The sequence below is a fragment of the Engystomops pustulosus genome, chromosome 6 (assembly GCF_040894005.1).
Source record: "Engystomops pustulosus chromosome 6, aEngPut4.maternal, whole genome shotgun sequence".
Taxonomy (NCBI): domain Eukaryota; kingdom Metazoa; phylum Chordata; class Amphibia; order Anura; family Leptodactylidae; genus Engystomops; species Engystomops pustulosus.
Window position 1 is genome coordinate 138448845 of NC_092416.1, and position 144169 is coordinate 138593013.

General features: G+C 44.3%; 6 protein-coding genes across 15 annotated transcripts; 3 read left to right on the forward strand and 3 right to left on the reverse strand.

The window, feature by feature from the left end:
- Window positions 1-22533: 22533 nt before the first annotated feature.
- HROB (homologous recombination factor with OB-fold) lies at window positions 22534-32253 on the forward strand. The gene is made up of 10 exons (XM_072111312.1): window positions 22534-22677; window positions 24362-24412; window positions 26242-27081; window positions 28753-28836; window positions 28922-29059; window positions 29167-29275; window positions 29879-29964; window positions 30206-30307; window positions 30484-30760; window positions 30916-32253. The coding sequence occupies exons 1-10, from the start codon at window positions 22675-22677 to the stop codon at window positions 30954-30956; spliced, it is 1731 nt and encodes a 576-aa protein (XP_071967413.1). The 5' UTR covers window positions 22534-22674; the 3' UTR covers window positions 30957-32253.
- A 5707-nt stretch (window positions 32254-37960) lies between these two features.
- ASB16 (ankyrin repeat and SOCS box containing 16) lies at window positions 37961-48872 on the forward strand. The gene is made up of 5 exons (XM_072111315.1): window positions 37961-38358; window positions 43285-43552; window positions 44496-44988; window positions 45584-45697; window positions 47351-48872. The coding sequence occupies exons 1-5, from the start codon at window positions 38049-38051 to the stop codon at window positions 47534-47536; spliced, it is 1371 nt and encodes a 456-aa protein (XP_071967416.1). The 5' UTR covers window positions 37961-38048; the 3' UTR covers window positions 47537-48872.
- A 1326-nt stretch (window positions 48873-50198) lies between these two features.
- SPRTN (SprT-like N-terminal domain) lies at window positions 50199-55655 on the reverse strand. Its single transcript, XM_072111314.1, has 5 exons — window positions 55313-55655; window positions 55130-55229; window positions 52393-52521; window positions 51120-51390; window positions 50199-50870 (listed from the first exon to the last, which is right to left on the reverse strand). The coding sequence occupies exons 1-5, from the start codon at window positions 55555-55557 to the stop codon at window positions 50230-50232; spliced, it is 1386 nt and encodes a 461-aa protein (XP_071967415.1). The 5' UTR covers window positions 55558-55655; the 3' UTR covers window positions 50199-50229.
- TMUB2 (transmembrane and ubiquitin like domain containing 2) lies at window positions 55628-68069 on the forward strand. Its single transcript, XM_072111322.1, has 3 exons — window positions 55628-55781; window positions 63408-64063; window positions 66697-68069. Exons 2-3 carry the CDS (start codon window positions 63411-63413, stop codon window positions 67058-67060), a joined length of 1017 nt encoding a protein of 338 aa, XP_071967423.1. The 5' UTR covers window positions 55628-55781; window positions 63408-63410; the 3' UTR covers window positions 67061-68069.
- An 815-nt stretch (window positions 68070-68884) lies between these two features.
- ATXN7L3 (ataxin 7 like 3) lies at window positions 68885-91609 on the reverse strand. Of its 6 annotated transcripts, none has more exons than XM_072111321.1 (12): window positions 91441-91609; window positions 90763-90880; window positions 85683-85815; window positions 79416-79587; window positions 78646-78743; window positions 78305-78327; window positions 77586-77631; window positions 77403-77434; window positions 74117-74185; window positions 73412-73527; window positions 73060-73193; window positions 68885-72572 (listed from the first exon to the last, which is right to left on the reverse strand). In XM_072111321.1, the coding sequence occupies exons 2-12, from the start codon at window positions 90811-90813 to the stop codon at window positions 72430-72432; spliced, it is 1017 nt and encodes a 338-aa protein (XP_071967422.1). In that variant the 5' UTR covers window positions 90814-90880; window positions 91441-91609; the 3' UTR covers window positions 68885-72429. The 6 variants fall into 6 exon arrangements, with proteins under 6 accessions (XP_071967422.1, XP_071967420.1, XP_071967419.1 ...); XM_072111319.1 differs by having other exon boundaries at window positions 78625-78743; window positions 91441-91608; XM_072111318.1 differs by having other exon boundaries at window positions 74117-74188; window positions 78625-78743; window positions 91451-91607.
- Window positions 91610-128577: 36968 nt separating this feature from the next.
- On the reverse strand, window positions 128578-137616 carry UBTF (upstream binding transcription factor). 5 transcript variants are annotated; one of them, XM_072111328.1, is made up of 20 exons: window positions 137458-137616; window positions 133829-133928; window positions 133564-133739; window positions 133249-133332; window positions 132989-133144; window positions 132807-132871; window positions 132608-132728; window positions 132407-132517; window positions 132004-132137; window positions 131623-131764; window positions 131259-131300; window positions 131076-131174; window positions 130863-130988; window positions 130665-130775; window positions 130352-130440; window positions 129986-130175; window positions 129769-129816; window positions 129613-129678; window positions 129374-129499; window positions 128578-129285 (listed from the first exon to the last, which is right to left on the reverse strand). In XM_072111328.1, the coding sequence occupies exons 2-20, from the start codon at window positions 133887-133889 to the stop codon at window positions 129175-129177; spliced, it is 2058 nt and encodes a 685-aa protein (XP_071967429.1). In that variant the 5' UTR covers window positions 133890-133928; window positions 137458-137616; the 3' UTR covers window positions 128578-129174. The 5 variants fall into 5 exon arrangements, with proteins under 5 accessions (XP_071967429.1, XP_071967425.1, XP_071967426.1 ...); XM_072111324.1 differs by having other exon boundaries at window positions 129374-129505; XM_072111325.1 differs by lacking the exon at window positions 137458-137616 and adding an exon at window positions 137180-137335 and having other exon boundaries at window positions 129374-129505.
- Between the last annotated feature and the right edge of the window lie 6553 nt (window positions 137617-144169).

Consider the following 144169-nt stretch of genomic DNA (forward strand, 5'->3'; position numbering starts at 1 on the left):
GGGGTAGGTCGCTCCGGCGTAGGCTCGGGTCTCGCAGGTTGTCGGGCAGGTGCCGGAACTGGAGCAGGAGCAGCCGGAGGGTCAGGAACCACCACAGCAGGGCTGGCAGGCTGGTCGGCAGGAGCAGTGGGCCTCGGTGCAGGTCGCACGGCAGCAGTAGGCCCAGGCGCTGGCCCTACAGGAGTCGGGGCCTCCCCACGTGGCGCCTCCACGTGGGCCCGCGGCACCAGCATGGTAGCCGGGAGAGGCACTAGGAACCGCCCGGGTGGTACTTGGCGCTCCGTCACCGTCTGGAAGTACGTCCTGGTGACAAAGGCTCGGGTCAGTCCACAATGCAACCGGTGCCCAGCGAAGGGCCTCCGGACCGGTTGAGCAGAGATCACAATCATGGTTTCCAGAACCTCCAAGAACTCGGGTTGCTCCACCGCAGGAAGTGGCCGATGACCCCACATGGTGCTGACCTCACTGTCCAAGATCTTCACGAGTTCTGGCGTTTCTTTAAGGCGGTGCAGGAAGTCCGCTTTGTGCCAGAAGGAGGAGTCCAAGACCTTCCCGCCAAGAGCTGTGGCGGGCTCTATTTTTTTGCTGCGCCACAGGAGGCGGGGTTCGCGCCCTTCGCGCGTGGGTGGAGCTTGGTGTGTCATCTGGGTTTCCCGCCAGTGAAGGTTTTGGCGGGCTGGAATTACTTGCTGCGCCACAGTTCTCTGAGGTAAAATCTTCAGGCGCGGCAGCGCCGGATGTAGCAGAGCTGACACAGTTCTTTGCAGGGTTTAACCTCTCGAGTGCTGGAGTGGTGCTCGACAGCACGTGGCAGCATTAATACAGTTCAATGCAGAAACACACAATCACTTGGGCCTATACCCGAATGGCAGCAGATTTAGGCAGCACAGTCTTTTTCAATAAAGGATAGTCTTTAATGCCGGACTAAGGCACAGAAGTATCAATCCTGTTCGTGACGCCACTTGCAACATCCCCCACCGGGGCCTAGCCTTTTCTTGGGGCCTGGAGACAGCCTGGGCCCGCAGTACCTGAGTGGCTGGCGGTTGCGGCCTAAGCACGCTTGTGTCACGGTGCTTGGTATGGGGAACCGGAGGGCTGTCCTACAGCCTGGCAGGTCTCCAGCAGGGTGGTGTTGGCAAGAAATTATGAGGGAGAGACTGCTATAGCGGATCTCCCTGGGGCAACCCTTTGGTGTCTAGAGTATGAGTCTCTGTGTGGTGGACAGGGTGCCCGTGATGGTGACAGCCGGAGTAGCAGGGACCAGACGGAGGCAGAGGTTGAACAGAAACACTTACAGTTCTTTATTGGAACCGACAGGAACATCAGCAACGTGCCTTTAACAAGATGGTGGAGTACTGGAGAGGTATTTGGAGGGAGCCACAGGATGTAGATCACCAGCCTGGATGCAATGGCAGGCTGGGAGGTAGCTGTGTCCTGGAAGGATGCTTCAGCTTGTCCTGGATTGCTTCAGGTATCACCCTTGAAGGTAGGATGATACCCCTTTCCTCTCTCTCTCTGTCTAACTTGTTCAGACTCTCTGGTCTGACTGGAACTCCTCTAAGAGTCTTCTCTAGAACATTCCTGGCCAGGGGTTTTATTATCTCCCCTTGGTCAGGTGGTGGCTGCTCCTCCAATTACCTCTCAGCTCACAGAGACAGGATGCAATACATGTGATTGGCTGACACATATGACATCACATAAAACAATTAACTCCTGCCTTACCAGGCAGGATCTACCACTGCAATGTTCCCCTGTGTCCTATAAGGACTATGTAGTGTGATGTAGTGACATGCTGTGGGGCTGACTAGACCCTACACAGGCTGCAAGCTACATGGTGGGACGTATTCGCAACCACTCCTCTGCCTTGCATCGGCGAGGGTGTTGCATATATATATGCTTATGCTTGTGTGTGTGTGTGTGTATATAATATATAAATGCTGTATGTGTGTTTTTGTATATGGTGCGAATGTGAATGTATTTGAATGTATGCATGTGCTGTATGTGTGTACATGCTATACGTGTGTGTATATGCTATAAATACTAAATGTATGTGTGTAAATGCTGTATGTACTGTATGTAAACACTGTATGTATATGTTGTGTTTATACTGTATGTATAAGTATACATATACATACTATATGTATATAATGTGTATGTAGTATACAGTAAGTGTGCAAATTTGATGTGTATATACTGTATGAGTTTGTATATATGTGTATAAATGTATTTGTGTACATAAATGTATGCATATGAGTGTATACATGTATGTATGTGGATGCGAGTATAGGATAGTGAATGTATGAGTGTAGAACTTTATATGTGTGTATATGTCTGTATAAATTTGCATATATCTTTTAAAGGGGAAGGGGGCCCCATGCAGAAATCTGCTATGGGGCCCAGCCACTACTAGTTACGCCACTGGTCCTCAGGAATACTGCACCAGCCTGGTAATTGATGCCGGCTGGGGATGGAGCTGTGTCCAAACTGTGGAAGCTGCAGCTCTGGATTAGAGCCTGACTCTGGTCCTGGGATAGGGTTCTGTGTCAGTACTGAAGGTGTACTGAACACTGTCTCTCTGTTCACTTTCAGACTCCTGTAGTCCGGACTGGACCATGTGCCCCCACTACACAGGGGTTTTATCCTCCTGGTCAGCTGGTAGCACTTCTCCAATCACACTCCAGTTTACAATACATCCAACTCATTGGTTAATGTCTTACAACCACTTAACTATTGCCTGTTCAGGCAGAATCTACAGCTGCTATTACATAATGACCAGGTTCTAAAACCATCATAGAGGGTTCATGACTCCCTCCGTCAGCTTTTAACCTGGAGAGGGCGCTATTTGCAACTACCAGCCTGGCTATATATTGGCAGGGGTGTTGCACATCACTAGACCATGGACCAGTTTTTATCCACAGGAAGTAAACATAAAAGCTTTGAATAGAATGACAGCGAGCAAAGATCTATAAAACTGTGAGGAATTGTTATAGAAAGTATATTGGAGAATCGTAAAGCAAGTCAATGAGTTGTGCAATAAATTGGATTAAAGGACATCTACCATCAGCTTAGCTAATGGTAGATGGTCATTAATCACCTCCCCTCCCGCTCCCCTTGTTCTCCATGCTCCATTTCTTATAACTTTGTATGGACGCATTTTGGAGAAAAATCATTTGATACCATATGCAAATTAGCCTGTGGTGCTCATGCAGCACTAGCTGCAGCATGCTAGGGGGCAGCATCAGAGGTGAAGTCACCGGCTATAAACCAGGTCTCCTCACACCCAATGTCAATACTTGTGTAAAGTAGAGAGCAGGGGCATAACTTGAGGGGGTGCAGAGGTTGCGGTCGCACCAGGGCCCAAGAGGTTTAGGGGGCCCTTATTGTGTCACTTTCCCATATGAAAAGACTTTTACTATAAACCACACATTATAGTCGGGCGCCTGGCACAGACTTTGCACTGGGGCCCATCAGCTTCTAGTTACGCCACTGGTAGAGAGTATGGGGGACTGTCAGAGAGGGCACACACAGTGAATCGAAGGCTGTGAATCGAAGGTTGAACGTTTATTTAAATATCCCGGGTCACAATGCGTTTTGGAGTCATAAAAACTCATTTGTCAAGTGAAATGAGACTGCAGCGTGGGAGTTGGCAGCATGTCCCAAAGCCAAATATGTGGCCCTTTTGTGTCACGGCTGCACTTTTCCTTACTGACTTCTCTTCAGTTAGAGATACACAGTCAGACATGTCTCACAGTGTTTATTAACCCTTTCTACTAGTCTACACAGGTACACTACTAATAAGCATGGTGTATATAACAAAACAGTATAGATTAATGTAAGTTAACCCTTGATGTTAAATAAACTAAGAAGTGCTGAGTTCCCATAGAGGAAATATTCAAATGTCCAAAGTTCATATTTCCTCTGTTACAGGCCACTACACCAACTGTGCTCATGAAAAACATATAATGCTTTTTTTTTTGCATTCTCCTGTTCACGGGTTGAGTAATGTGGATTAAGATGAACTCAAGTGCTTTTAAGCAGTCAAGCAGTGTTGAGACAAGGAGTAGGTGGAGAAGGCGGTTGTCCATGGTGGCACAGGGGGGGATGGAGGGCACGCTCACATTAAGACAAATCTGCCTACAGAATTTGTTTCTACATTTAATAAGGCCATAAAGGAATTGTATCTGAGAAACTTATCAAGCTAAATATATATATACACTGACTACTGCATACATTAAAAATATCCTGCAGAGTATATTTTCTTTTTATTATGGGAATCTGTGAGTTACAAAGAACTGTGGGAGAGTTCATCGTACACCGTCATCCTGACGTATATTAAAACCCTGCCACTATGGGGTAGTTTTGAGTAAAAACCTGCAAACATTAAAGGGGTATTCCCATCTGGCCATTGACATTTATTTTAATTCATTTGCTATATGTAAATATTTCTTATAAAAAAAACGTTCATGTGTGAAGATAATTTCTCATAAATGTAGCCCCTTAGAAATTTTTACCCTTAGAAACGAGATAGCTTCCTCAGATACAACCACCCTGCACTCTGGCAGCGGTGGCCAGACATGCGCTATTGAGCCCTGTCTGACCACCTGAATTTAGCAATCATTACCACAGGACGGCTGTGGGACATGCAGTAACTCCTGGACTTTTCATATACAAAAATCTTTTGTTTCTTTGTGCAATCACTCCAGCAGAGGTGGTCGTATCCAAGGACACAGTCTTGTTTTCTAAGGGACCATATTACTACATTTATAAGAAATTATCTTCACATAGGTAATTTTTTTTTAATAACATTCACTTGAAGAAATGTTTACATATGACAAATGAATTAAAATAAATGTGAATGCCCAGATGGGAATACCCCTTTAAGCAGTGAATTGTGGAAGTTTTTTGAGAAAGGTGTCAGGGTTTAGGGTCAGTGGACCCTCTGGACCCCCACGGGAGATGGTATTAGCCGACACCTGAGACTAAAGTCTAAGTGGCACCTGGTCTCTTTACCAGAACCCGCCGCAAAGCAGGATGGTCTTGCTGTGGCGGGGTGCCACCAGGTCATTCCACAGGTGCGACTAGCAGTGGCAGCCAAGGTAGTAGTGCAGAACACAGTCCAAGCCCGGGTTGACAGCGGGAGAACAACGCAGGAAGGAACACTGGAACACACAGCAGGAACACGGAACAGGATCATGGAACAGGAACGCTGGAGCACAGGAACTGGAACACTGGAGAACAGGAACACAGGAATCACGTGATTTCTCTAAGGCTGTTGGCTCAAAGATCCGGCAGGGAATCCTGGGAACCTTTAAGGAAACCCGGGAGTACCAGCACCAATCAGCGGTGTGCTAGCCCTTTAAATCTTTGAATATCGGTGCGCGCATGCCTTAGAGAGCGTGAACGCGTGCGGCTAGCCCAGGAGAAGAACAGGATCGCGGAGAGGTAAGAGCAGGCCGGGGACCAGGGCAGTGCAGCTACGGAGAGGGGCATGGGTGTGTTCTCTGATGGCCCAGAGTCCTGGGTGGTTGGGAGAATGTCCCGCTGTGCCCTGTTTTGTTCTGGTCCCAACAAGTGCAGATTCTGTCAGGATCAGGGGTAGGGGACCCACTGAACCACCGCAAGTGATGACGTAAGCCGACACCTGGGAGCAGTGTCTAAATGGCACCTGATGCTCACCAGAGCCCACCGCGGATTGGACGAACGGAATCAAGGTCACAACGGATAATCAGAATAACTTAATGAATACACACAGGAATGCTTTCTCAATGGCACGAGATTCAAAGTTCCGGCAGAGGACACAGGAAAAGGCCAAGAATTTAACAGGAAAGGCGGCCGGCCAGCGTTAATCATCGGCGTGCTGGCCCTTTTAATCTTAGAAAGACTGCGCGCCCTAGGAGGCGAAGACGTGTGCACCGGAGCAAGGAGACTGCTGCTGAAGCTAGGGAAGGTAAGAGCAGGCATGAAGGGGCACAAGGAGGAGCACGGGTGCGCCTGTGACCCGAGACATGGGTCTCAGGGGCACCCGTGAGAGATTCCCTGTGCAGCAGGCAGGGCCGCCATCATGGAGGTTCTAGTGAGACTGTGTTCAAGGGTCCCCCCATTTTACAATCAAAAGGAGGGCCCAAGTGGCTCACAGTACCCATTAACCATTCCATACCCGGGCCCTATCAGTGTGGAAAAAAAAAAAACCAGGCTCGCATTTTGGCTTATTCTCCCCGGCCCCGTTGTTCCGTCTTCTCCTCTTCTGACATGGGTGAATCACTATGACATGGCGTTGTCAGGGTCGTGTGCTGTCATAGTGTTTGTGCCGCGCTGGCCCTTACACTATGATGTCACGCAGCCGCAACACTCCGGAAAAGAGGAGAAGACAGAGCTGCGGGGCTGGGGAGAAGAAGCTGAAGGTGAATATAGATTTTTTTTTTCAAGAGGGCCATGCTGTGTGAGGTCAGGGCACTCTACAGCCTGTGCAGGCACCATGCACCTTCATATACAGTGACAGCCCTGCCTGTAGCTGCAGGAGCTGAGGTGGCTGCTGTCTGGTGTCATGTTTAGACCTAGGCTTACATCTCTGGGCTCACTAAAGACTTGCCCGGGACCAGGGGCGTAACTTGGAGAGGCAGGGGGCCAAAGCAGATTTCTGAATAGGCCACCCCATGAAAAAATATACATGTTTGTATACTCAGACATGTGAGTTACAATCACACACAGTATATACACAGCATGTATACATACAGCATATACACACATACATACTGTACCATATACATGCATGCATCATATACACATGTACAGTATATACACACCACACACAAATACTACATATACACACGCAATGCACCAGATGGCGGGGCCCCCAACACTGTGGGCCCCATAGCAGCTGCTTTGGATGTTACCTCTGTAGTTATGCCCCTGCCTGGGACCCTGCTCCCTGCAGGGGACAAGAATAAGAGAGAAGGAGCAATAGAGACACCTCTGTGGAGGTAGGGTATCTGCTCTCAGCCTATCACCCTGAAATGTGGAGGGAGAGGGGCATAATACTATCAGACTGTGTTTAACAATAGAGAAGTTCATGTACATGGTGTATACAGCCTTTGTGGCTGCCACTGGGCATTTCATTTAGTGGTGGCTGCTGCTGGGTAAGTAACACCCCTGCCATTGCATAGGCTAGGTGGTTGTTGTGAATAGCGCCCTCTCCTTGTCAGGAGCAATCTAGTGATCCTGTGCAACTCACACAGAAGCTACTGCCCTGGTAAACTCTATAATTGCAGCTGTAAGTCACTGCCTGGTAAGGCAAAAGTTAACATGTGAAATATTATTAACCAATTATATACTTTGTACTATTGTAAAGCAAGTCAGAAGCTGATTGGAGAGTGCTGACACCTGACCAGGGGAGTATAAAAACCCCAGGGGCGTAACTAGGAGAGGCTGGGCCCCATAGCAGATTTCTGCATGGGGCCCCCCTTCCCCTTAAAATATATATATATGGCAGGCACACGTCGGGCGCACTGGAGAGGAGGAGAGGTGGTCGCGGCTCACCCCTCCCCTCTCCATAGAGAATAGAGCCGCTTGGTCGTTCTTATGGCCATAGATTGAGCACGCTCTATCTCTTTTGCTCAAAACAGTGAGTACTCGTTGTGCTCACCGTGCCGAGCCCTGGCGTATAGAAGCTTATGGGGGAAGTATATCCGGCAGCAAATCTGCGGCCAGATATACGTCCCCCATATGTTCTTGGGAAGGTACCCCTATACAGACATGTTTATACAATTACACACATTTATACACTGATATATACACACCTTTATATACACACATAAAGTTCTACTCTCATATACTCACACCCTTATACATACAAGCATTCACTTATACACACACATTTATGCACTCCTATACATTTATACACTAATACACAGAGTATATACAAACTCATACAGTATACACATTATATACATATAATACATTTACAATACACACACACACACATATATATATAAATATATATATACATATATACATACATACACAAATACAGTATACACTGACCATATATACACATACATGCAGGATAAAAACACCATATACACACATGCTGCATATACATACAGAATATACACATACATTCAGTATATACAGCATACATACTTACCACATACAAAAACACACATCATATATGTATATATATATATATATATATATATATATATATATATATATATATGCTAATATAAATACATGCATGTAAAAATACAGTATTTGCTTCAATGCATTTATACACAGTATATACATGTATACATAGTAGATGCATATATACACATATACACAGTATATACACACATATACACAGTATATATACAATATATACACATATACACAGTATATACACACATATACACAGTATATATACAATATATACACATATACACAGTATATATACAATATATACACATATACACACATATTCACAGTATATATACAATATATACACATATACACAGTATATTAATAATATATACACATATACACAGTATATACACACATATACACAGTATATATACAATATATACACATATACACACATATATACACATATACACACATATACACAGTATATATATAATATATACACATATACACAGTATATACACACATATACACAGTATATATACAATATATACACATATACACACATATATACACATATACACACATATACACAGTATATATACAATATATACACATATACACAGTATATACACACATATACACAGTATATATACAATATATACACATATACACAGTATATACACACATATACACAGTATATATATACAATATATACACATATACACAGTATATATACAATATATACACATATACACACATATACACAGTATATATACAATATATACACATATACACACATATATACACATATACACAGTATATACACATATACACAGTATATACACACATATACACAGTATATATACAATATATACACAAATACACAGTATATACACACATATACACAGTATATATACAATATATACACATATACACGTATATACACAGTATATATACAATATATACACATATACACGTATATACACAGTATATATACAATATATACATATATACACATATACACAGTATATACACATATACACTGTATATACACTGTATATACATATGTACACAGTATATGCATATAAATACATATATACATACAGATAAATACATATATACATACAGATAAATACATCTGTATATACTTACCTTTTAGGAAGTTTGGGAGCTGTATGGGTGTTCAGGCAGGTGTTCAGGTGGGTGTCCAGATGCATTCAGACGGCGGGGGGGGGGGGGGGGGGGCGAGCGGTGGAAGGGGGGGGCCGAGCGGGGGAAGGGGGGGGGGGCGAGCGGGGGAAGGGGGGCCGAGCGGGGGAAGGGGGGGCGAGCGGGGGAAGGGGAGGCCGAGCGGGGGAAGGGGGGGGGCAGAGAATCAACTGTGCCGCCCTGCAGGCTGATGAGCGGGCAGGTCAGGGAGATGAGGGGGGCGGGTCAGAGAGGTGGCTGGGGACCGGGTCAAGGATATGAGCAGGCAGGGATCCCGGAAAGAGGTGGATGGGTGGGCGGCCGGGCTCAGGAGACGTGTAGATGCACAGAGAGGGAGGGGCCCGGGGGCACGATCCGGCACTGCAGCCCCGAACCACTTGCCCCAGGCTGTGGCAAAGCACTGCAGGGAGCGTGCATCCCCGGGCCCCTGAACCTCACGGGCCCCGTAGCAACCGCTACGGCTGCTACGGCGGTAGTTACGCCACTGAAAAACCCCTAGTGGGCGGGAGCACATGGTCGGACTCAGTCAGTCAGTCAGAGCAGGGAGCCAGACCTCATGTTCTGAAGTTCTACTACATTCCAGGAGCAGAGTGAGAAGCAAGTCCAGTGTGCAGCTCCTGCAGAGCTGCCATCCAGACACACTACCAGGAAGCAGAGGTGTCTCGGGCCAGCTGCCTGACACCCTGGGCACGAGACTAAGCCCCAGAGCAGAGGTCCACTGTCCTGACTCAGCTCCATCTACCAGCCCATCCTGAAGTTACGACCAGGCTGTGAGCAACCCTTCCTGTGGATCAGCTTTTCAGCCTGTTAAACCTGCTGCTGTTGATGTTTAAGGCAGTTGTCTGTTATTCCAGTTCGAATAAAGAACTGTGAGTTGATTTGCACAATGTGCCTCTGTGTGATCCCTGGATCGGGCTGCTTCACCATCACGGGTTCCCCATCCTCCATCACCCAGGAATTCCTATATACACCTCAAGGGTTGCCCCAGTAAGAAACCTCCTTCATCAGCCTCTCCCTCTATATTTCTTACACACACCACCTGCTGCAGACCTGCTAGACTGTAGGTCTGTCCTCCGGTCCCAATACCAAGCATCGTTACCATAGCATGCCCTATGCCGCATAAGCCAGCCACTCCGGTAGTCTGGGCCCTGGCCGTCTACAATCGCCGAAAAAAGGCTAGGCCCCGGTGGGGGATGTTGCAGGTTTTTCATTGATTGGAGGCCACCATTGGGTATTTCATTGAATTGAAAGCCGTTGCTGGACATTTCATTGAGCAGAGGCTGCTGCTGGACAATTCATACAATGGAGGCCGCTGCTGGGCATTTCAATTAGTGGAGGGTGCTGCTGGCCACTACATATAAGGTGTATGAGTATGGTGCTGTGTGTATATATAAAACGAAATGTGAACCCAGCCCAGCAGGAAAACTATTCAGCACCAAAGTTGAGACCAAACTTTCTTCGTGCTTTATTTCATATTGGTAAAAAGGAAAAAAAATGATTGTGAATTTATGAATAAGCGCAAAAGGGGTGTGACCAGAGGTGGAGCCTAGGGATCGGATCTTGTCCCTCTTTTTCTTTCTGAAAAGTTGGGAGGTATGAGATCCTCATGTCACTGGACAGAACTCCCAACCGTCTCAAATCAGGGGGACAGTCCCAGATTTTGGGCTTTCTTGCTGTCCCTGCCAGTGGCAAGTGTGTCCCGGGACATCGGCCCCATCAGCGGCTTCCAGATGCCAACATGGTTGAATTGGGAGATAATGCAGAAAGCTGTCTGCTCTCTGCATTATCTGTGTGATGTGTGCAGCAGAGTCGGCAGGCGCGATGTGATGATGTCATCCTTCAGCACCACACAGCTCTGGTTTCAATGTGCAACTAGAACAGTTTTACCTCAGAAACTTGATGATAAATCTCCCCAACTATGTTTTTTTTTTATTGAGCAGGAACAATGGTAGAGCTGTTGGAGGGTAAGTAATATGAGGGAGAGCTACTTGGTTGAGGGAACAATATGAGGGGGAGCTAGAGGGCAAAATATCAGGGAGCAAGAATATGAGAGGACACAATGGGAGCTGGGGCCCGGGGGGAAATTTTATCCACTGTTGTGGGAAAGTGAAAGTTTAGCTCCATTGGTTGCCATGAACAACCAGAACAGATTTGCTTTCAGACAGTTGTGATAAATCTTCTCGGACTAAGGGCTCATTCAGAAGGCCATTATGGGACAATTCATACAATGGAGGCCGCTGCTGGGCATTTCAATTAGTGGAGGGTGCTGCTGGCCACTACATATAAGGTGTATGAGTATGGTGCTGTGTGTATATATAAAACGAAATGTGAACCCAGCCCAGCAGGAAAACTATTCAGCACCAAAGTTGAGACCAAACTTTCTTCGTGCTTTATTTCATATTGGTAAAAAGGAAAAAAAATGATTGTGAATTTATGAATAAGCGCAAAAGGGGTGTGACCAGAGGTGGAGCCTAGGGATCGGATCTTGTCCCTCTTTTTCTTTCTGAAAAGTTGGGAGGTATGAGATCCTCATGTCACTGGACAGAACTCCCAACCGTCTCAAATCAGGGGGACAGTCCCAGATTTTGGGCTTTCTTGCTGTCCCTGCCAGTGGCAAGTGTGTCCCGGGACATCGGCCCCATCAGCGGCTTCCAGATGCCAACATGGTTGAATTGGGAGATAATGCAGAAAGCTGTCTGCTCTCTGCATTATCTGTGTGATGTGTGCAGCAGAGTCGGCAGGCGCGATGTGATGATGTCATCCTTCAGCACCACACAGCTCTGGTTTCAATGTGCAACTAGAACAGTTTTACCTCAGAAACTTGATGATAAATCTCCCCAACTATGTTTTTTTTTTATTGAGCAGGAACAATGGTAGAGCTGTTGGAGGGTAAGTAATATGAGGGAGAGCTACTTGGTTGAGGGAACAATATGAGGGGGAGCTAGAGGGCAAAATATCAGGGAGCAAGAATATGAGAGGACACAATGGGAGCTGGGGCCCGGGGGGAAATTTTATCCACTGTTGTGGGAAAGTGAAAGTTTAGCTCCATTGGTTGCCATGAACAACCAGAACAGATTTGCTTTCAGACAGTTGTGATAAATCTTCTCGGACTAAGGGCTCATTCAGAAGGCCATTATGGGACAATTCATACAATGGAGGCCGCTGCTGGGCATTTCAATTAGTGGAGGGTGCTGCTGGCCACTACATATAAGGTGTATGAGTATGGTGCTGTGTGTATATATAAAACGAAATGTGAACCCAGCCCAGCAGGAAAACTATTCAGCACCAAAGTTGAGACCAAACTTTCTTCGTGCTTTATTTCATATTGGTAAAAAGGAAAAAAAATGATTGTGAATTTATGAATAAGCGCAAAAGGGGTGTGACCAGAGGTGGAGCCTAGGGATCGGATCTTGTCCCTCTTTTTCTTTCTGAAAAGTTGGGAGGTATGAGATCCTCATGTCACTGGACAGAACTCCCAACCGTCTCAAATCAGGGGGACAGTCCCAGATTTTGGGCTTTCTTGCTGTCCCTGCCAGTGGCAAGTGTGTCCCGGGACATCGGCTCCATCAGCGGCTTCCAGATGCCAACATGGTTGAATTGGGAGATAATGCAGAAAGCTGTCTGCTCTCTGCATTATCTGTGTGATGTGTGCAGCAGAGTCGGCAGGCGCGATGTGATGATGTCATCCTTCAGCACCACACAGCTCTGGTTTCAATGTGCAACTAGAACAGTTTTACCTCAGAAACTTGATGATAAATCTCCCCAACTATGTTTTTTTTTTTATTGAGCAGGAACAATGGTAGAGCTGTTGGAGGGTAAGTAATATGAGGGAGAGCTACTTGGTTGAGGGAACAATATGAGGGGGAGCTAGAGGGCAAAATATCAGGGAGCAAGAATATGAGAGGACACAATGGGAGCTGGGGCCCGGGGGGAAATTTTATCCACTGTTGTGGGAAAGTGAAAGTTTAGCTCCATTGGTTGCCATGAACAACCAGAACAGATTTGCTTTCAGACAGTTGTGATAAATCTTCTCGGACTAAGGGCTCATTCAGAAGGCCATTATGGGGCAGGGATCTGATTGCATGAATTGATACCAGATCATGGTCCCCATAGACTTCTAAATCTCCTTTTCACAGTGCGGTTAGCACCCGGTGTGTCACCGCATTGTGAGACGGCTGGCTGTGCTGCAAATTATGGCTCAAGTCCTTTATTTGGCAGATTTGTGGGGCGGCCGCTCATCTTCCTATGGAGGGAGTGCAACATCCCCTACCGGGAGCCTAGCCTTATTTGTGGCTTGGGGAAGCCATAGTTACTTGAGTGGCTAACTGAGAAATACTGCATGGGCAAATCATTTCATTCACCTAGCCCCAGACATCTAATGCTGCCCTTTTTAGGATTTATTTCGGAGGATTCCTTGGTAAGTCTCTTAGGATAGCACCCACTTTTATTTATGCTGTCCTCCCTGCTATGGAATGGCCTGCCCGTTCCCCAGACCTGAATCTAATGGAGCTTGTCAGGGATACCATGTCACTTTCCATCCGCCAATGCCACATTGCACCACAGACTGTTAATCATTTTTATGTCTTATAATTCCTACGGCATTCCACCACGTAATTATAAAGCACTGGAATACTTCATTCATTCATTGCGATCTAGGAAGTGGTATTTTGGTGTTCCATTATTTTTCTCCAAGGCTCCAAGATGCTGGATCTTCACCAGAACAACCTCAGCCGCCTTGAGCCTACCTCATTTCAAGCCTTGTGGTCACTTCGGATCCTTCTTTTATCTGATAACCAGATTGAGGTTGTGTTAGCAAGATCATTTCGTTCTCTTGGCTTCCTTGAACGTTTGGACCTTTCTAATAACTTACTCAGTAGCCTTCCTCATGACTTCTCCAGGGGTTTAGGTTCCCTTAGAGAACTGCGAGTTCCTGCAAATAGGTTGACTGCCTTGAAAGTGATGTGGTGTGGCAAGCCTCTCATCCAACCAGCTTTCTCCTGGCATTACAAATGTTACAATACAACTCATTGGTCAACACTATTAACATTGCTCCTCAGGCAGAGAGTTATAAGCTGCATAACCATTACCCCACACTTGAGACCCTTAGTGAGTTAATCAGGCTCCTTAAGGAATCTCTATCTAATGGATAGGGATTTAGCTTCGCAACACCAGGTTTAACCCTTGCATTGGCACAGGTGTTGCAGGAGGAAGGGTGAAGAGTGCTCACCCCTCCTCCTCCCGCCCTGTGATCGCCTGGGATTTGGTCCGGTCGAGCGCACGGCCGTCTGAATGATCCCTAAGGGAGGGAATTATACTGTATATTTTATCTACATTTTATTAGCTCCTTGATCACTATATGCAAAGTAAAATATATACCATCAACTAAAGAGCAATTTGTGTTGCTCGTATCCTGCAGCACAACTACATCACAGTATTAAGGATCCTCCTTCTCTCAGTATCTTTCTGGCAGGGAGCAATAGCACCAGATACCAATAGGGCAGCTGGTCAGTTCCCCTTTAAATCTCTTAATTAAAGACATTCACAAGCCGCCATCAAAGGCCAGTTCTCTGGGACTTGCCATTTTCACTATAGAGGTATCAATGCTAAAACAAAAGAAAAAAATGAATTAAATATATAAAGAAACCTGATTCTTGATCAGAAGAGCTGAAGCTTTTGGCAAATTTTTATTCCCCCAGAAGCCTGTGCTGCTGTTTTTTTAATAGATTTTTTTTTCTCTTTCCTTTTATACTATTTTCACTCACACTCTTGTCTATCCCACCGTAGAAGGTTCTGGGAACTTGCTGAGTCCGAGAGCTGGTTTCCATGGTAACCAGAACAGTATTTTTCTCTCTCATGAAACGCCCAGTCCTGCTGGAAAAGGAGGGAATGTGAGAATAGAGGAGAGTGAAAGGATTGTGCCTCCAAGGGGGAGATCTTGTTTAATGGAGTTACTGCCAACGTGCAATCATATTTGTCTTACAACATAATTCATGGAACGTAGTGAGGTTGCGGATCACAGCAGGTGGCAGAGTACCATAGAGAAGGATAACTTGCCACAAGCCTGGTCCCAGCCGTGCCACAAGCCTGGTCAAGTTGCCATATAAGCTTTAGGTTATGATGCTGGCACATAGTGGCATCTCGTCAAAACCAGATTGATACAGCTTATCACATCCCTGATGTAATATCATGCTGCCATGTACAGGCAGTCCCTGGGTTACCTACAGGATAGGTTCTTTAGGTTTTTTCTTAAGGTAAAGTCAAAACTGGTATAAATTATAATTGTAACTATAATTGTAATTTATTTTTTTGTTCTAGTGACAATTGGATTTTCTAAATTTTGTGCTGTCATGGGAACAAAAATTATCACCAAAGCTTCATTACAGACACCTTACAGCTGATCATTGCAGCCAGAGAGCTTCACCAGAGGTCACAGCGGGCAGAGGGTTCCGTCTGATACCAGGGGTCGTCTGTAAGTCGGGTGTCCTTAATTCAGGGACCTCTTGTAAAAGCACTATTAGGGCTGGTCTGTAGCAGGCAGATATCAGCAATGGATGCAGGTCAGGCAAAAAGCTAAACTCTATAAAAATAAAGCATGATAAACCAGGTAAACTTACTCATCTTTTTATATGTGTTGTCCATGGCCTCCTTCCTTCTAAAATCAACTTTTACAATTATGCTAATGAGCCAGAAGGGCTGCAGTTTCACATGCTGTTATACGATGCAGGAGCACTTCCCCCTCCCTCTGTGTGCTGAAATTTCCTCCCCTGCAGTGAGGATTACATCAGGCAAAAGGGAAGGGGAAGGGCTGATTGAGGATCAGACAGTATTATAGCCTATGAAGCTACAGTATGGAGAAGCAATTGTAACGCCCTCCCATAGCCCTTCTGGCTCATTAACAGAATTTTAAAAAAATTGGTTATAGAAGGAAGGAGGCCAAGAAAAGTAAATATACTTCCAACGTTTACACAAGAATTTATACCCACAAGGCATGAAATGATAAAATAGGTGTACCAGCAGTCAAAGCCTCATTCCTCGTTCCCCAAGAAGCCCATTTGCATAAATATAAAAATAGAACTTTCTGTAAAATGACATATCCCTAGGAAATATGAAAGGTATGTCTGATGAGCTTAGAAAGTGCCCTAGACAATGCTGTTTATACTCATGGGAGTTGGACATTCTTTATAGTGTGTTAAAAGTGGAGGTGTATTTTAGGATATTTTTGCTCTTGAACTTTTTTTAAGAAGGTGTTTTGTAATCTGGAATGTTGGAATATTCTCGATATTGGCAAATAACTGAAGTTTGTCTTTGGGGCACAAATCATTGCAGTCCTAAAAGTCCAACATGCTTAGTACTGCACACTCAGACACACAAGTATTGCTGGACATAATGGGGCACATTTACTAAGGGATGTGCCCCAGAGTTATTTAAGAAGTGCCCGCGCCACATTTGTGTCACGCGACTGTTTTGTGGCGCGGCTGCACTATTCTTCATGCCCCGGCACTCCTGAGGACGCCACTGATTTGGCGAACCATGTCGGGGGGGCTGTAGTGTGATTTAGATAGTAGTTTTTAAGATAGTAGAGATAAAGAGAGTATAGGATGCAGATATATACAAGTGTGCAGTACAGCGATATATAAACTAATTTCTAAACTAGCGACGCTAGAGCTGGATATAGTGTAAAAAAAAGAAGTGTGTGATTCAGATAATAGTGTTAGACAATACCTGTCTAAACTACAGCTATTGTATGAGAAGTTTCAAGAGATACAATGTTGCAACTATGCCATTAGACTAATAGAAGCATTGACATTATGTACAACTATCTAACAAACCCACTCACACTCCTAAGAACTCTCTGGCCTCAATGTTTGACATCTTACATATAATAATTATACACTCCACCTAGACTACATAAATTTAAATAGAGTTTGAAGACTTTTCAAATGCATGGACCCAGTCAATTTAATGTATCCACACATTTGGCGACTATTCTTAAATTTCTACAGTGAAGTGGGCCCTCTGGTGCTCAGTCGGATTGTGCACCGGATTTATCATGCAAGGCCGGATAGAAAGGAGTTGCACACTCTATTTTAAAGGTGCACCAAAAAAAAAAAAGAAACGTGCACAGGGCAGTGCAGAAGGCACCAAATTCATGAAGAACATGCTCCAGAAATCCTGAATCTGGAGAACTCTGCACTATACACAGGCAAATTGCACATTGTGCTGTCTGCACTGTACTTAATAAATGTGCCTCAATTTCATTTTTGAATTTCCATTCTTAGTCCCATTCTTTAAAAATTCATAACTTTTTTTATTTTTCCATGTACAGTGCTTTAGAAGGGCTTGTTCTCTGTGTAACATATTCTCCGTCCTACTGGGAGAATTTATTTTTCCATGCTATGTATTGAGAATAAGGAAAAACAATTCCAAATGCAGTGAACTTCGCAAAAGTGATCACCTATGGTGAGATGTGTGTAATGGTTGTACATGTGAAGCCCCCATCCTATGTAGGAAGACAAGCAATACCAGTGTCCGCATTACACATTCTTCTCATGTCCTGAGCAGAGGTCTTGATGCTTGGATGTTTGGTGGTGACTCACTGCAGATTCTGACTCACAGCACAGGGATAGGCGCTTACACTGGCATGTACTGCATTTGAAGAGGGGCTTAGCTAGGCTGATGATCGCCTGTTATGTCAGAATATTAAATGCCATACATCCTGTGGAGAAGACTAGAATTCGGAAGGTCTGATAGTCTAGTAGTAGTCTCTGCTATGCAAAAACCTGGATCCAAGTGGTTTGGATGCTGAACATCAGCATAATGGGGAGATGTATTATTGTGTGCAGCAGTTCTCTACTGTGCCAGATTAATAATTGTGGGAGATTCATTACGGCTTCTCTGTCCCGCAAGCCACTTTGGGCGTGTCATGGTGGATATTGGGTGGGGAGCGGGGTGGGCGGAAGATGGGCAGGGGCATGAATGCCCGTTGGAAAAGTGGAGACTATAGCAAAAAACTCTGCCAGTTGAGACCTAGTCTACAGGTCAGAACTGGCGAGATTTGCACCCATGTTGACTAAGCGACCATTGCCACCAACCGGACCGCGATCTTGGGAATTCCCCCTTTGTGTCTGATGCTACTGATTAATCTGGTGCAGTATAAGACTGGTCCGTTGTACGTTGCTTGGTCTAGTTTGCTGCAATATTGAATTGTCTGGCACATGGGCTTTTTTCTGTCCAGTTATGCACCCTTGTTATCGAGGATACCCCCTTTTTCGACCAAGTTGGAAAACTGCCTAAAAATGGCCTAAAACCTTCAGTAAAAGTGGTGCATGGTATTTCAGGTGCAAATTACTAAAATTTTCTTCGGTATAAAAAAATTATACCATATCTTTCTATCATAAAACCTTCCTCTTCATAATGAAACACCCCTGCCAATACAGAGGCAGGCTGATAGTTGCGCTCCCTCTCCAGGTCAGGAGCTGTTATGGGGAGTCGCGAACCCTCTACAAAGGTTCCAGAACCTGGTCATAATGTAATAGCAGCTGTAGCCTCTGCCAGGAAAGGCAATAGTTAAATGAGTGTAAGATGTTATCCAATTATGTGGCTGTATTGTAAACTGGAGTGTGATTGGAGTATAAAACCCCTGTGCAGTGGGAGCACATGGTCCTTCAAAGTCTGTCAGCAGTCCAGACCACTTGGTCTGAGTGAACAGAGAGAGATTCACACGGCTGTTGGGGGCATTTATATGACCGCCGTATATGCGTCATATATACCCCTCCCCACTGGCCCGCAATGGGTGCACTGTGGGGTACGGAGCGGTATGGTGTGGCACACATGCAGCACCGTACTGTTCCGTACCCGGGGAAAAGATAGGACAGCGCTCACCCCCTCCTCCTCTCAATCATATCATATCCCAATAATATCCCTTGCACGTGGTCTTAGGTTGAGTTCACATCCCATTACCGAGAATTCCCACTTTTACGCCGAACCAAACTAGAGCCTAGACATAAAACAAACCTTAAAATTCTATTTTTATGATTATGGTCCTCTAACAAAGATATCTGACCTTGTATGAGTGAAGTGAGAAATTACACTTCAGGTAAAAGAAGAAAGACTACTGAAGGGAAAACCCAAAGATATAGTATAAGTGCAGCCATTGTACCTGTTGTACTTTACATCTATTTATGAGTCGTATTATAACCGTCCCACAAAGAGATTATCCTCACACACTGTAACCATACAGGCAGGTTAATGCTAGCACTAATCCTACTAATCCATGGAGCCGGCACTACCAATTCTAGGAAGAAAAAACACTCTAGCCCTGCATCAATGGAAAAAGGACCAAATCGTCCTAGGAAAATCAGGGCATAATTATCTAAGTGCTATTTAAACATATATCAGAAATCTGCATGGGTGGAATAACCCTTTAACGTTAAAAGCTTAGCAATCTGCTTCTTGGGATGCGAATGTCAATCATACATACAAATCATTGTTTCCAGAAGTTATTAGAGGGGAAGAAATATACTGCAGTTTAGAATTCCCTAATGACCTGTGCCACAATTGCACCATCATTTACCATGCCTTACAGTTTAAAGGGGTTGGCCACTTTACCTCATGGTTTTGTATTGCGTGTAAGTGTAGGACAGGATATTAGATAATTTACCAATATACATCTATTAATAGTTCTGCTCTGGTTTCTTGATATGTACAGTGAAGCCTCCTATCTTTTACCTCATCAGTCAGAGATTCCTGTACATAAAATGGCTGCAGATGAAGGGTCATGTGATCTCTAACTGGCGATTGGTGATGGACATTTAGAGATCACATGACACTCACTGTCTACAGCCTGGAGTGATAGTACTGTGTACAAGGGGCAGGGGCCAGTTACAGCTGCATCAAGTACTATTACAGTCAATGGCAGGGGCCTCTTATGGGTATGGACAGAGGCCTCTGCGATAGAGATACCAATCCGACCCTGCAGAAGCCCAGGGGCCCCCAACTTCAATAGGGTACCTTCGCCATGGCGTAATGCTGGGCCTGAGCACACAGCTAAAATAACAAAGCAGAGGCTTCAGAACAACTCTGTGACCATTCCTGACTGCCCCAGCCAGAGCCTGGACCTAAATCTAGCATCTCTGAAGAGACTTGAAAATGGTGTCCACCAACAAAAACGTTCACCATCCAAGCCGAGGGAACAGGGATCTGCAAGGAAGAGGCAGAGGATCCCCAAATCCAGGTGTGAAAAACTTGCTGCTTCTACTCAATACTGAGCAAAGGGTCTAAATACTTATGACCATTTGATGTTTCAGTTTTTCTTGTTTTACCCCTTAGTGATGTGGCCTGGTAAGGCTTTAATGACTGGGGCATTTTTAGCAGATTTTTGTATGTGATGGTGTAAGAGCCATAATAAAACTTTAACCCCTTAACGACTTGGCCCTTCAAAAATCTATAACTTTTATTTTTTTCACGTCAAGAGCTCTGTGATGGCTTGTTTTCTGCATAACAAATTGCACTTCATAGTGATGGTATTTAATTTTCCATGTCGTGTACTGGGAAAAAAATTCCAAATACAGTGAAAATGGTGAAAAAACGCATTTGCGCTGTTTTCTTGTGGGCTTGGATTTTACGGTTTTCACTGTGAATCGAAAATGACATGTCTACTTTATTCTTTGGGTCAGTGCGATCATGGGGATAACAATGTTTGTATAGGTTTTATAATGTTTTCATACATTTACAAAAATTAAAACCTCCTGTACAAAATTTTTTTTTGATTTTGCCATCTTCTGGTGCTAATTACTTTTTCATACTTTGGTGTACGGAGCTGTGGGTGGTGTCATTTTTTGCGACTTTTGATGACATTTTCATTGCTATCGTTTTTAGGACTGTGCTACCTTTTGATCACTTTTTTATTGATTTTTTAAATATTTTTCAAAATGGCACAAAAGTGCCATTTTCGACTTTGGGCGCTATTTTCCGTTACAGGGTTACACCTGGGCGCAGGTGTTGGCTGGGTACTGGGGCATGTGCAGGCTGTCGATTGGCTATATATTGTGGGAGGGCAGGCTATTTTCTTTAGGCATGGGCTCAGCTTGTACAATGCCCCATTCCCCCTCCCCTCCTACTGTGGTCCCTTTCTCTGTCTCTACTCTTCCTCCCTTTTCATTGGCCCCCCTTTCTCTGCTCCCCTTTCTTATTATACCCCCTATCTGCTCCCCTTTTTATTGTGTCCCCTCTTATTGTCCTGCCTCTTCCTGCTGTATTAAAGCAGCGCCAGACGCTCTGTTATGATGTCACTGCTCTCTGTATCACCATAGATGTGCATTTAATTCTATCGTGGACCAGGGGACTTCAATAGAATTGATGTCCTGGGCCATAGCTCCCTTTGGGCGGGACAGAGCCTGAAAGCCAGGACTGTCCAGCTGGATCCAGGACGGTTGGGAGGTATGCAAGGAGTGAAAAATTTAAAGAGGTCTGAATACTTTCTGTACCCACTGTACACAACTTCCTCTCTCACTGCTTTAGGCCATCCTCCAGGGGTACAACGGATCCCTCTTTATCACACAGCTCTGATTATTCTCTGTGATAATTATGGCTTGTGCACCTGCATGTCCATCACAAGACCATGGACAGATTTCTATCCACTGGAAGTAGAAGGTGTCTATAAAAGAAAAGCAAGCAGAGATCTAGAAAACCATGTGGAATTGATACAGAAAGTACAGAAAATTGGATAATTTTTCCTTACACAAACAATAGAACTAATTAGCTAAAAGTGGACAGCCCCTTTAAAGTTTTCAGCCATTCATGAGGAGGGGACAGAAGTACTAGCACACTGATACACCACACTCAGTCACACAAATAAACATTAATGTTGCTATAATATGCTCACATATCTAAATTTAATATCAGAATTCGAAAGAATTAGTGGTCACAATGTGAAGTATTCATGAAGAATTTAAAAGTTAACTCCATTTACCACCATAAGAACCTCTGCTTCTCTCGTTATAATATATTAGACCAAAACTACATTACATTCATGGATGAGCAGGAGTTCCTGATAAATGGAGAAAGAAATTTATATTTAGGAATAAGTTCATCTGATGTGAAGTTCCCCCTGTCCCACTGTCCATCATATGTGGGACGGCGCAGTTCTACGGATCTAAGGAAATGGGGGCGGAGATAAACGTCAAAGTTTTGAATCTCACGGCGATAGCTCTGCATTCCACACACCGGAAATGTGCGTTCCAGATACCGGAAGTGTGCATCGCAATGTTGGCTCGGGCGGCCGTACAACGCTGGATCCGTGGCTGTCTGTTTGGCTGATGCAGCGGAGGCTTATACTAACGATTTATGGTGAATGTCTTTCCTGTGGTTATACTCTGTAGCACAGGCCATATCGTAATCTACTTCTTTTCTGTATAAACGAGTCGCCTTTAAGTGTTCTTATGACTTTTGGGAGGACTACAAGATTTAGCATGTCCTGAGAACAGTTTCCTTTGCAGCCACTGTAATACTAATCAACCTTGCCATAGGGATATATCCTGCTATAGGTGCTCAAGTGTAACCAATCAGAATGTTCCTTTCTAAATACAGCTGCCTTTTGGAGAATTCAAGCAGCTTCGTGATTGGTTGGTTTGGGCAACTACTCCATTTTTGCCATTTATACGTTTAGCTAAATTCTGGTACTGATTTCCTTGTAGATGGAGGGACTAGTTGGGCTTCATTACACCCAGGTGCATCTCCAGTTAAGCAGGCATTTAAAAAGTGGAAAAAAAAAAAACATAGCTGATTTGTTTCAAAATCAGTGCTACAACTGCTAAGGGGTTGCTGGTGGTATTTCACTGCAGCTGAGCTGCTATATTATCCACAAAACAGGCTGCTATCAGAAGGAAGTAAGCTTCTTTTCCTAGTTGCTGCCATCATTTTAAAAGTAAATTTTAGAAGGAAGGAGGAATAGATAACAAATATAAGAAGATTACCACAGTCGTGATGGATTTTGATGGAAGATTTCCTTTTGAGATCTGATTTTGTTTTCATCTCAGTCATAAGGTCATAAACCAGAATCTATGTCAAACGTGTGACCTGTAATGCAAATTAAATCTCCATAAATGTTGTTTAGTTTTGTGAATTGCTGTTACACATCACCCCTGGAAGTGCAGTCTTCAGCTATATACTAACTAATTACAGTACTTGCATTGTACGTTGACCAGTCAGGCTATCCTACAGGATTTAATTTGGCTTTCAAGCTTTTCCAATTGCACAATTTAATAGAACTGCAAAAATCACTGTATTGAGTGTGTCTTGTAATTTTAGCGCTGGTCGACGCTGTGCAGCAGCACTCCATTCACACAAGGCACTCAGGTACTTTTATTAGCTTCCCATTAGTCTTATTCTGGGGATGCCAGTATTCTATCCTATGATTAAAGACTATAGTAACCCCTTTAAAGGGAATTTGTCACAAAGAAAAATAGGCCCCATGCACACGAACGTCCAAAGGACGTAGTTGCGGCCGTACATACGTCCCCCATAGACGGCAATGGCCATACGGAGCAATACAGTACCGTACATGTGCGGCTCCGTACACGGGGAAAAGATAGGACTATCTTTCCCCGTGTTACGTACCATGCGCAATGCATCGCTATGGAGAGGGGAGGGGTCAGCGGACGTTTGCACGCTCGGCTGTGCGGGCATACGTTCGTGTGCATGAGGCCATAGAGAAAGAGTAGGTGAGCAGATTTGTAGGCAGCATATAATAGAGCAGGAGGAGCTGGGCAGATGTAGTCAGCTCAGCTCCCCCCTGCTCTATAATATGCTGCCTACAGATAGGACACTATGTACAATCTGCGGGCAGCATATCATAGAGCAGGGAGAGCTGAGCTGACTGTGTACAGTGTCATATTTGCAGGCAGCATGTTCTAGAGCAGAAGGAGCTGAAGAAACCTACGTACAGTGGCAAAATCTGTGGCCACTGATCTATACAATTCCTGCCATGTTTTACATTACATTACCTGCTTACTAAGACATTTTGTCTTTCCAGGCTTTACGATTCCAGAACCTCTTCTCTGGGTCTGAAGATTTTGATGATGAGGTAAGAGTGGATTCTCTTCTCCATGCTGGTTTTATGTGAATGTGTGTTTTCAGCTGCAGAATTCCAGAGATCTAAAATGTTATGCCTTTATGCCCCCAAATCTATTTTACTAACTCCTGCCTTGCCTTACTACACCTACACACTATATAAACAATAGACATTTAAAATGGATTGCCTGGGGGAGGAATAACTTGTGTGCTTTCTTCCAAAAACAGTTCCACAACTTGCAGTGGTTTGTGCTAGCAAAGCAGTCCTGGTATTCAACCCCCAGACAACCCCTTTAAAGGATTTTCTAAGCACTTTTACTACCAATGACCAACTCCTCTGTGGTTTATCAGGCAGAACTGCAAATGCAGCTTTAATTCCCTTCTATGAGCGCTGCACCTGCAGTGTGGGGTATGGATACTCTACAGAGCTCTCTGGTTACTGCTCCGACCAGTGCCGATTTGGTTTAGTCGTCCAAAGGTTTTGCCACATGTTGTGTTTTTGCACTGTTCTAAAACATCAGTTTTTCAGCCCGTTTAAAAGCGCAAGCATTTTTGTATGTTCACAATGTGTTTGGCTGGTTTTAATCTGTTTCACAGCTGCCTACACTAGAAAAGCAGATAAACAAGTTCAAAGCTGCCAAACACATTGTTAAAACATTCAAAAACATATGCGTTTTAAACGGACTGAAAACACATGCTTTAAAATGGTCCAAAAATGCAACCTGTAGCAACACCCCAAGGGAAATGGCAAGTTGCCTTTCAAGTGTCCCTAAGTTTTCAATAAACCTTGTATGAATCAGAAATCCAGTGTTTGTACACGAGGAATTACATTGTTTTTGGCCATTTTATATGGCATTATTGTGGTTTCTGGAGAAGACTTCAATACATGGAAGTTGGAGTTTAGATTTTGGTTTTAGAATAATTTTTTTTAGTTGGTCCCATGAATGAGCATGGATGTAGCTCTTTTAACTGATCCCAATGAGCAAACAAGGGCTGGGGTGCCTCTACACATCCATTATGTGGGGGTCCCAGATGCTTGACTCTTTACTAAAGGACCTACACTCACCGGCCACTTTATTAGGTACACCATGCTAGTAACGGGTTGGACCCCCTTTTGCCTTCAGAACTGCCTCAATTCTTCGTGGCATAGATTCAACAAGGTGCTGGAAGCATTCCTCAGAGATTTTGGTCCATATTGACATGATGGCATCACACAGTTGCCGCAGATTTGTCGGCTGCACATCCATGATGCGAATCTCCCGTTCCACCACATCCCAAAGATGCTCTATTGGATTGAGATCTGGTGACTGTGGAGGCCATTTGAGTACAGTGAGCTCATTGTCATGTTCAAGAAACCAGTCTGAGATGATTCCAGCTTTATGACATGGCGCATTATCCTGCTGAAAGTAGCCTTCAGATGTTGGGTACATTGTGGTGATAAAGGGATGGACATGGTCAGCAACAATACTCAGGTAGGCTGTGGCGTTGCAACGATGCTCAATTGGTACCAAGGGGCCCAAAGAGATGGTTGTGCGTGAAAATCCCAGTAGATCAGCAGTTTCTGAAATACTCAGACCAGCCCTTCTGGCACCAACAACCATGCCACGTTCAAAGGCACTCAAATCACCTTTCTTCCCCATACTGATGCTCGGTTTGAACTGCAGGAGATTGTCTTGACCATGTCTACATGCCTAAATGCACTGAGTTACCGCCATGTGATTGGCTGATTAGAAATTAAGTATTAACGAACAGTTGGACAGGTGTACCTAATAAAGTGTATATGACTTATCTTGTGTTTTTTTTTTTTTGTTACAATGATGTATCTTCCATTTTCTTGTGCAGGATTTCCTGTCTGTGCTGGAGGATACAGACCCTAGTAATGTCAACCGTGAACCCACATCTGTCAACCTCCGGCCCATCCCTAAAACCAATGCTGAAGACTCTGGGCTAGCAAAGGGTTCACCAGCGCAGCAAGTGGTTACAGCTGAGACACTAAGTGCACCCTCCTCAGTGCAGGACGTGGATGATGATGAACTATTGTCTTTATGCAGTGAACTCGAAGCGGAGTCGTCAAACAATCAACATCAAGCCTCAGCACCTCATCCACAATTTAGGAGAGCTAAGCAGACTCTGCAACAGATTGAGAAAAACCCCACTAGTTCTCCATTCCAGTTGCGACCATCTAGAAGTAATCAGGATTTGGGACCAAGACATTGTCTGAGTGATATCACTGCACAGTCACAGCATCTACATTTCAATTCCAAACATCCCATAAACCACAATTCTTGTGTAAGTGGTGGAGGAAATGGACCTTTTCAGTCTCCAGTTCCCACTGCTAAAAGGCCATGTTTAAGGACCAGTCTGGAGCCCCAACCTGTCACCCCTGTGAGAGGTGCAACCTTCACTAACCCTAGACTCAATTCTGTCACCAATATGTCACCCACTGCATCGGGCTTGAGGAATGTATGGCAAACTGGACCAGGCAACTCTCACCCTGTACCAAGGACTCCACTGTCCTCTCCTTGTCCACCTCCATCTAACTCTTTACAGACGCCTGTGGTAACTAATCATCTTATTCAGCTTATGACTGCAGCTAATAAGACACCTAAGAATTTGCCTTGGGAGACACCTCCACCTAAACAGAGGAGATTTCCAGGGCCAGCTGGACTCCTTCCTCAGCAGGTAATCTGTTCACTGGGAATTTTTTTTTTTTTTTAGACCAGCTGAAGTCCTGCAGGTCTAAACTCAAGGACTGAACACATTGCTCAGGATGAGATTCCTTGCATCATAAAGAAATATGATGAAAAGACTCCCCGACTGCTGGCTGTACTGCAGCATCGGTACTATCAGAACTGTTACAGTGCCGTTTCTCTGAAATTTGTTCAGTGTGTGGGACCAGACCAACCTACAAGTCATTTTCCACCAGCTGAATGTGTTCATCTGCAGTCAGCTGTAACGGGGTTGGCCGCTTTACCTCATGTTTTTGTATTGTGTGTGTAAATGTGGGGGGTAGGATATTGGGTTATTTACCAATATTAAGGCCACGGTCACACGTACCGCTAGATGTCCGTTCATAATGCGACGCTAGCGCAAAGGGGCGGTCCTCGGCCCGAATGCACATGCGTTTCAGGGAAACGCATGCGATAGATAAGCCGTTCGCGTGCGTTTCTCTGAAAACGCATGTGCTTTTGGGTACGTGTGACCGCGACCTAATAGTTCTGCTCTGCTTTCTTGATATGTAAAGTGAAGCCTCCTGTCCTTTACCTCATCAGCCAGAGATTCCTGTCCATAAAATGGCCGCAGATGGAGGGTCATGTGATCTCTCTGTCCATGAACAATCACCAGTTAGAAATCACATGACCCTCCATCTGCAGCTGTTTTTTGGATATGAATCTCTGGCTGATGAGGTGAAGGACAGGAGGCTTCACTTTACATATCAAAAAAGCAGAGCAGAACTTCTAATAGATGTATATTGGTAAATTACCTCATATCCTGCCCCCCACACTTACACACACATTACACAAACATAAGGTAAAGTGGAAAACCCATTTAATTGGTATGTTAGAACTGATTATATTTTTAAAGAGAATCTGTCATCAGTCTTTGAATTTTCCCCATGTCCCCACAGACAGAAATTAGCATATCGGTTTTTTATAACACTACTGGCATTTGTGGTAACAACGATAACTTGTATTAAAATTGTCTCCACTGCATCTGCATGAGGGGGAAGGAGTGACCGGGAGAATTTTTATTTTGCAAAGTGACAGATGATTGTTTTCGGGAGCAGGCGTGGGGGACTTGCCCTGAGGACTCATTTTTTTTATTGTCTGAGGACATGGGGGCGGCTCAAAAAGCGTGTCTGGTTACCTTTAAGGGGTCCTTCAGACAAACTTTGTGTTTGCAGTTTCTTTAATAGTACTTCAGTTTTGTGTTTAGTTTGTTGATATATTTCACATGATATGGAAATCTGCCATATGATATGAATGTAATGTTTAGATGCTGACTCTGTACACGTGTATGTAGTCCTCCGCCTTTAATGGGAATTCAGTAGTCTCCATAAATTGTCTTGTTCTTCTGTCGAGAGTGGTAGACTTATGACTGGGCAGTGGTCCAGACATCACCATCAATTCAAGGACTTGCCGTTATATATTGCCGCGTTCAGGCAACATGACAAGTCACTATGCAAACGGGCAATGAGTGTGAAGTAATGGACACCAGTGCCAGCGTGCTGGCCTGCCATCTGCTGGCTGAAGGGAAAGTGCATGGACTGTAACCTGATAAACCTTCTATGCCAAATGGCTTACTCCAGTACTGTTGTCCTTGAATAAAATTTAGATTTCTCTCTGTCCCTAGGGCAGTAGCAAAGGGCTGGATGAAATCCTGGTTTCCACTCCTCATACCCCAAGCCATGGGGCATGTGCTAAACTACATAGTAAGGTAGGTCTTTCTTCTACCACCGCTGACACTAATGTATTCTCTCAGTTTGGCTGTTGATGATCAGTTCATGGTTTCTGATCTGCAGGAAGGCGAATCCTCTCGGCAGCCAGAAGAGCAGTTTATCAGAGGTCCCTGGGCCGCTATGAAGACTGAGCTATCATTGGATGAAAGTGATCCCACCTGCTTCCTCCACACCTACAGCGTGGTCATGGTCCTGCGCAAGGTGACCATACAGTAACTTGTCGTCTTAATTCTGCTGAAATATATAATTATATAACTTGGCTCTGTAATACCAGTTCTGAGCCACTGATCTCCTGACAATATTTACAGGCAGCTCTCAAGCAACTCCCAAGGAACAAAGTCCCAAGAATGGCGGTAGCCCTTAAGATGCTAACTCCAGCCAATGGCGATGCCAGTGCAGTGTTCAGAGACCCAACAGGTATTAAAAGTGACCCTCTCCTAATTCTTCTACACTCTCTTAGCCCGGCTGCCCGTGAATATATTTTGCCTGTGGAAATGGACCCATTTGCTGGTCAGATCCCCAAGACACACAGAGGAGTGAATTTGGAATCCTTGCTTCATATGGAATTACAATGCAAGGATGCCTGCCGGCTGACTGAGTGGCACGCCCAGAGTGACTCCTTGCATCACATGTCACTGTCATGGAATGACTCCCGTTCACTGCACTGTGTTTGGTCAGGAGGATCTGACCAGCACATGGGTTCCTTTACAGAGGACTTGGGCTACATTCACACGACTGTGTGCACGCCGTGCATCTCTATGGAGAGGGAACGGGTCACCCCTTCTCCTCTACAGCGTGCTGGGCGGGCGCAAGGTTGGATCTTTTCTCAGTGTACGGAGCGGCACCGTATCGCCCCGTGTACCTATTTCTGTCTATGGGGGACGTATGTACTTCCCCAAGCTTGCAGACGTACATACGCCCCCCATATGTCCATGTGAATGAATCCTTACTCTATGTCTGCACTTCTTCTTTTACAGCCTGTTCACATTAAAGAATAATATTGTTTTTGCTCTTCTGTAGGAGAGATCCAGGGCACTGTCCATCATCTGCTACTAGAGGAGCGAGAGAGTGAACTGAAGATTGGTAGTGTCCTCTTATTGCAGCAGGTACTTGTAGTCACCTTTATATACTGGCTTTAAAGAGGGGGGTTTGGATAGATGGGACCCAACACTGCTTGTTCTCTTTTGTTATTTATCAATTTTTCCTTTATAACATTATATGGGAACCTTAATTGTTTGCATCCAGTAATGGGTACGGGTCATGGCTATAAGAGCTGTGTCTTGTAGTCTTGCAGTGAATAACCTCTACTAGCGCACATTTTTATGCTTTTCTTTTTTGCTTCCACAGGTCGGCGTGTTCTCGCCTTCTCATCGTAATCATTATCTTAATGTAACACCGAGTAACCTGGTAAAAATCTACCCCCCTCTAGCGGAAGGTGTGAAAGCCAGGGTAAGGAGGGAGCGTGAGATGCATTGGTGCTTGAAAAAGATGATCCTTTCCTGGAAAGGGTATTTTATATGTATATTTCTAGGAGGAATTACTGTGGAGCAGCGCTGTGCCGAGTTCTAAGGAAAAGGTAGAATTTGAATATCAAGTAAACATTTCTGCTCCTTATTTTTATCCAGGTTCCCGGGCCACATGATGATGTAGATTTGAACAGCAACCAGACACAGTCACCACCCTTATCTAGGAGAAATCATCCAAGTAATATACTAACATCTCCTGTGCCTTTGTCCGTCACATCACACACTGGAACCTCTGAGCCACCAGTGTCCCACAGATCCTCAGCAAGTCCTTATACATCCCCCAACACACCCCAGTCAAGAAATGTCCAACCACCAGCTACCAGGCTATCATTCACCGCAGAGCAGCCAGAGATGCCACAGCCAGATTGGGACCAGGGTGAGTGAAAATATCACTCTGCTTTTGCCACTTTTTAAATGGGGATGTCCAATAGATTGAGTCTATGGAGGTAATGTTGATAGTCTTTCCATATTCTGCTGTTTTGATATCTTCATCTTTACATGATTCTATTAATGTATATGTTATTTTTGCAGATGACCTTGATTCGCTGCTCTGTGACCTCCCAGAAGATTAACACTTCCGACTTCTGAACCAGTCTTTGGATAAGGAGTCCCTAGTATTGAAGTGTCAGACCTTGGATAATGAATGCTAACTTACATGAGATTTGCTTCTCATCTGCTTTTTTAGTGATGGCTCCTTGTATGTATTCATAAAATAAGCAGCAGTTAAATGTTCCAGGAGGAGCAGCTTTGGAGAAAGTTCACTTCTCCATTGTTTGAGTTTTCTCCTGCTTAATGGAAATCTACTATCAAAATCAGGGATGGATATACCAGGGACACTTAATCATAGATCCAGACAGCATGATTGTGGTAATCTTATATTTGTTATCTATGGCCTCCTACCTTCTAAAATCAACTTTTACAATTATGCTAATAAGCCTGAAGGACTCTGGGGGGTGCTACCAAAGCCCACCTGTGCAGCAGCTTTATAGACTTACACTATCTCTCCCTCCCTCTGCTCCCTCAGCACTTCCCCCTACCTCTACCTGATGTAATATCACTGGCAGCAGAGGAAGTTTCAGTACACAGTGGGAGAGGCAAGTGCTCATGCTAAACGTAACAGCCTGTGAATCTGCAGCATGGAGTGGCCCTGGTAACACTCTCCCATGCCCGTCGGGCTCATTGGCATGATTTTAACAGTTGATTTTTAGAAGTAAGGAGGCCATGGATAACAAAGATAATATACTTATAGATCAAGGCACCATGACTGTGCTTCAGTGTCCCTGGTTTATCCATGCTTGATTTTGATGGTAGATTTCCCTTATGCAGGAGGAGATCTGTAACCAGGCATAGGAGCATTTTTACTACATCTGCGCTCCTGGAAATATTATCCGTTGCTCAAACACATAACAAATGAACACTTAAATTTCAATGGACATTTTCAATGCACATGTATAGTTTCATGTGAGCATTTTGTGCACCAATATAATGACCGTTTATAGGTTAGAAAAAGCTAAAGTGCTGTCCATCCAGGTCGGGCAATGCTTGTGTGCAGATGTCCCTCTTGGGCTGGCCTAATGACTACATAACAGAGAGTTATTGCAAATGCACTTCTTCAGCTCAAGGTTTTTTACCCTTTGGACAACATGCCCTGACCGCTCACATAAGGTCACACGTTATTTACCACTACTAATACAGTACATTTTCATCCACCATTCTGGGGGCTAAAGAGATTGGGATTTTGCTTTACAAGCTTTAGAAAATAAGTGGTCAGCATTCAAATGAAAGCAATTTGGGTGCAGGCAAAAGTGAATCCATATTCTATATGCTTTGTATCCTGAGCTCTTAATAAAATGAATTGTTACTTTTGAACTGGACTATGAGTTATAAGTACTCCAGAGCCGCCTTGTTTTGTGGATGATGGCTGTACCTTACAACTACTCCGCATGCTTCATCAACACACACAATAGTCAGTCGGAGGTGTAACCTTACAATGTATTCAGAACACCTTGCGTTTACATCAAGTTAACATTAGGTTTATACAAACACAAATGTTAACAGCAATGCAATCAAAACGCTATGTAAACGCCGCTTGTTTGCAGATCCACATCAGACACTTATACAATCTGCAGCAAGTATCCATTCTCAGGCAGAATGAATCTGCAGCGCATGTTCTAGAATCCACAAATTTTTCATGGAAAAATCAGCTATGGATCCTGAAACTGTTCACAACCTACATCAGAATTGCATTTAGAAGAACAGCGGGAAGGAGCTTCTCCTGTTGCAAAAGCATTTGGGGTCAGGAAGTAAGAGCCCTCTTTACGGAGACTTTGCCAATTAAGACCCCGTGCATGCGTGTGGTGACTTGTAGCCATTGATGCTCGACTAGGGGATTCTGGGAAATATATGCATATGTTTTTCCATAAGTTTTGCATATTTCCCAGAATCCCCTAGTGCATCATGAATGGCTAGTCTCCTCACTCCTACAAGACGGCCTTAATTGGCAAACTCTTTGCCCTGACCCTAGTCAAAAACTTCTCAATCTGCTAAACCAGTTGCCTACACTCTACTGAAGTCATGCATTCACATTGCTGTCTACATTTGGGAATATGTTCCTTATGGTTTGGCATTAGTCCTACATCTTAAAGTAATGATTGAGCGTAATAGGGCTGCATTACAAAGTAGCATAAGAGGTGTGGTTTTCTTTTCCTAGATGGGGCAAATTTATTTGCATGTTGCTAACAAAGTTACACATCCACTACTCTATACAAGTATAAATGGGGATTGTATTCCTGCGAGATGTTACATCTAGATTTAGGTATGGCGTTCCGCTTTTAGCTCCTGTTGTCTAGACAGGTCACATGAGCAGCTTTCATGTACAGCAGGGACTTTATACAGGCGCCGGTGGATACTGTGATGTGACTAATCATCGTTATATAAAGTAGCATTATTTTTAGAGATGAACTACCTGCTACATTATATTTGCGACTAGATCTATCTGGCATTTATAAAGATACTGATGAAACCACTTCTATGGGTGATGCCACACGTCCCATTTTTGGATCGTTTTAAAGCATGCGTTTTCAGTCTGGTTAAAAACGCATCAGTTTTTTAGGGCGCTGTCACACGGGACGTTTTGGCTGCGTTTGCAAACACAGACCAAACCGCACCCATCGGGGCAGGCTGCGGCCCGATCGCATCTGCGTTTCAAAAAGCAATATGTGAACACGGCCTGTGTCTAAAGGGAGACCAAGAGCAGCTGCAGGAAATATGCGCAATGTTGGTGCCTGTGGACAGACAATTATGTGCAAATGCTTTTGTCACTAATATTAGTAACTGGGTTCTATGTAACTAAGGTACAGCTAGTGCAAACCAAAATATAAGCAAGTATGGCATCATCTAAGGGTGCTGCCACACGCTGAGTTCTTAAACCGTTTTTTAACGGACTGAAAACGAATGCGTCTTTGAATGCTTACCATGTGTTTGGCTGGTTAGAACCTGTTTATCTTAAATCCTGGAAGTGTAGGCAGCTGTGAAATGGATTAAAACCAGCCAAACGCATGGTAAACTTACAAAAACTGATGCGATTAAAAACTGATGCGTTTTTACTCCCTTTAAAATCGGTTCAAGAATGCCCTGTGTAGTAGCACCCTACGAAGTTAAAAGGAACCTGTCACCAGGTTTTACCCCAATAAATTACTAGACCCCTCAGGTAGGGTATGAAATGTCGTTTATAGAATTCCTCCCCTTAACGCCGAAGCCACTTTTCACCTTCCTGACACGGCCCATTTTTTTCAAATCTGCCCTGTGTCACTATAAGTGGTTATAACTTTGAAACGCTTTAACATATCCAAGTGATTTTAAAAATTGTTTTCTCGTGACACTTTGTACTTCATGTTAGTTTAGAAAAATGTTGGTGGTATGTTTTGCAAATCAGATATTTGGTGAAAATTTGGAAAAATTCTCGATTTTTGAACTTCAAAATGTTCTACTTTTTCCACATATAGTCATAACAGCAAAAAAAAACTTAATAACTAAAATTCACAGAATGTCTACTTTATGTGGACATGGTTTTTTATGCATACTCTTATTTTTGTAGGATGTTATGAGCCTTTGAACGTTAGGTGCGATTTTTCACATTTTCATTAAAAAACGCAAAATCCTGCTATTGAGGGACCTGCTCAGGTTTAAAGTCACTTTGAGAGGCCTAAATAAAAGTAAAACCCCATAAATTACCCCATTATAGAAACTACACCCCTCAACGTAGATAAAACAACTTTTATGAAGTTTATTAACCCTTTAATTGTTTTACAGGAGTTGAAACAAAATCAGATACTATTTTGAAAGTAAATTTTTTTTTGGCTAAATTAATGTGTTTTTCAAAAAATGGACAAATTCTCAGTGGATAAAATACCAAAACTCTCCACAAAATTTGATACTCAATCCCTCCCGTGTATAACAATACCCCATATGTGGTGGTAACCTGCTGTATGGGCACACGCCAGGGCATCGACCCATTCAGAGCAGATTATGCATTGTCACTTTTTATTGGCTATACAATCTTTATTTTTTTGGCAATTTGGACATATAAGGGCTTATTTTTTGCGACATGAGATGCACTTTACAAATATTTAATTTTAGTGGCTCATTAGGTTATTGATGAGATTTTATTAACTCTTGAATGTATGGGTGAAAAGAAAATTGTCAATTTTGGTTTACTTTCTTTTTGTATTTTTTGGGGATCGTACACCGTAAACTAAAAATACTATATTATCTTTATTCTTCAGATCACTATGATTACGGTGAAACCTCATTTATATAGTTTTTCATTTATTTTTACAATTTTACTGGGGAAAAAACTAATATAGAGGAAATCTCATTTGTTTTTGCATCGCCATCTTTTCGAAGACGTAACTTTAATAGTTTTTGGTTGGCAGAGCTGGTTTAGGGCTTATTTTTTACATGTTGAGTTGTCGTTTTCAGTGGTACCATTTTAGCGCACATAACTTTTTTTGATCACTTTTGAGAACATTTTTGTGAACAGATTTTATGAAAAATGTACATTTTTGGCGAGGTTTTTCATGTTTTGTTTTTACGGCGGTCACCGAGCGGGCCCAATAATCACTTTATTTTATTTAATTCTTTTTATTAATAAATGTTTTTAATGGTTTTAACTTTTTTAACCCCTTAATGACCGCCGTATCTAAATCAATATTGAACCCGCTCGGTGAATGACGTAAAAAAAACCTCAAAAAACTTCCCGTAATATACAATTTTTCATCAAACACCATCACAAAAAATGTTCTAAAAAGTGATCAAAAAAAGTTAAGTTCCCTAATATGACACAACTGAAAAGAACAACTCTTTTCACAAAAAATAAGCCCTCAACCAGGTCTGACAACAGAAAAATACAGAAGTTATGGCCCTAAAAAGTTGTCAATAGTAAAAACAATGCAATATTCTCCAATATTGGTTTTGCTCAGGAAAATTGAGCACAGATAAGAAAAACTATATAAATGAGGTATCACCGCAATCGTAGTGAACCAGAAATTAAAGATAAATATTATTTTTATGTTACGGTGAGCGGGGGGGGGGGGGAAATGCTAAAAATCCAAATTAAAAATTGATGATTTTGTTTGTGTCCCTCTTGAAATAGTTAATAAAATCTCATGAATAAGCTATACACCCCCAAAATGAATTATCTATACATTGTATCTCATCCCGTAAAAAATAAGCTATCATATGTTTGCATTACCAAAAAAAATAAAAATTTATAGGTTGTACAATGTGACAATACAAATCTGCTGTGAATGGCGCCTCCATTCATTCTATGCTCGGCCGTGCGCCCATACAGCAGTCACCACCACATATGGGGTATCAGTACACTCCGGAGGAATTGGGCATCAAACGTTGCAGTGCGTTTCATCATTTAATTTATTCTGAAACTGTCAGTTTGGCCTAAATGAATGTATTTTCCAAAAAAAATCCATAGTTTCTAAATCGCAGGTCCATATTGTTTTAACCGATGTGAAACACTTAAAGGGTTAATGGACTTAATAGAAGTTGTTTTACATACGTTGAGGGGTGAAGTTTCTATAGTGGGGTAATTTATGGGGTTTTACTATTATTTAGGCCTCTCAAAGTCACTTGAAAGCTGAAATGCCCCTCAAAATGTGAGTTTTGGCAATTTTCATGAAAATGAGAAAAATCGCACCTAAAGTTCTGCGCCTCATAACATCCTAGAAAAATGAAAGGACGCATAAAATATCATCTCAACATAAAGCAGATATTCCGTAAATGTTAATTATCAAGCTTTTTGGGTAGTTTTACTTCCTGTCTGGAAAGCAGAACATTTCAAACTTGGAAAAAGAAGAATTTTTACAAACTTCTGCCAAATTTTCACTTTTTTTCAGAACTAAACGCAAAACTTAGCACTTAAATTTTATAACTAACATGAAGTACAATGTATCACGAGAAAACATTCTCAAATTTATCTTAAAGCATTCTGAAGTTGTAACCAATTATCGTGAGACATGTCAGATTTGAAAGATCGAGTCTAGTCATTGAGCTGAAAACTAGTGTCGGTGATAAGGGGTTAATTTACTTTTACAGGTTAGCTTGAACAAGCGATCCACTGATCGCTTCTTGCCCCGGCTTCGTTCAGGAGCCGGGTCCAGAAGTTTGACGTAATAGTTCTGCATTTTGCGGGAACGCACCTCCCGTGATGCAGTACTATTACGTCAAATGTTGGGAAGGGGTTAATGGGAAAACTCACATGTTTACCTATATATCTTTCTCAGGCAAATATGACGCTTCTCATCCCATTTTCACATGGGATAAGTCAAATAGTGGTTGCAAGAGTTGTGTACAGTCATGGCCAAAAATTTTGAGAATACTACAAATGTTAATTTTTACAAAGTCTACTGCATCAGGTTTGATAATGGCAATTTGCATATACTCCAGAATGTTATAAAGAGTGATCAGCTTAACAGCAATTAATTACAAAGTTAATATTTGCCTCGAAAATGAACTTTTTCCCCCAAAACACATTTCAACTTCATTGCAGGCCTGCCTTAAAAGGAGCAGCTAACATGGTTAAGTAGGGAGCCATTCAGGACCCAAATGATCCAGCTCACTAAGAAGAGCCAGACGGCCCTTTACTTTAGCCTGCAAAGGGACACTATTACAATCTTTTCAGCTCCCCCTGCCCTATAACATGCTGTCTGCAGATAGGACACTATGTACAGTCTGCTCAGCTCATCCTGCTCTATAATATGCTATTTGCAGATTGTACACTGTCATGTGAATAAGACATGTGAGTGAATTTAAGTAATCTGAATCCAAGGTGGTTTAGTCTCTGGAGCTGGGACAGGATGAGGTTTTTTGAGTAGAAGACAGCAATTTAGTGACATTTTTATTATATATTTGATGTTAAATGCATCTGCACATGCTCCGTAGGGAAAATGTAGTGAAACAGGGACCTGATAGGGACAAGCGACCCCATAATGATATTTAGGAAGGTGACACTGCAAAAATATGTTTACCATGTGGAGAAGCTGAATTCTCAGTGTTATAAATAGGACAGGGCTCCTCTCTCTCTCTCACTGACTCTCTGCAATGAGGCTCTGGGTGCCTGAACTGCAAGAGAATGATAAAACCCATTTAAAATGGCCAAAGAGACCTTTCCCTTCTCAGCTGCCACCCTAAAATCCCTACAGCGGCAGCGAGAACAGCTGGAGGATGAGGAACGGAGAAGGGCAGTGAGAAGTCAATGTCTCAACCGCAGATTCCTGCCTGAATGCCGGCCATCATGCCAACCTACCAACCGAAGACGCCAATACTGCCGTGATACTGCCATTCACAATGCCCTATATACGGGAGATGTGGACAGGATTAAGGGGATATTCAAGGAAGATGGGTCAGCAGATGTGTTGGTGGAGACTGTCACTGAGGAGCTCCAATGGTCCCCAGAAATGGGTGAGAGAGTCTTTGGGGGTTCTGTTCTAAAAAGTATAGTAAATAAAGAGCTATAATGGGTGCTTTCTGTGGAGGCTGATCAAAGGCTGCCCAAAATATGTCCCCTTTCACATGGGAGTTGGATCGGAGTGCTATCAGGGTTTGGTCAGTTAAAAACTGACATTTTCCATCAGTCAGAGTTTGGTCAGTGTGTCAGTTTTTAACTTGTGTTTTTGATCAAATTCAGTGTTTTTCAAATGCAGAAAACCAGCATATAATAATATGCGTGGAAAAAAGTCAGATAACTGGTCTATATTTTCTGTGGCAATTGATCAGTGAAAATCGCATTGCACGTGCTTGTGTCTCAGAGTGCAATGCGTTTTGATGCATCTCCATAGACTTGTGTAGGGCACTTTTTCACGTTTAAAAAAATATGCAAGTCTGGCAAAACCTATTGTGGAAGGTTTATCATATGCCGGTGCTCATGTTCCAGTGTATGACAGAAGCACAGCCCTACTGGTAGGTGGATGTTCCGGTGGCCAAAACTATGCCAAGTGTAGTTTTGGGTAAAAAAAGTGAACATTCAAGGTGAACGTTAATACCAAGTGTGATTTGGTTGCATATACCGGTAAGTCTAATAAGGTCTTGTGGGAAGCAGGAGAAGAAAAAAGCCAGGTATGACAACGCGCTGCCTTAAATAGACGCGTTTTAGCAAAGGTGGATTAGAATAATTTATTAGGATGTTTAGTAACATGGATAACGTGTTTCAGGGGCAGACTGTCCCCTTCATCATTCATGTGGAGCTGCACCAATTCTCAGGAATGCCCTTGCCCCGGCTATCAGTCTAATACCCAACCTCCAAAGTTTTAACCCCTTAAGGACGCAGATAGTTTGCACTCAGCCCACTTTTTTTTTTTTTTTTTAAATCTGACTCTTCGTGTCGTAATAACTTTTTAGCACTTTAACTGATCTTACTGATTTTGAGATTGGTTTCTCGTAACACATTGTAGTTTATATTAGTAGTATAGTTTTGCTGATTGGTTGGTTTTTTGGGGGGGTAAAAATTCAACTTTTTAGGAAAAAATGTGAAAAAAATTACAATTTTCGAACTTTCAAATGTTCTTTTTTTTTGGACAAAAAGTCAAACCACAAATTTTTTTTGTTGAAAATTTGTGTCATTTGTCTTCTTTCTACTTCCATAATTTTCTTTTACGTTTGCTTATTTTTTACGAATTTTAGAAGGTTTGTAGTTTTAGTAGCAAGTTCTCAAATTGCGTGCACCACTACCTCCTCCAAATATGCGTGCACTACTACATCCTCCGCACACGGTGTGCACAACTACATCCTCCACACACGGAGTACGCTATTACATCCTCCACACACAGAGTATGCTATTACATCCTCCACACACGGAGTGCACTACGGCCTCCTCCGCACACTGTGTGCACTACTACCTCCTCCGCACACTGTGTGCACTACTACCTCCTCCGCACACTGTGTGCACTACTACCTCCTCCGCACACTGTGTGCACTACTACCTCCTCCGCACACTGTGTGCACTACTACCTCCTCCGCACACTGTGTGCACTACTACCTCCTCCGCACACTGTGTGCACTACTACCTCCTCCGCACACTGTGTGCACTACTACCTCCTCTACACACAGCGTGCACTTAAACCTCCTCTACACACTGCGTGCACTACTACCTCCTCTACACACGGCGTGCACTACAACCTCCTCCACAAACGGCGTGCACTACCCCTACCTCTACTATCACAACACACTTACAAGTGTGGTTGTGGGGGGAACTGACAATGGGGGTATAACGCAGGGAAAAAGTGACGGTGGTGGAAATAACGCATGGAAAAACTGACAATGGGGTTGTAATAGTGATTGTGCAACAGTATCTACAGAACAGATCACACGTATCTCTCCAACACCACCCGATACAGAATGGTAAACATAGATCAGTCACAATCTGTCATGACTGAGACCACCCGCCCCTTATATTCGTCACCCTCTCACTGCGCTCGAAGTCCGATATATCAGACGCGGAGCGCTAGGGACTCAAACGTGCTCTTAAAAACTATCCCTTTAGGCAAGCCTATCACACTCACTAACTGCATGAAATGTCAACTCTCTCTTTACTAACCCAACCTGTGTCCTCCTCGATTGTTGTCTGATTCAAGCAGCAGCATTTTTATTTATTAAATTATTTTATTCTGTTTCTTAACCATAATACAAGCTCTTATGCCTCTTGTGTCATCCCCTTTTCCTCATAGACAGTAAGCTCTCACTCCTATTGTTCAATATGACTGTTTGTACTCTGTTAGGCTACATTCACACACATGTATGGGGGACGTATATACGGTCGGTGTATATACGTCCCCCATAGCCGACAATGCGCGCACGGCGCCGCGTGACAGCGGTAATGTGCAGGACACGTGCGGCACCGTACCGTTCCATAGCCGGGAGAAAGATGGGACGTGTCCTATTTTCCGCAGAATATGGCGCTGTGCGCCATATATCGCTATGGAGAGGGGCCCTGACATGTACTACAGTATGGCAGGCACAGTGTGGATGTAGCCTTATGTAGTACTTTATTCGTATATGTCCCCTATGATTTGTAAAGCGCTATGGAATACGATGGCGCTATATAAATATGGTGGACACCATTTAATATCTTGCAGTATGGTGCTTTTTGGAGGAATTATATGGAGATTGGGAACATCAATCTGTGGCTCTCTAGCTGTTACAAAACAATATCTCTCATGCCTTGTCAGCCATATGGAAAAATACAGATCCAATGTAAAGCCATGTTCCTTCACAAAGATCAATGATGCCTATGATAAAGTTAATGATTACATTGTGCAAAACCTTCAGTCACGCTCTTTTTACCTCTACAGCTAAATATATGACTCCAGGAATCAAACATAGGGAGAAACCATTAGAGTATTAGGCAATGAGGTTCTCCAGGATCTTTTAAGGGAAGCCTGCCAATTGAAGACATTCCTCTTCCATTAGGACATCTGTATGACCTGTTACGAAAGCACAACTGAAAGAGTGCAGCTGCTCCCACTACCCAAACCCGCGGCTGAATTCTTCACAATGGGTCTTCAAAGCCCACATATCCTCAGGCACTTTCCAGTATTATAGTACTATACATTTAGAAATGCAGAAATGTATTGGGGCCATAATACAACCATATAACCTATTAGCTATTACTCAGGGGCATAACTACAGGGGTAGCTGCCAAAGCAGCTGTTATGGGGCCTGCCGTAAAAGGGGGCCCTAGCATCTGGTGTATTGGGTGCGCACATGCTGGATGAATGTGTGTATATGTTATGTCATGAACCCGAGTTCACACACGGGGATACCTACTCTATGGAGTCCCAGAATTTAGCCCTTAAGCTCCGCCCACTTCCACAAAATGGCATCCTAACGCTAAATTTACTCCACGCAATCTCAGCACTCCGTCAATCCACTGCCACCACTCACGAGTTACTTACGCAAAGAAGGCCGTAGGCCCCCTCAACCACACAGACAATGCACCCTGATGATAACTCAGCACATGCACTCACTACTTACACGATATTACAATTATAAATTCACACAGAACATGCAATCGCTTACTACATGGACTATGCTAACAATGACCTCTGGTAACGTGATTCCCTTCAGAGACTCAGATTCTTTAAGGCTACAAGCAGAGCCTTATTAAAGGAACACTTTAATTTATATTAAAAAAAAATACTGCACACTCAAAGAATAAAATTATCAGATAAAATGAAAAAGTTAAAAACAATACACATACCATACTTACAAACAATTAGAATAAAGGAAACAAAAAACTCTTGCTATTGAAATAGGAAGAAATTCTTTGGCCCGAGGACGGGACATAGACAGCGATCCAGTCTTCTAGTGTGATAGAGTCCTCAGAACTGAACCAAAGCCATGTGGCTGCTTTACCAATTTAAACCCAGTGGATTTTTTACCCCCACCCCTGGCTGTGATGTCACTGTAAGGGGAAGTTTTTTCTACCCCCCCCCCCCACACACACACACACACACACATCAGTGAGGTACTTTCTGGGTCTGTGGTTTTATTAAAACCCCACAACTCTTGATTGGAAGATGGCACTGCTGCCATGGTGCCATTGCTTCCAACCAACCGGGTACGTTTTTCCCATTAACGCCATACCAAACTGAGGGTGTCTTAGCCTAATATCAGGGGTGTTTTGCTATTAGCTTCCAATTCTAGCTCCAGTACCATATCTAGACCCTATAACTGTCCTGTGTAACTGGGGACCCATAATTTTGAATTATGCCCCAGTTATGGACAGCTATGATATTCCCCATTGTCTAAGTTTTAGAGGGAAAAAAACACAGTCTGCTGCTTCTTTCATCCCCCCTCCTCCGCACACTGGCCTAAGGTGACAATTCCACCACTTATGAAGACCATGTTCCTCTGATCAAACAGAGACTCCCTGGGGTGTTAGAGACACACTGCCAGGCTCCTCTTCCTGGCTGGTTGTAAAAAGCAATGTTCAGCCATGCTCTGGCCAAATGGAGCCTAATGACTCCTAACAGGACAGAATGAAACAACACAAAAGAAAAATAAAACAAACAAACTGTAGGGTGGTAATATTATCACATGTTATATGTCTTTGTATATGCTTCACGGGTATGTATGGTACTATTTGTGTGTATATTCTGTATGTATATATATATATATTGGGTATATACTATATGTGTGTTGATGCTGTATGTATATAAGTGTATAATGTTTGTATATATAAGTGTATAAATGTGTTTGATTGTATCTCACATGTGTGAGTATACAAATATGTATATTTTTTAAGGGTGAAGGGGGGCTATTACTCCAAATCCAAATAATTACTACCAATTATTTAACTTCTTTCAGCGTTGATATGTGCTCTCTTCCCAGGTCTTTTTTCATTGACACCTAAAAAGTCACACACTAGTCCACTGCGTATCACTGCTGGTCGGGGGTATTCAGAGTGTGTGCGACATTTGATATGCCGTGGAGCAAACCCCAATACTATAGCAGGAGGACGTGGTGCCCTTCATGACTCTTGCGAGGGTCGCCATGTGGAATGTACTCGACTGTTACTGAGTCGTGGAGCAAACCCCAATCTCCAGAGTGAAGATGGACTGGCACCCCTCCACCTCTGTACCACCAAGGAAACACTAGAGTAGGTACCTAATAACAATTGCTACTGGGTACATGGTTGATGTCAAGCATATCTTGATGATGGAGCATAATTTGGCTTGGATATTATTACTAGTAGCTTGTATAGTAAATAATGTCAATGCAGACCATACATTGGTGTGGGGTATAATGGTGTAATGGCTCCTCCATGTGCTTCCTGGTGCTGGCGCCCCCTGCAGCCTGCGTGTGTGTATAGGAGAGATACAACAGCTCCAAGCAGTCATGTTATAGCAAAACATGTCCGGTACCAGTGTATATGATGTCTGTGTCTCACACATGTGTATGGGAGGATACAGCATGTCAGAAGATAAAGCACAGACACTTACAATGCTTTACTATACATTACACACAGACATGAGCAGGGGGAGGAGAGGGGAGGGGTAACAGGGCTGACATCACTGCCTCTGACCATGTGACCAGCCTTATTTACATAATAAAGAAACAATGATTTTACAATGATTAATGTATGAAATAACTAGATAAAGGCTGGGATGGGATCCTTGTGAGCTGCTCCAACAGGTAGAGGTGACAGAAATAGTGACAGAGACCTGATGACAGGTGTCCTTTAAATTGTCTCCTTCATGTCTGGGTGTATGATCTTCACTTCATCAGCTACACCTCTGTGTCCTCCCCTCCCCATCTCATTTTTGGACCGTTTTAAAGCATGCTTTTTTAGACCGTTTTAAAACGGTCCAAAAACGCAATGTGTGGCATCACCCTAAGGGCATGTTAATCTGATACTTCAGTGAGCTAATAGTCTGTCTTGGAAAACCTACACAGATTCAGTACGGATTGCAGCGAATAAAGAATTCTAGGGTTAGAACGTATCTTCAGGTTATCTTGATATGATATGTCACTTACATGAAAAGTATTTTAGTGATTTGAACTGTGCAATACATATATAACTGTTACTTGTTTTATTTCAGTTGTGCCAAATTGCTTCTGGAGTATGGCGCTATTGTGAGCCTTCCCTGCCATTATACCCGGGCCACTCCACTACATGTGGCTTCTGTAAGAGGTTTGGAAGAACACGTGGCGCTGTATCTGAGCCTTTGTGCTGACCCTTGTGCCCGTAATCGTGAGGGTGAGACACCCCTCAATGCAGCGTGTTCAGCTTGTGAATCCCCTCAGCACTTTGAACGTTACTTGAGGGTGGCAGAGATGCTTCTGAAAGCTGGGGGTGATGCTGGGATGCCAGGGAAGAAGGGCCATGGACCTCTCCACAATGCCAGTTCCAATTGCCATCTGAGGCTGGCGCAGATGCTTCTTGACCATGGGGCATCAGTTAATGTGACAAACAGTGCTGGTTATACACCTCTGGACTGTGCTTTGCAGGTGTGTTCAGATTATCCTGAGTGCAAGCCCCATCAGTTGGTACAGACGCTACTTAATCATGGTGCTACGCCCCCTAATATCAAGGTAAGCACAGGCTTGTATACATTCATACATCTTATACATCCTATAATGAAATGATTTACATATATTACTATGAATAATGACAGTATTCAGGGTTTTGCTTATTGGGGCATCAGGTCAAAAGCAGTCACACATGGGGGCCACGTAATCACAATGGCTATGATACTGTGTTACAGCCTCTGGTGGCAGATTTTGCAATCCAAACACAAAGGGCATGTCTTCATACCCTCCTAGACATAACCCTTGTGCTATTCCTTCACCCAACACAGTTCCTGTAAATATAAATGAACCAACCAAATCTGGGCCCCTTTGCCCATAGCCATCACATCATATACAGGGTATACTATTGTAGCACCAATAGAAAAATCGCCTGACACCCTGGTCTGAGAGTGATGGTGGCTCAATATCCATCCCTGACACTCATACTTGTGGTAGAGTGCCAGTGCAGGAGTTCAGCCATTTTGTGCTATCTCTATTTATATTCTTTAACAGCAGTATGATAGATAAAGTTCCCAGGGAGCCATATGGAACGATAAATAGAATGAATAAAAGGCCATTTTCTCTATTGATGTGTCTTATATCTATAATGTGCCCACAGACGTGGAGATGCTGTGCTGCTTCACCTCTGGCCTTCGAGATCCTTCTTAACTCCTATGACCGAATTCCACCTGGGGATTCCTGGGTAGAAGTTGTGCCCACTGAAATATGGGAGGTAAAGATAGCAAGTTTTACTTACCTTTTCCTAGTCAACCCAATATCAGGCATGGAGAGCAGAAACAAAGTACATTCCATTGCCTCAACCACCAATTAGTAGCTACTACTTCCTACACTCTAACTAATGCACTAAAGGAGATAAATGAAACTTAATGTGTAAATAAATCATGGGAACTGAATACAATATTAGGCTCAGTTCACACCTGCATCAAGGATTTCTGTCTCTGTATTAGTAGAGCGTAGCGGAAACAAAAAACATAAGGTCAAGATACCTTCAGGTTATGTTTAATAAGGAAAACTGTACAATTGTAAGGCCTCATGCACACAACCGTGTGCTTGCCCGTACCCGATCAAGGGTGTAGCAAATGGGTGGGTGGAGAAGGGTATAGGAGTGAAGGCTCCTTATTCCGCCATTCTCTATAGGAAGACGAGTGCATGAGGCCTTCAATACTGGTGTATCATGCCAAATTATACCCCAGCCCAGAATATACATGGGGCTAAAGTGGCGTAGGCCAGATTATAGCCTGGGGTATAAAGTGGCCTAGGCCATTTTATACCCCCATCAGTAACCGTGTGATATACACAAGAATTACTTATTGTTTTCTACATTTTATTTGGGATTCAGCTCTAATAAATAAAGTGAGAAACCAAATACATAACCATCACGGTTAGGCTCCTTGCACACTGCCGCATGCAGAAGAGAGGAGTGGTGCGCGCTCCTCATCCCTTCCCTCTACATTGGAGGCCACTGGGATCGTTCATGGTGCTCACATGTGTATGGGGTCTGTGATACGGGTGCAAAGAGGCCTTAGGCTGTGTTCCCACATTGAGGTTTTCTGATGCAGTATTATAAGCATGTGTGGATCCTAATGGGTGAGAACATCTTACGGAGATGCTGCTCCTCTTATTATTTTTAATCCTTTCTTTAAAAGTCATTCTTATCTCAGCATTCACATTTATTTTATCTACTATTTATACATTTCTTCAATCACATTTTAATATAAAAAAACCTGTTTGCCTGTGTAGTGTGCACATGGCGCCAGCTCCAGGATTTGTGGAGCCCATTGTTCAAGAATCTGGCGCTCCCTGCACTGCTCTGACAGAGAGCACCAACTTTTTTGGTGCACCTTTAACATGGGGTGTGTGACACATTTATGTCGTAATCTGCATGATGAATGTGTCGCACGGTCCAACTGTGCCCATTTCAGTGCAGAAATTTTTGTAGCGTTGGGTATAGTATAGCCGCAACACGAGTGAGTCGGGTGCGACACATATGAGGTGCTGACGCTTCTTAAATACATGTGCAAGCAGTTTGCATGAGAAAGATGTGCAAAATATGCCAGAAAACTGGCACTGGGGCTTTAGTAAATGTGGCCCATGGTCTTCACATTGTTATACATTCTAAGAGCTAGGTCAGAGCAGCAGGATATTTATTGAAACGACCATACTGCTATTTAAGCCAATGATGTGTCTACTGAGCGTCCAATCAGACCATACTGCTTCCTGTCAGTTAACATAAACCTACTTTAGGGAGCCTAAAAAAATCTGCTGAAACTAGTTTTTCAGTTTTTGGATGAAAGAACTACGACAACACTTGGTATTCTTGTTATGGCTCGAAAGTAAGAATTAAAATTTTTTGTTCCCGTTACAGGAACACCTAACGTTTTATCAGTCAGTCCTGCAAGTGACAAATCAGCCTCGTCGTCTGCAGCATCTTGCCCGCTGCGCTGTGAGGAGTCAATATAAAGACCAGTGTCACCGAGCAATTCCAGAACTGAGACTGCCAGCTGCGCTCACTGCATACCTCATGCTGTTTCCAGAGGGCCTCATCCACTGAATCTTGTCACTTAGGTACATTGGAGTAGGGGCTTAAAGGACATTGCCACCAGGATGAAAGACTCTGTACAAATGAGGCTGAGGGCCTCCAGGCTTCATTAACACCTATGGAGCCTGGAGCCCCTCCGGCTCATTTGCATACCGTTTTTCATCCTGGTGGTAGATGCCCTTTAACTTCAGCTCCCCGCCTTCTTGACTTTATGCAGTAATTTTACTTGATTAATTTCTATTTCAGTGATTAAATGTTGCTGTTCTTTACACTGCCTCAACCTGATCAATGAGAATTAGATGGATTAAAAGAAGCTAAGATGCTGCAAAAGGTACTAGACCTAGATTGCGATGCTATTTTCTAGTGATAGGGTAAAAGCAATACTTCGGGGGTGATTTATCATACAGTGGCACTATGTGCACCATTGTATGATGTTACCTCTTGATAAATCACCATGGCCAACATTTTTGGCCGAACAGTTATGTGGTATAGCGTGTGCCTGAACAAGCGCAGGCTATAGCTAGACAGGAACTCCCTGCACCGGCCCTCTCAGCCGCCCGGTGCCACCCCCATTCATTTCACTTGGCATTGAGGTGGCGTAAGTAGGATATATGTGTCAGGAATTGCACCTATTTCAGGCCCTTATAAATCTGCCCCATTGAATATATGGAAATTGCCATCGAGTTTTTTTCCGTTTTTTTTAATCTACTGTATGGGGGTTAGTTATGATGGCTGAAAGCCAATTTTTAATTAGATGTTTAGAAACTGTCCCCCCATGCTTTACTACACTCATAATTCGGCGAGGATCTCTGGGGCACTGCACCGTACACATGGAAAAGATAGAGCATGTTTTATCTTTTCCCGTGTCTACGAGCTATTTCCTATGAAGAGGGGAGGGGTGAGCAGCGTTCATCCCACCTACTCTCCAGAGCGCCAACACACAGCGGGTTATGGCCGGGCAAGCACATGTTCTGCTACGTTGGTGTGAATGTAGCCTAAAAGATATTTTTGATAGGTTTAGATATAGTTTTGGCATGCTTACTAAATGTAGGCACATTTTTTGTTGCAGAATGATGGGTAAAAGTCAACTATTTTGCTTGAGGGGGATCCAATTCTTGCCACATGTTTGGTAATTATAAATCAGGTACTTACAGCATAATCTCTGTAGAACATATCTGATAGTAATGACTGGAGTCCCCCAAAAATATGTCAGGGCCAAATAGTAAAAACAAGATAATTTACTGAATGGTCATTAGTGTATTTTGTAACTATAAAAAGAGTGTTAACCTAGAGAAACTTTTTGTAAGAATGTTACAATAAACATTAAGGAGAAATGTAAGAACTGTCATATCACTGCCTGTCTTCTATGTATGACTATTGGACTATATAGTCAGGGTGGTACTACTCTGCCAGTCTGCACATGCCCGCTCATCACCACTTCCCATAATCTCATTCCAATCATGATGTTAAAATGTGAAGGAATATAGAAGCCCTTAAAACAATAGCACAATGAAGAATTAACACTCTCACTCCATTTATTGCTTAAAACAAACTTTATAAAAGTTTTCATTTAATATTAAAACAAACTATTTTTTAATTTAACATAGAAAAGCTATAAAACAAAACGATCCAGATGGACATAGAGGAAGAAGAGATGCAGTTCCACGGTTATCCATACACAATGTCTGGTAATGCAGCTTAGCACAACAAGATGCAACACCAAACACCACCTGTCGACAAAAGTGGCGCTGTCACAAGAAAAGAGGGCTTATAACTTGATATGGATGATTTGATAAACCCCGATTCTTACTATGAGGATAAGAACACACACTGCCTCTGCCGATAGTTTTTTTTAAGTGAAAACAAGGTCTGACATACATAGGACAAGACCCCGATAACTTACCGTACTATTACTCCCAATTCACTCCAGGTTCTGGCTTAAAAACAGCATAAAAATACCGGTCTCTCCTAAATTCCTGAGCTGTCCAGGTAGGTTGGATCAAAATCCTTAAAGGGGTTGTTCAGGTTAAGATACAACACATCTGTCCATGGATTGTATGCGACACCGTAACTGAGTTTGACTGAAGTCAATCAGGGAGATTTATCAAGTGTCGGATCAGAACTGTTCCAGTTGCCTAATTATTTCTTGGTTTTCAGAGCTCAGCTTTTATTTTCCCACAGTGGTATATAAAATGAAAACTGAGCTCTGATTGGTTGCCATGGCCAACTAGAACAGTTCTTCTCTCAGACACTTTTGATAAATCTTCCCCAATGACACTATGTTGCAATACCACACCCCCTTGGACAAGTGTGGGGCCATTTCTGGGGGGGGGAAAAACCAATTCCCCAATGTTACTCAATCTTTTATGGAAGCCATTTTGGTTGTCACTCGTTTCCTCAACCAGTCTAAGAGATTTGTTAGAGGTTACAGCAGGAGGTGGTGACCATTTCCCTGCAATTATAGAATGTGGCGGCAATATTTGGCATCATTATTGCTTTTTGTTGCAAAGTGAATAACACAAGGCACAGATAGCACCTTTAAAAGAAAGCCATTAAAATCCTTCCAAATTATCATGTCCACCATGGTCCAAGGTCCAGACAACGCCATTATGTAGCAGCAGTAGTGTGGGATGGACATCCCCAAGATAGAAAATCATAAAGAAAACAAACACCCTGAAGGTCAGCAGTTAATGTGCTGCTATGTATTAGCTATTCAAGCAGTTGTCCAGATGTTCATTGATCTTGGGCTCCAAAACCTTTGTTCCGCATACCGGGCAGTTCACCATCTTACCCTGATTGTTCTGGCCGGCTGTGGGGTTAGACGATGAGGAGTCATCTTCCAGAACTATAACTTCCCTGAAGGAGCCGCCTCCTGGGGCGTTGTCCAGACGAGGTCTTTTTGGGGGTCGGTCTTGACTTTCATCATGGCTTGGGCCCCGTGAGGTAGATACGGTAGATGGTGCACCCTGGGATGAGGTGGGTATTGGAAACGAGAGCCTTTTCTGGGTAAAGCCATCAAGAGTACCAAGCTTTGACCCGGATGGTTTGGAAATGTTCTTTCCGTTCACAGGGACTCGGATTGGGGATCCATTGATATTTTTGAACGCTTTGGTGTTTGCCACAGACACTTTGGGCAAGTTGGGCCTTGGGTTGATGCTCTTGGTAATGGAGGACAATGCACTTGTCGTCTGAACTGGCTTCCAAGGAGAATTTGTTAAGGCTTTACTGGAAGATGGAAGAGCGCTATTGACCTTAACAAGTGAAGACACCTGACTGGATTCGCCAAGTCTGTAACCTGTGCCGCTAAATGCAAAAAATGAACGTATGTCGCCACCTTCTGGTTTTCCTGTTATTTATAAAAAAAAAAAAAGAAAAGAAAAACAATCACTAACAATATAGAGACCACGATATGATCTGTGTAATAAATATAAAAGCTATAGGAAGGTGTTACCCTATAAAATCTATAGCTATTGTTAGAACTCAATTCATGATGGAGGTCCTGCATTTCGTAGGAGAGACTAAACAATTGATCCTAAAATAAATGGGAACATGGCAAAAACACAAAATATTTGGGAGGGACGTGTGTTAGCATTACCTTTCACTTCCGGGACACAGCTAGGCTGTCCTACAGAGGGGTCTTCCTTCTTCTTGTCTTTACCAGTTTTTTTCTCTGGCTCCTTCACTTTAATGTATGTGCCGCCACAAGACCTCTGATGCTCAGCCCACCAAGGATCAAGCTTGGATGGAGCTCTGTTCATTGCACGCTTTACATAACCATAGTATGGAGGCCTCTGTGTACAGGGTCCATTACAGCGCCACCAATGTTTTCTGTATTCCTCTACTTCATCATGGAAACTGTGATAAACCTGCCCGAGAAAAACAAGAAATAGAAGTATATCAAGTCTTTTAAAAGAAAAAAAAAAACAAAAAGAACTTCACCAGCATGAATCTGCAAATGTGGTGGGGACACACTTAAAGGAAATCTACCATCAAAATAAAGCATGATAAACCCAGGGACACTTACTGAAAGATAAGGTACAGTGATGGTGGTAATCTTATATTTGTTATCTGTGGCCTTCTTTCTTCAATTTTTATAATTATGTTAATACAGGTGTTATCAGAGCCCCCCCCGCCAGATGCAGATTCATAGGTTTTATTGTGCAGGAGAAAACAACCTTTTTTTTCTCAATCCATGGCCTCCACAGGCACAATACAGCTGTACAGGCAAAAAGTCAACGCGTTTCTAGCACTATTGCGTGCTCTTAATCATGACTCATTAGTAAGAGCAAGCAATAATGCTAGAAACGCGTTGACCTTTTACCTGTACAGCTGTATTGTGCATGTGGACACCATGGATTGAGAAATAAAGGCTGTTTTAATTTGTCAAAGAGCTATATCCGTGAATTTTTGTTGTGGATGTATTGCCCGGCACCAGGGTGGATCCGTGCATTAAATTACAATACTGAGGAGCTAAGCGAGATGGAGCATTTTCTTTGCTCTGGTAAGTACCCTAGAGCCCTTCAGGCTGATATAATTCTAAAGTTGATTTTAGAAGGAAGGAGGCCATGGATAACAAATATAAGGAGAATACCACAGTCACAGTGCCTGTATCTATGGGTAAGTATCCCTGGTTTATTATGATGGTTTTAATGGTAGATGTACTTTAATAGACATAGAAGCTTTTCTCATCATGTGGTAATAAGGTAATAAAATGCAGTGATTAATTAGCTTTTGCATTAGAAAGGAAATGCTAGCATGCTGTACCTATAATCTCACCATACCTTACAACTCCCCATGAAACTAATGGCAGCAATGTCATAATTCCCCCCAAAACATCATTAGGGGCACTCAAAATCCCATAAACTTACCGAGATCTTAGAACCAGTGAGGCCATTTATACGATTCATGTGTTTGTGAAACTCCGGCCCATGTCCATCATGGTCTTTATTGTTGTCGGTGACAAACAGAAGGGCGTGAATCATCTCATGAAGAAGCGTCTGTAAAAGAGAAGGAAATCTGGAACAATCATTATCATTAGAGCCTCACTAATACATTATTCTCTTTGTAAGAGCTAAAGCAGACGACTGTAGTTGTCCCTTCAAATCAGATTTTATGTACCAACCACATCATGGTGATACAAGTAGTCCGGTCTTCCCTGCAAAACAGCAGCACCAAACTGTAATCATGATTACAGTACAGTGGAGAAGGGACTCCTAGTATCATAAATAACTATAACCATGTAGGCTGGCCAAATTCTGGGGATAGGATCTATGCACTTTTTAGCTAAAAACAGTGTGGGCAATAGTTAAATTAGCGCTTTGGGAACCTGTTATTATGTGTATTAGTTTATCATTATCATCACATTTATATAATGGTTTCAAAAGTTGAGTTTTGCCATCACCAGAATGAAAGACTTCATGCAAATAAGCCTGAGGGGCTTTAGGCTCTATTAACACCAATGGAGCCCAGAAGTCCCTTAGACTCATTTGCATACAGTCTTTCATCCTTTGGTAGATGCCCTTTAAAAGGACTTAGATCATGCCAAAAGTTCATTATTATGCCAAAAAAGCCTTGCAGCCTGTGTAATTTTTGTGGTTATAAATAGGCCTTTCGTTTCAGGCAACATTCATGTCATTTTCATGATACGCTCATCGTATACACTGGAAAGCTGCCGGCATATACTCTCACCGGCCACTTTATTAGGTACACCTGTCCAACTGCTCGTTAACACTTAATTTCTAATCAGCCAATCACATGGCGGCAACTCAGTGCATTTAGGCATGTAGACATGGTCAAGACAATCTCCTGCAGTTCAAACCGAGCATCAGTCTGGGGAAGAAAGGTGATTTGAGTGCCTTTGAACGTGGCATGGTTGTTGGTGCCAGAAGGGCTGGTCTGAGTATTTCAGAAACTGCTTATCTACTGGGATTTTCACGCACAACCATCTCTAGGGTTTACAGAGAATGGTCCGAAAAAGAAAAAACATCCAGTGAGCGGCAGTTCTGTGGGTGGAAATGCCTTGTTGATGCTAGAGGTCAGAGGAGAATGGGCAGACTGGTTCGAGCTTATAGAAAGGCAACAGTGACTCAAATTGCCACCCGTTACAACCAAGGTAGGCAGAAGAGCATCTCTGAACGCACAGTACGTCGAACTTTGAGGCAGATGGGCTACAGCAGCAGAAGACCACACCGGGTGCCACTCCTTTCAGCTAAGAACAGGAAACGGAGGCTACAATTTGCACAAGCTCATCGAAATTGGACAGTAGAAGATTGGAAAAACGTTGCCTGGTCTGATGAGTCTCGATTTCTGCTTCGACATTTGGATGGTAGGGTCAGAATTTGGCGTCAACAACATGAAAGCATGGATCCATCCTGCCTTGTATCAACGGTTCAGGCTGGTGGTGGTGGTGTCATGGTGTGGGGAATATTTTCTTGGCACTCTCTGGGCCCCTTGGTACCAATTGAGCATCGTTGCAAAGCCACAGCCTACCTGAGTATTGTTGCTGACCATGTCCATCCCTTTATGACCACAATGTACCCAACATCTGATGGCTACTTTCAGCAGGATAATGCACCATGTCATAAAGCTGGAATCATCTCAGACTGGTTTCTTGAACATGACAATGAGTTCACTGTACTCAAATGGCCTCCACAGTCACCAGATCTCAATCCAATAGAGCACCTTTGGGATGTGGTGGAACAGGAGATTCGCATCATGGATGTGCAGCCGACAAATCTGCGGCAACTGTGTGATGCCATCATGTCAATATGGACCAAAATCTCTGAGGAATGCTTCCAGCACCTCGTTGAATCTATGCCACGAAGAATTGAGGCAGCTCTGAAGGCAAAAGGGGGTCCAACCCGTTACTAGCATGGTGTACCTAATAAAGTGGCCGGTGAGTGTACACTGAACATATACCAGCATATGGAAAAATCCTTTTTGCCTTAGCCTGATCCGTATACATGGCATACTGGGAGTCTATGCATCCTGCTTTCTGCTGCTGAGCAATGTATAAGCCATTAAATGTTGTGGGAGACAGATGCAACCGTGTTACATCCATCGCGGGCCTCTGCTGTGCTTATGATGTGGGTGTTTATCCAGTGATATCACTGTCCATATAAGGAAACACCCGGGAACATCATCACTTGACTCTTCGCCCTCTTTTAGCACGGCGGGCAAGCGGCAGCGCGCGGGGAGAGGAGGAGGGGGAGAGCGCTGCTCACCCCCGCCCCTCTCCATATGGATACATGGCGCACGGCGCCGTATGCCGTGAAAAATAGGACATGTCCTATTTTTTCACGGGGTACGGAGCCACACGTGTGCTGCACCGTACCGCTCCCGTAGGGCGCTGTGTGCCCATTGCCGTCAATGGGGGACGTATATCGGCCGTACATACGTCCCCCATGTGGCAGTGTGAATGAGGCCTTAGGGTGGATGGGGTAGAACAGTGAGATATATGTGTACTAGCCCTTGGTTGTGAAGACGTGTCAGAGATCCATCCGACATATCCTTACAATGGAAAACAAGAACTTCTTAGGAGTATAGCATTAACCGTCTACAAGCCAGGGCTCTAGAGGGAAGCCACGCGGAGCAGGGGATACCTACCTCCACCAGATCTTTCCTGGGTCGGAGCATCAGGAGGGGTTTACTGAGACGTATAGAGCACAGGCCTCCGCGCCCTTCATAGGAACAGACTCCGGCACATCTGGAGAGAGAAGATACAAGAATCTGTCATGGAGGGTAGAGGGCTTCCCTTATATACAAGCTCATAGGGTCCCATCATCTTACAGCGTCATCCTGTGGCTCCACTTCACCTCCACCCCGGCCAGCTTCCCCCAGAAGAACATGGCATTGAATTGCAGGAAGAGCTCATGGACGTTGGGATTGGGGTCCAGCAACTCCCAGGACGGGTCCACCACTGCCATGAGCGGAGGGTGAGCGGTGGCCGCCTTCTCCACAACCCCATGGCCGGCGTCCTCCTCCCGGTCATACTGCTCCTGCAGCTGGAGCGCCAGCACCAGATCCGCGTCCATCACTCATCTGCCATAACTAACTAACTGCCGAGGGATTGACGGGCAGGAACTACCAGGCCCCGCCCAGCTGAGTCACATGACCCCGGCGGTGCGTTGTATAACATCCGGCTCGCTGGGATGACGTCACGCGGGCCCGCCTCCTCGGTCGCAGCCTAGCTGACGCCACGCCTTCCTGTGTCGGGTGGTCTGGATTGGGACTGTCAGGACCCCAGCGGTGGCCGGCGGTGAGTGACGTCATTACTTGCCTTGCTCTGACGTCATTTGGTTGTCAGCTGTGTGCGTGGGGGAAGGGGTGACGACCGTTTTGGGCTTGTAGGGACGTGTTATGTAAACATGACGCTGTGTGTGGTCATGTACATGTACATAGTGTGAACAGGGTTTTGTGTGTGTATATATGAGGGCGCTTTGTGCGGTAATTGATATATAGTGTGAACAGGACGCTGTCCAAGGCAGAGCCATATGTGGAGGATAGCCGACAGATGTTATTTCTATGGTAAGAATAGTCAGCCCTTATTGGTCAGGGTGTTTACGGGACACACTTCTCACTATTTTATTTCTGCCCTGACAAAAAACAAGCATTGGCGTAGGGCATCATTATAAGCCGCCCTTATTATAGACAGCACCCAGGTACAGGATTTATGTATGTGCGACACCTGTGTTCTCCTAGATGTGGCCTTTTATCTGTTGTGTAACTATAATCCCCATCATCCCCTACAATCATGCTGTGAGCTGTACACCATGACAACTATGAGATGGAAATGTGCTAGTGATGCAACCTGAGGAAACCGCTGATGAAATATCACTCGCCTCACCGATCTCCTACATTTCCTCTGCCAGTCACCTCCTCCTGCTCTATAACTTGCCGTGTGCAGATAGGACACTTTGTAAAAACTTCTCATCTCCTCCTGCTCTATAACCGGCTGCCTGCTGATAGGACACTATGTGCAATCTGCTCAGCTCCTCCTGCTCTATAACACGTCACCTGCAGATAGGACACTATGTACAATCTGCTCAGCTCCTCCTGCTCTGTAACACGTCACCTGCAGATAGGACACTACGTACAATCTGCTCAGCTCCTCCTACTCTATAACACGTCACCTGCAGATAGGACACTACGTACAATCTGCTCAGCTCCTCCTGCTCTATAACACTTTGCCTGCAGATAGGACACTACGTACAATCTTCTCAGCTCCATCTGCTCTATAATGCGTTGCCAGCAAAGTACATTACAATTTCATGGTGACAGGATACCTTAAAATGCTGTCTACATACATGTCTAGCTGCATTCCATGGCAAGCAGAAAGGGCATAGCAATTACAGGGCGTTTAGAACTGGGTGACTAGCGCTGAATTGCTGTTGGTTGTCTCCTAGCTTTCTCGTAAGCCCGTCCGTAGGACAGTGTAATTCCACCATTAAAGGGCTATTCCCATTTCATCAAATTAATGTTTTTATGATTAAAAGTTATACAATTTACTAATATATTTTCTGTATCAATTCCTCACATATTTCTAGATCTCTGCTTGCTGTCATTCTATAGAAAGCTCTATATATTAAAATGAGCCGTGCACCTGTGTGTCCATGGTCAGATAGATCTCTGTCCACTGGAAGTAAACACAGAAGCTTTCTATAGAATGACAGCAAGCAGAGATCTAGAAATCGGTGAGGAATTGATACAGAAAGTATATTGGAAAATTGTTTAAGTTTTTGTAATACAAACAATAACATTAATTTGTTGAAATGGGAAAACCCCTTAAACCTTTGAAGGGATTCTTCTGTTATTTTGTGTTAGTTTGGGGTTTCCGGCATATTACCGTATACACTCGAGTATAAGCCGAGGCCCCTAATTTTAACACAAAAACCTAGGAAAACCTATTTACTCGAGTATAAGCCGAGGGTGGGAAATGCATTGGTAACAGTGTCCCCAGTATATAGCCTGCTGGACCCTGACCCATAGTATATAGCCTGCATCAGCCCCCCAGTATATAGCCTGCCAGCCCCCTGCCCCAGTATATAACCAGCAGTGGGGGAAGTCGGAAAGGTGAGTTTTGATATATTTTTTTTACTCGAGTACAAGCCGAGTTTGGGTTTTCAGCACATTTATGTGCTGAAAAACTAGGCTTATACTCGAGTTTATAGCCTGGAGTTACTTGTGAGTTGGCTCCTTAACACTGTCCCTGGTGCCAGGGTGCGTCTGTAATGTTATCTGCCTCCTCATAAAAATTAAACAGCTGTGACTCCAGCCATGACCTATAGTGCGATCCACGTGCAGCACCTTGTGTGGCGGGGGGGGGGGGGGCTGAGGTGAGGTGCTGGCTCATGTGGTGTTATTATAAGATGCCACTGCTTCTGGTATCTTTTCTTAAACCTAGATTTTACATTATTAAACTACCAACCCCCTCAGGTAGGGTTCAAATGTTCTTTCTAGAATACCCACTTTTATGTGTAATCTTATCAGTTTACCTATAAAAAATCTCCCCCAATGTCATGTGAAAATGAGCAGAGAAGAGTCATGTTTTACTCTTTTTCCAGAGATGAGTCAAGTTTAGGGGCTACAATGGGTTGCATCACTTCAGAAGTATATATCTTCAATTCTGTTGGACCTTAAAACATGTTTTTGATGTCATATTAAGGATAAGAAGTGCACCTGGTTTGTGGTTCTATGATCTATTGTACTGGAGACACCGATATAGCCCCACTCCCCGTGTTTTTTTTATTTTTTTTAATTTTTTTTTATTTTCAGCTCACATTCTCAAGTTTGCCTTTACCTTCCTGTATCTCCGGTATCTCTTCTTATCTTGTAGACAGCTGATAAGTTGTCATTTCCGTTCACTTCAGGTATTCAGTCTTTTACTTTTCTTGACATTTTGTTATACTTTCTCATGATTCCGCATTCCATAAATTACCAAGTAAAAACACGATGTTAAATAATTATTAAAAGGGGAAAACCTCAATTCTCACATATCAATAAGGATTTAGACCAGTGATGGCGAACCTTTTAGAGCCTGAGTGCCCAAACTTCAACCAAAAGCCACTTATTTGTTGCAAAGTGCCAGCACAGCAAATTAGGCAGCAATTTGTTTCTCCTCGTTCTTTGACAACTTTCAATCGTTCAGCCTCCTAAAGACACCAACACAGTTGAAAGGAGGAGGGCAAATTCGCCTATCATTGTAGGAAGATTCTGTAGGAAGATTCTTTGAGTCCTGTCTGGTGAACTTCATGCTGGGATGATGGCCTGGGTGCCCACAGAGAGGGCTCCAAGTGCCGCCTCTGGCACCAGTGCCATAGGTTCGCCACCACTGATTTAGACCCTTTCTCGGTTCTTGGATGAATCCCCTTTGGCAATGATTATAGCTTCCACTGATGTGGCACCTGAATTTTCTCAAGCTTTGCGAGGTTGAATGAGGACTGAATGAGGTGAACATACATTTTCAGGTTTCTCCAGAGGTGTCAGATTGGGATCATGTCAGGGCTTTGGCGAGGCCAGTCAAGGACATCTTCAGCCTCTCCTGTGTTGTCTTGGCTGTGTTGAGGATCATTGCCTTGTAAACCTTTGGCCCAGGCTGAGGTCCTTAGCGCTCAGGAACAGGTTTCTAATTGAGAATATTGTGGCACTTTGCTCCCTTATATCCTTCCCTGACCTGTGTCCCTGCATAATGCTGACACCACCATCCTAGGGTAAGGGTTTGGCAGATGATGAGCAGTGCCTGCGTTCATCCATATATGATGCTTAGAATTGTGTCCATAGGTTTTTTTCGAGCTTCAGATGGACATTCAAGTGTCTTTTTACCAAAGAGTTTCTTCTTTGTGGCTGCTCTGCTGTGAAGCCCATACTGTTGGAGTGTGGCAGTGATTGTGTGGCCCATCAGCACACAGGGGATCTCAGAAGTTCCCCTGTGCATGGTGCTGTTATACTAAAGATCTCAATCAACTTGGGGTTCTTGTGTTTATTGATGTGTGTTTTGTCTACAAAAACTGAAAATACTCTCAATAAAAGTATGCTAATTAAAAAAAAAAATACATCTCCTACAACACCTTTTAACAGTTTTCCGGTATATAGTCCATGCAATTTTTCTATAGCAAGCAGCCAAAAGAAATCCTTGGCTGTCCTGCAAAAGGCTTATGCAAGGCACCTCCTCAATGACACCGGACTGACATACCGTTTCATACCAGTATAAGCCAATGGAGGGCATTGAACCAGCCAGTATGTTTAGTTGACCATAATTGCAAGCAGGATCTGACCCCTATGTGGCTTAAAGAGGACCTGTCACCCGATTTTTGCCCCCCTGGCTAAAATTACCTGCTGATAAAGGGTTAAAAGTCCTCCCCATATCACCTCAAATTAGCTGCCATTGGGGAACTGTACCTCAATCACAGATGTTTTTCTGATATGCAAATGAGCTTTTCTGACTCATGTCTGGTGTTTGTGACTCATCTCTGTCAGGCTGGCAGTGAACCACGCCCCATTATTGTGACTGACAGCTCTGTGTCTCTTCACATCACTGCTCAACCTCCTTTTACTTAGGGACTGTCTGCCAATATTCAACTACAGACATATAAAGCTCTATGTACAGATGGGAAATATTGTGTACATTTTTTTATACGTTGCCTTGTGTTATATACACAAGAGGTGTGGACGCTTGACTGAGTCCATAAATCAAACTATTCACAAAAAAGGCCTTAGGCCTCACTGAGACTCATTAGTCATTAACATTTCACTTTTATTGGTACTTTCTTTAAAAGAGAAGAAACAAATCAATTTGGACAAATTCTAACTTATTAAAATTATGCAGGCCATCGTGGAAACTTTATTGTGTGACCCATAGTGAGATGAGGAAGACTGATCTTAGGTTAACGGCACCACACAGACACCCGGTGGTGTTAAGAACCTTATACTAAGACCCTGACGGCTATACACAGTGTTGTTTAATTAATAATAAAGCTACAATGTTGCAGCTTGTAGTATATTCGTTCTCTAAATGGATACAGTATCAGTGCATTTACTAATGCACTGACTCATACACCCACCTAACCCTGGTGGTGGTTCCTTTCATGTATGTACCATCTCATGCATACTAGTACGCTTCAACTCCACTAGCGATAGTTTTATTAGCAGTTATAAATTCACTGCCAGTCAACTCGCTGTTTTATAGAAGCGCTGGAGTTATTGCGGTCACTAGGATTTCTAATGAGTGTGGCTATGCCTGACAATATCCCTCATTCTATACTGAACTCTCCCTCATCATCATTCACTCATTTGGGATCACACACACACTTTGCCTGCTATCTAAAAAACTTTTGCACACTAACGCCCCCCCGACATGTTTCGCCACATAAGTGGCGTCCTCAGGGGTGCCGGGGCTAGAGTGTGCTCGCCCGTGCATAGCTACGACCTTTAAAACCTCCGTTTGTGTCGTCATAGTGTACTCCCACTTGAAGTCAACCAATGGTGGCTCCTGACACATTCCATCCAATGGGATCTCAATATTTCGATGAGTCCCATTGGCTATATCTTACCCAATCCAGTGCCTCTTGCGGTTGCGCACAAACCACATTCATCCAACTTACCTTCTGACGTGATTCGTTCAAGTGCGCATGCGCTGGGACTTAGAATTCGAATACACTTCTGGACTTGGATTATCTCAAGTTAACCTAATAGAGATCATAACAGTGCGCATGCGCCCGAACTTAGAATTTCTGGATGCGTGTGTGAGGAGCTCCTGAGTAAAACTAGAAGTTGTCCATTTCTTTTATCATTACTTCTGTCAATGGATAATAGTATGTTGTATTTAGAGTCCTCCTCTATTAGTACTTTAATTCCTTCATGTTCGTATGTCATTTTGTTAGTATCAGCTAATATTAGCATGTTTGTATCCAGAGTATAAGATGTGGTAATATAAAGTATGGTTTATATGGTTTTAAAGTACTCTAAATACAACATACTATTATCCATTGACAGAAGTAATGATAAAAGAAATGGACAACTTCTAGTTTTACTCAGGAGCTCCTCACACACGCATCCAACTGTGTATGGATGCATATATATAATATGAGATCAACACATATATTGTGTCGGGATAATTTTCCCATGGTATTAAATTGCAAGAATAAACTCTAGGAACATACTTACCCACCTTCTGTCAACCTCCCGAAAAGAATAACAACTTACCATTGATATAAATTGAAGTCCTGAGTACGTGCGCACAGTAGCAATTTTCATCAGGGTAGTGCGAGTAAAATTCTAAGTTCTGGCGCATGCGCACTGTTATGATCTCTATTAGGTTAACTTGAGATAATCCAAGTCCCTGCGCATGCGCACTAGGACCTCATTGGAATCGCAAGTCGGAGATAATTCCAAGTCCCCGCGCATGCGCACCAGAAGTGTATTCGAATTCTAAGTCCCAGCGCATGCGCACTTGAACGAATCACGTCAGAAGGTAAGTTGGATGAATGCGGTTTGTGCGCAACCGCAAGAGGCACTGGATTGGGTAATATATAGCCAATGGGACTCATCGAAATATTGAGATCCCATTGGATGGAATGTATCAGGAGCCACCATTGGTTGACTTCAAGTGGGAGTACACTATGACGACACAAACGGAGGTTTTAAAGGTCGGAGCTATGCACGGGCGAGCACACTCTAGCCCCGGCACCCCTGAGGACGCCACTTATGTGGCGAAACATGTCGGGGGGGCGTTAATGTGCAAAAGTTTTTTAGATAGCAGGCAAAGTGTGTGTGTGATCCCAAATGAGTGAATGATGATGAGGGAGAGTTCAGTATAGAATGAGGGATATTGTCAGGCATAGCCACACTCATTAGAAATCCTAGTGACCGCAATAACTCCAGCGCTTCTATAAAACAGCGAGTTGACTGGCAGTGAATTTATAACTGCTAATAAAACTATCGCTAGTGGAGTTGAAGCGTACTAGTATGCATGAGATGGTACATACATGAAAGGAACCACCACCAGGGTTAGGTGGGTGTATGAGTCAGTGCATTAGTAAATGCACTGATACTGTATCCATTTAGAGAACGAATATACTACAAGCTGCAACATTGTAGCTTTATTATTAATTAAACAACACTGTGTATAGCCGTCAGGGTCTTAGTATAAGGTTCTTAACACCACCGGGTGTCTGTGTGGTGCCGTTAACCTAAGATCAGTCTTCCTCATCTCACTATGGGTCACACAATAAAGTTTCCACGATGGCCTGCATAATTTTAATACGTTAGAATTTGTCCAAATTGATTTGTTTCTTCTCTTTTAAAGAAAGTACCAATAAAAGTGAAATTTTAATGACTAATGAGTCTCAGTGAGGCCTAAGGCCTTTTTTGTGAATTGCCTTGTGTTACATTCATGACATGTGACCAGTGACATCTTTGCAGGTCTCACAGCCTTCTGACTATGGCAAACTGTACATCATGTATTAGATTGCATGAGATCACAGCAGCCTCCATGGAGGAGGAGAGGAGTAGAGATGCAAGGCTGCTGTGACTTCGTGTGTTCAGATACATACATGGGGTACAGTTTGCTATTGTTAAGAGGCTGACAGACCTGAGATGATGTCACTCTGGTCACATGACATGAACGGTGACTAGTAAGGAGGCATAAGGCCTGGGGAGGAGTAGATGGGAGGGGCTGGTCGAGCAGGACACACCCCAATCGGATGCCAGGTAATATAAGATAAAAGTTGATTTATGTGGATGTAAGTGAAACAGTTTTAGCTAAAAGTGAATGGAGCTCCATAGGAACCTGCCATTGGCTGGATATGTGCAAATGTTAGCATGGAGCTATATGATGTCTGGTGGAGGTACAGTTTTAATTTACTATTGTTCTCTCTTCTCTCCACAGGACATGGGCATGGAGTCGCCCCCGCCCACCATGATAGAGGGGCTAGGCGATGAAGTAACGGTTGTAGTGGGTATTTTTACTTTACTTTTGGCTCTAATTTTGGCATGGCTGTCCACTTATGTAGCCGAAGGCAATGACCCACTGCTGGGCAGCCTGATACCCACTGGACGTAGAGAACCTATTCTGGGGCTCAGTAACCCAGGGCCTCCCAATCCAGAACCACCAAGGCCTGTAGAGCCTCAAGTAGAGAAACCAGAAGAAGGGGAACAGGGACAAGCGGGAGAGCAAGATACAGATACCGAAAATGCCACCCTTGATCAGATGCTGGATATCCAAGGTGTGCCTAAGCGTGGTCCGCCAGTGCCCCCTGTGAGTGAAGAGGAGGAAGTGCAGGGAGCAGGAGATGCTGCAGGTCAGGATAGTTCTCAGGAAGTACCTGGAAGTAAAGGTCCAGAAGAAGAGGAAGGTAAAGAGCAAGAAAGTAGCATCAGGCAGCGGAGCACAGGCAGTGATCATGAATGGAGGAAGAAAGCGGTCCCCATCCCGGAGCAGACTCAGCCAGAACAAGGAATGATCACTGTAAGGCTTAAGTTCCTGAATGAAACTGAAGAGCTGGCGTTGGTGAGGCCAGATGACACCATTGGCACATTAAAAAGGTAAGGACTCTGGTTCCTAGAACACAATAACACCTGCTAAACGCACAGCCTCCAGTATCTTCTGGCACGCTGTGGGCTGTGGTTCTGCTCCAGTGTATGAGTATTTCTTGGATATTGTTTCTTGCTGATGTCAGGTAGGTTATAAATGTCAGTGGTCATATAGTAGATGCTGTGCCAATCTACCATGTATAGTGAGGGTTGGTTGCAGAAGATGTTACCTGTTCTGTAGCCTGTTTAGGGAAGGCTCTGGGCATATTAGGGCACACATTAGGGCTGATAGTTTATGTTCCTTCTGAACTGTAAAGCACCTGGCAAAAGGATGCTTGTATATATCCTTCTGCCAACAGTGGGTATGATGCGGGCAAAAGCGTCGGGGCCGGCTCCAGCACTGGGCAGACCCAGCAAGTGCCGGGGCCCTGAGCTGCTGGGGGAGCCCACATAAGGAATCAATGGGGGTGAGGGTGGCTGTATCTAATGAATCCATAGGGGGATGGGGGCTTTATATAAAATAACCATGAGGCTGCTGTTTAGGATGATAAACTAGGGAATATTTTATGGAGACCGTATTAGATTCTAAATTTTTAATGCCGCCACATGAGTTCACTGCAAAGGGGCCCACAGTTGTCAAGGGGTCTACTGAAACCTGCAGTCGAACCTGACAAGCATGAAGTGTAAATTTGTGGTTTGGAATTGAGCTCCTCTTCAGGGGAGTTGGAGGAAACACTACTACTCTATAAATGGGTGGGGAGACTTCTGTGGAAGTGGGCTTTCTCCTCTGAATACAAGAGGAAGTTGTGGGTTACTGTGACTACTGTAAGTACTTGTAGAATTGTAATTAGTTTTAGATTTCTTGGAAAGTGGAGGCCTTTTATTATGACTGTGAAGAACAGAGAAGGGGATCTTTACTACTAGAAGAAAGATGTAAAGAGCGCAGCTAGGACATGAAGAGGAGCTCTTTACCATTTCACATCTCCGTTAGGTCATGAGTTGTTTTTTTTTTTACTCAAACTATGTGAAGGAAATAGCTACAAATTGGTAATTAAAAACAGAACTTTTACTTTACTATGTTAAAAGTAAAGTGTATATGAAGGGGGGGTTTTGGGGAAGAGGGAAAAGTTGTGAGTGTATCACTTTAAAATGTAACTTTTATTTGTTCTTATATTAAAATAACCAAGACTTGTGTGCGTCTACATACACCATGAGGTTCTGTGTGGTAATGCAAACCACACTTAATCAATGTCACCGAGGCTATATACTGTAAGCCTGGGACAGTAGTACAGGAGGAGGTCCCCTTAGTTTGAACAGTCCTCCTGGGTGACTTGGCGAAACACGTGTCGGGACACTCTTCACTAATCAATGCTCACAGAATAGGGACAATTAACTGAGGGACAGTGCTAGCATACATACCAATAGTGAGCCAGTGCAGCGCTGGGTTCCTGCGGCTGATACAATTCATACCACGTGTGAGCGCGGAGACTAGCTACTGCAAGCTGCTGGCGCACTGTGTCTAGACTCATGCGGCGCAGCGCATCGATACCAGCAAGGAATCTGACACAGCGCGGCACTGTGTCTCTATTCACACATAGGAACATTGTGCTCTCAGGCGGCCTGCAGAATATTAGCACCTGCCGCTGGATGATGCAAACGATATACCACTGTCTCCTCTTATAAACATTATTAAGAGGACGTGACATTGGATTACAGGAGGACTGTTCAAACTAAGGGGACCTCCTCCTGTATTACTGTCCCAGGCTTACAGTATATAGCCACGGTGACACTGATTAAGTGTGGTTTGTATTGCCACACTAGAACCTCATGGTGTATGTAGACGCAAAAGAGTCTTGGTTATTTTAATATAAGAACAAATAAAAGTTATATTTTAAAGTGATACACTCACAACTTTTCCCTCTTCCCCAAACCCCCCCCCCTTCATATACACTTTAATCCTTTGGTGGTGCACATCGTGGGTGTTTGCTCTGTATAGTGTGAACACGCTTCTACCCATTCTCTAAAAGTAACTTGCAATCAACTTTCACATTCTTTGCTGTAAAGGAGAACATAGGGGGGGCACTGCACTTAGACAAACATTTGCAGGTTTCTGGCAAAAGACTGCGCTTTGCCCAAAGAGAAAAAGAATGTGTTGCAGGGGTCTCTGTCCGTATGAGTGCTGAGGTGGTGCTCTAGCTTGGGTAAAGCAGTAATAGTATCAAAACAAATGTTCGTAAGAATAGAAAAAGCTGGCACTCACCCAGTTAAAACTTCAAGGCTTTATTTCTTCAAAATAAAAGAGACATCGTTGCAGGAGGGAAGAAGTATGTTCAGCAGGAGCCCACAAAAAAGGCGACGGTCCGTTTCGCGCTGTAACAGCGCTTAATCCTGCCCAACTTTCACATTCTTCTTTACTGTTCAACTAAACCCATTTTTGGCTCAAAATAACTGAAGACCTAACGGAGATGAGAACTGGGCCTAACTAATGGGAATGGAAACATTTCAAGTTCAAAACTACATGAATCCATCATTGCCCCTGAGCATGTATGAGTGATAACTTTGTAGAATACATATAGCACATTTCATATTTTGTATAATGTCCCCAAGTTCCATGTTTTTTCACTTTTCCTTTTTTCTTCTTTCAGTAAATACTTCCCCGGTCAGGAGCCACAAATGAAGCTCATCTTCCAGGGACAACTTCTTCATGACTCCACCCAGACCTTGCGTTCCCTCCATATCACAGACAACTGTGTCATCCATTGCCACCGTTCTCAGGCCACGGTCTCCTCCTCCCCAGTAGGACCTGAATCAGGAGGGACTTCCCAGGAGCACGCCGGCCTCACACCACCAATCGGGAACCTGATGATCCCGGTCTTTGTGGTGATGTTGGCACTAATCTGGTATTTCCGGATCAATTACCGTCAGTTTTTCACGGCTCCGGCCACTGTCTCGTTGGTGGGGGTCACTGTATTCTTCAGCTTTTTGGTCTTTGGCATGTATGGACGATAAGAGAGAGACTGGGCAATGAGGGTACAGGAACATTGGACTATTGGGTAGAATTTCTCTGTGGGATGCACCAGGAAAGCCTCTGATATGTATTCTGTATCAGTTTACCAGTAATTTAATCAGATTTAATCCGGTGGTACTGAGTATGATTTTATGCAGTATAAAATTATTGTGCGGTATCAGATATGCCTATTGTCATGGTGCCCTTATCTGTCCCTAAAGGCCTTAGAAGGTCCATGTTATACCTTACAGCATCATCCCACAACCTATAAGATACAATGCAGGCATTGAGGTCATTGCTGTTGCTATGGAGCAATGTATTCTATATAACAGGCAGTGTCCATTGGACTGTAAAACAACTCATGATGCCACCTCCAGAGGAGGTCATAAAGCTATATCTACACAGTATATTACTATATACCACCTTATGAGCCTATAATATGGCCCTCACACATGATCTTTCAGAAGGTCTGTGTCCCTTGCCATGTCTTGTATGAAATCCAGATGATGCATGATGAAGTTGAGCAAACCACAGATTTTGGGAATTGTGTGCATGTTGTGATGCACTCTTTTAGGAGCCAAAAAGGTTTTATTTTTAGCAGTATCTGCACCTCATCTCAATGAGAAGGCCTCTTACAAAATATTGGAGAAGTCAATTTTAAGGTTCTGCGCCTCCTGGTAATCCTCATCCATAGGTGGCATACAGTCCTGGTGGGGTCCTGATTTTAGTATCACATTCTGTGAAACGTCTTACAATCCGATCTTGTAATAATTTATCTGTGCTGTATCGTTGGCTAAGTAAAAACGGTGAGACCCGTAGATGTTTCCACAGAGGACAAGAGATGAGACGTTAGAGCTTTTCTGATGAGATGGTTAAATCGCACCCTGCAGTAACTGAGAATATGGATGGCGAGGAGGAAGATGGGTTCGACAAATTCCATCCTATTTTAAATCTAAATCTACAGGGTTAATATATGAATGAATAAAATCATTTTTTCCTTCATGAACTGAATTTGAGGGGTGATGGCCTTGTTATTTACTGGGGATTTTGTGTGTCCTGTTGAACTATATCTTGGAGACACATGGGGTCTGGTAGGTGACATGAATGGTTCACGGAATCCACTCTTTTTATATATGAACATGTCCACATATTTTAGTATTTAGGGCTCCACTGAAGACTGTCCATTAGGATGTTGTAGGAGATATTCTGCCATATAGCTTAAAGGGGTTCTCTAGGGGTATACAGATACGGTGCTGCAGTACTGACTTGTATATTGGGTGCATCTTAAGGGAATGCAACACAGAAAAAAAAAATCTTGAAGAGGTCGTAGTTCTATAAGAAGGATCCAGTCAGTGCTTAGAGGTTTCCAGGTTTGTATAAGAACTGTTACTAAGCAGGTATCTGTCAGTACAGGTGGTCCCTGACTTACAGACGGACCTCTCTGCCCACCTTGATCTTGTACATGACCTGAGGACTGCATGTAGTTCAAATAGTTGTGCCTACATATCCGCCACTGAGGCTATAATATCCCACTATATCCTGACCCAGGGTTTATTATAATGTTACATGTAGATAATTACATAAAATAGCAGATATTTATGTTGCATTCTTGTGAAAGGACAGGTAGATGCACAAGTTATAGTATGATATAGTATCGTTCAGTAGACTGAACCGGCAGGGACTACTGTGAGCGCAGAACGTGGTAGATTATGGAGGGGAAAGGACACGGCTCATTAGATCTTGTTGGTAGTATGGCTGGCTGGCTATAGGTGGAGAAGTCAGCAATGGCGCTATATTTACTTCCAGGTCAATGATGAGAGTCATACCAGCAGAATTGTCACACTGTTTTATTACACATACAATTTACAGAGTCATATATGCAACATCCTATTCCTCAGGAGGTCCAGGATAGGTGAATGGATTCTCTTATATACAGTACATGAATTCTTGATATCTTACAGTATGATACCTGCAGATGTGTCCTATTGTCCAGAACCAGCCCCAGTCATATCAAATGCCGGGGAATCATGAGATTATTAGCAGTGATCCACTGGTCAGAACTAATCAGCCAATCACTGGCCCCAGCAGGATCCTCCTCAGCTAGTGATTGGCTGAGTAGACAGGAGTGAATAAACTTTTTACCCCCATCTTAACCTAATTGTAATTAATATGTATAAGTGGGACATCCCCTTCATTCCTTCCATGTCTAATATATAAACTTAGCGTAATGTGTTTAAAGCTCTTTTTTCCATGCTAATTTACATAAAAATGGAGTCACTTTGAACCCAAACCTCCCAAAAATGGCCACCTTTTCTATACAGGCAATTTAACATATACACCAGGCCCCAGACAAATACTTGCTATAGGAAACTCTCTGAAAAAGTAGTGCACTGTACTAGAGGGGGCTCTGGCTGTAGCTTGTGGAGCAATACAGGATGTTTTACAAAGTGACTCCCTGGGTTTTATATATGGATTTTATATATTAACAGTTAACACATGGATAATGTTGGATCCCAAAGTCCAATCTCAAAAGCAGGACCAGCCTATAAAATATCATGGGGGAGATTTATCATGAAGTTTGAGGTAAAACTGTTCTAGTTGCCCATGGAAACCAATCAGAGCTCAGCTTTAATTTTATAAACCTCCGTGGGAAAATGAAAGCTGAGCTCCGATTGGTCGCTACAGGCAACTAAAGCAGTTCTGGTCTGAGAGGCCTGTGATAAATCTCCCCCCATGAGCGTAGTCACGCTGTCTGACAAGTGTATGCTGAGCAGAAATTAGTGCAGCGTTCTGTGCTCACAAGTTTCTCACCTTTATTTTACCCTGCTTTTAGATGCCCTACCTGGGCACTGCACTGAACATAACACTAGGGGGAGCCTCACTGATTAAATATGGAGTTACATGCACAAGTTGTATGCAGAATGCTCCCCCTGGTGGCGCCTACTGAAAAGACAGAACAAACTGGGACATAGATGTTCATAAAGAAATAAAACCACTCAGCATCAGAAGCATTGCTCATTATCACATTACTACATGGAGATGCCAGCTGAAGGACAACATAACTCAGAATGTAACATTTGCATACATAGTCTGTTTCCAAATTCTGATTTTGGCACATAATACATGGACACGTGCATTATACATGTATATAGAGCATCCATCAAGGTTTACTTTAAACACAGAAGGGTGACCCTAGTGGCCACCGAGAATGGGCTTTAAACCTGGGATAGTGCAGAGGACACAGTGGCGCCTCCTCACTGAACTGCTCATGTATTTACTCTGACAGCAGTGTGCAATCACACAGGAACATCCTATACCCAAATACAACTGTAGCACCCCAAGATCTCCAGGGTATGACCTGCCAAGTCATCATGCACAGCCCGGACAGGTGGAAAGCTCCGAAACATCTTACGCTGTCACACGGGGAAATGATTGCTCCAAGTTGCATCACTGTCAGGTAAATGTGACAAATACTGTGGGGACATTTAACACTTGGGCAGGAGAAATCAGTATCCACCATTACAAGCTCAGTAATGGTGCTGGATCAGTGGCTAATGGCACCACTTATATTGTGGGTATATGTTTGGGTGATCCATATGCGACACTGGAGTTCTGTCTACTAATGAAAAAAACATGTTAATGGGGGGGGGGGGGGTAGTGGACACAGCTTCATTCATCTCTATGGGACAGAGAGCACTGAACGGTATCAGTCACACAGAAGTGAATGGAGTGATGATCACTTGATCAAACACTGCCCTCCAGTCGGATACATCTGCAGGTAGGTTACCAGACTCTAGTGCAACATGGGATCTCAGGGTAGGAGGTAACTGGATATGCTAGATCAGGTTCTACTATTTACTGAGAATTAGTGACCTAATCATCTCTTTCATGTCAAATTGTGAAAAAGGGAACCAGTCAGCCATGAAAATGCAGTGTAAACTAGTAGTATTATGGTATAGAGCAGGAACAGCCATGCAGATTGATATATAGTTTCACAGAAATCTATGTTTTGCGTCATTTGTATATTCGTTTGGAAGACATCCAGTCAGGGAGTCTGTACCATCAGTGACCACCAGCTATTGTGTTGTACACTTATACATGGGGGGCTTTCACGAAGCACCACCCTGACTTCTCAATGTAGAAAGAGAAAAGTTAATGGGAAAAAACATGACAAGTTATACTGAATCTCCTCCTGCTCTTTATGTACAATCTGCTCAGCTCCTCCTGCTCTATAATACACTACCTGCAAATTGTACAGAGTGTTCTATCTACTCAGCTTCTCCTGCTCTATATCATGCTGCACAATTACATAGCATTGTGGTTGCTCGTCTTATGCCCACTGATGACTAAGGCCCAAGCAGAGGAAAATCAGATTATCATCAAGTTACTTTTGTAATAACTAGGGATTGTCCGTAGCGGAGAATAACTTTATAGTGGGGGTTGTAGTTGTGACCACTCCTACATATAGTCAGTGATGGCACAATGGCCACACACAGGCTACACGCCAGTTACAACACTGAATACAAGTGCAATGTAATCTATGTGAACACTGAGCCCTGACACGTGCACTCTTTAATGGCAGAACACGCTGCCACGTTTCTAAAGCCCCTGTGCCCTTTCCAGATGCCCCGCTATACATACATTTACAATGAAGTACATCTGCTTACAAGGAAATACTTAGTGTGAATTTTTAATACGTGCAAGAAACAGATTCCACCCTTCACCTGCCAGAGGCAGAAACACTTGGTTGCCCCTTTGGGTTGTGTTGGGGACCACACCCGAACACTTATACTTCTGTGTATCAGAAGTGATGAGGTCACACGTGGTTTTTTTCTTTTTTTCGTTTTTTTTTTTTTTTTGGAAAATCTTCAAGTTTACGGCCTCACATTCCAGAAAGTTCTAGAGATGAGAGTATTAGCGCGGGCAAGCTGGAGTCCCCTCGTGTCACGCAGTCCAGTTATCCACTGAAAGACCCCGAGTCTCTATTCAACTCAGCAGCAGGGGTCTAACACTTCATGACCAGGTTGAGGTTTGGACTCCATTTTAACGTCATCCTCCCCCCACCCCCACGGCCTCCTCCGATTATAGTTTTGACACCACACATGACATCACTGGCAGTCAGGCAGCACAGATGCAGCATACAGAACATGGCAGCACGCAGAGACGCCAGAAATGGTGGGAAGAAGGAGTACACTGCCTCACGTAAGGCATGACATTTTTCTTTGATATAGGGCACATTTTTTCACAGTAAAGGGTTTATCAATGGGGGAGGGATGAGCCCGGTAGTTGCAGCCAGAGGGCTAAGCAGGCAGAGGTAACAGCCCATGTAGGCCCACAGCCATTGGATCCATGACACCACATTGTCCATTGCTCAGTTCAGTTCGCTGTACATCCCCGGCGTTAGTGGTGCGGGCCCTTTGGGTTTCTTCTTTTTGCTGGCTCCCCCTGCGCTGCTCATGCTGATGTGACTGGGCTTTTTCTTCTTGGGTTTCCGTGTGTCAGAGTTATTTGTACCTAAGTGTCAGATAAAAAGGAGAAATCAGAATTCACGTGGTTGTCTGCATATGGAACTAAAGAATCCGGCCACAAATTACAGCTACATTTTTGCCATGTACAGGGTATGTTATATTTTTCCAACCATTGTAAACTGTAAGGCATGTATGGCGCAGCTGCACTATTCTTCACCAGACACAAATTTAGTTACTGAACGGGGTATTCTGGGGCACAGTTGGACCATGCACCACATTTAAGTCCGACAGAAGTGCGTTGCTCGCCCCAAGTTAAAGGTGCACCAAAAAAAAGTTGGTGCGCTCTGTCGGGGCAGCACAGGGTGAGCCTGATTCATGAAGAATGTGAGACCAAAATCCTGAATCTGGCGCCCTCTGCACACTACACAGGTAAACTGCATATAGTACAGTATGCTCTGTTTTTAGTAAATCTGGGCCTGTGACTTCCTTCTAGCTGATAACATGTCACATAGGCTTCTGGTTAAACCCCTTACTGGCTTTGGAGGAGGCAGAATCAGACGGAGAGATATCAGATGATCCATCCCATGGTAATCGACCCATCAGAGCTTGTCCTTCCACCACGTCAAAGCTGTCATTGTCTGTACTGCCATCAGGCTCCGGTAGAGAACTGCGATGGAAGGAGGTAGCATGTCAGCAATGGTCCAAGTCTCTGTACATCCGACTCCCTACTACAAGTGCTGTAGAAGCTTAAAAGCAATCAGCCAGCATCTCCCTCAACATCCTCATTTACTCCTCCCTCTGGAATATTCTTCCTTGTGTAGGCAGGAGCTAATAGGCTATGATTACAGGGCTACAATGCTAGGAGAACATATAAAAATCACTTACGCCGAGGATCCAAGAAGGTAAACCCTGACTGATCTCCGCTGGTCATCAGTGTGTTGGGGGCAGCGCAGAGACCTGGTGCACATCTTCTTTGTATGCTCGGATATTACACCGCATTGCTAGGAATGAAAATAATACACACAGTGCACGTCAGAGACATTTGTATTTAATTTAACAATTTTTGCGTTGCTAAAGAATAACATCAGAGCATGATTGTGCTTGCAGTGCCACACCCCAAACTATACAAGGTGGCATCAGGTGTGCCATCCAGGAAGCTTACGCTACAACTTACAACAATCAGACTCTGGTGTCTACTAGCGTGTGAGACCTGCAAATGTCAGGAAAGTGTCAGGAAAGTGGACCTGCCATAACAAGTGGGTGCTCTGATGCCAAGGACACACCCTGGAAGCACCAAAGCCTTAAATGCCAAGAACAGACGTATGAATTCTCAGTGACCATAGACTACTGTGACACATACAATAAAAGTGCAGTAGTTTAGAACTATTGAAATGGATGGTATGGAAGCCCCATTACTAGGCAACTATACCACACAAATGGTTAAGAATTAAAGGGGGAAAAAAAAAATAATAACTGACCATTAGACGTACACATGTGTCATTGATGTGCGGTAACAATATTCAGCCTGATCTGATATATAGTAGATAAGAAATGTGCATGGGGAATTATTAGGGAGATCAGTCCTTTTACCGTGGTTAGAAGTGTATGTAATTCTTCTGGACCCAGATTTTCATAACTAATTCCTGAACTGCTACTGTACTGCTGTGGAGACAACAACACAATTCATTAATAATAATAATAATAATACTACTTCCAGCAATAGGAAATCTAGAATCCACCAGAAATATTATTGAGGGGAGATATTCCTGTAATATGGTACGTATTCCTGTGAATTGTAGACTCTCCCCTAACACCTCCAGGACGAGGCCTATTTGGGCCTTCAGGACAGAGCACTTTTTTGTGTTTCTATGCTCAAAATCCTGAAGACATGTATTTTAAAACCTGTCATAGGCAAAAAAGGGTTCGTTATTTGCGGTAAGAGTTGTAATTTCCAATGGCCTCAGGGTAGGAAAAAAAAAAAATTCAGCTAAAATAGGATAATGCTAAAAATGTCTTAACCCTTTCCTGCATTGGAACAGAATAAGATAGCTACACCACTTTTTTTCTTTAATTAAAACATACACAGTAACCTGAACACCTGCCCATCTTGTGGGCCTCCTGGTCTTCTCGCTGTTGTATTCTACACTTTTTTTTTTATCTATAAAGATATTGAACTATAAAACATACAAAGTAGTAGACCCTACAGTATAAAAAGATGGAAAAAATTACTATAAAAAATTGTATAGATTTATTTTTTTTTTTAACTTTGGCACATAAATAGCTGTAGACGGCTATAACTTTTTCACTGCTCAATCAAAAGAGCATTAATAGGGCTTTATTATTGCAGGATAAGACAATGGTTAGTTTTGGGGCACATTTGACTTTAATGCTTTTAATTTTTGGAGAAGTAGAGAACACTAAAAAATTTTTTTTTAATTTCTGATGCCCTTTACAGTATAGGTATAATAATGTAATCCCATAAGATAAGTTTGCTACGGATATGGCAAGCATTTTGTGGGGAATTTTTTTTAACCCAGTGTATAAATGCTTATGAGGAAAGGGGCGATTTGTATGGGGTCCTACATTTAGGATACCTTAATCCTTTTATACAAAACATTGCAATATGTACTTCTGTTCAGCAATATATTGGATCTTTCAGTATTACACCGACAGTTTGCCTATTAGTCATAGTCTTGGACTGGGCCCAATAGGCCTCCATACATGGCAGGCACGGTGTCCAGACTTCTGGCTCCTACAGTTACCCCTAGCACCTCCAGGATTTATTGGGAGTCAGAACCAGGTGAGGAAAATACAGAAGGAAAGAATGGTAAGAATTGCACCTGTTGTGAGTGTTTAACCTATTCTAGGACAGAATAACTGATGCAAATAACTGAAGACCGAAAAGATGTGAACTGGGCCTAGAAAGAAATAATGAGTCATCTAGTGTTCCCTGGTGTCATTTCTGGCAATGGATACTTCCTGTAATGTTAAAGCTAGGAAAAGGGTTGGACGAGGAAGCAGGTCAGCAGAAAATATTAGCCGACACAGATCTGTGGCAGAGCAGGTAAAGTAATTCAAAGAAAACAGGGTATTACAGTAACAAGGCAGAACAAAGAAAAAGTGATATTTATAGAACTTTGCTTAATCTCATCTTCTTCAAACTATTAAAATGGTACCAAATATAAAAGGAAAAATCGGACGTATTCAGAACCAATGATGGTTCTGTCATAGCCTAAACACATAATGGTTTTGCACATACATCTTCACCACCTTTAACCCTTAACACTGCAGGCTTTTTTCATTACTCTGTTTCTATTTTTTGCTCCCCATCCATAATAAGTGTTTTAATCGATTTAAAAAAAAAAATGAAAACAAGCTAAACGGTGTGTGTGTGCGTGACAGACTTCAGGCTGTCATGGGAACGAATTGTTGCTCCCCAAGAATGTCAAAGGAGAGCGGAAATCCCAACAACAAAATGGTGGCCGCCTGTGAACCCTATGCAAACATGAGTTGTTACAGTGTTGAATATACATTAAATAATTCCTCTGGTTCAGGCCTTTAGGTACTCTGGAATACATGTAAGGGTGCATTCACACACCCGTCTATGGGGATGTATATGCGGCCGCAAATTTGCCCTAATGTACCCTGTAACGTACATACAGGGTACGTAGGGTTCAGGAATGTTCCCCAAGTAATATTTCAGTTGATGAAGGTGTGTATTGTATGGTTTTTACCATCATGTGTAGACAAAACAGACTTTTTTTTTTACATTTGCTCACATATTTGGATTACATATTGCCAAAAACTGCTGAATTTCTGGCTTAAAAAACAACAGCCAGGTTACAGATTCTCACACCACCAATACCGGATCTTGGTATAAATGAGACAGATGATTTTTTTTTTTTTTTATAATTTGGACACCATTAGGCGGTACTAAAGGTTACTTGTTGACAAGTATTAGCATAATTCTTGGACTTGGTTCTGTTAGGCTACTTGCAAACAATGTTCATGGCCCCCGAAGGTCTCTAGTGTGCGAGTTTATAACACTAACGAAACTAAGCACCGGCACCAGCTCACCCTGAGCTGGTGCTCGGCGTTTACAGCTTACACCGACGATTTGAAATGGTAGGTTTCCTTTAAGCAAGAAGTTTTTTTATTTTTATACAAGCTAAATGTAATCTAGTGACAATCTGCTCATGGTACATGGGTTTCACTGGAACATATGCGCTTAGCTTGTACTAGTTCTGCCTTTAGTAAATTATGTGCAGCGTGGCACGCCGTAGCTTTACAATATAAATCGCATTGTATCTTGCCTGTTAATAGCCCATCTAAGAAAAAAATATATATATATAAATATATATTTCCGTATCTCAGGCAATGAAAGTGATCTTGTATTCATTAGAATTAAGAGATTGTACAAAAGGCAACGTGTGTTTTAGGACCAGACACAAATCTATAAACCGTCATCGATAAAACGTCCATGCCATTTTATTATTACAAATTTACTTAATGTGATTTGTCTGCTTCAGTCCTTGTATGTATACATGTGCAAAACCATTATGCTATGCTTTAGGCTATGGAGAAGGATAATGGCCTGCATCTGATTTTCCATTTATACCTGGTACCATTTTTATGTTTAAGATGAAATAAAGCAAATATCACTTTTTCTACGTGCTGCCTGGTTGCTGGATCACCTGTAATTTTTTTTTTTTGACAACTGACTTGCCCACGTTTTTCTGAAGTATACTTCAATTTCATTATGTTATGTTATATTAAAAAATGTTCAATAAAAATATCTGATTCAAAAAAAAAAAAAAAAAAAAAAAGCCATTTCATTTCCTTGGGGGTAAAGGTGGTTAGAAATATAGAAGCATACCTTAAACGGGTCTGTGGTTACGGAGAGGTCTCCTGGATAAATGGAAAGAGAATGAAGACAACACACAGTAAACCTCCCATCCAGGAAGAAGACCACCTCCCCCCTCACTAATGTAGAACTTCTGACCATGACATTGAACGTACAATCCTACAGAATAGGGTTCGCTGGAAATGTATAACTTACCGTTTTTGTGTTTTATGGATTTGGATCTCCGCGGAGAGTTTGGATTCTGAAAGATGAATGCGATTATGACTAGAATATTAGTATCTGAACAGCTCATGGAGGAGAGGTCACAAAGGGGTTCACCGACTTAAATATCAGGCTGGGAACTTTGTTCTGTCATTCTGGCCAACCTTTCCTAATGTGGCCGTACCGTCACGATCCACCTTTACCAGAAGCAAATTGAACTAAATCGCGGCAGAAGTCATTGAAATGTGGAGGTGTAAAAACATTTTTTGAACTATAGCCATATGAGGGCTTGCAGTAAGCTGTATTTTCACACCCCACCATTATCTCTTATTCTGAAAGTGCCAGTTTTATGATACATCCAGCCCCCAGCTGTGACGGCGCTGGCACAGCTCTTGTTCCTGGATCATCAATGTGCAATAATAGTATGGCGTCTTTAGGGAACTGCATCATTTTCACAATGTACTAATATAGCTCAGAGAGGAAGGAGATTAAAGGGAAAGCTCATAAGAGATCAGATGATATGTTACCGATATTTATGCTAATGTCTAGTTTACAAAATAAAGGCTCCATCTAATAGATTATAAGATACAAGACTCAGATCAATGCCAGCACATGTAGAATAGTGTGCATCACTTCACACTATAGTCTGAAACAGAATCAGAACAATAAGGTAAAGTGGTTATCAAGTGCTAGGAAGTAGAATGATCTCTTACCTTTTCTGATTTTCTCTTCTTTGCTACAAAAGGAAAGATGTGCACAGATATAAAAGAAGAAAGTAGGGATCCAAGAAACAGCAAGAAAGGTGAAGATTATGGGAGAAGAGTGCATTGGGTAGAGAGGAATATCAGGCATGACACAGCAAGAGAAGCCGGGCAGGCAAATACATACGATGAAAGAGGAAACAAAGCAAAAAGTGAAGGTGGGAAGGGGTTAAAAAAGGAAAAGGGAAAACAAAAAAAAATGGTTCAGTTTGAGCCAATAAATGTGGACTAGAAAAGAAATATAGTAATAAAAAACACTGTACGTTAGTTACCTCCGGACTGACTAAACGCACCTTTCTTCTCTGCTCCATATGACCAGTCATTATCATTGACATCATCATTGTCTTCCTGGTCACTTTCAGACTTATTCATATTGTTACTGCTTGCAATCCTGGAAACCAGTTACAAATATACAATCAATCACCTGGATCATCCTGCCACTGCTATCAGCCAAATTCTTATACATTTCCTCACTATAGGCCCGAAGCATCAGACTGGAGAGGTCTGCACCCTGATAATCAGTATTTTGCAGAGGCTGCAATTTCTTCCCCATTTTCATCAGTCCATAAAAATCAGAACACAGTGGGCCACATTTGTCAAAAACAGTGCAAACGCATTTGGAGTCTGCAGAGTGTGGCGGATTCATGAATTGTGGTGCCCGTTCTTCATGAATCTGTGCCCCCTGCACTGCTCGCGAAGTGTGCCCCATTTTTTTCTTTTTAGTGCACTTTTTTCTTTCTGCAGAATTGTGGTCTGACTGACCACTAACACACACCTTTTAGGTGCACATTTTATCCGTCATGTCGGACACAGTGCAGCCACGACAGAATTGGCGCAGACACTTTGTTACTACATGTACAAGCAGTTTGCACGTTCTTTCTAGTGCAAAGTCAGACAGAAAACTGGCGCAAACACTAATAAATGTGGGCCATTGTGCATGTATATATAGAGAGCACAGCAGCGAAGACAAATATATGTACCGCGTCCTATTCACATTAGGAGTAAAAGCAAATCCACCATCATTATGTGGATTCCCAGCAAATCTCCCTTTTCTTCCACTCACCTGCGATTTGCAATGCGGCTGCTATTTCGGCCCATGCCTAAACATTTTTCAAGGTGGGGGGCAAAGCGGGAGGCAGCTATGCTGCGATTACAGTTGGGACATACACATTCTTTGCTCTTCCATTGATTGTAGACCTGGCCAAAGATGTCCACACCTGGCTGGTCTATGATCTCTGCAAGAATGGAGGAAAGGAACAACTAAATACAACCTAAAGACCACCATGAGCAGCATACTGTAATGTTCACAGCTGTAATGCCAACAAAGAAAAAAACAGAGCAACAACCATTTAGAGACTACCCCAGTTTGGCCAGTGGTAGATCCCAATTCCCAGATGTACCGGCCGAAACTCCATTGTGGCACAATTCAGATCTTCCTTACTTACACCAATTACATGAGGCTGGCTTCTGGAAGGAACGGGGCATACATACACTGGGGGAGCTATATGAAGATGGCTATTTTCCATCTTTTGAACAATTGTCTGGTCAGTTTAAATTACAGTGTACCAGCTGTATCTTCAGCTTCTACTTGGTACCCACATCTACCAATTGCCTCTTACCCACTCATTGCAATTGTTTGGTCCCAAGGTCCTGGAGGCATTATCTGAAATATATACTCCTTTCTGATGGAGGCTAAAGTGAATAGGGAGCAGTTGCCGGCCATACAAGTCCGCCAAGGATTAATACCAGGATTAAATGAAGAACTAATAGCTGGTTTGATAGAGTCGCACCTCTACGTGTCCCCTGCTATTAATAGGTTAATACCATAGATCAAAGTTACTTAACCCCAGTAAGACTGTATAGGATGCGCAAGTTATCTTCATCTAGATGCTCAAGATGTGCGCCGGCTCCAGCTGACTTTGTGCACATGTACTGGACCTGTCATTACATAGCATCTTTTTGTGGTTGATAGTCTAGCTTCTGTCCACTCCATTAACTCATTCAGTCCCTGCCACGCTGTTAGGGTGTCTATTTAGGATTTTAAATCGGGAAGAATGGTCTCACAGTAAGGATATTCTTAAAGGGGTTTTCCCACGAAGACAAGATTCTTACATGTACTCTGGATCACAAAATAACACATTCTCTAATTCACTGTTATTAACAAAAATACAGCATTTTACAGATATGCCTCTATCAGTCCTGCTGTACACAATTTCAGTTGCCCCTAGACACTATCCTGTAATTTCTGACTTAGGGTCAGGTGGCCGCCATCTTGGATTCCTGTGACGGCCTGGAGCAGAGTTTGACTCTCTGTCTTCTGAGCCTGTAGCCACGCCCCCTGCACGGAGCTTACACTCACTGATCACCTCCTGCCAGCAAACAGTGGAGAAGTGGGCAGTGGAGAAGCTGCAAACTACAAGGAGATAAGTGATCCAGGGGAAGGGGGAGGCAGGCACAAAGATGTAGCAGAGCAGACTGTCAACCTCTGTGTAATAGGCATCTCAGCAACTCTTTCTCTATATGTCAGTGTTTTAGTACAATGTCAGAAGCCAGATGAAAGTGTATATACACCTGTACCCTGATAATCTAACCACATTGTTACCCCACAGAACTAGATGGATCATAATGAGGCTTATTTACCAAGGGTCCAAGAGGCCATTTCCGTCGGGTTTTCACACTTTTCGGAGATTGTGCCGTCTGGGCAGGGATTTAGAAGGGGATTGTGTGGCACGCGATCAGATTTCGGCACAAAATCCGACGGATTCGGACAAACTGCAGGATTTAACTTCAAAATTGTGTCGCAAGCCAAGCACTTACATGCACTGGGAAGAAGATGGTGAACTCCGGCAGGCATGAGCGGTGAAGCGACACATGTAGGAAAACGGATGCACAATCTCAGCTGTGCATTCTCGTTGGGGAACACACCTTGGGAAAGGTCCACAAAAAGTCCCCAGCCACACCCTGGGATTTTGCACTGACCAGCCTAGGGAGTGATGGGAGCTAATACAGCAAAAACTTGAGTAAATTTGTAAAGTAAGGGGTTAAGGCTATTGCTTTGCGCTGGATGAGCGATTTGCTACCTTCCCTTGCACAATGGAAAACTCTAGTGAACAAAATATTTCCGTTGAAAAAGTAATTTTCAAATGTAGAGAGCGTACAGCAGAATTCTAGAAGGTGTGGGGCACATGGTGCGACTGACCGGCAGAAATCCAGGCATGCATACACATTGGGGCTTATTTATTAAGGGTCCCGCGTGCACATTCCTGTCACGTTTATCTGTCGTTTTCAGGGATCGCACCGCTGGGAAAGGGATTTAGTAGGGGATTGTGTTGCATGCAATCGGATTTTGTCGCATCGGTGTCGGCTTTCATGCAACAGAAATGTGGGGAGGGCAGGGGCGGGCCATGGAACGATCCAACTGATTTGGACTGAGCGCGGGATTTAACTTTAAAATTGTGTCACAAGCCATGAACTTACATACACCGGGAAGAAGATTGTGAACTCCGTCGGACCTGAGCGGGGAAGCGAAACATGCAGGATGTCGGGCGTACGATGTAAGTGAAGTGAATCACGGCAGAGTGCATGAGCGTCAGACACTCCGGATCGGGGAACGTGCAGGACTTCACTGCAATACCATAGAATAATCCATTACCCCCTTTACCCTATGTGACTGTGCATTTCTAATGCTAAATATCGATTTGACATATGGGTAAATGTTATCAGCTTTTTTTTTTTTTTCCTGTTTTTTCATTTTACTGATTAGTTAGTTTTTTGGATTTTTTTTTTTAGATTTTAGTTACCTTTGGTTACTAATATTAATCAACAATGCAATATTACACATGCGGGAGCCACCACATGTGTATAATTCAGCTTATTCCATGTGCCTCTCCATGCACAATTTAAAAATGCTCTAGATCAGCGAGCCAAGCACACTGACATACTGGTGTGTGTGCCCCCCATGGCAGGATCAGTTGTTCTTTCAGCTTCCTATGCCCCTTGTTTTTCCCTTGAAAACAAGATTTAGAATATATGCAAATATGCGAGTCTGAGGGGCTCCAGGAGTCATTAACACCTATGGAGCCCTTCAAGCTAATTTGCATAATTTCATAGGCTTAAAAAAACAGGACATAAGAATATTAAAGAAGAGCAGATCCAGACAGAGGATATGTCACTATAAAGAGGTTTTTGTTTTTTTTTGTTGTTTTTTTTTAAATGTACATATGCGGTACATTACACTTACCAAAAAAACTTATTAACCATTTCTGTGGGAGCATGAAAAAAAGGAATTCGGACATTGTACCACAAATAACATTTTACACTACAATTACGGCTACATTACATATTTACATTTTTTTGTGCGTTACATTTCGCACAATAAAGTCAGTTTTTTTTCAATTAAGAAATTATTTCATGGGGCTGCTAAGTTTTACTGGCCATAACTTTTCCCTTGTTTGGTCGATGCTCACATATAGGATTGTATTTTTATGCAGGATGACATGGAGTTTTTATTTATTCCATTTTTGGTACAATGCAAACAAAAGAAAAAAACTTGGACGCGGCTCACCAAATGCAGTCACATATGGACTGTGGATTGAAGAGGTGTTGCACGGATATAAACGCTGTGTTGCTTCAAGTAAATATCATCAGAAAGAAAGGAAGGAAAAGTTTCTCCAGAAAGTTTTATTCCACATTCAAGAGTGCACAGCATCAAAAAAGTTAACGCGTTTTAGACGTAGCGGCGTCCTTAGTTGTAACCTAATACATTGTGAATGGAGCACATGTTTATACAACTGGGAGGTCTCCTCTCCTTTCCCATTCCTCCTCCCTTCCCATCCTTCCTCATTTCCTTTTTTGTATAAATATGTATTAAGTTACGACTAAGGACGGCGTTCTGTCCAGAACGAATACTGTGCACATGCGTTTTTACCTGAATGTGGAATAAAACTTTTATGCTTCTAATATATTTTTTGTACAACAGATTTAAGTCTGTTTTTTTTTCATTAAAGGGTAGCATGAAGGGAACCTGCTGCCCCGTCTCCCCTCTCACTGTGCATGGCATAGCCAAGCTAAAGATTCACTTGCTGTAGTCAGAAAAATTAGGCAGAGGGGGAGCGATAAAATAAGGATCAGCGTTTACTACAGGAGATGAGGACATTTGCACATGTGCCCCTGGCACTCGCTTGTTAGAGTTCACTTACATAGATTTCAAAAACATGTTTGCAATCTTCATTAAAGCAGTTTTACCATGAAAGAAAGTTCTCAAATTATAACCCCCTTGTGATGTTTACACAATAAAGATTATTTTTTACCCACTTACCGTTTAAGTATAAGCTGACCCAAGTATAAGCCGAGGCCCCTAATTTTAACACAAAAACCTGGGAAAACCTTTTGACTCTAGTATAAGCCGAGTGGGAAATGCATTAGTCACAGCCTCCCCAGTATATAGCCTGCTGGACCCTGCCCCATAGTATATAGCCAGCACCTGCCCCCCAGTATATAGCCAACCAACCCATATCCCCCGGTATATAGCCAGCAGCGGCGGAAGCCAGAAAGGTGAGTTTTTATATATATTTTTTCTACGAGTATAAGCCGAGTTTGGGTTTCAGCACATTTTTTTTCTGCTGAAAAACTAGGCTTATACTCGAGTATACATGGTACTTTACAATTTTAATTAGCTTTTGCAGTTTCAGCTCCTATCACTCAGTGTAAGATTCCAGAGTGCAGACGAGGACTCAAAGCAAACACTCCATGATTCCTCTGTGCTGTGAGATTTAGTGTGCTGACAATGTATTTACTTTATCAGGGTACACGTTTATCTACACTTTTATTTAGCTTCTGAACATTTTATTAGTATCCAACACATAGAAAAAGAAATGAGACAGATCAGAGATAAGAGATCCATTAGATTTATACAACACACCATGACTTCAGCTCTGCTACATCTGAGCTATAACAAACACAGAGTGCCTCCCTTCCATAAATAAAGATCTTATCATCCCTGTAGCTTGTAGATAACGTCTCTGCACGCTGCTGCTTTCTGTCAGGAAGTGTCTGTGTGTGAGCACCTATTGCAATGGAAGGGGGAGGGGCTGGCAGCAGAGAGGAGAAGATATTCATGAGAAGAATCTGTCCTGCCAGACCATAATCAGAAGATTTGCGGTCGGATCCCGGGCAACCAAAATTGTATACAGCAGGACTGCTAGAGACAGGTTGAAATTATATCTGTGAAATGCTGTACGTTTGTTAATACCAGTGAATTAAATGTGTTATTTTGTTATCCTGGGTACATTTAAAAATCGCATAAGTCTGGGGCATATATCATTTTAACCTTCACAAAATATAGACATTTGTACTATACATCAATCTGCACAGATATTTTGGTTCCTGCAGTTTGTCTGTACAGAATACTAATAAACCAGGCTTCCTCTACTACTTTTATATTCCATATGCGTAGCGCACAAAACTCAGGAGTAGTAGCGTCCACTGACATGTTTTAATTCAAGGGAGCCCGTCAAGAACCACTTATGGAAAACTAATATCTGAGCTTTTGAGTTGCCAGAAGGTGCACCTTCCCTCACTGGACCAAAATAATGTACCGTTTATCAGAAAGAATGACTTTCCTTCAAAGATGTATTTCTAGAAAGGACATTTATGGACTATCACTGTGGCCATGCATGAACAGCTCTCACCCTTAATATCTATGGGGATTCTAAATTGTTAAAGGAAATCTACCACCAAAATCCATCAGGATAAACCAGTGACACTTACTCTTAGATCCAGGCACCGTAACTGTGGCATTCTTATATTTGTTATCCATGGCCTCCTTCCATCTAAAATAATTTTGTACAATTCTGCAAATGAGTCTGAAAGGCTCCTGTGGGTGTTAGCAGTGCCCCTCCATGCTGCATATTCACAGACTGTTACACTGTGCCTGAGTACTCCCCACTGCCAATGTGTGCTGGAAATTCCCCTGCTGCAGTGAGGTTAGGCAGGGGACGGGGGAAGAAGAATATTACCACAATCACGGTGCATGAATCTATGAGTTAAGTGATTTATCACACTTGATTTTATTACTAAATTTCCTTTCATTTTAATCTACTCAACTATATCCAAATGTCCCAAAAAAGGAAATGGATAGCTTAGTATGTGGAACATCTTTCGATTTGCAGAGATATGATGAGATTTGGGGGGTGGGAAGGGGGGCATTTATGGTATATACGTAGAGATGTCAAATTATCCATTTGGGAAGAACCTTTTAACAACTGAGAACTTAGGACAAATATTACATGGAGTAAACTTTCTAGCGCTTTTGTGTCTTATATTTACATACCAAAATCCTTCATACTTTCAGGGTCTGTCTCATCCAGTAAGAAGTATCCACACTTAACAGCTCTGTGGACCTCAAAACTTAGCCCGAGACAAGTGTCCTCGACGAGATCTGTGTATATGTCATGAGCCAGAGCCTAAGAGAGATCAGGAATCAGTGTCAGTAAGAAGCAAAACAATCAAATAGATATCATCATGATAGCATATTCTCTGTGATGGCATAAACCAGACCCTCAACTATCAGGTATTATAATGTGGCTGCTAAAATAAACAAAAACCCTCAGGGATCTATTCACATGCGAATGTGACACAAATCACATCGCTACATGACTACAAAGTATGGATATAAAGCAAAGTAGGTGAAACGCAACAATCAATACTTTGCATTAGATTTTAAGGAGCGGGATACCCCCAGTCAGAGCGATTTCTGGATAACAGAAACCTGCACCTTATTTGGCAGCTTTTTGGGCAATAAAGCCATTTTTAATGATAAATGAGGCTCAATGCACCTTTATACACAGTTATCTAGCACTAAAAAGGCATCTAGACACCTATATGACAAGTCTACAGGATGTGTCATATGAGCAATTTATTCGAGTCCTGCATCTCAAGAATCCTGTAACCCCTGTCTTAACCCCTTATCGACACTAGTTTTCAGCTCAATGACCAGACTCGATTTTTCAAATCTGACATGTCTCACGATAATTGGTTATAACTTCGGAACGCTTTAACATATCCCGGTGATTTTGAGAATGTTTTCTCGTGACACATTGTACTTCATGTTAGTTATAAAATTTAAGTGATGAGTTTTGCGATTCGTTCTGAAAAAAAAAGTGAAAATTTGGCAAAAGTCTGTAAAAATTCTTCATTTTCCAAGTTTGAAATGTTCTGCTTTCCAGACAGGAAGTAAAACTACCCAAAAAGCTTGATAATTAACATTTACGGAATGTCTGCTTTATGTTGGGATGATATTTTATGCGTCCTCTCATTTTTCTAGGATGTTATGAGGCTCAGAACTTTAGGTGGGATTTTTCTCATTTTAATGAAAATTGCCAAAACTCACAGTTTGAGGGACAACTCAGCTTCCAAGTGACTTTGAAAGGCCTAAATAAAAGTAAAACCCCATAAATTACCCCACTATAGAAACTTCACCCCTCAACGTATGTAAAACAACTTCTATTAAGTCCATTAACCCTTTAAGTGTTTCACATGGGTTTAAACAATATGGACCTGCGATTTAGAAACTATGGAATTTTTTTTGGAAAATACATTCATTTAGGCCAAACTGACAGTTTCAGAATAAATTAAATAATGAAACGCACTGCAACGCTTGATGCCCAATTCCTCCCGAGTGTACTGATACCCCATATGTGGTGGTAAACTTCTGTATGGGCGCACGGCCGAGTATAGAATGAATGGAGGCGCCATTCACAGCAGATTTGTATTGTCACATTGTACAACCTATAAATTTTAATTTTTTTTGGTAATGCAAACATATGAAGGCTTATTTTTTACGGGATGAGATACAATGTATAGATAATTCATTTTGGGGGTCTATAGCTTATTCATGAAATTTTATTCAAGGGGGACACAAACAAAATCATCAATTTTTATTTTGGATTTTTAGCATTTTTTTCCCCCGCTCACCGTAACATAAAAATATTATTTGATCTTTATTCTCTGGTTCACTACGATTGCGGCGATACCTCATTTATATAATTTTTCTTATCTTTGCTCAATTTTCCTGAGCAAAACCAATATTGGAGAATATCGCATTGTTTTTACTATTGACAAATTTTAGGGCCATAACTTCTGTATTTTTCTGTTGTCAGATCTGGTTGAGGGCTTATTTTTTGCGAAAAGAGTTGTTCTTTTCAGTCGTATCATATTAGGGAACGTAACTTTTTTGATCACTTTTTAGATCATTTTTTGTGATGGTGTTTGATGAAAAAAAAAATGTATATTACGGGAAGTTTTTCGAGTTTTTTTTTTTTTTAACGTCGTTCACCGAGCGGGTTCAATATTGATTTAGATTTATTGTACAGATTGATACGGACGCGGTGATACCAAATATGTACGTGTTTTTGTGTTTTATATACTTTATTTGCATTTCATGTGTAACTGGGGAGATTATGGGACTTTTCTTTAATTATATAATAAAATGATTTCATCTTTTTTTTTGACTTGTTTACATTTTCAACTTCTTGGCTTGAACAAACGATCGTCCGATTGACCTGTTCAAGCCTTTACACTGCAATACACTTGTATTGCAGTGTATAGTGTAAGTAACTGAGCATGCTGCGCATGCTCAGTTACTTACAGCCGGGTCTTGCTAGGAAGGCAGAACCCGGCGCGTAGAGGACAGATCGAATCCCCCGGTAAGCACACCGGGGGGTCCGATCCACGGGGGACATGCTTGACCGCGGCGTGTAAGAGGTTAAACACCCGGGATCTATGTCTATGGTAGACTCATTTGTCAATTTTCAGAGCCTCCTCACACAGGAACATGGAGAGACACACACAAGACCACCTCTCCATATTCAGAAAATAAGAGGGTCAGGGCACTGCCGTTATCGGGACACGTGTGGATATCACAAAGATGGTGAAACCCCTTTAATACTTGAAGATTTGAAATGATTTTCCCAAAAAAAGAACCACTATTTCAAACTGTTTTGGCATTGTATGTCACCCTTAGGATATATGCACACAACCGTTTATATAGGGTGTGAACTGGCCTCAAAAACAGCAGCCAATTCACGGACTCCACGGGAGAAATGTGCAATGCGTCACCATATCGTCACTGTGTCCAGCGGCTTCTTATTACCTATGCCCCCGCCAATGTTTTTTTTTTTTAAATCTCCAACCCCAGCAAACTTGTGTAAGGTCTTAAGAAATTGCACGCCATAGTACTAAGCTTGTGACTACTTAAAGGGGTGTTCCCATTTCAGCAAAATAATGTTAATATTTTTATGGTATAAAAGTCATTCAATTTTCCAATACACTTTCTGTATCAATTCCTCATGGTTTTCTAGATCTCTGCTTGCTGTCATTCTACAGAAAGTTGTAAAGTTTACTAGTAGTGGACAGAAATCTGACCATTGTCACACGGGTGTGCTGCTCATTAGTATCATAGACAGTAATCAGAGCTGTAAGATATCACGAGACGTGCCCCTGTGTGACCATGGTGAGGTTTCTGTCCACTGCTAGTAAATGTAGAAGCTTTCTATAGAAGGACAGCAAGCAGAGATCTAGAAAACCATGAGGATTGATACAGAAAATATATTGGATAACTCTATAACTTCATAATGCAAACAATCACATTAATTTGATGTAATGGGAATACCCCTTTAAGCCTGATTGTAACACTGCAGATAAGATGTGGCAACAAAGCAATTTATTCTTAGCGCTTTAACTGCAAAAAGTCTGGAAACCGAGAGGAACATTTACAAATTTCAATGTAAATTTTGGGCATGTTGTGGTCATTACCCTGCAAAAAAAAAAAAAAAACTTCCAAAGATTTGAAAACCATTTTTTTCAAATTTAACAAGACACTTCTCCAGATTTGACCCCTCCACAGGTCTCCTCCAAAGTCATGTGAAAACTAGCAGAGAAGATTTAGAGGCTGCATTGACATTTAGAGTCAATTCAGATGCCACCATCTTCAGTTCTATAGGATGAAAATGCAATTACTGCCTATTTTGAATGTCAATAAGCATGTACTACAAAACAAAAGATAGGGGTCCCCTGTAGCCTTTAAACTTGACTCATCTCTGGCAAATATAACTCTGCTCATTTTCACATGACTTTAGGAAAGATATTTTATAAGTAAACAGTTTAGATTTCCCATGAAAGAGGGAATTCTAGAAAAGACCTGTCATACCTTACCTGAGGTGACTAGTAGTTTAATGTGGTAAAATCCGGTGACAGGTTCCCTTTAAATCCTTGAATAGCTTTATTTGTAATATCTGGCAACACTGGTGAAATATGTGATATGGGCACCACAATAGTAAAGTAAGTAGCTGCCACACTGCTTTCTCAGATTCCTGCAGGGCAACCACAGATGTTACACCCCAAATTAGTCTGATTTGCCACTCAGGAGGTTGAGAAAGCAAGGCTTTAACCATATGCTCACGGCTAAATGAAAGAACATACCCTTTTTTTTCCAGGGGGTGGTACAGGTGACATGTAATACCGTACTGGTTATGCTGGTGCCTCCTGTTGGCAGTAGACATTAAAATTAAGGAATAATTCCAGCACTCTTTGGAATATATAATGCCAAGTGAATAGTTTATTTACAAGTAAGCGATCATATTCAAATTAGTGACATTTCAGCCAAACATAGGTCTTTGTCGAACACAGATCGTAGTAGGGAACAAGTTTGGCAGGCACCGCATGCGCTCAGGTATGCGCTGAGCGCATGCGGTGCCAGCCAAACTTGTTCCCTACTACGATCTGCGTTTGACAAAGGCCTATGTTTGGCCGAAACGTCATGTTTAATGGCTGCAAGGGGGAGTGTCACTTCAGACCCCTATTTTCTGTTCTGTAGTACATGCTTTTTGACAGTCATAAAGGCAGTAATTGTATTTTCTTCCTGTAGAACTGAAGATTGAGGCGTCTGAATTGACTCGCCCCCTGCAGGCTTTAATCTTCTCTGCTAGTTTTCACATGACTTTGGAGGAGATTTTATTTTTTTTAATAGAGATTTCTCAAAACAGGGCACATTTCATATGCTACCTGAGGAAGGGTAGTGTAATGGGGTAAAATCTGGAAAAGTGTCTTGTTAAATCACGTGATCTCCAACTGTCCATGAACAATCGCCAGTTAGAGATCACACGACCCACCATCTGCGGCCATTTTATGGTCAGGAATGTCTGGCTGATGAGGTAAAAGACAGGAGGCTTCACTTCATATATCAAGAAACCAGAGCAGAACTATTAATATTTGGTAAATTACTTAATATCCTGCCCCCCCTACACTTACACACACATTACAAAAATATGAGGTACAGTGGCCAACCCCTTTAAGGATACTACACAACCAATTACAGACTGAGGCGCAGCATACATGGCGTTTTCCCCTCTCACCTCCAGTTTACTGTTATCCAGGCCAGACAGAGACATGTCTTCCATTCTCATTTGCGTCCAGCACTTGGTGGATGATGATGCCTGATCAGGCAGAAGACGGGCAGCCACTGCCCCCTATCTGTAAGACAATGGGGAACAAAGAGGACACATTAGTCACATGGAGTGGAACGTTGGCTGGACACGTGAGCACAATATCAATGTAAATAAGCCAGGGACACAGCATTGTCCACTACACACCATAGATCTGTACACGCCATACAGCAAAGGGGGTAAGGAAACAACTGGCAAGACTCATGCCAAGTAAAGGTGACAGAAATGGGCATCAGTCAGTAAATAAGGACAAGGTTGCCCGGTGTGTAACCCAATATATTCAGGGGCAGCATATATGGGGAAAGCACAGAGGCAGTGAAGAGGTTAATCTCTGGCTTCAGGGTGGACTACAAGCCCCTGCATGCAGCTGCCCCCTGTAGATCAGTAATCTTATAGACTCGGGGATGTAGATGCTGATGCCAGGCAGCCCAGCATGCCCCCTGCTAGCAGGCTACATAGCAGGGCATTGCACAATACACACTGCTATGGAGGTGCTGCAGTCACTCCCCACATACACACCACTACCACGTGCAGAGCCGCTGCTGCTACACACGTACACGCCGCGGCCAGAGATTTCATTGTCCATACCCAGCATTACCCCCGTCCTCCTCTTCTGTCCGGTCTCCTCAGCACCTAATAGCACCATCCGCCATTTTAGTCACCAGGCGGACTCAATCACCGGTGGAGCACATCGAGCGGGAAGCCACGCCCCCCTGGGCGTGTCTGTAAACAGCAGCATCAACATCCATGTTCGGCGATCCATCCACTGCGGGAGGAAACTGCAGCAACAAGGGAGAAAGTGAGCCAGCCAATCAGCGGGCGGGGCGGGGTCAGGTGTTCTTTAGCGGATGCCAGTAGCACGCAGAGTGGTGTTGTCATGGAAACAGGGCAATGAGACTACCGGGATCAACGCTCATGATCCATCCCTCTAAATAGCTTTAACCAAAGCGCGGAGTCCCAGTTACTGTGGAGCCTTGTTTTTGGTTCATCTGCTTCTGGGAAAGTGGATTGACTAAAAATATGGCTGTTGATATCTCAATGACAAATCTATACATACATTTATTATTAAAAATGGTTGAAATACAGTAATAAACCTCTGCTGTTTGGTCTCACCTATTCCTACACGTGTCCTATCTTTATTTCATTGCACCAGCTTTGACAATATAAAAAACATTTCTTGACTTAAAGGGGTTTTCCAACAAAGCAGATAATTGTCCAATCACTGGAATCCCACGGGGACTTGTGTATTGTCACACTCAGGTGTCTGGGTTCCTCAGGTAATAGTATTCTGGGGACCTCTCATCCATTAGCCCCCAGAACATGGACCCCACCAGCTTCCAGTTTGTGTTGTCATCTAAATTGAGTATTTGGCTTGAGCCTGGGCCCCCCAGAGAATCTTCTGGTGCTGTGGTGGGCAAGGCCAACACTGGTTCTGTGTTTATCTATAGAAATGGCGTAAGGCTTGGATCAGACCTTGTTATTGCCTCCATGCTAAGGATACATTGGGGCTCATTTTTGGCGCATACGATCGGATTTTGGTGCATTGGCGCTGGCTTTCACGCGATACAAATCATGGGTCGGACCGTCTGACTCCAGCGGACTTCAGCGGGAAAGCGACACATGCAGGAAATCGGGCACAGAAGCTACGTGAATTGCGCCAGACTTCATTTTCGTCTGACCGGTCGGATTGGGGATCGCGACAGGACCGAGTAAGTAAATTTGCTCCATTGGGTGTATTCCCGATCTTTCCATACAACAGAGGGCTAGGACGTTTGTGAATACAGTGGGATTCATCGTCCACCACCTTGAAAGTGGGAGAAGTGAGCATTGGTAGTAGCCAGTGATTGGCTGCTGCTGATATTCAGGGTGCTACCCCAGTGATGTAACTGTTCTCATATGGATAGTTACATCACTGGGGACCCCAATGCGTACGCTCAGCAGAGGCTTGTGCAACACCCTCGCCGATGCAATGGCGAAGGAGTGCTTGCGAATACGTCCCACAGCATGTCATCACATCACACAGGGGACATTGCAGTGGTAGCTCCTGCCTGGCAGGGCAGGAGTTAAGTGTTTTGTATGATGCTAGATCTGTTATCCAATGATCTGTGTTACATCCTGTCCTCTGTAAGCTGAGATGTGATTGGAGGAGCAGCCACCGCCTGACCAGAGGAGTTACAAAACCCCTGGCCAGGAATGTTCTAGAGAAGTCTCTCTCAGGAGAGAGAAGAGAGCAGTCTCTCCCAGGAGGGAGAAGAGACGAGTCCTGGTCAGACCTGAGGGTCTGCAGGACACCAGCTAGAGATTAGTTCAGCCTAGCTTAGATGAGAAGAGAAGCAGACTGGGTACCCCAGTCCAGATCTATTCAGCCAGCATACCAGATAAGAGCAGGAAGAGCCTAGCCCCTGCCTCTGAAGAGTGGAGCTAATAGATTAGCTAGTATAGTGAGGAAAGGGGTATCATCCTACCTTCAAGGGTGATACCTGAAGCACTCCAGGACGAGCTGAAGCTTCCTATTAGGACACATCTACCTCCCAGCCTGCCCTCTGCATCCAGGCTGGCGATCTACCTCCTGTGGCTTCCTCCAAAAGCATCTCAGTACTCCATCACTCTGTTAAAGGCACGTTGCTGAAGTTCCTGTCGGTTCCAATAAAGAACTGTAAGTTGTTTTTGTTCAACCTCTGCCTCCGTCTGGTCCCTGCTACTACAACTACTATCATCACAGGCACCCTGTCCACTACACAGAGACTCATCCTCTAGACACCAAAGGGTTGCCCCAGGGAGATCCGCTATAGCAGCCTCTCCCTCATCATTTCTTGCCAACACCACCTGCTGGAGACCTGCCAGGCTGTAGGACAGCCCTCCGGTTCCCCATACCAAGCACCGTGACACTAGCGTGCCTAGGCCGCAACCGCCAGCCACTCAGGTACTGCGGGCCCCGGCTGACTCCAGGCCCCAAGAAAAGGCTAGGCCCCGGTGGGGGATGTTGCACTTGGAATGGATGTAATATGTTGTATTTGTCTCCCATGGCCTCATACCTCCCAACATTTCAGTTGAGAAAGAGGGACAAAATGGCGGCACGCATAGGGGTTTCCCTAAGCCACACCACTAATCCTAGCTATGCCCCAATTTTGCACCAGCAAGCATCATGATTACTATGTGAGCAGTGCAGTTCGGCCGGCAGACAGGGAGTCCTTCCATTATATTCCCCAAAAGTCCCGGTTGTCTATGGGAGGATTATGTGTAACTAAGAGCTTCACTGTTACACTGTGACACAGGCTCCAGGCAGTGGTATATAGAGAGGAATCTTCTCAGCGATATTATTGTTATTATTGAGATGATAATTATTATTATTAAGGAGATGATTACAGGCGGTCCCCTACTTAAGAACACTCGACTTACATACGACCCCTAGTTACAAACGGACCTCTGGATATTGGTAATTTATTGTGCTTTAGTCCTAGGCTACAATGATCAGCTGTAACAGTTATCACTGATGTCTGTAATGAAGCTTTAGTGTTAATATTGATTCTTATGACAACATTTTTAAAATCCAATTGTCACAGAGACCAAAAAAATTCTGGCTGGGATTACAATGATAAACCTACAGACCCTATCTTGTATGTAACCCGGGGACTGCCTGTATTGGTATTATTATGGAGATGATTATTAGTAGCTTTTTTTCCATCTGTGAAAAAAAACGGATGGTGTACGGATACAATATGGACTGATCACAGACATCGTGAGGGCACCAACACCCTTCTAAAAGAGCCCTTATTTTTGTCTTATATATTTTTATTCATTCAATTTAACTGTGTTATATGTCTAAAATATTATAACCCCTTAAGGACGGAGGGTTTTCCGGCTCATTTCTCGCTCTCCAACTTCAAAAATCCATAACTTTTTCATTTTTCCGTGTACAGACCTGTGTGAGGGCTTATTTTGTGCGTAACAAATTTTACTTTCCCGTAATGTTATTTATTTTAACATGCCGTGTACTGCGAAGCTGAAAAAAAATTCCAAATGTGGAAAAATTGAAAAAAAACCGCACGTGCGTCACGTTCTTGTGGGCTCAGTTTTTACGACTTTCACTCTTCGCTCCAAATAACACGCCTACTTTATTCTTTGGTTCGGTGCGATCGCGGTGATACCAAATTTATATAGGTTTTATTGTGTTTTAATACATTTTCAAAAATTAAACGAATGTGTACAAAAAAGAAAAAAAAATTTTTGCCATCTTCTGACGCTAATAACTTTTTCATACTTTGGCGCACGGAAATGTGTGAGGGGTCATTTTTTGCGAAATGAGGCGACGTTTTCATTGCTACCATTTTGAGGTCTGTGCGACATTTTGATCATTTTTTATTTCATTTTTTATGTTATGTAAAAAGGTGTAAAAGTCGCATTTCGGACATTTGGGCGCCATTTCCCGCCTCGGAGGTCACCGCCGGCCGTAACCGTTTTTATATTTTGATAGATCGGGCATTTTGGGACGCGGCGATACCTAATATGTCTGTGATTTTTACTGTTTGTTATGTTTTATATCCGTTCTGGGGAAAGGGGGGTGATTTGAACTTTTAATATTTTATTAATTTTTTTTATTTTTTAAACTTTTTTTTTTCTTTTTTTTTTCACTATTTTTTAGACCATCTAGGGTACAATAACCCTAGATGATCAGATCGCTCCTACCATATACTGCAATACTACAGTATTGCAATATATGGCGTTTTTGCAGGTCTTACATTACAATGAGCCACTGGCTCATTGTAACGAACCTGCATAAACCATGTAGCCTCGTGTCAAGAGAAGACCCGAGGCTACCATGGTAACCGATCGCCGCCCCCCGATGACGTTCGGGGGCGTGGCGATCGAAAAAAAGATGGCGGCGCCCGCGCGCCGCCGTCTTTTAAACGCCGCCCGCGACTTTGCGGGCGGCGTTTAGAGGGTTAATAGCCGCGATCGGTGCAAGCACCGACCGCGGTTATTAGCGGTGGGGGTTTTGTGCAAAATGCAAAAACCCCCACCTCTGTATGAAGAGGACTCAGCCCGTGAGCCCTCTTCATACTTCCCTTATACCTCTGCGCCGTAGAGCTACGGCGCAGAGCGTTAAGGGGTTAATCTCCATAATAATAAAAATAATCTCCTTAATAATAATCTCAATAATAATAATAATAAGAGATTACCAGTATATATACCAGTACAGGCAGTCTCCGGGTTACATACAAGATAGGTTCTGTAGGTTTGTTCTTAAGTTGAATTTGTATGTAAGTCGGAACAGTATACTTTATAATTGTAACCCCAGCCAAATTGTTTTTGGTCTCTGTGACAATTGGATTTTAAGAACCAGGATTTACAATAAATCGTAATTGCAGACACCTCTGATAACTGTTATAGTTGTTTATTGTAGCTCAAGGCTTAAGCAAAGTAAATTGGCAACATTCAGAGGTCCGTTTGTAACTAGGGGTCGTCTGCAAGTCAGGTGTTCTTAAGTAGGGCACTGCCTGTACTGTATATTCAGTCTGTGTCACAGTGTAACAGTGAAGCTTTTACATAGTCTCTATGGCAGATGGAGTGTGGAGGTTGCGGGTTCAAACCCCGGGCTGAGCAAAAATGTATTTAATTGAATTAAATAGAGACCTTGGGGGAGATTTATTACTAGTCCTATGTAGCTTCTTGGCGTATAATTGTCGCAACATAGTTTTTGTGTTTTTTAGGGAGAAAAAAACGCAACTCTAAAGTCAGGCAATGGTGGAAAAAATACACCACAGAGTGTGCAGCACCGTGCAACACCACATTTATCAGCTGAGAATTTTCATAAGAATGCAAATAGGAGGGCAGTTTTTGCTCAATTTTAAAGTTTTTGCTCATTTTTATGTTTGAGGTATCTGAGAATTTCCTGTGCAAAAACGTCGCAAAAAGGCAGAAATTGAGCAGATGTTAAACATACATGCGACTGGTGCAGTCTATTCGCATAGAGCACACACAGCTTACATAGGAAGGCATTTAACACTGCACATAAACCGGACTATAAATCTGACTGGTGGAAACCTGCCAGTCTACCACATAAACAACTGCTCAAAATCCTTACTAATGATAGATCTCCCCCTTGTGCTGGGAGATGTGGAGACCATATAAGGACAGATGGTGATCTCTCCCTGATGACGGGGTCCCTGCTTTGCAAGTTCTGGCTTTGAAAGTATGCAAATATCCCGGGACACAGAGCCGCGACAACCCCAGCCAGTGCATGATCTGGAGAGAATGTCCGGGACAATCTCCCAGCTGCCTGTGATGGCGGGACAGAGGTGAAAAACCAGAACTGTCCCGCCAAATCCAGGGAGGTTGGGAGCTATGTCCAATGGCCTCTGCTCTGCAGAGGCCTGTGTTCCTGCCCTGTGCCTGTGCACTTGCTAAATCCTGTGAACAATCACAGCTGAATGCCACCCAATGGAGGTCTAAGCTTCTTGATGTTTCTGCCACGACAGTGGGGGGGCATGGTTTTCATCATATGTCGGCACCCATCCCCTCCATAAAGTCAAGGAGCTCACTTATGCAGTCAAATTTCCTCCGCATTTACACAGCTACTCTGCAATGAAATCATCGCCCTTCAGTATAACATCACTCTCCTTGTCTTCTAAATATTAAATGAATGAGTACAATAATAACTGCACATTATAGCAGGTTATCTGCCACAGTGATGCTGCAGCTAACCTGCTAACTGCATGATATGTCAACTCTCGGTATACTATTCCAATCTGTGTCATCCTCCCATCTGTTATCTGGGTATCAGCAGATACCAAGCTCCAGGCTTCTCTACATCCCCATTAACCTTGGACTCTGTATATAAGATGCCGGCTGATGGCTGGTGCAAGCAGCAGCATTTTTATTTATTAAATTATTTTATTCTGTTCCCTTATAAAGAATACAAGCTCCCCCCTCATCCTCATAGTCTGTAAGCTCCTCGAGCAGGGCCCTCACTCCTATTGTTCCATATGACTGTTTTTTCTTTGTAATGTAATATTATATTTGTATATGTCCTCTATGATTTGTAAAGCATTATGGAATATGATGGCGCTATATAAATAAAGATTATTATTATTATTAAGACACCTTTCATAAATGTGCCCAATATTTATTTGGAAGGATGAGCCAGGTAACTGACAGAGGGTGTGGCACAAGATGAAAGTAATTCTAAGGAAATTCTTGGCATGTAACATTCACAAAAGGAAATGCTAAAAATAACGTCCTGTTGATCTTTTACGGATGTTGTTGTGGAGGGACACAGACTAGTAAAAAAGAACCATAAATCAAACTACAGATCCAGCTGGTCATGAAGAATAAAGTAACAGTTCACTCTGTCATTCCTTTGTTGACAGTAGGAACATTAGTTATATCATGTGGGCAAGTGCAGGGGCTATCTATATACTGGGTGGGCACATGCAGGGGCTATCTATATACTTAGTGAGCATGTGCAGGGGCTATCTATATACTGAGAGGGCACGTGCAGGGGATTTCTAGATACTGAGTGGCATGTGCAGGTGCTATCTATATACTGAGTGGGCAAGTGCAAGGGCTATCTATATACTTAGTGGGCACGTACAGGGGCTATTTACATACTGAGTGGGCACATGCAAGGGGTATCTGTATACTGAGTAGACACGTGTAGAGGCTATCTAAGTAATGAGTGGGCACGTGCAGGGGCCATCTATATACTGAGTGGGCACATGCAGGGCCTATCTATATACTGAGTGGGCATGTGCAGGGGGTATCTATATACTGAGTGGGCACGTGGAGGGGCTATCTATAAACTGAGTGGGCACGTGGAGGGGCTATCTATATACTGAGTGGGCACATGCAGGGGCTATCTATATACTGAGTGGGCAAGTACAAGGGCTAACTACACTCACCGGCCACTTTATTAGGTACACCATGCTAGTAACGGGTTGGACCCCCTTTTGCCTTCAGAACTGCCTCAATTCTTCGTGGCATAGATTCAACAAGGTGCTGGAAGCATTCCTCAGAGATTTTGGTCCATATTGACATGATGGCATCACACAGTTGCCGCAGATTTGTCGGCTGCACATCCATGATGCGAATCTCCCGTTCCACCACATCCCAAAGATGCTCTATTGGATTGAGATCTGGTGACTGTGGAGGCCATTTGAGTACATTGTCATGTTCAAGAAACCAGTCTGAGATGATTCCAGCTTTATGACATGACGCATTATCCTGCTGAAAGTAGCCATCAGATGTTGGGTACATTGTGGTCATAAAGGGATGGACATGGTCAGCAACAATACTCAGGTAGGCTGTGGCGTTGTAACAATGCTCAATTGGTACCAAGGGGCCCAAAGAGTGCCAAGAAAATATTCCCCACACCATGACACCACCAGCCTGAACCTATGATACAAGGCAGGATGGATCCATGCTTTCATGTTGTTGACGCCAAATTCTGACCCTACAATCCGAATGTCGCAGCAGAAATCAAGAGTCATCAGACCAGGCAACGTTTTTCCAATCTTCTACTGTCCAATTTCGATGAGCTTGTGCAAATTGTAGCCTCCGTTTCCTGTTCTTAGCTGAAAGGAGTGGCACCCGGTGTGGTCTTCTGCTGCTGTAGCCCATCTGCCTCAAAGTGCAACGTACTGTGCGTTCAGAGATGCTCTTCTGCCTACCTTGGTTGTAACGGGTGGCGATTTGAGTCACTGTTGCCTTTCTATCAGCTCGAACCAGTCTGCCCATTCTCCTCTGACCTCTGCCATCAACAAGGCATTTCCGCCCACAGAACTGCCGCTCACTGGATGTTTTTTCTTTTTCGAACTATTCTCTGTAAACCCTAGAGATGGTTGTGCGTGAAAATCCCAGTAGATCAGCAGTTTCTGAAATACTCAGACCAGCCCTTCTGGCACCAACAACCATGCCACGTTCAAAGGCACTCAAATTACCTTTCTTCCCCATACTGATGCTCGGTTTGAACTTCAGGAGATTGTCTTGACCATGTCTACATGCCTAAATGCACTTGGTTGCCGCCATGTGATTGGCTGATTAGAAATTAAGTGTTAACGAGCAGTTGGACAGGTGTACCTAATAAAGTGGCCGATGAGTGTATATACTGAGTGGGCACGTGCAGGGGCTGTCTATATACTGAGTTGGCACGTGCAGGAGCTATCTATATACTGAGTGGGCACATGCAGGGGGTATCTGTATACTGAGTGGACACCTGTAGGGGCTATTTAAGTAATGAGTGGGCACGTGCAGAGGCTATCTATATACTGAGCGGGCACGTGCAGTAGACTAGGATCCTGTCAGAAGAGTTTAGCTTGTCATGGCAGTTTCGGTCAGGAAAAAAATAGTGTATACAATGTTACATATCAATGTGGGAATGGACGCCGTGGTGGGGGAAGGGCCCAAAAATCTTCCAGTCAGGGGCCCCAAAATTCCTAGTGGTGGCCCTGGCCGGGATCAAGATGAAGAGGCACTGGGCTATGTATATCTAGTGTTTTTTTTCCCCCCTTTTTTTTACACTGGTTGATTTCCTTTACAGGTTTTTGTATCATATTCCTCTTTAATTCTTATTGAAGGAACTTGAAGAAAAATGTGCAAATCCAGTTTTTTTGTGTTTAAAATTCGAGTATGAACAACATGTTGTGTGGGAAACCACAATCGTAATGTGTTTTATAATCAAGACACATAATTAAAGGACATCGACCACCAGGATTAAAGATTGTAAACCGAGCACACGGACATACTGGTGTGTGCCCCCCCTGACAGCATTTTCTCTTCTATTAGTTTCTTATTTCCTGGTTTTTACAATAAAAGAATATTAAAATTATGCAAATGAACAAGAGGGGCTCCGGGCTCCAAAGTTTTTAATGGAGCCTGGAGCATCTTAGGCTCATTAGGTTTTTTTAACCTCCTAAGGACGTACGAATGTGAGTGTGAAGTACCGCAGACATCCCGCCACTCCCGATGCCGGTAATCGCGGGAGCCCACGTCGTACTAGTACGGCGCGAACGGTAAGGGATTAAAGTGTAGTTTACAGTGTTTGTGTATGTTTTATTATGTGTTTATTCTTTCATACTGATTTTATTTCTGTTTTTAACTTTTTTTAAATGTAACTTTTTTTTTAGCAGAGAACAGAGCAGACAACCCAAGGTCAAGTCAGGTCGGAATCAGACAGAATCCATGTAGGTCAGGATCTGCCGCAAAAAGAATGCATCCAAAGTACAACAGGAGTCAGGTTAATCAATAATAATTCCTTTTATTTTAATAATTCCTTTATTTATATAGAGCACACAGATTACGCAGCGCTGCACAGACCTTGCCAAATCAGTCCCTGTCCCCAATGGGGCTCACAATCTAATCAACCTACCTGTATGTTTTGGAGTGTGGGAGGAAACCGGAGGAAACGCACGCAAACACGGAGAGAACATACAAACTCTTTCAATCACAGAAATCCAGCAACTGGAGCAGGCAGACTTTAGGATCAAGAAGTCAGCAGGAGATGGTGAGTGCCTCAAAAAAGATTACTATGCCCTGCAGAGGGCATAGAGCATCACCATTACACATGCGCTAATGTTTGGAAAGTTTTTAAGGACAAGACTAATACACTCAAGATCCATCCCTATCAGGATCTTGTCTTTCCTGAATCCCCAGATCTACAGTAAAAAAAATTGTTTGTTGGTTTGTTTGTATTTGCCTCACTAAATCTTGGGATTTGAGATAAGCATTTATTTTAATCCTGGAAAAAGGCAGAAAGCTGGAAGATGGATCAAGAATACTAACTTTTACTGTTCTGAACAGCATTCCCTTGCACAGTAATAAGACTCTCCATTCTCTTTCCTGGGCAGAGAAAGGAGGAGTTTCCTGTGATACAATCTTCAAAGACGCAACCTGGTCCTTGTCCTGCATCTTTGCCAAATATTCCAAACTGGACACGTCTATTGTTAGAGTTTTGGCCGGGGTTTAGCTAAAGACTGCAGGGCTGCGGTGCAAAATTAGCCTTCTTCTTATAATCTGTTTCAGCAGCTCACGTAATCTTGTAATGGAGATTTAAGAGCCACATTGGTTGGTAGTGTTTTAATACCAGCCCCATTATTTATGTCTTGTCCTCTATACACTATATGGACAAAATTATTGGGGCGCCTACACATTACATCAATAGGAGCCTGTATGACACACTAAAGATATAAAACATCTTCCAGTCTTCTGGAGAGGCTTTCTACAAGATATTGGAGTGTGTCTGTTAGCATTTTTGTCCATTCATCCAGATGAACATTTGTTTGGGCAGACACTGATGTTGGACAAGAGGACCTGGCTTACAATCTCCATTCTAGTTCATCCCAAAAGTATTTAGTGAGGTTGAGGTAAAGTTCTTCCACTCTAAACTCGCTCAATCCTCGTTTTCTGAACAGTAATGCTGTAAAAGTCAACCCTTTAAGAATTCCATTGTGTCCACAAAACATTACAGTAGGAGCAGTGTTGATTCCATTAAATCCGTTGAATGCATTGTGCTGTACCCAATTCTGTGTGACACTTATCAATTTGCTTAGTCATGTAAGGATTGAATTCATCTGTTTTAAAACATTTGCACTAACAGAGGTTCCTCTACCATAGTCTTATTCCACCTCAGGACAAAAGATCTACACCTCACTTCAATCTGCACAATGGCTATTATCGAAATTTGCTCACTGAAATTTTGGTGTCCTGTAGTCCGTAGGCAGCACTGAATGGGTTAAGTCTCACATCCTCCTATTGGACAGAAGATAACAATTAATTAGCAATAGAGATTGGCAGGCTGACTCCCTATAAAATACCCCCGAGCCAATGAACACACGTCCTTTCTTATGCAGCAATAAGTACTTTTTATTTGGGGGGGGATCTATGTGCTGCCTACGGACTACAGGAAACCAAAATTTTGGTGAGCCAATTTCGATATTCCTGGCCGTCCTACAGCAGCACTGAGTGGGAATTGAAAAGCAGTAGTAGTATAAGGGGTGGGTTACTTCGAGGCAGACAAACAAATTACACTCTTGCCGAAGGCCGAGCCTACCCCAAATCCCACAATAAGCCTATAGTGCCTGATGAAGGTTGAAGGACCCGACCATATTGCTGCCTTGCATATCTGGTTCAACGATATATGAGCTATTTTGGCCCATGATGCAGGCGTTGACCTTGTTGAATGCGCTTTCAGATTAAGAGGAGACGGAAGGCCTTTTAGATCATAACACATAGAAATTGGGGCTAATTTAATAAGGGTCCGAACGGCGCACTTTCGTTGGGTTTCCCGAATATTTCCGTTTTGCGCCGAATTACCCCAGGATTTTGGCGCACGCGAGCGGATTGTGGCGCATCGGCGCAAACTTTCACACGACAGAAATGGGGGGCGTGGCCGCCGGATAACCGAAGAATTCAGAAAAAACGCAGAATTTAAAAAACGATTTGTGTCGCAAGATCACGCACTTACATGCACCAGGAAGAAGAAGGTGAACTCCGGCGGACCTCGGCGCAGCAGCGACACCTGCTGGATATCGGGTGTACGACCTTAGTGAATTCCGGCAGACCGGAATCCGGAATCCTCTTCAGACAATGCGACTGGGCCGGGTTAGTAAATGTGCCCCATTATGTCCTTAATCCATCTGGCTGGAGTAGACTTACTAGCCCATTTTCCCTTATTAGGGCCTCTGAACTGTAAAAACAGGGCTTCAGACTCCCTAAAGACTTCTGCCCTCTGGAGATAAGCGAGAACTGATCTCTTCACATCCAGGGCTTGAAGCTTCCCTTGCTTTTCTTCTGGGGCATCTGTACCCAGGACAGGAAGGAAGATCTCTTGATTTAATGCAGATTGAGAAGGTATTTTCGGCAGAAAACCCGGCATTGTACGAAGAATTCTACAGTCTTCCATGACTCTCAGATATAGTTCCTTACAGGAGAAGGCTTGGATTTCGCTAATCCTCCTTGCAGAACAAATGGCCACCAGGAAAACAGTCTTCCAAGAGAGAAGATGCAGAGGGATATCTGAGATTGGTTTGAACGGTTCTTGATATAAATGCTTCAGTACAATAGGAAGATCCCAAGATGGTAGAGGTGACCGAACTGTAGGCTTTAACTTCTTCAGACCCATGAAGAATTTCCTGAGCAACAGATTCTCAGAGAATATTCTGCCCAAGGAAGAATTAATGGCGGTGAAATGGACTTTCATTGTGTTAAATTTCAAGCCTTTCTTCAAGCCATCCTGCAGACATTGAAGGAGGGAAGGTACGTGAGTAGAATAAACTCTTTTTGATAGGTACTATTGCTTTTAGATTTGGTTTAGTCTTTGGTTTCCTAGAGGCCGATAATGTGTCAATAACCTCATCCGGAAATCCCGACCTTCTTAGATTCCCCCTTTCAGCTTCCAGGCCACCAGATGGAGAGGTGCTGGGTTGGGGTGTAGGAACCCATTCTGGAGTCTTTCCGGGGAGGGAGTAACCAGAACCCCCCTCTTGACAATGACAGGAGAAGAGGGAACCAGGCCCTTCTCAGCCAAAACGGTATTACGGCTATGACTGTTGTTTTCTCCCTCCTGATCTTCTGCAACACTCCCGAAATGAGAGGGAATGGTGGGAATACATAAAGAAATTGGCCTGTCCAGTCGAAGGAGAGTGCATCCACCACTACTGGGTTCTCCTGCTTGTATAGGGAGCAAAACCGGGGAAGATGAGAGTTGGATCTTGACGCCATCTGAGGAAGACCCATTTTCAGGACAATTTTCTGGAACACCTGGAGACCACTCCAAAGGTTTGACTGGATTGCGGCTCAGCCAATCTGCCTCCACATTCAATACTCCCTGATATGAACTGCTGAGATGTTGTGAACTGTCTGTTTGGCCCAGGTCATCAGAAGGGAACACTCTCTGGCAAGAGACCGGCTCCTCGTGCCCCCCTGTTTGTTGATATAGACTGCCAGGTTGTCTGGGGTGCAGAATCAGATACTTGATCGCTTTCCTCAGAACGGTAATTCTGGCTGATGACAAAGAGAGCGTCATGTTGGAAGAGTTTACTATGAACAATAGAATCTTCTGAGAGGTTGCAGGATCACAAACCCATGATTAGAGGTAGGGTTGTTCTGATTGATTCGATCCTGTATCTCTTCTTCAGAATAAACTGGTTGAGGTAAGTGAGATCTATCACCAGTCTCCAAGATCCTCCTTGCTTTGGGACAGGAAATACTCTGGAATAGACACCTGAACCTCTGTGGGGATGGGGGACAGGCTCCAAGGCACCCTTTTCTATAAATTCTTGCAGAAGACGAGGAACAATTTGATCATCAGGTTGGTTCATAAAGAACCTGTCGGGCGGAAAGCTGGTTAGCTCCAGAGAATAACCTCTTCTAACAAGAGAATTGATCCATGCGTCTGAAGAAGTTTTGACCCATATGTGGGCAAACTAGGAAAGCCTTGCTCCGACTTTGACACATAACTCAAACTTCTTGGAGGGTTCTGAATGAGGTTTTTCATTCTGGAAGAACCGATTCCTGAAACCCCTTTTGTCATCCCTTCTAAACTGTCTTCTGATTTGTGGATCTTTGTCTAGAACGAAAGGACCTAAAAGCTGTTCTTTTCTTAGGTTTGGGAAAAGAAGTTACTTTGTCATCAATAATGACCTTCAAGATCTCTTCCAGATCTCTTCCATACCGGGTCAAAAAGACTTGACGGCTGAAATGGTAGATTACAAAAATGGGTTTTAGCAGGGATATCTCCTGACTAGAGATGAGCGAACATACTCGTTCGAGCATTAGCGTACTCGAAACTGCTCGTTGCTCGGACGAATACTTCGCCCGCTCGAGAAAATGGCAGCTCCCGCCGTTTTGCTTTTTGGCGGCCAGAAACAGAGCCAATCACAAGCCAGGAGACTCTGCACTCCACCCAGCATGACGTGGTACCCTTACACGTCGATAGCAGTGGTTGGCTGGCCAGATCAGGTGACCCTGGGATAGACTAGCCGCTGCCCGCGCTGCTCGGATCATTCTGTGTCTGGATGCCGCTAGGGAGAGAGCTGCTGCTGGTCAGGGAAAGCGTTAGGGTGTTCTATTAGCTTACTGTTAGGCAGGAGTGATTCTCCAAGAACCCAACAGCCCTTCTTAGGGCTACAATAACGTTATACTTTTTTTTTTTCATTTGCAGCTAGTACCATATTGTGAGGAATTTGCAGGGGGACTTGCTACCGTTGTGTTTAGCTCTTAGTGACACACATATCCACCTCAAACACCAAAGTGGGAAAATTTATTAGGGGTTTGATTTCAATTAGGCACAGTCTGCCATTTACTTTTTATTTTACGTTTATTTTTTTAATAACTCAGTGTCATCTCATCTTGCATAGTAGTGTGCTTTCATACTTGGCTAGAAAATAGCCATAGGAGAATCCAAACGGCTTACTTACGCCTACAGTAGCGTTATATATATTTGATTTCTGGTTGATCTGCTGGTGGCTGTACTTGCTGCAGTGCATCTACTAGCAAATTGTGAGCAATTTGTAGTGAGACTTGCGACCGCTGTGTTTTGCGCTTAGTGACGCACATATCCATTGCAAAGACCGAAGTGGGAAAATTTATTAGGGGTTGGATTTCAATTAGGCACAGTCTGCCATTTCCTTTTTTATTTTACGTTTATTTTGTTTAATAACTCAGCGTCATCTCATCTGGCATAGTAGTGTGCTTTCATACTTGGCTAGAAAATAGCCATAGGAGAATCCAAACGGCTTACTTACGCCTACAGTAGCGTTATATATATTTGATTTCTGGTTGATCTGCTGGTGGCTGTACTTGCTGCAGTGCATCTACTAGCAAATTGTGAGCAATTTGTAGTGAGACTTGCGACCGCTGTGTTTTGCGCTTAGTGACGCACATATCCATTGCAAAGACCGAAGTGGGAAAATTTATTAGGGGTTGGATTTCAATTAGGCACAATCTGCCATTTCCTTTTTTATTTTACGTTTATTTTGTTTAATAACTCAGCGTCATCTCATCTGGCATAGTAGTGTGCTTTCATACTTGGCTAGAAAATAGCCATAGGAGAATCCAAACGGCTTACTTACGCCTACAGTAGCGTTATATATATTTGATTTCTGGTTGATCTGCTGGTGGCTGTACTTGCTGCAGTGCATCTACTAGCAAATTGTGAGCAATTTGTAGTGAGACTTGCGACCGCTGTGTTTTGCGCTTAGTGACGCACATATCCATCGCAAAGACCGAAGTGGGAAAATTTATTAGGGGTTGGATTTCAATTAGGCACAGTCTGCCATTTCCTTTTTTATTTTACGTTTATTTTGTTTAATAACTCAGCGTCATCTCATCTGGCATAGTAGTGTGCTTTCATACTTGGCTAGAAAATAGCCATAGGAGAATCCAAACGGCTTACTTACGCCCACAGTAGCGTTATATATATTTGATTTCTGGTTGATCTGCTGGTGGCTGTACTTGCTGCAGTGCATCTACTAGCAAATTGTGAGCAATTTGTAGTGAGACTTGCGACCGCTGTGTTTTGCGCTTAGTGACGCACATATCCATCGCAAAGACCGAAGTGGGAAAATTTATTAGGGGTTGGATTTCAATTAGGCACAGTCTGCCATTTCCTTTTTTATTTTACGTTTATTTTTTTAATAACTCAGCGTCATCTCATCTGGCATAGTAGTGTGCTTTTATACTTGGCTAGAAAATAGCCATAGCAATAGGATAGCATCGTTTGGTTTTAAAAACTAAAAAACACAAAAAAAAACAAAAAACACAAAAAAAAGTTAAAAAAAAATTAAAGTTATAACTCTCATTTTCAAAATGTTTAACCCGAGGGCTAGGGGTAGAGGACGAGGGCGGGGACGTGGGCGTCCAACTACTGCAGGGGTCAGAGGCCGTGGTCCTGGGCGGGGTGAGACACCACCTGCTTATGAGGGAGCAGGGGAACGCCGCAGAGCTACACTCCCTAGGTTCATGTCTGAAGTTACTGGGACTCGTGGTAGAGCACTGTTGAGGCCAGAACAGTGCGAACAGGTGATGTCGTGGATTGCCGACAATGCTTCGAGCAATTTGTCCACCAGTCAGTCTTCCACGCAGTCCACCCATGTCACCGAAATCGCCACTCCTCCAGCTCCTGCACCTCAGCCTCCTCCCCCCCAGTCTGCCCCCGCCCAGGAAAATTTGGCCTTTGAACCGGCATACTCTGAGGAACTGTTTTCTGGACCCTTCCCACACTCACAAACCACTTGTCCGGTTGCTGCTGAGCAATTTTCCGATGCCCAGGTTTTCCACCAGTCACAGTCTGTGGGTGATGATGACCTTCTTGACGTAGTGGAAGAAGTGTGTAAAGAGGTGTCCGACGATGAGGAGACACGGTTGTCAGACAGTGGGGAAGTTGTTGTCAGGGCAGGAAGTCCGAGGGGGGAGCAGACTGAGGGATCGGAGGATGATGAGGTGACAGACCCAAGCTGGGTTGATAGGCCGGGTGAACACAGTGCTTCTGAGACGGAGGAGAGTCCTCGACCAGAACAGGTTGGAAGAGGCAGTGGTGGGGCCAGACGGAGAGGCAGGGCCAGAGCTGGTGCATCAGCGCCAAATGTGTCAACTAGTGAAGCTCCCGTGGCGAGGGCTCTTGCGGCGAGGGCTAGATTTTCAGAAGTCTGGAGGTTCTTTAAGGAAACACCGGATGACCGACGGACTGTGGTGTGCAACATTTGCCAAACCAGGCTCAGCAGGGGTTCCACCACTACTAGCTTAACTACCACCAGTATGCGCAGGCATATGAATGCTAAACACCCCACTCAGTGGCAACAAGCCCGTTCACCTCCGGCCGTGCACACCACTGCTCCTTCCCCTGTGTCAGCTGATAGTCAGCCCCCTGCCCAGGACCCTGCCACAAAAACCCCATCGTCGCCTCCACGATCCTCCACAGCATCCACCAGCGTTCAGCTCTCCATACCCCAGACGCTGGAGCGGAAACGCAAATATAGTGCAACCCACCCGCACGCCCAAGCCCTTAATGTCCACATCTCCAGATTGCTTAGCCTGGAGATGCTGCCCTATAGGCTAGTAGAGACCGAGGCCTTTCGCAACCTCATGGCGGCGGCCGCCCCTCGGTATTCGGTCCCCAGCCGCCACTACTTTTCCCGATGTGCCGTCCCAGCCCTGCACCAGCACGTGTCAGACAACAGCATCCGTGCCCTGACCAACGCCGTTTCTGACAAGGTCCACCTGACCACGGACACGTGGACGAGTGCTGCCGAGCAGGGCCACTATATATCGCAGACGGCACATTGGGTTAACTTGGTGGAGGCTGGGACCGAGTCTGACCCTGCGGCTGGTCATATACTGCCGACGCCGAGGATTGCGGGGCCTACCTCGGTCCAGGTGTTTCAGGCCTACTATGCCTCCTCCTCCTCCCACCCCTCCTCCACCTCCTCCTCCGAACTACCATCCGTGGGCATGGCGCCATCAGTCGGTAGCTCTAGGCACAGCAGCAGTGCCGTCGCTAAGCGACAGCAGGCGGTGCTCAAACTGCTGAGCCTAGGCGATAAAAGGCACACCGCCCAGGAGCTATTACAGGGCATCACGGCGCAGACTGATCTGTGGCTGGCACCGCTGAACCTGAAGCCAGGCATGGTTGTGTGTGACAACGGCCGTAACCTGGTGGCGGCTCTGCAACTCGGCAGACTGACACATGTGCCATGCCTGGCCCATGTGTTAAATCTGATAGTTCAGCGTTTCCTCAAGACGTACCCCAATCTGTCTGATTTGCTCACGAAGGTGCGCCGCATCTGTGCGCATTTCAGGAAGTCCAGCACAGATGCTGCCACTCTCAGGGCAGCGCAGCGCCGCCTCCAACTGCCCGCTCACCGACTGTTGTGCGACGTGCCCACGAGGTGGAATTCAACACTGACCATGTTATCCAGAGTTTACCAGCAGCGCAGAGCGATTGTAGACTGCCAGATGTCAACTTCCACCAGAACTGGTAGTCAGGTCAGTCAGCTTCCTCAAGTCTACAATGAGGAGTGGACGTGGATGTCTGATATCTGTCAGGTGCTGAGTAACTTTGAGGAGTCAACACAGATGGTCAGTGGCGATGCCGCCATCATCAGCCTCACCATCCCGCTGCTTGGCCTGTTGAAAAACTCTCTGATCAGCATGAAGTCGGAAGCTTTGCGCTCGTCACAAGAGACGGGGGAAGAAGATTCCCTTGTTGATAGCCAAAGCACCTTTAGGTCTGTTTCTCAGCGCATATCGGAGGAGGTGGAGGTGGAGGAGGATGAGGAGGAAGAGGAGGAGAATGTTGGCGAGACACAAGAGGGGACCATTGTTGAGTCCTTCACTGTTCAGCGTGTATGGGCAGAAGAAGAGGAGTTGGAGGAGTTGGAGGAGGAGGAAATGGACAGTCAGGCCAGTGAGGGGAGTGAATTCTTACGCGTTGGTACTCTGGCGCATATGGCAGATTTCATGCTAGGCTGCCTATCCCGTGACCCTTGCGTTCAAAGAATTTATTCCAGCACCGATTACTGGGTGTTCACTCTCCTGGACCCACGGTACAAGCAAAATCTTTCCACTCTCATCCCTGGAGAGGAAAGGAGTGTGAGAATGCATGAATACCAGCAGGCCCTGGTGCACAAGCTGAAACAGTATTTCCCTTCTGACAGCGCTAGCGGCAGAGTGCGTAGTTCTGCGGGACAAGTAGCGAGGGAGAGTAGGCGAGCAGGCAGCTTGTCCAGCACTGGCAAGGGTACGCTTTACAAGGCTTTTGCCAGCTTTATGTCACCCCAGCAAGACACTGTCACCTGTCCCCAGTCTCGGCAGAGTAGGGCTGATCTTTACAGAAAGATGGTGAGGGAGTACGTAGCTGACCAACCATCGTCCTAAATGATCACACAGCTCCCTACAACTACTGGGTTTCAAAGCTGGACATGTGGCACGAACTGGCGCTGTACGCCTTGGAGGTTCTTGCCTGCCCTGCCGCTAGCGTCTTGTCCGAGCGGGTTTTCAGTGCAGCTGGTGGCATCATCACCGATAAGCGTACACGCCTGTCGACTGACAGCGCTGACAGGCTGACGCTTATTAAGATGAATAAAGCCTGGATTTCTCATAATTTCCAATCTCCACCAGGTGAAGGAAGCTCAACCTGAATAATTTATCCACTCCTCCTCCTCCTCATTTTCCTCCTTCTCCTCCTCTTTGTACAGTAAAGCAGAGGAAACTGGCTATTTTTTGACAGGGCCCACTGGCTCTAGCTATAGTACTTTATGCATTTAATTTTTCTGGAGGGCCACCGACCCGGTCCTCTGTTTTAAACAATTTTTGGGAGTGCCACATACAGGCACTCAATCTATTCAATTTTTCTGGAGGGCCACCTACCTGCTCCTCTGGTTTGAAAACTTTTTTGGACTGCCACATACAGGCACTCAATCTATTTCATTTTTCTGGAGGGCCACCTACCTGCTCCTCTGGTTTGAAAACTTTTTTGGACTGCCACATACAGGCACTCAATCTATTCCATTTTTCTGGAGGGCCACCTACCTGCTCCTCTGGTTTGAAAACTTTTTTGGGCTGCCACATACAGGCACTCAATCTATTCCATTTTTCTGGAGGGCCACCTACCTGCTCCTCTGGTTTGAAAACTTTTTTGGACTGCCACATACAGGCACTCAATCTATTCCATTTTCTGGAGGGCCACCTACCTGCTCCTCTGGTTTGAAAACTTTTTTGGACTGCCACATACAGGCACTCAATCTATTCCATTTTTCTGGAGGGCCACCTACCTGCTCCTCTGGTTTGAAAACTTTTTTGGACTGCCACATACAGGCACTCAATCTATTCCATTTTTCTGGAGGGCCACCTACCTGCTCCTCTGGTTTGAAAACTTTTTTGGACTGCCACATACAGGCACTCAATCTATTTCATTTTTCTGGAGGGCCACCTACCTGCTCCTCTGGTTTGAAAACTTTTTTGGACTGCCACATACAGGCACTCAATCTATTTCATTTTTCTGGAGGGCCACCTACCTGCTCCTCTGGTTTGAAAACTTTTTTGGACTGCCACATACAGGCACTATCCAAATTAAATTGTCTCCATAGCAGCCTCCACACGTTGTCTCCATTGCTACCTCCAAAAGTCGTCCATATAGCTGCCTCCATACATCGTCCCTTTATCAAACGAGGTGTGTCAGCCAGAAATTTGGGTTGTTTTCATGGATTCCACATCAAAGTTGTTAACTTTGTCGCCACCCTGCTGTGTTATCCACAAAATATCCGGCAAACTTTTATCATTTACCAATATTATTTCAGCGCTTCTTGCGCTTCTGTTTACATTCCCCTCACCCGCCATATCCTAAACTTATAAGAACGCTACTACACTTGATCTTATACAAAAGGTTCTTAGAAGTGCTGTTTGGGGAGTAGCCTAGAGACAGGGGCTTGGATTGGCGAAAGCTCGCCTGGCAGCGGAGCGCCAGCTCCATGCCAAGATCCAACTAACATAGTTTTAACTGCAGCACCTTTAATCTACTACTAGTTCACTGCCTCCATACATGGTCCCCTTATCAAACGAGCTGTGTCAGGCAGAATTTTGGGTTGTTTTCATGGCTTCCATGTTAACTTTGTCGCCACCCTGCTGTGTAATCCACAAAATATACTGGCAAACTTTTATCATGTACCGATATTATTTGAGGGCTTCTTGCTCACCTCCTTTGGTTCCTCTCTGCCACCCATTGGTTTGAAGCCTGACTCCATTTAGGGTATGTCGCCATGCCACTCTCTAGCCTGCCGCTGCTGCCGCTGCCTCTGCATGCCGTCCCCTATAGTGTCAGGGTCAATTATTGGATGTTTTAGATGCTATCTAGCTTCATTCTGTCACTCTGTCATGGCCATGCTGTTGCCCATAATTTTGGCATAATGGTGCGATTAAGCAGCCTCAGAGGCATCCATGCATGCTGCCCCTGCTGTTTCCTGTCCATTTCCGTGGTGTTTCCATCCTTTTCTGAGGTTCCCAGGTGTTTGGCCAAGCTTCCCTGTGCAGAGCCTTGGTCCCCTTGAAAAATGCTCGAGTCTCCCATTGACTTCAATGGGGCTCGTTATTCGAGACGAGCACTCGAGCATCGGGAAAAGTTCGTCTCGAATAACGAGTACCCGAGCATTTTAGTGCTCGCTCATCTCTACTCCTGACCAAAGCTTTATCCAGAGAGCACGTCTTATAGAATTTATTGAGGCCAGACTAGCTGATGTTAGCTTAATTGTGTCTACATGAGAGTCGCAAAGAAACTCTGCCACTGACTTGAGAAGAGAAATATCCTCTAAAATATCCTTCCTCGATACGCCATCCTTGACATCATGGGCAAGCTGGCTTAACCAGATCCTCAGGGCCCTTGCCATCGGAACAGAGACCAGAGAAGATTTCCATATATTTGCAGAATGGGTATAAGCCCGTCTTATGAAGGAATCCATCTTCCTATCAATAGGATCTTTTAGTAGGGTCGCCTCCTCAGCTGGAAAGATGGAGTTAAGTGCTAACTTGTCCAGGGAGATATTCACTTTAGGGAGAGACTCCCATTCAGCTTATAAAGCAGGATCCAATCTGTACACTAGCTGGTTGGGGTTTTTATCAGGTTTTTTCCAAGCAGACTCCACCAGATTCTTCAAATCCAGATGGCTGGGAAAATATTTAGCTTTTTTCTTAGGGATATAATAAAGGGCTTCTCTTTTAGAAAGATCTTCAGTGTCTTTATCTGATTCCACTGCTTCTTTTACTGCTTTTATAAGCCTAGAAACACCTTCTTTATTGAACAGATATAAATTATCTGGAGAGGCTTCTTACTCCTCCTCCGAGCTCAGACCTATACTCCTCATGACTAGAGGGTCCTGGGGAGTCTGATGGTAAAGGCTATGGTCTTTTCCTACTTGTACATTGGGGGTGAGAAGCTTCAGCTACTGCCTGAGCAATCGAGGATTTAAGCCAAGAAAAAACTCTGGTGGAATCTGCCTGTAAACTCATCTCCTCCTGGTGTGTGGTGCATCCTTCACACAAGTCTGGTTCCCAATCCTCTGGCAAGGGCTGATGACAGGTAGTACAACATCTATGCCCGCTCTTTCTGGCACTTTTTCTTAGCATTAGGAACAATATCACACTGACATAAAACAGAACCAGCAGGGCACCGAGGTGAGCACTTACGATTCCTGTTGGCAGGCTCTGCTGCCTGGCGAGCGCTACCCATGCACCGCGCCATATCTGTTTAAGTATGAAGTCTCGTGAGATCGGTCCTCCTACTCGCCCATGCGCAAAGACTACGGCGCTGGAGAGACCGACCGCGCATGTGCCAGAGGGAGGCACGACAGAAATCAAGCCGCGCCTCTACCCCGCGCAGGCGCGAACCGCCTCGGCCGATGCCGAGGCATGCAACAAGCTCCATGACACCCGGCAAGCCCAACTCCACCCCTAGCAGGCGTGGTATGGCGGGGGAAACAAAATACAGCGGGGAACACAGGGATACTTGCCTGAGGTGATAATGGTGATATCAGCATACAGCAAGCCAGACATCCTGTGCTGGGCAGTGACCCTGTAACACACTCTGGTATGTAGCAAGCTACCACCAGGCAGCGGTCCCAAGGGAATGGAGCACCCAAACCATGGGACAGGGAGCTAATGCTCAACCAAACTTCATGTTATCCACTTCCACAGAAGAAAAAAACATGTGTGTTCATTGGCTCTCTATTGCTAATTAATTGTTATCTTCTGTCCAATAGGAGGATGTGAGACTTAACCCATTCAGTGCTGCCATAGGACGACCAGGAAAGTAGTAATTCTCTATTTATTCTCACTGATTAGTATGAATCCAAATCTCTCCAATGCCGAAACTCAGCTGCTCCAGCCACCAGATCCAGGTCACCATCAGACTCAGTCCTTATTCACCACTAGTGAATATACAGCTTTCCATGTCCTATATGTGTATGTGCTTCCTAAGGACGAACAGAAAATAAAAATTTACTTTACCACGATATTAATTTCCTGGAGTCCTTAATACTTAGTTAAAAACTATGACTAAAAAGCATTACCTTTTCTCTAAATGGTTCTTTTTTATCTCTGCAAGTTAAAATTTGTAAATTTATATGCAACTCACCTGATGTCAGTCCACTCAAACACTAATTGAGTCCTAAAGTCCCAAGAAAAGGTCAGCTCACCTTCCTGTTAGTTCACCCCCACCGCACGGGTCAAAGCAGCACCATGAACTTCAAGCTCAAATACAATCAACAAGTGAGTCCTGCATGTTAAATTTTACTTGCATTTTCCTGCCTCCTTTTTCCTGATTGACAGTAACATAGAGAGAGAGAGCTCTCTTATATCACTGGGCACTTCTTGTCATGTGACCAGGGTAATGTAATCTAAGGTCCTTATATCCAGTTACATTTGCAACATCTACACCATGTATGTATCTGATCACATGAAATCACAGCATGTCTCCATGGAGGATGGGTAGGAATAGAAGTTCATGGAGACATGGAGGCCACAATATAAGGGATGATGGAGGACATGAGGCAACAATACAAGGCAGGATAGAGGAACGGAGGTCACAATACAAAGCAGGATGGAGGACAGGAGTCCCCAATACAAGGGAGGATAAAGGACAGAAGGCCACAATACAAGGTAGGACAGGAAGCCACGATACAAGGGAGCACAGCAGGCCACTATACAAGAGAGGACAGGAGGCTACAATATAAAGGAGGAAAGCAGACTAGAGGCCACAATACAAGGGAGGCAGGAGGACAGGAGGCCATAATACAAGGAAGGATGGAGAACAGGAGGTTACAATGTGGAGAACAGGGGTCACAATACTTAGGAGGATGGAGGACAGGGCGCCGCAATGTGAGGAGGATGAAGGACAGGGGGCCACAATATGAGGCTGATGGAGGACAGGAGGTCACAATATGAGGAGGATGAAGGACAGGAGGTCACAATATGAGGGAGGTAGAGGAAAGGAGGCCACAATATGAGAGCGGTGGAGGACAAGAGGCCACAATATGAGAGAGGATGGATGACAGGGAACAACAATATGTTTAGGATGGGGGATTGGAAGCCACAAATGAAGAAGATGGAGGGCAGGGGCCACAATATGATGGACGATGGAGGACATTAGGCCACCATGTGGAGGACAGAGGTCACAATACAAGGAAAGATGGAGGACAGAAGGCCACAATGTGGAGGACAGAGGCCACAACACAAGGAAGGATGGAGAACAGGAGGTCACAATGTAGAGAACAGCGGCCACAATACATTGGAGGATGGAGGACAGGGCGCTACAATTTGAGGAGGATGGAGGACAAGAGGCCACAATATGAGAGAGGATGGAGGACAGGGGGCAACAATATGTTTATGATGGGGGATAGGAATCCACAATATGAGGGAGGACGGAGGACATGAGGCCACAATACAAGGGTTGATTGAGGACAGGAGGCCACAATACAAAGGAGGATGGAGAACAGAGGCCACAATATAATGCAGGGTGGAGGACAGGAGGCCACAATACAAGGTTGATTGAGGATAGGAGGCTACAATACAAGGGAGGAGAAAGGACAAGAGGCCACAATATAAGGGAGGATAAAGGAGGATGGAGGACAGGGGGCCACAATATGAGAGGGGTGGAGGACATGGTGCAACAATATGTTTAGGATGGGGGATAGGAAGCCACAACATGAGGATGGAGGACATGAGGCCACAATACAAGGCAGAATGGAGGACAGAAGGCCACAATCCAAGGGAGTATGGAGCACATGAGGCCACAGAATGGTGGACAGGAGGCCACAATACAAAAGAGGATGGAGGACAGGAGGTCACAATATTGAGGACAATAGGCCACAATACAAGGGAGGATGGATGACAGGGCACCACAATGTAAAAAGGATGGAGGACAGTAGGCCGCAATATGAGGGAGGTAGAGGACAGGAGACCACAAAATGAGATGGGCGGAGGACAAGAGGCCACAATATGAGAGAGGATGTTTAGGATGGGGATAGGAAGCAACAATATGAGGAGGATGGAGGGCGGGGCCTCAAAAAGAGGGAAGATGGAGCACGGAAGGCCGCAATATGGAGGACAGGAAGCCACAATACAAAATAGGATGGAAGACAGGAGGCCACAATATTGATGACAGTAGGTCACAATATAAGGGAGGATGGAGGACAGGAGGCCACAATATTGAGGACAATAGGCCACAACACAAGGGAGAATGGAGGACATAGGCCACAATACAAGGCAGGATGGAGGACAGGAGGCCACAATACAAGGGATGCTTGAGGACAGGAGGCCACAATACAAGAGTGGATAAAGGACAGGTGGCAACAATACAAGGGAGGATAATCAACAGGTGGCCACAATACAAGGGAGGATGGAGGACAGAAGGCCACAATACAAGGGAGGACAGGAGGCCACAGTACAAGGTAGGACAGGAGGCCACAATACAAGAGAGGACAGGAGGCTACAATACAAGGGAGGATAGCAGACAGGAAGCCACAAAACAAGGGAGGATGAAGGACAGGAGGCCACAATAAAAGGTAGCACAGTAGGCCACAATAGAAGGAAGGAAGGAACACAGGAGGCCACAATGTGGAGGACAGACGCCATAATACAAGGAAGGATGGAGGACAGGAGGCCACAATGCAACGGAGGGTGAAGGACAAAAGGCCACAATATGGAGGACAGAGGCCACACTACAGGGGGGGGGGTGAAGGACAGGAGAGCACAATGTGGAGGACAGAGGCCACAATGTGAGGGTGATGAAGGACAGGGGGACAAAATGTGCAGGGGTTTGGAAAACAGGGGGCCACAGTATGAGGGAAGATGGAGATCTAGGGGCCACAATGCGAGGGGGATTGAGGACAAGAGGCCACAATATAGGGAGGATGGAGGACAGGGGCCACAATTTAAGGGAGGATGGAGGGCATAGGGCCACAATACAAAGCAGGATGGAGGACAGGAGGCCACAGTACAAAGGATTTTTGAGGACAGGAGGCCACAATACAAGTGAGGATGGAGGACAGGAAGCCACAATACAAGGGAGGACAGGAGGCCACAGTAGAAAGGAGGATGAAGGACAGGAGGCCGTAATGCGGAGGAAAGAGGCCACAATACAAGAGAGGTTGGAGGACAGGAGGTCATAATACAAGGGAGGATGGAGGGAAATAGGCCACAATGTGGAGGACAGTAGGACAAAAAACAAAGGAGGATGGAGGATAGGAGGCCACAATGTTAGGGGGTATTGGACAGGAGGCCATAATATGAGGAAGGATGGAGGACTAGGGGCCACAATATGAGGCGGATTGAGGACAAGAGGTCACAATATGAGGGAGGATGGAGGACAGGGGCCACAATATGAGGAAGGCTGGAGGGCATGAGACCAAAATACAAGACAGGATGGAGGACACAAGGCCACAATACAAGGGATGATGGAGGACAGGAGGCCAGAATACAACAGAGGATAAAGGACAGGAGGCCACAATACAAGGGAGAATGGAGGACAGGAGGCCACAATACAAGGGATGATGGAGGACAGGAGGCCACAATACAAACGCGGGATAAAGGACAGGAGCCCACACTAGAAAGGAGGATAAAGGACAGGAGGCCTAGAGGACACCAAACAAAGGCGGATGGAGGACAGAAGGCCACAATGTGGAGGACAGTGGCCACAATGTTAGGGGGTATTGGACAGGAGGCCACAATATGAGAGGGTGAGAACAGGAGGCCACAATATGAGGGAGGGTGGAGGAGTAGGGGCCATAATATGAGGGGGATTGAGGACAAGAGGTCACAATATGAGGGAGGATGGAGGACAGGGGCCACAATATGAGGAAGGCTGGAGGACATGAGACCACAATACAAGGCAGGATGTAGGACACAAGGCCACAATACAAGGGATGATGGAGGACAGGAGGCCAGAATACAACGGAAGATAAAGGACAGGAGGCCACAATACAAGGGAGAATGGAGGACAGGAGGCCACAATACAAGGGATGATGGAGGACAGGAGGCCACAGTACAAACGCGGGATAAAGGACAGGAGCCCACACTAGAAAGGAGGATAAAGGACAGGAGGCCTAGAGGACACCAAACAAAGGCTGATGGAGGACAGAAGGCCACAATGTGGAGGACAGTGGCCACAATGTTAGGGGGTATTGGACAGGAGGCCACAATATGAGAGGATGAGAACAGGAGGCCACAATATGAGGGAGGGTGGAGGAGTAGGGGCCATAATATGAGGGGGATTGAGGACAAGAGGTCACAATATGAGGGAGGATGGAGGACAGGGGCCACAATATGAGGAAGGCTGGAGGACATGAGACCACAATACAAGGCAGGATGTAGGACACAAGGCCACAATACAAGGGATGATGGAGGACAGGAGGCCAGAATACAACGGAGGATAAAGGACAGGAGGCCACAATACAAGGGAGAATGGAGGACAGGAGGCCACAATACAAGGGATGATGGAGGACAGGAGGCCACAATACAAACGCGGGATAAAGGACAGGAGCCCACACTAGAAAGGAGGATAAAGGACAGGAGGCCTAGAGGACACCAAACAAAGGCGGATGGAGGACAGAAGGCCACAATGTGGAGGACAGTGGCCACAATGTTAGGGGGTATTGGACAGGAGGCCACAATATGAGAGGGTGAGAACAGGAGGCCACAATATGAGGGAGGGTGGAGGAGTAGGGGCCATAATATGAGGGGGATTGAGGACAAGAGGTCACAATATGAGGGAGGATGGAGGACAGGGGCCACAATATGAGGAAGGCTGGAGGACATGAGACCACAATACAAGGCAGGATGTAGGACATAAGGCCACAATACAAGAGATGATGGAGGACAGGAGGCCAGAATACAACGGAAGATAAAGGACAGGAGGCCACAATACAAGGGAGAATGGAGGACAGGAGGCCACAATACAAGGGATGATGGAGGACAGGAGGCCACAATACAAACGCGGGATAAAGGACAGGAGCCCACACTAGAAAGGAGGATAAAGGACAGGAGGCCTAGAGGACACCAAACAAAGGCGGATGGAGGACAGAAGGCCACAATGTGGAGGACAGTGGCCACAATGTTAGGGGGTATTGGACAGGAGGCCACAATATGAGAGGGTGAGAACAGGAGGCCACAATATGAGGGAGGGTGGAGGAGTAGGGGCCATAATATGAGGGGGATTGAGGACAAGAGGTCACAATATGAGGGAGGATGGAGGACAGGGGTCACAATATGAGGAAGGCTGGAGGACATGAGACCACAATACAAGGCAGGATGTAGGACACAAGGCCACAATACAAGGGATGATGGAGGACAGGAGGCCAGAATACAACGGAGGATAAAGGACAGGAGGCCACAATACAATGGAGAATGGAGGACAGGAGGCCACAATACAAGGGATGATGGAGGACAGGAGGCCACAATACAAACGCGGGATAAAGGACAGGAGCCCACACTAGAAAGGAGGATAAAGGACAGGAGGCCTAGAGGACACCAAACAAAGGCGGATGGAGGACAGAAGGCCACAATGTGGAGGACAGTGGCCACAATGTTAGGGGGTATTGGACAGGAGGCCACAATATGAGAGGGTGAGAACAGGAGGCCACAATATGAGGGAGGGTGGAGGAGTAGGGGCCATAATATGAGGGGGATTGAGGACAAGAGGTCACAATATGAGGGAGGATGGAGGACAGGGGCCACAATATGAGGAAGGCTGGAGGACATGAGACCACAATACAAGGCAGGATGTAGGACAGGAGGCCACAATACAAGGGAGGTTAATCCCTTAAGGACGCAGGGTTTTTCGGCTCATTTCTCGTTCTCCAACTTCAAAAATCCATAGCTTTTTCATTTTTCCGTGTACAGACCTGTGTGAGGGCTTATTTTGTGCGTATCAAATTTTACTTTCCCGTAATGTTATTTATTTTAACATGCTGTGTACTGCGAAGCTGAAAAAAAATTCCAAATGTGGAAAAATTGAAAAAAAAACGCATGTGCGTCACGTTCTTGTGGGCTCAGTTTTTACGACTTTCACTCTTCGCTCCAAATAACACGCCTACTTTATTCTTTGGTTCGGTGTGATCGCGGTGACACCAAATTTATATAGATTTTATTGTGTTTTAATACATTTTCAAAAACTAAACCAATGTGTACAAAAAAGAAAAAAAAAATTTTGCCATCTTCTGACGCTAATAACTTTTTCATACTTTGGCGCACGGAGATGTGTGAGGGGTCATTTTTTGTGAAATGAGGCAACGTTTTCAATGTTACCATTTTGAGGTCTGTGCGACATTTTGATCATTTTTTATTTCATTTTTTATGTTATGTAAAAAGGTATAAAAGTCGCATTTCGGACATTTGGGCGCCATTTCCCGCCTCGGAGGTCACCGCTGCCCGTAACCGTTTTTATATTTTGATAGATGGGGCATTTTGGGACGCGGCGATACCTAATATGTTTGTGATTTTTACTGTTTATTATGTTTTATATCCGTTCTAGGGAAAGGGGGGTGATTAGAATTTTTAATATTTTATTAATTTTTTTTATTTTTTAAACTTTTTTTTTTCTTTTTTTTTTCCACTATTTTTTAAACCATCTAGGGTACATTAACCCTAGATGGTCAGATCGCTCCTACCATATACTGCAATACTACAGTATTGCAATATATGGCATTTTTGCAGGTCATACATTACAATGAGCCACTGGCTCATTGTAACGAACCTGCATAAGCCATGTAGCCTCGTGTCAAAAGAAGACCCGAGGCTACCATGGTAACCGATCGCCGCCCCCCGATGACGTTCGGGGGCGCGGTGATCGTAAAAAAGATGGCGGCGCCCGCGACTTTGCCGGCGGCGTTGAGAGGGTTAATAGTCGCAATTGGTGCAAGCGCCGACCGCGGTTATTAGCGGTGGGAGTTTTCTGCAAAATGCAAAAACCCCCACCTTTGTATGAAGAGGACTCAGCCCGTGAGCCCTCTTCATACATCCCTTATACCTCTGCGCCGTAGAGCTACGGCGCAGAGCGTTAAGGGGTTAAAGGAGAGGAGGCCACAATACAAGGGAGAATGGAGGACAGGAGGCCACAGTACAAGGGATGATGGAGGACAGGAGGCCACAATACAAAGGAGGATAAAGGACAGGAGGCCACAATACAAGAAATGATGGAGGGAGGCCACAATGTGGAGGACAGGAGGCCACCACATGAGGCCACCATATGAGGGAGAATGGAGGACAGGAGGCCACAGTACAAGGGATGATGGAGGACAGGAGGCCACAATACAAAGGAGGATAAAGGACAGGAGGCCACAATACAAGAAATGATGGAGGGAGGCCACAATGTGGAGGACAGGAGGCCACCACATGAGGCCACCATATGAGGGAGGATGAGGAAATGAGGCCACAATACAAGGGATGATGGAGGACAGGAGGCCACAATACAAGGGAGGATGCAGGGAAGGAGGCCACAATGTGGAGGACAGAGGCCACAAGACAAGGGAGGATAAAGGACAGTAGGCTACAATACAAGGGAGGATGGAGGATGGAGAACAGAGGCCACAATATGAGGGTGATTGAGGACAGGAGGCCACAATATGAGGGAGGATGGAGGACTAGGGGCCACAATATGAGGGTGATTGAGCACAACAGGTCACAAAAGGGGCCAAAAAATGAGGGAGGATGGAGGTCATGAAGCCACAATATAAGGGAGGATGGAGGACAGAAGTCCACAATACAAGGAAGGATAAAGGACAGTAGGCTACAATACAAGGGAGGATGGAGGACAGGGGGTCGCAATACAAGAGAGGATGGAGGACAGGGGGCTACAATGTGGAGGACAGGAGGCCACAATACAAGTTAGGATGGAGGACAGGAGGCCACAATGTAGAGGACAGAGACCACAATACAAGGGAGGCTGGAGCACATGAGACCACAATGTAGAGGACAGAGGCCACAATACAAGTGAGGCTGGAGCACATGAGGCCGCAATACAAGTGAGGATAAAGGACAGGAGGCCACATTACAAGGGAAATGGAGGATAGGAGGGCACAATACAAGGAAGGATGAAGGACAGGAGGCCACAATGTGGAGTATTGGTGGCCACAATACAAGGGAGGATGGAGGATAGGAGGCCACAATACCAGGTAAGACAGGAGGCCACAATACAAGGGAGGATGAAGGACAGGGGGCCACAATGCAAAGAGGATGGAGTACAGAAGGCCACAATGTGGGGGACAGGGAGCCACAATACAAGGGAGGATGGAGGACAGGAGACCACAATCTGGAGGACAGAGGTCTCAATAAAAGGAATGATGGAGGACAGGGGGCCAAAATGTGAGGGTGATGGAGGACGGAGGGCAAAATGTGAGGAGAATAGAGGACAGGGGGCCACAATATGATGGGGGTAGAGGAAGGGAATGCCACAATATTAGAGGGGTGGAGGACTAGGGGACACATTGAGGGGGATTGAGGACAGGAGGCCAAAATATTAGGAGCCCAGGGGCCACAATACGAGGGAGGATGAAGGACAGGAGGCCACAATATGAGGGAGGATGGAGGACTAGGGACCACAATATGAGGGATGAAGGGATGATGGAGGACAGGAGGCCACAATACAAGGGAGGATAAAGGACAGGAGGCCACAATACAGGGAAGAATGGAGGACAGGAGGCCACAGTACAAGGGATGATGGAGGACAGGAGGCCACATTACAAAAGCGGGATAAAGGACAGGAGGCCACAATACAAGAAAGGATGGAGGGAGGCCACAATGTGGAGGACAGGAGGCCACCACATGAGGCCACCTTATCAGGGAGGGTGAGGAATTGAGGCCACAATACAAGGGATGATGAAGGACAGGAGGCCACAATACAAGGGAGGATGCAGGGAAGGAGGCCACGATGTGGAAGACAGAGGCCACAAGACAAGGGAGGATGGAGGGAAGGAGGCCACAATGTGGAGGACAGTATTATACAAAACAAAGGAGGATGGAGGACAGAGGCCACAAGACAAGGGTGGATGGAGGACAGAGGCCACAATATGAGGGGGGTATTGGAGAGAAGGCCGCAATATGAGAGGTGTGGAGGACAGGAGGCCACAATATGAGGGAAGATGGAGGACCAGGGGCCACAATATGAGGGTGATTGAGGACAATAGGTCAGGGTGGACGACAGGGGCCAAAAAATGAAGGAGGATGAAGGACATGAAGCCACAATACAAGGGAGGCTGGAGCACAGGAGGCCGCAATGTGGAGGACAGGATGTCACAATACAAGGGATGCTTGAGGACAGAAGGCCACAATACAAGTGAGGATTAAGGGCAAGCGAGAATGGAGGATAGGATGCCACAATACAAGGTAACACAGGAGGCCACAATACAAGCGAGGATGAAGGACAGTGGGTCACAATGCAAGGAAGATGGAGTACAGGAGGCCACAATGTGGAGGACAGGGAGCCACAATACAAGGGAGGATGGAGGACAGGAGACCACAATCTGGAGGACAGAGGTCTCCAGAAGGCCAAACTATTAGGATGGAGCCCAGGGGCCACAATACGAGGGAGGATGAAGGACAGGAGGCCACAATATGAGGGAGGATGAGGGGGGTATTGGATAGAAGGCCACAATAGGAGAGGGTGGAGGATAGAAGGCCACAATATAAGGGACAATGGAGGACTAGGGGCCACAATATGAGGGTGATTGACGACAATAGGTCACAATATAAAGGAGGATGGAGAACAGGGGCCAAAAAATGAGGGAGGATGGAGGACATGAAGCCACAATACAAGGGAGGATGGAAGACAGGAGGCCACAATACAAGGGATGATGGAGGACAGGAGGCCATAATACAAGGGAGGATAAAGGACATTAGGCCACAATACAAGGGAGGATGGAGGACAGGAGGCCACAATACAAGGGAGGATGGAGGACAGGGGGCCACAATGTGGAGGACAGGAGGCCACAATATAGAGGAAAGAGGCCACAATAAAAGGGAGGCTGGAGCACAGGAGGCCGCAATGCGGAAGACAGGACGTCACAATACAAGGGATGCTTGAGGACAGAAAGCCACAATACAAGTGAGGATAAAGGACAGGTGGCCGCATTACATGGGAGGATGGAGGATAGGAGGCCACAATACAAGGTAGGATGAAGGACAGGAGGCCACAATGTGGAGGATTGGTGTCCACAATACAAGGGAAGATGGAGGATAGGCCACAATACAAGGTAAGACAGGAGGCCACAATTACAAGGGAGGATGAAGGACATGGGGGCCACAATGTGGAGGACAGAGGCCACAATGCAAGGAGGATGGAGTACAGGAGGCCGCAATGTGGAGGACAGGGAGCCACAATACAAGGGAGATTGGAGAATAGGAGACCACAATCTGGAGGACAAAGGTCTCAATAAAAGGAATGATGGAGGACAGGGAGCCACAATGTGAGGGTGATAGAGGACAGAGGGCAACAATGTGAGGAGAATAGAGGACAGGGGGCCACAATATAAGGGAGGATGAGGACAAGAGGGAAATATATGAAGAGGATGGAGAACAAGAGGCCACAGTAAAAGGAGGATGGAGGACATGAGGCCACAACGTTAGGAGAGGGATGGATGAGAGGACAGGGGGATAATTGTACAGAAATATCGGGCATTATAAGTTTGCGGATGTAAATAAAAGTGGGAGAACAAATATAAAGGGAGGATTATATTAAAGTGGAGGCATTATATGGGTCCATGATAGGGGTGTTGGCCACAGAAAGGGGCACTACACTATGGGCAGCACAGTAGCTAAGTGGGTAGCACTTGTGCCTTGCAGTGCTGGAGTCCTGGGTTCAAGTCCCACCCAGGACAACATCTGCAAAGATTTTGTATGTTCTCTCTGTGTTTGAGTGGGTTTCTAGTGGTTTCCTCTCTCACTTCAAAACATGAGGACAGGGACTGATTTGACAAGCTTTGTGCAGCACTGCCTAATCTGTAGGCGCTATATAAAAGGAATTACTATTATTATGTGGGGGCCACTGCTGTCAACATTGCATTGACACATTTGTTAACACAATTTTCACATGTAACATTGTGTTAACACATGTAATTTGGTAAACTCAATGTTGACAATAGTGAAATTAGGCAACTTTCCTCTTCTCAGCTGTTGTGATAAGTTTACAAACTGATTTATGGAACATTGGAGCCATGAAAAGGAACCATGATAAGGGCAATGCTTTTTAAATCATAGTTTTTAATGAGGTTTTTATTTTGGGTGGGTTAATTTGCATGACAGTTCTCTTTAAACCGCTGAAAAGCATTAATCAATTGTGCGATGTCTTGTGGATGTAAAGGGTTTTAAGAAATAAAGGTGGAAGATTTGTATCGTTGTTTGTAAAGCGCTACAGAATTTGAAGGCATTTCATAAAGATTATTATTGCACTAGCATATGACTGAAGTTATGCCCCTCCGACACTGCTGGATACATTAGGAGGCTCCAATCGCCTGAAGTATCCGAGTGCTGGATTGCATTGGTGCACAATTCTACATCGTCATGCCTGGTGTCGAACTGTGTTATAGATTGTGGAATTCCAGGCCCAAATCCTTTTAGGCTGTTGCCATATTAGAAAGTACAGGCAGTCCCCGGGTTACGTACAAGATAGGGTCTGGAGGTTTGTTCTTAAGTTGAATTTGTATGTAAGTCGAAACTGTATATTTTATCATTGTAGATCCAGACCAAAAAATTTTGGCTCCAGTGACAATTGGAGTTTAAACAATTTTTGCTGCAATGGGACCAATAATTAGCAATATAGCTTCATTACAGACACTTTACAGCTGATTATTTCAATCTGGGACTATAGTAAAGCATTCAGAAAGCTTCACCAGAAGTCAGAGGGGTCTGTCTGTAACTATGGGTTGTCTGTAAGTCGGGTGTCCTTAAGTAGGGGACCACCTGTATACCTTCATTGGGTGGATCACATGTATCACCCAGTCTGCTGCACTCAATTATTCTAAGAGGTTGTTATCTAACATGCTTTGTGCAGCACTGCGTAATCTGTAGGTGCTATACAAATAAAGAATTATTATTAATAAGAAGCATAGTATAGGAACCATACATCATCCAGCCTGCACTGCATTACTCAAAATTAAAGTCTCCATAAGCATCAAACACATGAGCTCTGCTGCAATCTGTACCAGCCAGATAAGTGGAATCTACAAAAGGGGATACAAACCCCCCAAAATAAATGGAAGTTTTTTGGAAAAAAAAAAAAAAAATATATAATAATTCAGACACCAGTCCCTAAATTTGTTTTATTTTTTTTTTTAAACCAGAGTAAACAGAAAACTGCTCCCCCCCCCCCCCCGTTTCCCCATTTTTGTACAAAACAAAAATAATGAGAACGCACATTTCTTTAAACTGTCTACACTAAACCAATGAATTTGTTACAAAACACATTTTTTTTATTTTTCGATTTAACCTACAAAAAAAGCGTCCGTTTTAAATATCGTCCATATAGGAAAAAAGGTCTTACTTTGTTTTGTTTTTTTCTTATTGTAATGCACCTCAACATCCTACATTGTTTTATAGTGCTAAAAAATGCACTAAGTGTTTCGTCTCTCACCATGCGCTCAATCCTGCACGGTAAGAATCTACCCTACACCCCCCCCCCCCCCTCCCGGAAAAAAAAAACAAAAAAAAAAAACAAAACCCACAAAACATTTGCCAAGAAATTATACAAATTACTCATAGGGCATATTTGTAAAATGGACTCCCACACATATTGGAGAAAATTATATGGAATAGGGAGGAGGGGGGATGTAAGGGCAAATTATAATACACTAAAATAGGCTGGATAAAAAAAATGTTAAAAAAAAAAATTCCCCCTCCCAATTATTGAGAATTACTTTGTGAATAGTCTCTGCCCTGTAAGTATATTCACATGCATCAATTTCCATCAGTTTTACTAGAAATCAGCACAAGTGATGGCAGGACTGTGCCATGATGATATGCAGACTTAAGCAAAAGAAAAAAGAAACCTGATAGCAATTGATACATGTGAAAGGACCCTTAGGAGGGAGCCATTTTTTTTTCTATAGCTCTAAAATGACAGAGCCACAAAATGACACCCCCAATAAACAAGGTACATGTTAACTCGTGTATATATAACATGCTGTTTCATAATCTCTTGCTTTCTCGCTGTACCACCATTAGCTCTAAGCCACAGAGGTTTGAAGGCGATTCGCCTCTTTCCAAAATATTTACTCCCGTTACCACTTAACGTAAGCAGTGCATGTGTGCCTATACCGTGAAAACAACAGTAAGGTGGGATGGGTTGCTCCTCACTTTTGGAGGTGTGCACTGCATACAATTACTTGTAGGTGCAACTATTTGTATTAAATATTTTGTTTATTTTAAAGGGCATGTCCACCATACCAACAAACTTTATTGCACCGATTGCAGTACAACTAGAAAAAGCAACTTTGCCAATACTCCAAAGCTGCTTTGTAATTCTGTGTCTGTATGGTAAGAAAACATCTAGTCCGATTCTGCTGTTTCTTTTACAACTGGGAGATCAGGGTGCAGATGAAAGTTAGTCTTATTCACCAACTACACAAAGTCTGTTTGTAGTCTGTTACCATGGAGACACAATTGTGCACATTAAAGCACTTCATTTTCCACGTGATTAAGAAATATTGTATGAGGTATAATGGTGGACATGGCCTTGAAATATCACTCACATGATGCAAATAGGTGTTGCCCGTTTATTGACAACATGTCAGAGTAGTGCAACAGAGAATGAGGCAAACCACACCAAGACAAAAGAGGATAAAACACTACACAGCCAAGTACATTATAGGCAACAGGGCAACATGGGGTAAAACTGTAAAATAAGACAGGCTATGTACAGCAAAAAAGCAAGAGGGTAGGATTAATGGAGAAGAAAAAAACAAAAAGTAGGTATGGGATGTACACCTGTAAAGCTGTTACCTCCCTGCTCTAAAATGGAATATAAAGGTTCAATGTGTCAATACAGGTTGTACAGCAAAACCCTATTTACGGTGGCATATATGTTGCAAGCAAATTGCCCTATGAGGCCATTAGAGCCTTGAAGTTATTACCCCATGCACAGAGAAGGGAGCCATTACATAAACCTAACCATTGTCATACCATGAGCGTTAGGACTAATGCTCACTGGCATAAAATGGCTGCCTTCACTTTGTTTCCATGAAATCAGTTTTCTCAAACTGAAAAAAAGTCACATTTGAGTTGTGTACAGGGGACAGGTGCCCTTAAAATATGTCAACTGTCTCTCAACATCCCCTCTCGACAGCTAGTATTTTCTCTTCAGTTCGATTCAGACTCCGAAGATTCTGCTGATGATGATGATGAAGAACTGGAACCAGATTCATTATCTTCATCATCTTCTTCGTCCTCTTCATCTTCCTCATCTTCATTCTACAGGAGAATAACAGAAGGGTCACAAAGAAATTGGTGGGTTGTACACAGCCACTGCATCAAATATAGTCATTTGTGGTTGACTCACCTCTTCTGCATCTTCACTTTCTTCTTCACTGCTTGAGTCAGAGGAGTCTCCATCTTCAGAAGACTCCTCTTTGTCTTCCTCTTCTTCATCCTCCTCTTCGTCATCATCTTCATCGTCATCATCATCCTCATCCTGGAAGAAAGATTCAAGAATGCCTTAGTTATATTCTTCCCATACAAAACGTCTTGGTTAAAGGCTACAAGACCCAACTCATGAGTGACAACACATTGATCACTTACAGATTTGCTCTGAGATGCCTTGACTTTTGCATTGGGAGTCTTGAGTTTTGTTGTACTCTTGCGTTTCTGTAACACAAAGATAAATATTGTTTAATTATGACCCAACCGCTTCAACACCAACACAGAACCCATCTACGCCCACAAAGTAAAACTTACATTAGATGACTGCTCTTTGTAAGCAGCTCGATCCTGAGAGGATAAACTCTAAAAGTAAAAGGAAAAATTATAATCTGCAAGTAGGTAAAAAAAATAAAACACCAACCTACCATTACCTAAAGGCAAAGTATTGGCACAAAGTTATCGAGGGAGAACCTATAACATGGCTCCTCATTCTCTAAAGACATGTTTAATCCTTATACTATGAACTGCTCACCTTCATCCAGGTTTCCAGTTGCGTGCGGTAGACTCTCTGCTGATCTTCTGCCAGCTTTTTGTAATATTCCTTCTGAGCAGGGGAAATTCGCTGCCACCGGCTGCCAATCTCTACCATACGTTCTTTCAGAGGGAGATGGTTGAGCTCTCCATTTGAGAGGAGCTCCTGCGAGAACTTCTGGTAACCATTCCTATATTAAAAGGAAAGAAAACAAAAAGTATGAGCTTCAAAGTAAATTAACTTATCCCGATCACTGTGTCAACAGATTTTATGCTCCATGAGAGGAACAAACAACATCTTCTTTAACCAGTAGAAAGGAGAAAATCTGCAGTAATGACTATTGTTGAGAAACAGTTACACACTTACATTGGGGCTTTTTTTGGTTCTCCCTTGAACTTTAGCTTCTTTGCAGGGTTTGTTGCAGCTGGAGGAGCCCTCATATCACTTAGCTCTCTCTGTGAACAGACAAACAAAGCTTTGGATCAAAAATACAGTCACATCCATCTGTCTGAGAAAAAAGTAGAAAACCAAGCTGTGGTCTTCAAGGAAGAGCACAATATCAGAGCAAACTTAGTGCTAGATGCATCACATTAACCACTAGAGTTGTAATTCAGGTATCTCTCTATAGAAAGTTTGGCAAAACATTTAGATGGTACTGGTATGCAATTTGGGGGGTTACCTCATATCGTTTCTGGTCCTCAGCTGCTTTTTTAATCCACATGATCTTCTCCTTTTTCTCCATATTCAACCAAGTTGACTCCATAGATTTAAGGGCTTTAATTCGATCATTCTAAAATGTGACATGAAGGCCATATGGTAAGTAGATATTAAATAAAACCACAAAGCTTAATTAAGCTTAACCAACTCTCCTCCGTACCTTAAACCGGGCTAGATAGTCGCCAATCACACTCTGCTGCCAAATTTCTTCAGCCGTTTTTGGAGTTTCTGGGAGTTTCCCCCGATCAGCTGCAGCCTTTTTGTCTGGACTAGTTTTGCTCTTTCCCTATTAAATGGAAAGTAAATGATAAGTTACAAAACCACACTAAAAAGAAGTCAGATAAAAAGTGAAGAAGATCACACGATCACCTACTTTAGCATCTGGAGAAGCTCCTGATTTGGCGTTTTTCTTAGCCAGTCCAAACATCTTTTCTTCTGAGAGAACCCGCTTTTGTTCTTCTTCTGGGAGGCTCTAGACAAACAGAACAAGTAGGACATTAGCCCCTTTCCAGATGTGCACCCTTTCTTTTACAGTGCCCTTTATCATGAGTCTTACCTCCAGAAATCGCAACAACTCCACTTCATATTCTTTCTTTTTCTGCAAAATAAATTAAGATTGTTAGATATATTGTTCACAATGCCCTTATTCTCAATTCCCTAATGCAGGAGAAAAACACTAGGATGGGAATGGGGAGTGGGGGCAAAAAGCTGGATAATATTTAGTTTTTATTTGAAACCACCAATAAAAGGTAGACAAAATAATGTTATGTACTAGTTAGTAAGTAGAGCACAAAATGCTCAAATAACCAAATATGTTAAGCACAGGAACATAGCACCAAATGACTTTACAGGAACCTATGTACAAGTCATGTTTAGAGTATCCTCTGCTAAACATATTAATCGGGGTTATAATACAGTACCTGTTCACACTTCTTGTGGTAAGCATCTTTTTCCTTCTGAGAAAGCAGCTTCCACCGCTGACTGCACAGGACCATGCGTTCGGTGCTGGGGACATCCTTCATGTTGGCCATCAGTTCTGCACAGTACAAGGAGTAGCTGTTTCTGAGGGGATAACGATTGTGAAGTTAGAAGACATTCAGGCAGGTCTGATCTACAGCATACACGATGGAGAGAGTTGTGTTTGGTGGTTTAGCCCATATCCACCCACTTGGCGGGGCTGCAATACAAGATGTAGCCACTTGACAAGCCAACTTATCACTGTACATGGATTCTGACCATTTGTAACCCTTAACTCGGTTCACCATTAGGGAATTCAACGGATGATACGGGGCAAAACTTACGGAGGTGGTTTAGTAGGTCGGCCATCAAACTTGTCTTTTAGCTGCCGCTCAGCCTTGGTGAGGGTGGAACGGACCATGCCCTCCTCAGAAATGTTCATTTCTGGGTGCTTCTGGATGTAATCCCGCATAATGTCCTGTTGAGGTTAGGAGGGGACGTTAACAAATAGAATTGCAACGCAAAACAAGTCCATTTCCACAGAACAAAACTATGGCTACTGCCTTCTAAAAACGGCAATGTTGACTTTGCTTCGAAAGAGAGGGCTGAAGGTGGATCAATATTAATACTCGATATATATAGAGATATATAACCATCAAGGGCAGAAACATCTATAGGGTAGTGGATACCCTTCAGTGACATTAAACAATGTGAAGCCAAACGCCCTTTAGTGCATGCATCTATTACCTCATATTGTTTGCGCTGTTCCAATGCTTTATGGATCCACTTGAGTCGTTTCTTATCAGGGAGTTGTGACCACTGTTTTCCCAGGGAGTCCTTTACTTCCTTTGTGCTAGCCTGGAATTATAGAAGTAGTGTGAGCATCTGATATTCTCAATACACCATTAAAAAAAAAAACTACAAAAATATTATACCACTTTTACTTACGTCAGGCTTCATTTTAAGGAAGACCTTCCTCTCATGATTATACCACAGTTGTTGGGGGGTCTTGGGTTTTTCAGGGACGTCAGGTTTCTTTGTAGTTTGCACAAGTTCTGGATGCTCCTCTCTGTGAACATAAGTAAGCATCAGATACAAGTAGCTGGAGGTAATGTCTTTAATATGAGGATATGTCCCCATGACCCACCTGAATTTTGCCATGTTCTTGTCAAAATCTTGTTTCTCTCTCTGGAAATCCTCAATATACTTAGTCTGAAGGAACAGGATGCATGTATTAGTTTAAAGCACACAAAACCAACCCACCACTTTTCTTGGTTTCCGAGGTTGGAGGTTTTCCTACTAAACACTGCCCACATAGGAAACACGTACCTTTTTCTTGTCTGGTAACTCTTTGTACTTCTTAGATAGGATTTTCGTTAGGTCCAGGTTGCTCATCTCAGGATGAAGCGTAGCATACTTAGCCCTCTTCTCCATAAAAAAGCGGAAATATGGAGTAAGGGGCTTCTTTGGAAATTCTGGATGTTTCTGAAAAGTAATATGAATCCAGTTAGTATAGCAGCCTTCCAATATTGGGGTCAGGAAATTACAAGTCATAAGAACAGGAGTCAATAACCTTGTCATTTACTGACCTTCAATTTCTTTCCTTTATATGGGTTCTTCACGTGTTCTTCTGCGTCTTGAATAAGTTCTGAGAGAGTTCGGAACTTCCTGATCTAAAAGGGATACAAGTTATTTCATCTCGATCAGTGAGCAATTCACTACCAGTGGATATTAGACAAACTAGCTTAAATAGTATTACTCCAAAGACCACCATTATGTCAAATTATTCTTCAATACCTTTTATGATGGGTGGTTATAAAGAATGGGCATTGGCACTTTTTTCTGGAGCACATAGAAAGCTATGGTGCAAGGTTCTCTGATGTGAGACACGCATAACACCTCACCTCATTTGAGATCTCAATCCACTTTTGACGACACATGATCCCTGTGTAGTTCTTGAAGGACAGCTTCTCCCAGTCCAGGTGAGACTCTGTGGTTTTGTACTTTGAGCTGTCCTGGCTAGGCAGGATAGTCTTCATGGTTTCCAGGAGGGTGAGCATGTCCTCTTGAGACCATTGTTCTGTCAGGGAAAGGAGACAACATATGTAATGAGGTCTCCCCAAGTGGTGGATGTCAGGAGGGGCTGAGGGATCAAGAATCATCTCTTACCTTGATCACCTTGGGCAGTCATGTTGGTCTTTGTCTGTGCGCCACCAGTTGCTCCGTTCATACTCTGTCAGACAGATAATTTGCAGTAATCTAGGAGACTCTGTAGGATGAAAGACAATCCGTTAGGGTGGAAAATGGGCACATCACTTACATAAACCTGAGAGAGGAAGCGGAAGTGAAGTCCTATCACAGGCTCACTTTAGGAAGAAAAAAAAAACATCACTGAATATCTCAAATAGAAACATTGTACAACATTTAAAAAGACTGCTTTTTTTCAACCTTTTAACTATTTAAAGAATAGGATGGGGGAATAACAATTTTAAAGGTTAACAGTGGGGACCCCAACAGTTGGACCATCAGTGATAAGATTGTTATTCCCCATCCTGAGGAGAGGGAAACACGAAAATACATTGGTACAAACATCAATAATAAGCAAGACACAGAACATAAACTGTATTCCATTGAAGCCAAGAGTAATAACACTAACAATGCTACAGGGAACTCCCAGTCCCTCTTACTTCGGTATTCTGCTCTGTAAAGGCTGAGTGCAGCCCATCTGCCCCGGCAATGCTACCCAGCGAGGATAAGTACAGCCCATCTGCCCCGGCAATGCTACCCAGCGAGGATAAGTACAGCCCATCTGCCCCGGCAATGCTACCCAGCGAGGATAAGTACAGCCCATCTGCCCCGGCAATGCTACCCAGCGAGGATAAGTGCAGCCCATCTGCCCCGGCAATGCTACCCGGCGGGGATAAGTGCAGCCCATCTGCCCCGGCAATGCTACCCGGCGGGGATAAGTGCAGCCCATCTGCCCCGGCAATGCTACCCGGCGGGGATAAGTGCAGCCCATCTGCCCCGGCAATGCTACCCGGCGGGGATAAGTGCAGCCCATCTGCCCCGGCAATGCTACCCAGCGAGGATAAGTGCAGCCCATCTGCCCCGGCAATGCTACCCGGCGGGGATAAGTGCAGCCCATCTACCTGACGAGGACAAGCACGTGCTCCAGTCCACAGCCCGCAGTGATCGGCCGGCACGTGCTCCCGGCTCCGGCCCACGTGTGATACTATAGTCAGGCCGCGCTACAAGTACCCGGGCCCGCCCCGCTCTCTGTACAAGGGCAGAGTGAGGTCAGTGTCTCCGCCTACAGGGGGCCTTCGCCTCCCCTCAGTACCCGCCCAGCACCGGGAGGAGACGGGATCCGGAATACAGCAACGCGGGGCGGATCATTCTCACAAGGAAGCGGAGAGCACAGGAGACGTCCGTAATCTCATCTTCCCGTCACCGACCGCATCGGGTTACCTACCCGCGGGACCTCACCCGAGCGCCGGCCGCCCTCCCGGGAGATGACGCGGCACAGCGCGGATACTTCTTCCCCGGCGCTAACTCATAGGCTCCGTGCAAAGTCACCGCAGTCAAATCAAATCCGATCCCAGATCTACCTCCTCTCCCCGGTACACACAACCCTCTACACGCTGTCCCTATAGTCCCCGGTACACCGTGGCACATACCACCCCCTACACGCGGTCTAGCCTCACCCTCCCCGCTATAGGACACGGCGGGTACATACCTCACCCTCCCCGGTGCACGATACGGTGGGAACATACCTCACCCTCCCCGGTAGATGGTGCAGGACACGGCGTTACATACCTCACCCTCCCCGGTGCACGATACGGCGGGAACATACCTCACCCTCCCCGGTACATGATGCAGGACACGGCGGTACATACTACCTCCTACACGCGGCCTCTACCCCTCACCCTCCCCGGTACATAGTGCAGGACACGACGGTACATACCACCTCCTACACGCGGCCTCTACCCCTCACCCTCCCCGGTACATGGTGCAGGACACGGCGTTACATACCACCTCCTACACGCGGCCTCTACCCCTCACCCTCCCCGGTACATAGTGCAGGACACGACGGTACATACCACCTCCTACACGCGGCCTCTACCCCTCACCCTCCCCGGTACATAGTGCAGGACACGACGGTACATACCACCTCCTACACGCGGCCTCTACCCCTCACCCTCCCCGGTACATAGTGCAGGACACGACGGTACATACCACCTCCTACACGCGGCCTCTACCCCTCACCCTCCCCGATACATAGTGCAGGACACGACGGTACATACCACCTCCTACACGCGGCCTCTACCCCTCACCCTCCCCGGTACATGATGCAGGACACGGCGGTACATACCACCTCCTACACGCGGCCTCTACCCCTCACCCTCCCCGGTACACACCACGCGTCCTCCAGCCTCCCCGTACACGCTATACCCCCCTATTCGTGGTCCAGCCTCCCCGGTCGGAGTCGCGGATCCATCGCACCGCTGCTACATAGAACCGTCAGAAAACCGCACCCAATTCCCAGGAATAACGCTGCCGATGCCCCCGGTTGTGCTCCGCTCTTACCAGTGCCCTGCAGCCCACGATGTCGAGTGCTTCGCCCGCAGCGACCACGTGTCTCCTGCGGAAACCCCGTACCGGACGCCCCCTCGCGTCTCCCCGAGCCTCCTGCACTGCAGTCCGGGCTGAGCGAGCACGTGGTGCCGGTGTCGTGGCTCCGGTGATGAGTGAGCGGAGAGGCTGCGGCTCCTCGTCTTTCCCCCCGCGCTGCTGATGTGACCGCTGAGAGGCTGAGCACCGATGTGAGCGGCGGCTGCTCCGACCTTCTCCTTGTAGCCGAGCTGCTGAGCCTCACCTTCCGGCCGCAGGGAGGAGGAGGAGGAGCCGCCAGACACTCGGAGGAGAGCGACCTCACCAGACCCAGCGCGGAACTAGCAGCCTCGCCGAGAAAAACAAGAGGCTCCCGGGGCAGCAGCAGCTGCAGGAGGAGGAGGGGAAGCGCGGCCACCGCCGGACTCTGCGGGCAGCCACCTCCCGCTCCCGGGGCAGGCACACTGCTCACCCCTCGTCTCCTGCCGCGATTATTCATACCCCTCCCGATTTATCAGGTTTTTTGGGGTATTTTTTTCTTTTTCGTCGGACTTCTTTTTTTTTTTTCGTTTTATAATATTCCAAATTATGATTTTTTTTTTTTTAAATAAATTAGTAAAATAAATAAAATCGTATCGATCAAAGAACGTCAATTCCCGCAAAAACTCAACATGTGACCGACACCGGGACAAAGCGGGAAGCGTGCCCGGAGAAGGTGCATGAGAGCCGGGTACGAGCAGGCGGCTCCACCCGGTCCCTGGAGGTGACCTCCATGATCACATCTCCTGGGCTTCGGTCACCGCAGCCGCCATGTGCGCAGAGCCCGGAGCTCGCTGTGTCCCGCGTCCCCCCCGTCCTGATCTCCCCGGGTCCCCGTGCACGAGAGGCGGCGGCGCCCCCAGCTCTTACCCGCTCCCGTCTTCCTCCAAGGACAAAAGGTGCAGCCGGAGCTTGGTGTCCGACTCTCGGAGACAAAGCAGCTGCAGCAGCCCCTGGGTAATGGCGAGAGCTCCGGGGGAGGGGGGGCGCTGCCTGCTCCTTCTCCCCGCCCAGCGTCGCTGCAGCAGGATCGGGCACACAGAGAGCGGGGAGCCGCCTCCTCCTCCCGCCGCAGCCGCGTCTCCCTCACATTGCCCGGCAGGGGGGCCCCGCAGCCTCCGACCAGGAGGGGGTGTCCCGGTTCTCACCTCAATGCTCCACGCGTCTCCTCCTGCTCGGGTACCGTGGATCAGCGTTTGAATGACGGCCAGATCTGCAGCGCTGGCCCCGGGCGTGGACTCGTCTCAGTCCCCGCAGAGAGCCTGTACTTCCCCCGCCTCCACTGCTCTCCGTGCCTGCGCTGCCTTCCAATCAGCCGGGCGCCCTCCGTCCTCGCCCCGTCACAGGCTCCAGCTGCTGCCCAGCTCCCTCCCTCTCCCGCCCGCCTCACAGTCATCCATCCAGGCAGCCGCCATGTACAGGAGGGGAGCCCGGATCACTGCACACCCGGCTCGTGTGCTGCCGGAGGACGGGGCAGGGAGCCGGGCACCGCATTCAGCACAGGCAGCGCTCTCCCGACTACACACACGGAGCCGGCCATGACACACAGCACCGGGGGGCACATAGCGGGCAGCACTGGTTTATTATGAAATGACGGGCACTGGCAGCCGCCGCCCGATTCCTTCTCGTTCAGTCTCCTCGGTCTCGGCTCCACCTTTACTACTAGAAGCGTCAGAGAGGCGGTGACAGCAGGAGACATGACAGATGAGGGCGCTGTAACCATTGCTCATGCCCTGAATGCCACAATAACGGGCACGATTGTTTCGAAATGCCCAGGCAGTGCCAAATTTCAGTGGCATTCATAGTACCCCCATAAGCTTGTCAAGCTCAGTGCCATAGGAGCATCAGCGTCAATGTATTCATATCATTCTCAGACACAATGAAGAACAAAAGTATCCGCATCAATGTATCAATATCTGGGTCAGCAATACATCAGAACACGAGTATCAGCGTCAATGTATCGATATCAGCGTCAGACAATACATCAGAACACAAGTATCCACATCAATGTATCAATATCTGGGTCAGACAATACATCAGAACACGAGTATCAGCATCAATGTATCAATATCTGGGTCAGACAATACATCAGAACACGAGTATCCACATCAATGTATCGATATCAGCGTCAGACAATACATCAGAACACAAGTATCCACATCAATGTATCAATATCTGGGTCAGACAATACATCAGAACACGAGTATCAGCATCAATGTATCAATATCTGGGTCAGACAATACATCAGAACACGAGTATCCACATCAATGTATCAATATCTGGGTCAGACAATACATCAGAACACGAGTATTAGCATCAATGTATCAATATCTGGGTCAGACAATACATCAGAACACGAGTATTAGCATCAATGTATCAATATCTGGGTCAGACAATACATCAGAACACGAGTATCAGCATCAATGTATCAATATCTGGGTCAGACAATACATCAGAACACGAGTATCAGCGTCAATGTATCGATATCAGCGTCAGACAATACATCAGAACACGAGTATCAGCGTCAATGTATCACTATCAGGGTCAGACAATACATCAGAACACGAGTAACCACATCAATGTATCAATATCTGGGTCAGACAATATAACACGAGTATCAACATCAATGTAACGATATCAGTGTCAGACACAATAAAGAAAACAATTATCGGCATCAATATTAGGGTTAGACGATATATCAGAACACAAGTATCAGCTTCAATGTATCAGAGTCAAACACAATTAAGAACACAAGTATCAATATTAATGTATCACTTTCAGGGTTAGACAATATAGCGCAAGTACCAACATCAATGTAACGACCACAGTGTCAGAAACAATAAAGAACACAATTATCGGCATCAATATTAAGGTGAGACAATATATAAGAACAAAATAGCAGCATCAAAGTTTTAATATTGGGGGTCAGACAATATATTACAACACACGAATGAGCAGCCTTGTATCAATGTCATTGTTAGACAATAAAGAACAAGTATGTGCATCAATGTTTCAATATTAGTGTCAGACAATATATTGGAACACAAGTATCAGTATCTATGTATCAGCGTCACACACAATAAAACAACACAAGTGTTAGCATCCTTGTACCGATATTATTCAATAAAGAACAAGTATCTACATCAATCTCTCAATATTAGTGGTAGACAAGGTATTTTGAGTTTCAGTTCAATCCACTAGTTGACTAAATGATCAATGTTTTCCAATGAAATGCATTGGAGTTCAGCTAATTCAATCTCAAGCTTCTCCATTGTACTAGAATATACATGTTCAGTTCATTCCTTACTATAATATTTACGTTACATAGACCCTCTCCATTTAGTGTCTCCTGAAAAGAAAACTTTGCTCATCCAACATGTAGAAGGCTGGTGCCACATCCTATTTCATTTATGACTTTGTATAGAATATGGGATAAGACTAGTGGTGGAGAAGAACATCCCTGCCATACATATTTGATGATCCTGTGTAAGTATCAGATCCTATCAATATGAGAATAGTATGAGAACAAATCTCCTGCTTACTGATGATACAATCTGTATTCATGATTTTTCATCTGCGAGACAGAGAAATAAAACCCTAATATATAACAAAAGATACATTTCTCTGCACCCTGCAGTTTGGACTGTGGCTGGGGGTAGTGTTGCTGTGCTCATGTATAGTGCTGGATTAGCTGTAGAGGTGCTCTGGTAGCTGGTCTGTGCTGATCTGTCTCCACTTATTCCTCCATGTACTAGAACACAATAATGAATATCTACATAATGTCTGCCATACTGTATATACCGTCTACGCCTGCTCAGGTGTCATTCCCACCACTATATCATGTATAACACTGTTGTTCTCGTTGCTGGCAGCTCTGATCTCCCCCTTGGATGATACTGAGTGTGTGCACTGTACACATTCATCTCTTGCAGCCAATACTCCCTCTTCCCTTTACAAGGCCCAGCCCATAGGAGAGCACACTGGCAGCCCTGTGCAGTGCCATCTGGAGGGCAGACACAGTATTCCATGACATAAAATGACTCGGAGAGGGTAGAGAAATTAACAGAAAACTATATCCTTTAGAAAGGTGGGGAATGCGTTGTCCAGGGGCGTAACTACAGTGGTAGCAGCCATAGCAGCTGCTATGGGGCCCAAGGTTTCAGGGGGCCCCCAGCATCTGGGCTATTTCATATATGTGTATATTGTATATGTATTATATTGTATTTGTGATGTGTATGTACTGTATGTCTGTGTATATGGTGTGTATACACTGTATATTTTTTAAGGGGTAAGTGGGGCCCTGTTCAGACCACTGGCGTTGTCCACTTATTGTTAGGGATATTATGTACTCCACACAGATTTGCCACAACTTTTATCCCTCTTTCCGTCTTCTTACAGGTGGATGTTATGCAGCTATGAAGTGACAGAGATTTTTTATCTAGGGCTTAAATTGCCCTTACTGCAGTTGCAAGGTGACTTTCTAATTAACCCTTTATAGCCAAAAATGCCTCCCCGATACCGGGACAAGAGCACACACTAAGACACACCAGTCTCTTAGAAAATGCAGAAACGCCATTCTTTATTAGTGCGCAGCCGCATATATAAAATACAGAAGATCCTCATCAGGGAAGGACGTGAGAAGATATAAGGGACATGGGAGTTTTTTAAAACTTGAAATCGATACATGAGTCATTTCCCAAGGGTTTGGGGCTGCTCCTCTCTGGCCACTCACTAGGGTTAACTTTGATCTAACTTGGCCTTTTTTTTCAGAAAGATCCAGTTTTACTATAAAAGCTACCGTATATACTCGTGTATAAGCCAAGATTTTCAGCACAAAAAATGTGCTGAAAAACCTCGCCTCGGCTTATACACGAGTCAATGATAAAAATAAATACAGTAATACTCACCCTCCGGTGTCCCCAATGTTCCTCGCGGCTCCTAATCCCTGTCGCGGCTCCCGGCGGCTTCCTCAATCTTCACTGGCCGTGAGATCGTGCTGGCCGTCGCACACTGTGATGCCAGCGCGATCTCCCGGCCAGAGAAGAGTGAAGAAGCCGCTGGGAACCGCGATGAACATCAGGGACACCGGAGGGTGAGTATTAAGTTTATTTCTTTATCTGTATAGGGGCTGCTGTATACTACTGAGGGCAGACTGTATACTACTGGGGACAAGCTGTATACTACTGGAGGCTGTGCTGTGTACTACTGGGGGTAGGCTGTATACTACTGGGGGCAGGCTGTATACTACTGGGGGCAATCTGTATACTACTGGGGCCAGGCTGTATACTGCAAGGGGGCAGGCTGTATACTACTGGGGGCAGGCTGTATACTACTGGGGGGCAGGCTGTATACTACTGGGGGCAAGCTGTATACTACTGGGGGCAAGCTGTATACTACTGGGGGCTGGCTGTATACTACGTGGGGGCTGGTTGGCTGTATACTACATGGGGGCTGGCTGTATACTACACCCTCGGCTTATACTCGAGTCAATAGGTTTTCCCAGTTTTCGGTGGTAAAATTAGGGGTCTCGGCTTATACTCGGGTCAACTTATACTGGAGTATATACAGTATTTGGCAATGTGTACTCTATTCTCTATGGGGGAGCCAGAAAAAGGGCTCCCGATGACAGGTTCCCTTTAATAGCCTCTAAAAGACCCTTTATAAAGAACCATTTATAAAGTGTCCCTATAGAAGAGCTAGTTATAATACTATAAATTAACTATAACTATACAATATCTTCTACCAGCAACTAACTTCGGCACCCCAGGCACTCCATAACTGCTGGAATTCCTGGGGGGGATTCTCAGTGCCCATATTAATGAGCAAGTCCTGCCAGGGGGTATTTGTGACATGTTATAATGAAAACAAAGCCGTGACATTCCAATATTCCCATGTAATAACAGGCTGTAACATTAGCAGGGGTGAATCTTTTGAAAGCTGCTTCCTCTTCACCCCCTCAATACTATTATATCTTTTTGTATCTCACCCAAGCTAATGTCAGGTGTGAGGAGACGCTAGTACATTCCAGGCAGGCGCAGCACAGTCTATGTCTGCCTCTAGGCCTGTGTCCTCCTCCTCCTCCCAGCTCAGGACGTGTCACTCTCACCACTATTTAAAGTGTCAGGTCCTGCTTTGAAGCAGCTGATTGCTAACTTCTATTACTTCCTTTAGTAGTATTCACACAGAAGAGAGGGCTCAGCCTATTAAAATCAACAGATATATGGGGGGCATAGAGCTGCCTAACCAGGGGACTAAACCAGGTAATTCACAAGTTCTTGAAAAAAAATATATCTGCTACAGAGTTTTGCAAAAAGTTTGGGGAAACACAGGAGCTTCATTTATTCTACGAAGTCATTACTGAAAAGATCCCACATTACCATATTAAGCAGGGAACAGGAGGCTGATTATAAGGCACTTTATTGCAGATATTGCTCAAGTACATGAGCAAAGACACTCTTTAAAAGATACTGGGGCACATTTACTTACCTTACGTCCTTGTGCGATCCCCGATCCGGTCTGTCCAACGTGGATAAACTCTGTCGCGATTCAAAGAAGATTGTGCGCACGATATCCTGCATGTGTCGCTTCCCCGATCAGGTTCGCCGGAGTTCACCTTCTTCTTCCCAGTGCATGTGAGTGCTTGGCTTGCGACATAATTTTGAAGTTTGTCCGAATCTGTCGGATCGTCCGACGGCCCGTCCCCCCCGATTTGTTTCGCATGAAAGCTGGCGAGATTGCCCCAAAAACCGTTTGTGTGCGCCAAAAACCCATTTTAAATCCCTGTCCCAGCGGCGCAAAACGGAAATAGTCGGGATGTCCGACGAAAGTGTGGTCCGCGGGGCCCTTAGTAATAAGCCCCACTGTGATTATGGGTGTTATGCAATTTCTTTTGCATACACAGTGATGTCTAGAGGTCTATAGGAGATCTACCACTTCAATGCAGAGAAGTATCACCTTTATTGCTGTATAACATGACAGTGGGCTAAGTGCAGGAGCCCCATCATCCGACCTGACACTAAAGAATGGAGGATGTGCACCATTATATCTAATTTATATAGCTGTGTATGTGTCTCTTTGTATGTATGTCCGCTAAAGTAATCTGTGCCGTCATGATTACAATCACCAAATTTTGCACACGCTAGGTTTTGAACTGCACTTATTAACCACCATATACAAGAACCATTGGGGCACATTTACTTACCCGATCCAGTCCGGCGCAATTCACCAACATCGTGTGCCCGAGATCCTGCATCTGTCGCTTCCCCGCTGTGGTCCCCTGGAGTTCACCTTCTCCTTTCCGGTGTATGTGAGTGCATGTCTTGCGACACAATTTGTAATGTTAAATCCCGCACGTTGTCCGACTCCGTCGGATTGTCCGACGGCCTGGCCCCCGATTTTTGTCACGTGAAGCTGATGCAACTAAATCGAATCCCATGCGCCAAAAACCCCTGTTAAATGCAGCGCAACACGGAAATCATCGGGAAACCCAGCGAAAATGCAGTCCGCGGACCCTTAGTAAATGAGCCCCATTGTCTGCTGCTGTAGCTGTGGCAGTTGGAAGCTGAGCCGTGATTGGTTGCTATTCTGCCACAGGTAATTAATATGAGCTCTGAGCTTTTCTTGGTTACTATAGGCAATGAGTAGAAGACAGCTTATGTGTGAGGTAACATGGATAGAGATACAGACATAGACCGCATTCACACAACCTTATAGGGGAGATATGTACGGCCGTAAGCTTGTGGCCATACATACGCCCCCCATAGAAAGCAAGGGCCGCACGGAGCAATACCGCTACGTACACAGGGAAAAGATAGGACATGTCCTATCTTTCCCTGTGTTATGGGCCATACGTAATGGATC

What these genes read in the sequence shown, in the direction of transcription:
- TMUB2 (XM_072111322.1), top strand. Translation starts at nt 63,411, where the DNA reads ATGGGCATGGAGTCGCCCCCGCCCACCATGATAGAGGGGCTAGGCGAT. An exon ending in ACCATTGGCACATTAAAAAG is followed by an intron (nt 64,064 to 66,696) that starts GTAAGGACTCTG and finishes TTCTTCTTTCAG; the next exon opens with TAAATACTTCCCCGGTCAGG.
- ATXN7L3 (XM_072111318.1), bottom strand. Translation starts at nt 90,813, where the DNA reads ATGAGAATGGAAGACATGTCTCTGTCTGGCCTGGATAACAGTAAACTG. An exon ending in TGGATAACAGTAAACTGGAG is followed by an intron (nt 85,816 to 90,762) that starts GTGAGAGGGGAA and finishes GATCTCTCTTAG; the next exon opens with GCTCTGGCTCATGACATATA. An exon ending in TGAAAGTATGAAGGATTTTG is followed by an intron (nt 79,588 to 85,682) that starts GTATGTAAATAT and finishes CCATTCTTGCAG; the next exon opens with AGATCATAGACCAGCCAGGT.
- UBTF (XM_072111324.1), bottom strand. Translation starts at nt 133,889, where the DNA reads ATGAACGGAGCAACTGGTGGCGCACAGACAAAGACCAACATGACTGCC. An exon ending in AACAGCGCAAACAATATGAG is followed by an intron (nt 132,138 to 132,406) that starts GTAATAGATGCA and finishes TAACCTCAACAG; the next exon opens with GACATTATGCGGGATTACAT. An exon ending in CGACCTACTAAACCACCTCC is followed by an intron (nt 131,765 to 132,003) that starts GTAAGTTTTGCC and finishes TTATCCCCTCAG; the next exon opens with AAACAGCTACTCCTTGTACT.
- HROB (XM_072111312.1), top strand. An exon ending in GTGCTAAACTACATAGTAAG is followed by an intron (nt 28,837 to 28,921) that starts GTAGGTCTTTCT and finishes TCTGATCTGCAG; the next exon opens with GAAGGCGAATCCTCTCGGCA. An exon ending in AGTGTTCAGAGACCCAACAG is followed by an intron (nt 29,276 to 29,878) that starts GTATTAAAAGTG and finishes GCTCTTCTGTAG; the next exon opens with GAGAGATCCAGGGCACTGTC.
- ASB16 (XM_072111315.1), top strand. Translation starts at nt 38,049, where the DNA reads ATGGCCAAAGAGACCTTTCCCTTCTCAGCTGCCACCCTAAAATCCCTA. An exon ending in CCAATGGTCCCCAGAAATGG is followed by an intron (nt 38,359 to 43,284) that starts GTGAGAGAGTCT and finishes CTCTCTTCCCAG; the next exon opens with GTCTTTTTTCATTGACACCT. An exon ending in TGCCCACTGAAATATGGGAG is followed by an intron (nt 45,698 to 47,350) that starts GTAAAGATAGCA and finishes TTCCCGTTACAG; the next exon opens with GAACACCTAACGTTTTATCA.
- SPRTN (XM_072111314.1), bottom strand. Translation starts at nt 55,557, where the DNA reads ATGGACGCGGATCTGGTGCTGGCGCTCCAGCTGCAGGAGCAGTATGAC. An exon ending in CCAGGAAAGATCTGGTGGAG is followed by an intron (nt 52,522 to 55,129) that starts GTAGGTATCCCC and finishes TCTCTTTTACAG; the next exon opens with ACGCTTCTTCATGAGATGAT. An exon ending in CTGTGTCCCGGAAGTGAAAG is followed by an intron (nt 50,871 to 51,119) that starts GTAATGCTAACA and finishes TATAAATAACAG; the next exon opens with GAAAACCAGAAGGTGGCGAC.